The sequence below is a fragment of the Anser cygnoides genome, chromosome Z (assembly GCF_040182565.1).
Source record: "Anser cygnoides isolate HZ-2024a breed goose chromosome Z, Taihu_goose_T2T_genome, whole genome shotgun sequence".
NCBI lineage: Eukaryota > Metazoa > Chordata > Aves > Anseriformes > Anatidae > Anser > Anser cygnoides.
The window spans coordinates 47,513,215-47,614,391 of NC_089912.1; the positions used below are offsets into that span (position 1 = coordinate 47,513,215).

General features: G+C 34.9%; 1 protein-coding gene across 1 annotated transcript; it reads right to left on the bottom strand.

Annotated features, from left to right (window-relative positions):
• Positions 1-11,271: 11,271 nt before the first annotated feature.
• On the bottom strand, positions 11,272-48,360 carry ALDH1A1 (aldehyde dehydrogenase 1 family member A1). Its single transcript, XM_013194523.3, has 13 exons — positions 48,114-48,360; positions 38,867-38,971; positions 33,823-33,963; positions 30,757-30,886; positions 29,699-29,760; positions 27,611-27,739; positions 24,757-24,870; positions 22,898-23,000; positions 22,092-22,276; positions 17,524-17,688; positions 15,771-15,928; positions 13,999-14,073; positions 11,272-11,887 (listed from the first exon to the last, which is right to left on the bottom strand). Exons 1-13 carry the CDS (start codon positions 48,201-48,203, stop codon positions 11,815-11,817), a joined length of 1,530 nt encoding a protein of 509 aa, XP_013049977.1. The 5' UTR covers positions 48,204-48,360; the 3' UTR covers positions 11,272-11,814.
• Between the last annotated feature and the right edge of the window lie 52,817 nt (positions 48,361-101,177).

Genomic DNA, 101,177 nt, shown 5'->3' on the forward strand with positions numbered 1-101,177 from the left:
AGAGAGAATTTCAGAATAAAAATATTCTCTTTCTTGCTGCCTTTCCTGAAGTTATTTGAAGTTCCTGTGAAAGATCTTTCCATCAGCAAGTTTCCCTGACGTCTGAGTCTACTAGGGCATGTGCAGACCTGATTAAGACATGATTGATACAAGTGTCAAATGCCATTTCACTCAGTTGTTCCAATACCTAAATTATCTTGTAAGTAAAAAAGTAAGATTCAGTCTTAAAACCCACTAGCTATAAGCGTGCATGTATTGTAGAGCGTGACTAACACTGTGAATGGTCAGGGCAGTACTCCCCTTTTTCTGTCCTAGAGTTCTGATAGTGAATGGGTTTTGTTGTATACGACTCCAGCTCCAAATCTCTGGTACCAGATTTTTCCCATTGTCTTTTTCTCTTCAAGAAATTCTTGTATAGTAGCCTTCTCTGAAGATGGCTCTTTCTCCATTTCTCCTGTTCCACTAGAAACAAAGCAGTCCTCATACCAGTGTGTAAGCCAGAATGACTTCAGAGCCCACTGATTATTGGGCCTATGTGAGAAGCTGATCTCTAGTCTGTGTCACGTTTAGTTGCAGTGTTACTCCTGACTATTTTATAATTGATTATTAGTTCACAATTAATTTTTTTATTTTTCAGTTGCAGATTTAAGTTCAATGTACTTATTGTGCTGGCTTGGATTCTGAGATCTCAGGGTACCTCTTGGAAATGTTCACAGGCAGCAGAGCACCTTGCAGTTAGAGATCTCAAGCCTGAGCAAGTTAATTTCCATGTTATTTTGCCAGTCTCTTGGAAGTTCACAAGTGTGTTTGCGGAAGGATTTCACTGAAGAGTAAATAAATTAAAAAAAATAATATTTACTGTTTTAATTTAATTTAACTGTAGCTCTGCACACAATGCCTGTGGCATTGTGGCATAAAAAGCATGATTATTTATTTTTTTCTCAGACAAATAATTAAAGAATATTTCAATCCTGGGATAAAAAAAATAAATATCTTCATGGTTCTGGAATAACTATATAATTGTACATCTATGTGTTTCTATTTCACTGACTGACAAGGCAAGTTAATGTTCTGCCATCACTTCCTTCAGTCTAGAACATTCTCTTTGTACAAATCCTTCTGCAGGTATTCTTTTTGCAGAAGGTTTTTCTTCATATATATAGATATGTTGAGGGAGAAAGTATTTGTATTTGCACTATGGCAAAGGAAAAATATGTTTACTGTGAAGATAAAACAAGACCAATCTGTCACAAATGTAGTAGCAACAGTCAGATTTCACAGATAAACCATTGTTCAATGCCTTCTTGAAATCCTGACTAATATCTACACCAAAGATTAAGCTGAATGACATCCTACTCATTAGTAGGTTATTGGCAGACAATTCTGCTCTTGTATACAGCTGTTTCTTAACTATCAACAATAAAGGAGAAAATACAAGAAGATGAGATATAACTTAAATGTCAATAAATTCATTTCCCTAACCTGGATACATAGGTTCTCAAACGGCTTCTTCTCCTTTCTTTAGTACAGAACATCACTGTAAAATTACAGAAGTTTGGGGGTCACACTATATCTCTTCTGTCATGTGTACTTGCATTTCCTTTTTTTTTTTTTTTTTTTTTAATTCTAGCTAAGAATTCTCTTAATCTCCATTATACTGAGTTTTTTCTATACATTTTTTTTCCTGAATTTAAAATTTTTAATGTCCATGTGGATCTCTAGCCTCCTGGGATATATATTCCTTAAGGAAAGACATAAGGAAGAGTTAAAACCTTAGGAGCTGGACATATTAGATGACCAACAAATGCAAAACAAAACAAAACAAAACAAAAAAAAGAAATGGGGTGAAATGTTTAGTTAAATGACAATTTTAAATGATGAAAACTTTAGTCTTTCAAATGCTAAAATATTATAGATGATTTTATTTCCTGTTACATCATATGAGACATTTCTTTCTGCCTCTGTAAAAGATTCAGTGTATTTATCTATATCAACTCATTATTAACTTTCATAACTTTTCTGCTACCACTAAGTTTCTCTCTTCTCAAGAGGGATTCTTAAGTTACTTTATATCTTTACTCCTGCTTATTTTTACCATGTTTACTTCTTAAGCCCATAAAGTTTTGGGAATTTAAAATCTTCTTTACCTTGCTCATCCAAGAAAACACCATGCCTTTGATTACTATGAACAAAATTTGACCTTGACATTATGGATTTTGCTAGGTGGTTGTAGTCCATGTGCAAACTTATACTGGCATATACATGCACAGATTTGTGCATCAGTACTTTAAAGCAGCAAGTTTTCACACAGAGAGAACATTGACTGAAAAGTAAACAGATATTTTCTGTTTAATCGTGTAATGTCTTATTTATACAATGAGAATTTTAGTTTTAAATATTTAACTTGTTTCTGGATTCTCTCAACTGGTGTGCTTTTCTTTCTGTCCTCACATTTGTTATACATTTCCCTGGTTGAATGCCATTATTAAAAGTCTCACCTTCAAAATAATTTATTGTATGCAGCATTCAAGAGAAAGATTAGTTTTAAAGATGTCCGTTTGTTTTGTTTAAAAATTAAAGAGCTAAAATGCATCTTTCAGATAAAATATGTTTTTGGAAGTCAAAACAGTAATGTCACACAAGCAATCCTGAGGCAGTAAAGCACCAGACCACAATGAATAACTGGTTCTTCTGTTCAGAGCATAGCAATGCTAACAGAAGATGTTTACCTGAATTATGTGGATATCCGGGGCTCTCTAAATTAGTGCTAGCAACAGATGACACCACAGAAATGTTCAATTTAAAGACTGCCTATGTGGATGACACTGAAATTTTTATAAAGGCTATAGAATGTTTAGGGTGGTCTCTGTTGTATACAAGTCAGTACCAGCATGGACAGTACAGAATGCTCAATTTAAGCTTTGAAAATCATATAAGTCTATTAGATTTGGTGGTTATAGAAAGTTTCAGTCTGTTAGGGGGAATTCATCACTTTAATATACAGCTAGCTTCTCCCATACAGCTCTCAGTGTGTCATGAAAGAACTGCTAATGAACTGTGAATCTTTTCTCTCCAGCTGTGGTGGTGACATAAAAACACTCAAAAATCTAAGTTAAACTGACTCACCCCACTTTCCTACCAGGTAGATGATTGTGTGCTAGGGAAATAGACACAGAAGGTAACAGTGAAGCTGTTATGAACTTTATTTGGACAGGTATGTTTGGTGTCCTCACACCAAGAAGACATTCATAAGACACTTGTAATTTTTTTCTTATCTGTCGAGTAGGTCAAGGTTTTTAATTTTTAAAATATTCTATTATGAAATAAAATTCTGCTGTGTTCTATTCTTGTGAATACACTCCATAATACAATGACTTCAATGTAAGCTCATCTTTGTATGTCAGTGGCACAGGATTAGTACTTAAATGTACTAAATACTTAATTTTTTTTTTTTGGTGTAAGCAAAATATTTATATGAAAAACAAGAAAGAAAAAAAGTAAAATAGGTACTAAGTATGTACAATAAAAATGTCTCATAAAATTTTAATCATTTGATTAAATAAGGTTAGAAAACTGACATACATAAACCCACATACATAAGTAGTTCAGTTCCTTGCAGTGAATAAACCAGTGGAAGTTAACAATTTGGTCTCTATGTTCATGGAGGCAGAGAAAAGTGACAGATAATATGCTGAAGGTTTTGCAAGATCTCCCCAGTGATGGCTAGTACATCACATACAGAAAAAAACAATAGTATGTGATTCCCCAAAAAAGCGACATATTGTCTGACATGATCAGTCTTGTATCAGGGAATGGAGTAATCCATAGGCATTTTTCCTTTTGTTAAAGATAATTAAGACCTCTCTGAACAGGAGTACAGTGACATAGTGCAAGATGTGGAAAAGTATTGTGAATGAAACACACACCCTAGAGACACCTTACTTTGTAGATCTTAAAATTTAGGTTTCCAAGATGTTTCCTCATGGAGATTAACCTGTCCTTAGTGTTAATGGCATCAGTTGTTTGCTTATAATTGTTTGCTGAGAGATGAACATAAAGAAACCCAACCTCCCCATCAACATCAGTGAAATACAAGATAAAAACAAGATGTTTATTAGAGTGTGAATTTTCTGTAGGTCTATAGAGAGGACTGGTTGTTTTGTCCATTTGTATAATACCATGACTAATTGCCCATGTAAATAACTCTGCAATTGTATTCCTCAATCATATTAAAGTTATTAGATATGGCATTCAATGTGAAAGTTAACTTTGTAGTAAATGACTCCTTTATAAAGGTGTTAATAGAGAAAATAGACATGCAGCACAGGGAAATATGTACATCAAGAAAAGCAGGTTGAAGCAGGAGAAACCTAACTGCTTTTCCCATTGCACACTGGATGCCCTATGGGGAGACTAACAAAGAAACTATATGAGTTTCAATGAGATGGAATTTAGGTATGTGAACTGGAAGTGCTTTTCTTCTCTGCCTTCTTACTGTTGTTAGGACTGTATTGCTCCTCTGATTTGTGATCGTTGGAGAACAGGCAGTCAGCAGTTGACATGTAGAGGAGGTTTTGTACCCAAAAACTTCTTTGTTGTTCTGCTGTTTAACCTGTTCTTGTAGAAAACTTCATCTCTCTCTCTCTCTCCTTTTTTTTTTTTTTTTTTGCCTTAGATCCCTAAAACCACAACATTAATGATGACTGTTTGTGTCTTCCTCTTTTAAAATGAATCTCAACAGAAAACTTTTATTTCCCAAGACATTAAAAAAAGTTCTTTTAGAGAATTTTGGCTCAGTACATAGAAAGAAGACCTATTTTCCCCTGAAATTGCCTGCTAGGAGAAGGCAATAGGTTAATAATATTGAGTAATAATTCATGTATTAAAATTAATTTGCAATGAGTGTTTACTGTATGTATTCATCATCCTCCTCTGCTGGAGAAATCTCTGTAGACAAATTACGATTTTCTTATGTTTCTTCGTCATCCAAATGTAGGCACTGGCATTTTTTTCCCACTAGTTTGACCATGACCATTGTGCTATATGAAAGTCCTCGGACTGTGCTGAAAATAAATACTCTCTTATTTAGTGATGGAAGTTTATATGAGACATCTTGCATTTCTGGAGACAGTGAAGGCTGTAAGATCTTATGTTTTTCAAAGAGAGCCATGAACACATCAGATAAGCAGGATCAGTGATCCTTTATGTAACAGACAGTTCTCTAATAAGCACAGTTTTTAGCAATATACGCTGTTTGTCCATAGTCAGTGTTCTGTAGCATGTATCTATGTGTCTTTGTGCTGGAGATATTTAGAGTCCAAACACAACGTTCACATAACACTTTTCTTTCTTCACACTCATATGAAGTCTTTCTTAGTTCTTGATTAGAGGTACTCACAGATAGCTTTGTTTATTCCTGTTTGGTTCACTTCTTTTCCTGTCAGACATTCCTCTCTTCCAATGACAATAAACCACTAATCTTGCTCAAATTTTGCCAGTCTTGTTCTTACTGTCACTACATGGTGTGCTACTTGGTCCTTAGCATGGTCGCTATGTCTAATAAGGATCTTTATTCAGAAAGAAAATAGAATCTATATTACAAGAGTCACCAACATCCTTCTAGGAACTAATAGGTAAAGCTTTGACAGCCTATACTTATTTGGCAGGGTACGATGGTACAAAGACATTATCCTGTTTGCTGTAGCTGGATATAAGCTGTGTAGATCATGTTATATTATCAAAATTTCTTAATATTCCATGAAAGAAGTACTAATGGCTAAGAATTTTTTCTGCATTAACGGTGAGAGGGTGGTGCTCTGTTGCAGTGCTTTATGTAAAAACTTGAAATGCTTGCCAGAAGCTGTCAAATTACTCTTTATGTCTTCAGCCATCTTGGCAAGGGGTATATTGAACATTTGTAACTGTCAAGTAATAGTGCTATTATTTAGACATCACCCTACGCTCCACATAGAACTATAAGCAATATGACATGTATAAGCTAAACTACTAAACAACAGCAACAACTAAAACTCCTCTCCTTGTTGCTGTCTCTTCTAGTTTTCTTGATTCTGAATGCCTCTTATATTACTATTATTATTATTATTATTATTATTATTATTATTATTATTATTATTATTATTATTATTATTATTTTTCCCTTGGAAGAGTTTGCTACTTACATTCTGCTGCCATCCAGGGCAACATTCTTATATTTTGGATAATCTTGTATTTTGGTTAACACATCTTCCAGATCTTTCTGCAATGCCAGCTAGCAATGTATAAAAGCGGCTGTGGTCTCTTCCTCTTGCATGTCGAGTTTATTATTCTGTGTATGAATCATCTTTGTCATTGCCCTTTGAGGACTATTTCACAAGTTTGAATTTCAACAGTCAAAACACCCAATACTCAGTTCTGTTTATTGGATCTCTATGCCTGTCCAATTTTTCATGCAATAAGTGATTTATGTCCTTCCTAAAAGACTATGCAGCATTTTATTTGACTGAGTCAGTTTATGTTGTAATTCCAGATCTTTAACTTTTTTTTCCAGAGAAGTATATTCATCAAGGCACTGTTTTTCCCTCAGTGTAGCAAAGGTTATAATTCAGCCTTGAGAAGAGTCCTTAAGGCCTCCCACCAAGTTTACAAGGCACTATTATTCCCAATTTTTCAGAGGTTCTTCTTTGACTCTTTATTTTTAAGTGGACCTTCCTAATAAGGAGTTACTTAAATCTCAGTTTTCAGTAGAAAGATAAATGGAAGACAACTTTAACACTAAGAGAAATGGAAAATGACTTGAATGATAAGAAGGAGAGCAGGAGGATCAGGCAGTACAAATATAATCTGAGAGCAAACATGATGACAGGGACATGTGGATGGGGGTTTAGGAGGCACTTCATCCTTTAAAGCTCTTCATATGAACTCTTACAGAATTGCAGGGAGATCTTACAAAATCTCAAGGTGACCTGCAGCTTTACTTTCAATCCTTCTTGCACTCGTATTTCTATCATTCCTCCCTTCCTTTCCCACTCTTTTTCTTGCACTTGTCTTTTCTGCAGTTATCTTTTGTGTCCCAGACCCTACTCTCCTCCCCTCAAAACTCATTACTTGCCAAGATCTCACATCTTTCAAATTCCTCCCTAAAACCTACTTCATCAGGGAATTTTCACTCCTTACCCAAGCCAGATGCCTTTCTTGCTCTGAATACTTTTTCCATATCATCTCCTGTCTGTCTTAAGACCTGGATATCTGGCAGTTGAGGATTATCAGTTATTTTCTTTCTTGAGACAGAATGAGAATTCCTTACAGCTTCACTGTTTTGACTGAAATAGCCTAAGGGTCTCTCTATCCTGCAGTTGCTGTTCAATAGCCTTCCTCCTTTTTAAAAATTAGAACACTGGGGGCAGGAGAAGCAGGGAGGGATGGCTTCCATCATGGCAAGACAAAGACTTTATAGACCTCATGTTTCTAAGACTTGTTGTAAAGACATGGTGTAAAGTAGCCTGAATCTGATAACTTTCCAAGAAATCTGCAAAACCATGTCCCTGGTCATACTTTCAATTTTCCTGAATTCCTCGCAGAATTAACTGTGTATTCAATAGTGTTAATGGGACAGAAAGTTTTGATCTGTGAATGAAATCATCCTATCCAATTCTTCTGGGATTTTATTGTAGATTTTTTACTCAGGCACCCACTGCTTTGGAGAACTATACTAAACATATCACCGTTTCAATCCAAACATAAAACGTATATTTAGTAGTTTCTGCTGACTGCAAGAGTCAGTTTTGAGAAGCTGTAGAAGAAAGTGCAGCAAGTTCACCCCTCTTGTTAATTTTTATTCTCTGTGAAATGCTGAACACAATTTCACTAATATTATGAGCAATGTCTGTAGAGAGATCAACTACTGTTCTTCTCATGTTTCATCCTAGTAAATTTGAATGGTGCTGCTTTGGCATATTAGAAGTGTAACATGGTAGTGATTCAAGCCCAGAAAGAAAGGGCCTCATTAATTACCTGTGTAATATTTGCAGAGTTTAAATCCTTATTTATCCCTGACCTGACTGGGTAATCACAACCCATCATACCATATGCAGGTATGATGCAAAGAAGAAATGATATTTCACCTTGAGATGAATGAAATATTTAGTGCTATAGCCCCTGCTATGAACAGTCTTAATTGTGAAAAGACTCATTGGTAAAATACATTTAAATTTTTTTATTGTATTTTTTTTTTTGTGTGTGTGTGAGTGTGCTTACAGACAGATTGTATTAGTATTAACATTGTGTGCATTGTGGAGAGAAATCCACTCCTATCCTATGTGTTAATAACTAGGTGGTTGAGGAAAAAATGGGACCATAGTTCTGAAATTATTTGGGTTGTACATTTTTGTCATGCACTGTGAACTGATTTTCTCTTGTTATGCAAATTGGACTATGCAACTTATTGAGGCCTTGGTGTACCTCCCCTAATCATATTTCAAATACTTTAGATAAACACATATATTGAATTCCTGAAACTTATATGCCAAAAGGCATATCTCTTTACGTTGGCATCTCTTGGGAACAATTTCAGTGTGTCATCAGATTAACCCAAAGATATACTTTGCTCTAATGAAAAAGTTGGGTATTTCACCTTGGTTGAATGGCAGTCTTTGCCTTCATTTTCATGCACAATATACACATGGACACACTTTGACTCAATACTTTTGCAAAAATGAGAACTTGAAGGCATTACTAGATGTTACATTTTGATCACATTAAACCATTTAGATTGACAAAATGGGAACATCACCATCTTTCTTTTACCTGTAAATAAATGCGAGACTGTCAAATAAGAAGTAAAACAGATTTTCACAGATTTTTTGTGGAGAACTATATATATATTGTTTGGGCATTGTAAGAAATAAATATACATGCATTCAAGGGCAGAGTTGGTACTTTTTGTATATCCCAGTATTTATGTGTTTTGTTGTTGTTTTTTGTTTGTTTGTTTGTTTTCCTTTCCTTGGGTTACATTTCATAAAATCATAGAATCAAAGAATCACAAAATCATAGAATCATAGAATCATAGAATATCCTGAGTTGGAAGGGACCCATAAGGATCATCGAGTCCAACTCCTGGCACCACACAGGTCTACCCAAAATTTTAGACCATGTGACTAAGTGCACAGTCCAAACGCTCCTTAAACTCCAAAAGGCTTGGTGCAGTGACTACTTCCCTGGGGAGCCTGTTCCAGTGTGCGACCACCCTCTCGGTGAAGAACCTCTTCCTGATGTCTAGCCTAAACCTCCCCTGCCTCAGCTTGACACCATTCCCGTGGGTCCTACCACTGGTGATTAAAGAGAATAGGTCAGCGCCTGCCCCTCCACTCCCCCTCGTGATGAAGCTGTAGACCATGATGAGGTCTCCCCTCAGACTCCTCTCTTCCAGGCTGAACAGGCCAAGTGACTTCAGCCACTCCTCATACGTCTTCCTCTCGCCTCCCCCTAGAATCATTAGGGTTGGAAAAGACCTCCAAGATCCAAGATGGCCCAACCATCACCATACTATGACTCTCACCCACTAAACCATACCCCTAAGTATCAAGTCCAGCCTTTCCTTAAACACCCCCAGGGATGGTGACTCCACAACTTCAAAGTCATTCTTTGCCTGTGCTTGCAATAGAAGACAGCATAGCCGAGTAGGACTGAATTTGCTGTCCTATGCTGCCAAAGGACCCTGTTAGAGGGTAAGGACAAATGGCCCACACTATACAAATTCAGATGTGAGTTGCTTCAGACTAGTGCCAGTCTGTTTCTAATAGCTGAATGGATGTTAGTGCTTGAATGACAGTGCTATGTCAGACATAACACAAGTGAGCATTTTCTGGCTTAGTGGCATTCAAAAGACATCCAGTTGTGCTACCCTGTATCACTCCTTCATGTGAACCAAAGAAGATAAGTGAGGATAATCAGGAAAATCACTTAAGAAATTCACTGCTGATCCAAAACAAAATACATATGTAGGCTTACTGTCATTTGACTTATTTATCCGCCATTTGGACTTCCACAACTGACTTCAGCAAAAGCAGAATTTGGACAGTAAGAGATTTATAAAGCCCTGTACATCTTCTACATTATGTTTTTCATTTCTTTCAAATATTTAATTTTTCACTGAATCCATATTTTCTGTAGTACTGTGGTTCTTGCTGCCTTTAAAGCATTTCTGACTTTTTTTACTTTTTTTTTTTCCTTCCTTCTCTGCACCTTATCTATTTAGGAATTTCTTTTTTTTTTAATTATTTTTTTTCCCTAATTTTGCATTTATTTTGTTTTCTGTCCTTCTCGATGCTTTTCTCTGCTGAAAAATCTCTGTTGATCAGTACACAGCACATATTGACACAGTATATTTTTCACTTTTGATTCAGTATTTCCTCTTCTTTTTCTGTTATTTTGTTCCATGTTTCATGATATGGAATCAGGAAAGTGTTTATTTGCCATAGCTAATGAGATTTTTTCTTGCTGATATGTGGCACTTTGTGGTGTGCTATATTCTTACTAGTGGTCATAGCTTGTACATAAGTCTGTAAGGTTGTATGCACGTCTGACTCTAACAAGAGACAAACTGGACTTCAGTGAGGCTTAGGCAAAAACTTAATGAGCAGCAGGCTATGCAACTTCTGTAGGTGGTGTCTGCAGACAGATTTTTCCTGGTTGCTGCTGATGGTTAGCAGCCGCCAGAGGGTGTTGATGGCTGAGCTGGTAGAGAATTACTGGACACTGAAGCTGCACAGACTGAAGGACCTTATGAAGTTTTGATCAGCTTGAGATCCACACGTCTGCAGAGGGACTAATGAGAATAAGTAATATATATATATATATATATATATATATAAAACACTATTTAAAAAAAAAAAGACAAAAGGCTGAGGAAAAAAGATGAGGGGAAACAAATGAACTAAAGGAAGAAAAAGGAGGGAGGAAAAGATCCTTTCTCTTATGTATTTCTTGTTTGTCATCTATTAGGACTTTTTGATATACATAAACCAAAGTTTTATACCAAAAAGCCAAGCTCAATCTCTTTGCAAATAGGCCAGTGTTCTGTATATTCATATTTTTCCATCGATAATACTTGCAAAGAATTAGGGAGTTTAGTCTCCATATAGCCAATGTAATATACTTCCAATAACCTAAATGTACAATTGAGATAGTAGTTCTTCTTTAAGGATATAAAATATGTGCTATGTAGTGCCCAGTGGTAAATGAATGTGATATAAAAGACTAATGAAAAATCAGTAATGTTTTGAAGATGTATTTTAATACTGTTTAATATTATCCAGATTACATTTGTGTAGTAATCAAGATGAACAAATTCAGCAGTCTAAGAAATACATATAGAAGTCTACTATTTTTGAAAGACAAAGTTAATTATCTATCTTCTAGTTACTTATAAGTGCTTTTGTTAAGGCCATGAAGAAAGGACAGCTTGGCATCTAACATTTAGAAGACCACATAAATTTAAATGGTACCTGCAAGATATATTGGAAAAGAAATATTTCCAAAGCACTACAGAAAGCTCCCACTGAACATAAAAAATATTTTTTTCTTAATACAAATTTAAAAAGACATTAGTCATGTTCCAAAAATTAAAGTTTCTCTTTCTCAGTTAATCATGTTAAATTTTTCTACATTATTCTTTGTATTGTTAATGTAAGCAAGGTTCTCTTTTACAATCAGAAAGCAAAAAGGTTAATGAATAATCTGGTATATAAAACTTTTCAGAATTCAAATACATTTTTCAGATTCATGAAGAAGATACACTCTGCACCTCAAGCAGCATTATGAGTTCTTCTGTGGGATTTTGATAGTGACAGTCTTAACTTCTGTGTATTCATGAAGGCCGTATTCTCCCCTAGATAAAACAGAACAAAGAGCCATACTTAGGTTAATGCTTTTTATATGAGTTATGTCCTTGATGGTATTTTCTGTTGGTGCTGTGCAACTGGCCAGATGTTTAACAAGGATACTGGACATACTTGGAAGACATCTGTGCAGCTAGACTACTGCTGGATGCCTTTTGAAAAGCTGCAGCAATTGTCTCCTGGGAAAAGTGTGAGAGAGAGCAGTTTCGTTTCTGTGCAAAAGAATGCTGTTTAATCAATTTAGTGCATTTCTAAACTGAGTTTCGTGGTCTTTACAAGCATGTTCATCAAGTCTTTTGAAAAAGCCTTCCTCTGCTGTCAAGATTTTTTTTTGAGTCAAAAAATAGGGACTTCATCTCAAGTAAGTGGGAGACATAATTAATGTAACTTCTTCCAGACAGTAAAAAATACTTAAATCTTACTGACATGTCATTAGCATAATTTCACCTTCAAGTTCTACACGATGAGATGAATCTTACTTGTATGCCTAGCTGTTTGATAGTTGTCACAGACAAACCATTTAGACATAATTGACTGTTTTATGGAACACAAAGTTTTTACAGTACGATGCCATCCAGTTCCCACAGCCACCTTACTCAGTACATATGTATGCAAAAGAGAAATCAGGATTCTGTGTTGTAGGAAAATTATTACTGATTCTCTTTTTCATATTATTTTGAGGAAGCATTCTGTTAATATGTAGTTTTCTTCATAATGGCATTATTATTCCAGGTATTTTTATTCTGTGTTTCAAGGAAATCAATGGTTTGACACAATGACTTCCTGATTATTTCAATGAAATTGCTTCACACGTACTTCTGCTGCTCCTACAACTGATTCCCACATATTTACAAAATTTCATTTTTCCATGGCAAAATTTCATGTCTATCCCATCCTTGCCTTTTAGCAGAAATATCTTTATTTTTTCACTAATTGCGATTTTGAACAGCATGAGGAAAACTTCATTTACACAAAATCTGAGTACCTTCACTTTTATAGAGATTATTAATTTTTATGACAACGTATTATTGTTTTCCTGTTATTTTCAGCAAATAAATCATCAAAATACTTCTGAAAAAATCAGCAGTCCAGAATCAATTTTCCGATTTTTGGCAATCAGCAAATGCAAAACAGTCTGTGTTAGTAATGGCAAAAATGTGGTGGTTATTTATTTATTTATTTATTTATTTTCCGTTTTGACATTTTCTAAAGCTCTCAGCATTGGCATAACTGCTTCCTTTGAAGTCAGTGGGAACTTTGCCATCAGGAGCAGATTTGATCCAGGGATGAGCAAGCATAAAAACCCAAGACTTTATCTCTCTTAAGAAAAAAAAAAAAAGAGAGAGAGAGAGAGAGAGAGAAAGCACTGATATATTTCAGTTGCACATATAATTTTTAATTGCTTCAATTACTCAGTAAAAGTGCTTTGCAGTTGGCATAATGTCAGGAAAAACATATATATTCTGATTTATATTCTTTGCTTTAAAAATAATTTAACTAAACAGTGTAACACATTATCCATTGTTAATATGAAAATCACAATGAATGCAGGTAAACAGTACATGATTCAAATTGAACCTGGATTAAACCTTAAAAGTTTGAACCAATTTGATTAACTTTTAATTTCTGTAAACTTCATTTCCTTTCCTACTTCTTTGGGGAAAAAAAAAAAAATGTCTGAAGACTACAGAGGGTTATTTCTGTCATTACATTTATCCGAGCTGTATAGACCTTTCAGGGAGCATTTAAAGGGGATTCCACAAACTATGTAAGAACTGTATGTATAGTTAAATATATTCATGGAAATTACACTTTCTATATTTATGCAAAAACTGTACACCATAAACATGAGGATCAGTTTTGCATATCAGTAGACTGAAATATATTAAATGTGATCATTTTGGAAAGATCTGTATCTAAGCAATTTTCGTATTGGTTTCATAGAGGAATTCTTTGCTTGACATTGTGTCTGACAATGTGTGGCCTCTGAGTCTACAAAGTAGTCTGATAAATGAAATAGGGCATCCTAGTTGTGCATGTTGTTTTTAGAACTTCATTTTGTAGTTCCTGTGAACCTACAGTTTAAAAAACATTTACTTACATTTCTCGTCCATTTCCTGACATCTTAAATCCTCCAAAAGGACACTGAGCAGACATTGCACTATAACAATTAACCCTGGAAGAATAGGAAAATGACTTTAGTGTTCCACATTGTGGAACAAGTTTATTCACTTCTGAAAAATCAATGTTGCTCCATGAAGTATAATAAACTTGTGGTGATATTCACAAACCATATATGAGCAACACATTTGCAAAAATACAAGTATTTCAGGACTGAAAAAACCAAAGCGTTACTGGAAAATACATTACTATTACCAGGGCTCTAACATTGATCAAGGGCCTGCAAGCACTGACACGTCTTTCTGTTAATAATTATATAAATCTCCTTCCTAATTAATGAACCTAATTAATTAGGTAAATTCAGGATCACTTCAATATCTATTTAGGGAGTTTTGTTTGGTTCTTCTCAATGTTAAGCAATATTCTGTACTATGGTGGAGAACAAAAATACAATAATAAGTGAGAATGGAATTTCATAGAAGAATTTGTAGCATGAAGATTTTTACCAGAATGTACATTCTCCTCCATAGCTGAGAAGTTCTTTCTGTCTTGCAACCTTGTCAAATCATATATTCTTTATTTTCATATCTTATAATTTCTCCAACTGCCAGCCTACTGGTTTCAGATTAGATATTAGGGAAAGATTCTTCACTGAGAGGGTGTTTGGACACTGGAACAGGCTCCACAAGGAAGTGGTCATGACACTCAGCCTACCAGAGTTCAAAAAGTATTTGGACAATGCTGACATATAGTTCAATTTTTGGATGGTCTTGTGTGGAGCCAGAATTTGAAATTGATGATTCTTGTAGGTTCCTTCCAAGTCCCAATTCAGTAAAAAAGGTTCTCCTCATTATTAAGGATTCCTTGACAGAGCAATAATCACTTAAGAGTAAAAATCAAGGATTTTACTTTTATTTTGAACTTTCTTCCTTTTGAAAGATTATTGACTCTTAGGTCAAAATTGTTTATTCTAAGAAAGGATATGTTTTTTAAGTCACAGGACCTGGGCAGGAATTTTTACTGGCTGCAGGTGCTTTCAGATAAAACTTGAAAAGGACACAAGTTCTTTTGAGTTCAAGTAAAATTGGTTCTCTCTCTGATGCATTGTGATAACTGTAGGGAAATGCAGGTCTCTGTCAGTGATAGTCGTCAGATGGTCTTCTATTCCTCCAAGATTTCACTATTGTTTCTCTCAGACTTTGCCTTTCTGGATCCATGTAGGTGGCCTCTTTCTCTTCTATATCTGCATGGCAGATTCATTGGCTGCTTTTTCAGCCTTATAGTTTCCCTTGGTATCTTCTTACTTGAAACAGTTCTTTCCCCCTCTTGTGATTTTTTCCCTTTTCTCAACCACATTTTATTAATCGTTTCCACTACAGGAGGATTCTCTTCACAGGTTAATGACCAAGCAATTACAGAAAATGATCCCTGTAATTTGAGGATGTGTTGGGGTATCCCCAGATCCTGAATGGAAAGTAAAGCAGTACTCTTACTGTTTTTTTTTTGTTTGTTTGTTTGTTCTTTCAGACTAAGTTTACAGGACAACTGCATGAAGACTTAGAAGAAATATTTGTCTAGCAGCACATTAAGTATGGAAAGGTGAGGGGAAGAGAGTCAGAGGAGGATGGCACTAACCTACCTCTCTAAAGGTGACAAAGAATGGAAATAAAAATGTACGCCCCCAAATGTCCTACGATTACTGCCATTGTCACCTGTAGTTCTGAGGGAAGAATTAAATAAGTCATGACTTACCATACTGTCCCAGCCTGAAGAGCAGCTGCAAATGTCAGTGCTTTATCAATGTCTTTGGTAAAAACTGCTGCTGCTAAGCCATAACTAGTATTATTTGCCCTCTTGATAACTTCATCTACAGTTTTAAACTTCATAATTTGTTGAACAGGTCCAAATATCTGTTTCAAACACACATAAACATATGAAGTGGACTAGTATTGTTAAAATAATATTAAAATAAAAGTATTGTTAAAAATAATAAATATTTAATACAACTTTTTTTTTTGTTGTTGTTGTCAGACAGTCTTATTCCTAAATTAATTTGGTCAAGAGGATACATTTAAAACAGAGTTCTAAAAAGGATTATAAATTAACATAAAGGTTAAGACTTTTTAGCCTACAGCAAATGAAGTTAACCTCTTGTGGGGAAAAATAAATAAATAAAATTACCCAGTGGTAATGGTGTGTAGGCAGGGGGGCACTACCACATCTAATTACTCTTTTTCCCACAGATTGAGTTTTCCACTTGATTTTCCTTGAAAGTGTTTAATGATACTTTCTCACTGGACTTGTATGGTATGATTTATATAGATCAGAAGAACGTTCTCCCACAACCCAAATATTCCTTAAATTGCCTTGGCTTTGTGGAGGTTTATTATTCAATAGGTTCAAAATAATGTGAGAGGATCTGTTCTTGTTGTACTATTGACCTGAAGGAAACATCTCTGTGTTGTCTCCTACCTAACATCCAGACCAAAAGGGATAACTGAAATTACTTCTTGGGCAGCTCTCTCCTATTTTTCTTCCCTTTGCAATCAGATCTTGATGCTCTGCTGTTTGTCCATTTTAACATGAAGGTATGTTCAGCAGAATGCAGCAGCAGTATTGCTGGCTGCAAAAAGTAGCACGTAGATTTCTGACAGTTTTGAAGGAGTTTCTCGTGTGAATTATAATGGACACCAGTTGCACCCATTATTAATCAGGATGAATGTAAAAAAAAAAAAGACAACAACAATAACAAAAAACCAAAGCAACCAACCAACAACAGCAACAACAACAACAACAAACAGAAAAAGAAGAGGTCATAACTGCACTCTGGGGATGTTTTTGGAGGACTGGTTTCTCAAGAGAAAAGCAGATCTGCAGTCCTAACACGCTTCTTCCTTCCAGCTGGTCATTGCTGACCTGGCAATGCCCCCTTAATTGGTTTAGTACAAGCCGTTCAATACTGTGTGGGCACTTCTGCAAACAGATCTAGGTTAAATAACCCTGCAGAGGCAAAACTTTGCTTTGTTGAAATTGTTACCAGGCAAAATGTGTGTGGAAGCACAACCTGTCTTTTCTCTCATTGAAAAATAATTGTTTGGCACATTTGTGTCAAACCACAACCTGAGTGGCTCCTTAAGGAGTGAAGAGTTCATAAGCTGTGATTTCAAGGTTTGTTTCTCAGTTACAGGTTACCATGACTGATATCTGAGACACGGGTAGTGTGGGGTGATGTTATTAACAGTCCCAGCCTTAACATTTCTTGACTCCTATCAGCTTAAGCTGGAGCCTTTGTTGGCAGGCCAGCCTCACACTCCTCTCCCTCACCTCCACTGAGTTGGTGAAATGGGCATAAGAAACCAAGAAAAGGATTTTAAACAACACCAGGCTGGAACGACAGATTTACTGGGAACATTTTTATGCCACCACTTGACCTTCTAAATGGATATTTTGTACAGAAATTTAAACAATCTCCAGTGAAAGTATGGACTGCCAAGAATTTATTTACCTCTTCTTTGGCGATGCGCATATCATCTGTAACATTAGAAAAAACTGTGGGCTGGATGAAGTAACCTTTGTCTCCCCATGGACCTCCTCCACATTCCAGTTTGGCTCCATCTTTTTTCCCACTCTCAATTAGCTCCAGGATTTTTTGAAACTGCTCCTTATCAATCTACATGAAAAGATATTGCAGGGATGAAAGCAGCATACACTGATAACAATACTTCTAGCTCATTAACTGCAACTTAACAATGTTCCAGCTTTGTTCAATTTGTTCAACAACAATTGCATGTGTTGAAGTGGAACATCTGGACAGCCCTGCAAACATTCTTGTCATTAACTTCTCAAAAGTTTTTTTTTTTTTTTTCTCAGATAAATCATTAAAAAGAAATTTTGACATACTAGCATCAGCTGTGCAGGGACTGATATGCTGCGTTTCTTCAATGCAAAAGAAAAAAAAATGTATCTTATACTTCTCCTAGTATTGTTGTCAACCACAAATGTTTAATCCAAATGAGAACTGCTGAACTTTTTTCTACAATCATAACAGAGGACTTGATCTAGCCTGCAAGATTATTCTGTGCTTTGTTGTGGCTGGTAGCTTGTCCCTCCTTTTCCCCTAAACTATTAAGGAAAGGTAAAAAGAAATAGTACATTAAAACTGAAATTCAGTGCTGTTTTCTGTTCCGAGTTGTTAGTGGAATAAAGACTCTTACCTTTGTGGTTTGAGAAAAACAGATGACAGATGTTTTGCTGGATGAAGCCAATCTCTCTCCCTCTCCCCCAAGTTCACCAGGAAATACAACATATGCCAAGCATATTTCAGTTTTGCGCTATGGTATAGTAGGTTTTAGTGCCTTTGGCTGGAAAGGGAGTTTACACTTCCACTCACAAAAGCTCACAAAGGGAGTACAAGAGAGATTTCCACTTCTCTAACTATTTTTTTAATGACAAAATGGGTTGAAGGAAATATTGTACACCTGAGTAGAAAGAGCTCACATTTATTACAGTCCCAGAATCATAGAATGGTTTGGATTGGAAGGGACCTCAAGGATCATCAAATTCCAATCCCCCTACCATGGGCAGGGAAACCTTCCACTAGACCGGCTGGATGAAAGCCCCATCCAACCTGACCTTAAATACTTCCAAGGATGGGGCATCCACAACTTCTCTGGGTAACATGTTACAATGCCTTACCACCCTCTGAGTTAAGAAATTCTTCCTTATAGCTAAACTAAATTTTATTTTTATTTTTTTTTTAGTTTAAACCTGCTGCTCCTAGTCCTATCACTCCACTCCCTGACAAAGAGTCCCTCCCCAGCTTTCCTTTATGCCCCCTGTATGTATTTGGAAGGCCAGTAATAGGGTCTCCCTGGAGCCTTCTCCAAACTGAACTACTCCAACTCCCTCAGCCTGTCTTCATTGGACAGGTGCTCCAGTCCTTTGATCAAATTCATGGCCCTCTGGACTCGCTCCAACAGGTCCATGTCCTTCTTGTGCTGGGGACCCCAGAACTGCATGCAGTGGTCCAGGTGGGGTCGCACACGAGCAGAGTAGAGAGGGAGAATCACCTCCCTTGATCAGCTGGTCATGCTGCTTTTGATGCCGGCCAGGATTTGGCTGGCTTTCTGGGACTGCAAGTGCACACTGCCAGCTCATGTTGAGCTTCTCACTAACCAGCACCCCCAGATCCTTCTCATCAAGGCTGCTCTCAATCCATTCTCTACCCAGCCTGTATTTGTGGGATTTGTGGGATTGCCCCGTGCAGGACCTTGCATTTGGCCTTGTTGAACCTCATGAGGTTTGCACAGAACCACCCCTCAAGCCTGTCCAGGTCCCTCTAGATGGCATCCCTTCCCTCCAGTATGTCAACCACACCACACAGCTTGGTGTAACTGACAAACTGGTCCCAGCACTGACCCCTGAGGAACACCACTCGTTACTGATCTCCATGTGGGTATTGATACATTAAGTGCAACTCTTTGAGTACAACCATCCAAACAATTTCTTACCCAGCAAGTGGTTCATCCATCAAATCCATGTCTCTCCAATTTAGAGACAAGGATATCATGCAGGACAGGAAAAAAGAAAACTTCTCATTTCCTTTCCTCTTCTCTGTAAGACCTCTAAGATCATCAAGTCAACAGTTAACCTATCACTGCCAAGTCTACCACTAAACCATGTCCCTCAGCACCACATCTACGCCTTTTAAATATGTTCAAGGATGGTGACTCATTCACTTAATGGGACAGCCTGTTCTAATACTCCACAACCATTTCAATGAAGAATTTTTTCCTAACTTCATGCCTGCAGGGAAATTGCGTACAAGGTAACATTTATTTCAAGAAAAACTCAATGCTTCTTTGATAAAGGCCTACAATACAACACCCTCTCTTTTATTAATTAATTAATTTATTTATTCACAGTTTCATGACTCTTTTCTTCACTCTTTCGGAGTTCAACCCTTCAAGAACTGGCTCACGAAGACACTGAGATTACTTCTGGGGGGACTTTTGCGCAAACACTACTTCTCTATGATAATACTTATCAGCCAGTGAAGTAGGTGTGCATCTTATTTTCTTATTCATACAGTTAAAAAGGTGGCATTTCACCTTAAGCTACAAGTCTTACCATTGTAGAAAAAATATAGTATTTTAAAATGTTTTGGGGAATCTTGGATGTGTATTAGACTAAACAGTTACTCAACTAAAGCTATGATAAAAGCTATGATATTTATGGGGATATTTATTTATAAGGATATTCATAAGGAGGTGGTTTTTAGTTCCATGTGCTCCCCTTGTCATTATGCTTTCAAACAATTACCTTAGTACATGCTGAAGACAAAGTTTCTGCTACCTTGGTGGCCAAATATCTCTTGTGCATAAACATCATGAAGAGAAGAAAACGTTTAGATGATACAGCTCATGTTGTTTTCAGTCATCCCTTTGTTATTATTATCATCATAATTTTTCTTAATAATGTGTGAATTAGCATATATATGATCTTTTGCATTCCAGTAGGGACTTTGTCTCTTCTTTCATGCTCACTGTGCAGAGCACTACACAAACTTTCTGCCTGAGGCAGGTGCTGTCCCAGAGAGCCTGTGAACTGGAGGACAAATTTGGCTTTCAAGGAGGCTCTATGACACAACATAGTCAATAGGTTTCCTTTTCAAAAGAGAATTAGGCAAAGAACCGCATATGATTTAAGGGCAATGAGAGACTAAAAGCAATTACTGCAAAATAAATTTATCTAAAGTGCATGATTACATTTTCCATTAAAATTGGACTATAAGAACAGCACAGACAGAAACAGAACATACCAATTCTAGCAGGGCAAATTTCGTTAACCTTTGAAAAACTCATGATTTCTTCTAAATCTTGCTAACAAGTAAAAGAGGTCAAAGAAAGCAAATGCTGAGAGGATTCCTCCCCTTCCATCTAATGTTTTAGTATTTTTTTTTCAAATGTTTAACTGTCTCTTTTAAGTAAAATTTACTTTTGTTTCTTATTTAAAATGCTAATATGAATTTCAAACTCAGTAAAGCCACAATAATATAAGACTAGATTTCTGTTAGCTCTGTGTTAGCTGTACACCAGCCTGACAAAAATATACCTGAATTCCTGGAGTTTCCTTGTTAGAAAATTCTCGTCCTCTGGCATTTAGATTTATTTAGCTGAACATATTAGCTCATTAGCTAGACACATCGCAGGATATCAAAATAGGATCCTTATGATTTTTACATTAGCTTGTGTAGCTTGGAATAAAATTTTCCAATTTACTTTGTTTCTTTGATTACAAAAAATGACTGTGATAACCAATGAAGAATATATTACATTATCGAATGTGTGGTAGTTCCTTTGTCTCCAGCTTTTGCTTTGTCTCTGGTACAATTCCTTTGTTCTGTGATGATCAAATGTGTTTATAGTAGCTCTTCCAAGAAAATGTATATCCTATAGTATAAACTGATATGGGAATAAGACCCAGGAAAAAAATAATTTAACAATTCTCTGATGTGATTGACAGAATCCACTGAATCCACTGTACTATGATATTAATGCTTATTAATGTTGCATTTCAGCCTTCATTTAATAGGGAAGCTCTTGGCATACACTTTTAACACAACCAGTAAAAAATATAAAGTGCTGTTTTTTAATTGTGGAATATTCTAAAATTGAGAACATCATAATGAAACACTAGCACCTTGGAAAAGGGTAAAAACCACTACCAGCTTTAGTTTCATCAAGCTACTCATTTACATTGGCAGTGTTTGAATATAATGCTAGCACTCCAACACGGGTGATCGAATTTACAGTTTTACAGCTGTTGCTCCGTAATTTTCTCAATGCATTTAAGTTCTATATAATTGTCCCCTTTCCATAATACTGGAAAATAGAATGAAATTCTACCCTTAGGCATATCGTGGTAATACAAACAACCCTCACTCCATTTTTTTATCCAGTCTGACTACTGGACAATAATAAGTAGACTTAACACTACCACTGGAGTAGATTTTGAAGTACTTTAAAGTGTGATGTTCTGTCAAAATTATATAAGACATATAATATTACTTACTTGAGGGCCCTGCTGTACACCAGGCAACAGAGGATCCCCAAGGGTGTACTTCTTTGCTCGTTCAATGCTCCGGCGAACAAACTCATCATAAATAGGCTCTTCCACAAAAATTCTAGATCCTGCTATACAACACTGTCCTTGGTGGTAGAATAGACCAATATGCGCAAATTCCACAGCCGTGTCCACTGTAAAGAAATGCAGAGTTCATCAGATCTTAAGTTTGAGTGGTCACCTCTTAAATTATTTGCAAACCTTTGTAATGACATCTTGTTTCCCTTTTTAACAGTTTTTATTTATATGGTCCTTTAAAACACCGGTATTCATCTATTTACTGAAGTCCAAAGCTACTCTCATGTAGAGCAGCACAGTATGGCAAGACAAACACACATTCAACTGTTGTATGTGAAATGTTGGTTCAACATTATTTGCTTTATCGACAGTACCAAGAGAAAAATTCAGCTAGGAAGTTAATAAGGTCCATCTAGTTGTTTTTGGTTCTGAATTCTTGTTCCATTAGAATCATAATTACAATAAGGCTTGGCAAGCTGCCAGATGTTCCTGTTCATTCAAGAGCCATCAATTTCTGATGACAATTTGCTTTGAAACTATGGCAGGACCAGAAAACAAAATGGAATAAAACAAAACAAACAAGCAAACCAAACCAAACCAAACCAAAAAAACCAAAACAAAACAAAACTTTTCTTTAGGCAGATGCTTTTTTTTTTTTTTTTTTTTTTAACAGAGAGGTGAAAAACTATATGGGACTTGAAAAAGTAGTCAGTTTATGTAATGAAAATGCTACTAACAATCTGCATCTGCAAATATAATGTTAGGACTTTTTCCTCCAAGTTCCAATGTAACTCTTTTCAGGTTGCTCTTTCCTGCAGCTTCTTTGATCAGTTTTCCAACCTAAAAGGCAGAAAAAAAGACACCTTTACCTAAAAAATAACACCCCAGTAACACTTCTCTGATTTCCTTGAAAGTGGAAGTCATAGCTCAGAATTGTGTAACCAGTAGCTATAGAAATAAGTAATTGTAGAAATAAAAATAATAAGAAAAAAAAAAGGAGAGAGCAGAATTGGAAGGAAAGACTCAGTGTGTAGATGAATTGCAATCTACAAAGCAGTAGAACTCTTTCCTAGAACTGTTTTCCCCTGGAAATATTAATTTTATCTAACAAAGAGATCTGATGCCCGTTTGGTTCCATCATTCTACTTGCTTGCATGTGTAATCTAAACTAGACATTGATTTGTGCTCTGCTACTTGCTCTCAATAAATTGAAATGTATATATGGGAAAACCCTTTGATACATGAATTGAATGAGAGAAAATGTAGGTATCTACAGTGCCTGCATGACTAACTGCCTTATTATAGTTTCTCCCTTACCAGTAATAAGGAGACCTGAAAGAAGAGGAAACGGGCACAGCAAGGCAGAGCCCCTGTCCTGTTTCTTTCCACTGGTGGCGTAATTAAATGAACTTTTTTTTAATGAGAATTATCCTGGGAAAATTGTGAGGAAAAAACAAATCTTGCGGCACTTGCAGCTTTGGCCTGTAACTGCTAGTGTGTAGTAACCATCAGATATCTTCCCTTGTATGTCAGCCTTCCTGTCTTTGGGAATAGCTCTTCATGATACTGTCAGAAGAAAGGGACAGTCACCAAAATCAGGAAATATGATCCTGAAATATGATCCTGAAATATGATCCTGTCCACCTGCCTTTGGAGGACATTGGGCACGGGGAATTTTAGTTACTGTCTGCTGGGAATATATATGGACTATTTCTCATATGTCCTGGTTTTGGATCCTTTTCTTTTCCCACTATTTTAATGCTGATGGTTTCTGAGAATAAACACAGATCTTGCTCTCAGTGTACACTGACTGTTGACATGAGGCAATGATATTTATCTTTGGAGTGCACATCCAAGAAGTTAAAAGACCAGTTGGCAGCTCTTCCATGTAGCATGCACACAGCAGAAAGTACTATGCATACAGACGGATAGTACTGTACTGTAGTAAGGATAAAGTTAGAGAGTGCCTGCATTGAGAAATCTTCAGTCATATCAATCTTTGTTCTCGAGAGCAAAGGTTAGGAAAAATTAACAGTGACCTTCCTTTCAATTGTTAAACTGATACATATCCTTCTGAGGTATAACTGATATATACACTTCTAAGACCACCCAAATAATTATCTGTATCATTCAAATACCCTAAACCCATCACCTCACCTACATGTGTGCAGGACTAGGAATGAGAATTCTGAAGTAACTTCCTACCATCATGTTATTAAAGAGAACAGAGCACAGCTTTTTTCACTTTTTGCATTTTTTTTTTTAAAGTTATACTTAAAAAGAAGCAAACAACAAAAGTTATTAAAATGTTTTCTTTTTAAAGGACAAGCCTTAAAATAGCATTGGTATATAGAAACCATTGTATCTCATGGAGTGCCTTTGTTTGAAGGGCTTTCCTGCAATACAAACATTGTTTAAATATGTTTAAAGTTAATAATAACCAACAAATCATTAAACAGACTTTGTTTAACAAACCAGCAGCCAAAAGAAAGAAAAAAGTTAAAACAGTTACATAGAACAAGTTAGACATTAAATCATTACTGGGAATCAGAGGGGCACAGTTCCTGCTTATATTTTCTTGCATTCATTATAATACCTCAGTAGAGCCTGTGAAGGCCACTTTATCTATATCCATGTGGTGAGAAATAGCAGCTCCAGCAGTAGGTCCAAAGCCCGGCACAATGTTCACAACTCCAGGTGGAAATCCTGCCTGAATTGGAAGAGAAAACGCCATAAAATTGGAGAAGTAATGATGACTAGAAAAACATGTCTCATATAGTCTTATTTCCCTTTTCAGTTCTCCAGTCACTTTTTCAGAGTAATACAGTTATTCTCAGCCTTACAGCCCCAGACATGTCCATTTCTCACATGATTTACGAACCCCAACAGATGTTATTTTATGCCATTGAGCTCTTTCTTAAAAGCAAACCATAAAAAAAAACACAAACACAGGAAAAGAACACATTATTTTAGTTTTTAGTGCCATTGGCAAAAAGTACATTTTTTTTTCTCTCTCACTTGGATATGTAAAGAAAAAGATGGCTTAATTTTTTGGCAACATCATTAAAGTTGTTTGAATCATTCTGTGGGCTTGATGATTTTTGCTCATTACCTCTCATATTAAATGTCATTTAACTAATGATCTGCTGACTTACAATAAAATTATTTTAATAAAAATGATGGAAATGATACTTTCAACTCAATATTTTTACTCCTTTCTCTGGACAGCAGTAGAGAATGGATAAAATGACAGCTAACAGCACAGAAAGAGAAGACCATTTACCAAGCATGAAAAAGTTGGCTACTGAAGACATGTAAAGTTCCATTATCTGGCAAACTTTATAGTTAAAGAAAGTGCAAACTTTTGTGTCAAATCAAACCTCTATTTTCCTACAAATTCTATACTAGATACGTTTCTTCCGTTGACAAAATAAAATATTTTTTTCTAACTTCAGGCAAACTCCCTTGAATATAAAGTGCTGCTGGATTTCATGTCAGTTTATGAAGTAGCTATGGAATCTCAATGGCACTTATCAAGCAGAGAAAGCATAAAATTAAAAGACAAAAAAATGCATCTCTTGTCACTTAAATATGTCTCTTTTTAGCATTAATTGTGACTTTTGAATTGCATGCATAGATTCCATTTTGTTTGTAAAATGGTGTATTTCAGCTGGTGACTTATAGCTCCTAAGCCTCATGTCCTTCATTATGAACAGCAGACAATTACTTTTGTTTGAGTAACTTCATTTTCTTACAGGTTCAAGTGCTCTAATATGTTCCATCAGTTTTTTAATGCTCATTTAACTTTTCTGGTTAATAAGTCATAGAATACCCAGGAGCTGATGAGATGATGAGGTTCTTTCAATTTTCTTAGTATTGTGTTTCACGCATAATTTGTAGAGAAAATCTTTCTATGAGACTAATTCACACCAATTTTCATGTCTACTTCATGTAGAAGTTATTCTATGTGTGTTAGCAAAGAAATTTTGTGAGGACTATTAAGAGAGATAGGAAGGATTATCAAGAATGACAGTATTTCTTTTTTAGATGTGTATACTTGAGAATAATTTAGATTTTAAATGATTAGATAGTTTCACAAGAATTCTAAAGTAAGTGCTGAACTGATCACTAAGGTTTTTATCACCAACAGGGAGTCAGGTTCCAACTTTACGTGGGTAATCCAGATGTAAACTAAAACTCAGCAATGTTTGGCTGAATAATTCTTGAGGGACATGATGATATAAATTTGTCTTTTATTAAAACCGTACTATATCTACCAGATAATACACTAAAGACATTTAACAATGGCATACCTAAACTTCTCATCCAGATGAACACTAAATGGGTAAAATGTATATCCTTTACTAAAAATGTTTTAGTGTTCTACCAGTCATTATCAGTAACAATTCTCAAATGGCATGCAAAAGTGATCTATGATCACATTGCCACTTTAGAGCTCTCCTTTTAAGTAATCAGAAATAATAGAAAAGGTACCTGCTTTTTTATCTCCTTGACCCAATATTATCTAATAGCATTTCCCACATAATAAAATAACAGTAGGATTTAGTTTCTTCTTAATACTCATTTAATTTGTTTGAAATAGCACTGGAGACTGTGTGCTATGCTGAATCATTGTTTTGAACCAGAATAATAAAAAGTGCCAAGTCATTGCCATTAGCACTGTACAAGGTTACTGAGCTGGCAGTTATTGACGTCTGTGCCAACTCTCCAAACATGTTAGATTACATTTGTTGATCTTATTGGGAAGCGAGATAGCTAAACTGTTTAACTGTTCTTTGGGTGTTTGCTGGGCTGGGCACAATAGTCAATGTAAATTTGGAACCGCTGGATAAACTATGACACTCCTTACATTCAAGAGCACAAAGTGCTCCCAGTTTCTGTGTGAAGAAAGTTCTTAAGTTTGGCAGCAGTCAAGCAATGCAGACTTACATCTCTCTGTTAATTACAAACCCAGCTGGGTGAAAAGTATATTCAGTTAAAAAATAATAATAATTATCTGATAATAATTAGCTGTACAAACAGGTTATTTTCTGTGATAACTATGCTAATAAAGCCATGGCCACCCACTTCAAAATACCCTGCTCCTGACTTCTTGTTTACTTTTAACTTTGAAAGGTACTGTGCAAATACGTTTACCAAGGAATGGAGTTTACTAAGTTGCTATTGTGAGTTTTTTTTTGTTTGTTTATTTTGTATTGTTTTGTTTTGTTTACTCTGTGTGTGTGGATAAAGCTGAAAGATATGTATGCTTTTGCCCTGGATTTGCTTCACTGGTTTACAGTAGGGTAAGTTCCATAGAACAAGGCTAGACATGCAATGAGAAGTACTTGCAGAGGACAGCCTAGCTTATATTACTTCTGTGGCATTTCAGCTGCAGTATTCTCTTACATTTCAAAGAAGGGCAAAAAACTGTGCTGTTACTGACTTACCTCTTTAATTAAGGATCCCATGTAAAGGGCAGTCAGTGGTGTTTGTTCTGCTGGTTTGACAACCACTGTGTTTCCACAACAAAGGGCAGGGGCGATCTTCCAGATAAACATAACCAATGGGAAGTTCCACTGAAAAACAGATGAGAAGGTGTATCCTATTACTAATACATAACCAAAATGCCTTTGCTTTTTTCTATGATAATAGCACCCAACTGTGTGGATGAACTCTTTGTTGAACTCTTTTCAAAGGGACGGTATTTCGAAAAAGCATCTGGCAAGCCACACTATACAAAGACCACTGATTTTGGTATATGTGATTCCAGGGGATCCAAGGTGTTAGTTAAAAACTGAAGAGACCAGAAGGGTACTCCTATCAGAAAGACTGTTGTAGAATTAGTGGTAAAGTTGGGAGTTTTGCTGTCTTGTTTCTTAAATGATCGTGTTCACCATCAATTCAGTTTTCTAAGGGAGACAAAGCAATAAGGTGTAACACTGCTGCTGTTCTCTTCCATTGTGGTTTCACTGTCTGCTTTCTATTGTGTTTAGTCCAACCAAACTGCAGAGCAGCTGATTCCTTTGGACTCCATGTTCAGCAGTGTAAGGGACTATGTCGTTGGCGAAAAATGGGCTGCCTCTTTGAGAATAATTCTAATAGCTTAGGAAGTATTAAGCCTTTGGGTCTCAGCACAAAAGATGCACAAGAAAGAGGAAAAGGAAGTTAACAGTTACCTAGTATGTCAGAAAATATGCAACTGCTCTTTATCTCATTTAAACATCACCCCAGCCTCAGAAATAACTGAAGAACAAATAACCCAAAATAAAAGATTACAGGGCTTTCTGGTCTTTCTTATTGAAGAAGAACTGGAAGTGGAAGGGAAACGCTGAGCTAGCAAAAGTGTTCTACAGCATTCACATAATCCTTAAATTATGTTTTATGTATAGACCTTGAACTAGGTGGCTTTAAATTTCAGTGGGGAGAAAACAGAGATATACTTAGAAATTCTTGAACATTTTGTATGGAAAGCCAGCATTTGTACAAATTGTCCATAATTCCAGGCTGTAATTTTACACAGAAGAGTGTCTAGTTCTTTACCATATCTTAACTCTGTGCTTCATTTGAAATATCTTGTGCTGGACTTACAAAAGAAACTAGATCAATAGATTCCCAAACTGTACTAGAAGCTGGATCCATATGCTGTGTTCTAGAGATGTTCTCTAAACCAAAGTAGTGGTCTAAAGATACAGAAAATCTGCAAGATCAGCTGAAGGATGTCAGGAACAAGAGTAGGTCCCACATATCGGAACAAACCTGATAGACAAGCTGACTCTTTTAGAATCTGGCAAGCTGTTGAGCAGGTCAAGTCAGGCTGCCAAACCTACTATGTGCAAAAAGGCATGTGGATTAGGCGTGACTAGCTCATATAACCATTTTCACAGCTACTTGTTGAAAGCATGTAGATCTCACAAAAAAAGTGTTTGAAAGTTCATTTCCTCAGTGTTTTGGATGCTCAGACTCAGGCAGGCCTTTTGAAACTTCATTTAGAATAAGCAAGTTCAGAACTGGGAATTTTGACGCTGATCAGGAACTTGGGAACGTGTCTTAGTATCATTGTGCCAATTAAATATATTCTTTATATTGCTTGTACCATCAACAAGGTAAATGATTCTCAGCCATAACTAGAGATTTTTGTTGTCCAGTTATTATATATAACAGAACAGATATTCCAGGTACCAAACACTTTATTGGTTATAGGCTTATATTACTCTCTCCAACTAGTTTATTTCCAAATCTTGTGGTTCCAGCAGAATGCAGTTCTATCTTTCAAACTAATTCATCAGCCAATCTTTTGTGTTTTATTTGCCCTCCACATACAGGGAGAAGAGAGACAAGGCTGGACTAGATTAACTGTTCAAAATGTCATGATTTGATGAAAGATTTTGATGAATACTTAAGATAGTCTCTAATTTTAGAAACAGAAAGTTTCTGACTGGTAATGTTTCACTAATCTGTTTGCAGAGAAAACATTTCAAAAGCATGCCCATTTACAACAGGAACATTTACGTGTTATATAAATGGCTTCAACTTACAGGAATAATTTGGCCACACACACCAATGGGCTCATGTCTTGTAAATGTGAAAAAGTTTCCATCTAGAGGAAGAAGAAATAAATTAGACATTCAGGAAAAACAGTTGTGAGAAACAGTTAAATCAGAAAGAAGATAAAGTTGGATACCAAACTTAGCTACATACAATTTTACTTAAGATATTTTCAAAATCTTAACTGTGCAAGAACAACTATGAAGTACATCTGGATTCAATCTCTACTTTCTTCATAGCTTCAAGGTTTGACTCTGTCGGTATGACTGAGTTTTCGCAGTGAAAACCCTGCTTCTCAAAGTGGTATGCACAGCATACCAATGAGCATTCTTCATTTCTTTTTTTTCTTATCACTTTTTTTTTTTTTGAAAGTTCTTCTCTAAAAGCTACTTGTAATCCTGGGTACATATCAGACATTTTTTTTAATATTAGACCTTAGCTTAAATCAAATCCATTAAGTATAAAATTCTCTTTGTTTCAAATAAACATGTGTTCCATTAAGCCTAGCATAGGGATCCATGTCATGCAAAAAGTTTGAAGTATTTATCACTCCAGTATTCCTTAATTCCTTCTTTATTACCATTCTTTTCTTTGTCCTTCTGAGAGAAGGTGGCTAGCAACAATGTTTTCTTAGAGCTGCTTAATGGAAGAGGGAACAGAATAAAATTTCAGGAAAACAAAGAAAAGTTTCCTCTCTTTTAGTACTCTTCCTAATAAGCTATCCAATAACTGAAAGAAATACTATTGTTTCTGCTAATCTTTGCTTTAGTGAGCTGCTACCTGGCTTTCAGTATTGTACCCTTGCATAAATGATACCTGGCTATGCAAAAGTAACCTATGAGACTTACTAGATGTATATATAAGCTAAAAGTTTTCTTGTCAGTAAAATGTATTAGTGGTGCATAAAACAAGATAAGCTATATTAGGAACTGTCTAAAATATTTTCCATTTAAAATGTTTTTGGTGCTGTGAAGCTTCTAGAAAAAGGTAGTTTTACACAGGTCACATTGTTTCAATTATGTACATTTGTTATCTCAAAGCTACTCACCCATTGGAACAGTCCGACCATGGATTTTATCAGCCCAGCCTGCACAGTAGCGTAATGTTTTAATACAGGCACCTAAATCCATTAGGTAGGCAGTAGAAAAGAGTTTCCCACCATCGATGGCTTCCATTGTCTGCAAACAACAGCAATTACAAAGTTAATATGAACTATTGATAAGCCTTCTCATTTCTGTACTTCATCACTTAGTATCTGGTTGTTCAGTTCAGAGTACTAGCACTTAATACTAGCTTCTAGGGGATTAATTCCCCTCTAAAGGCTACTTAGCACTTGAAAAACCCAAGGTGGGAATTTGCAAATGAGAAAATGTCATGATGGTTTATTCTCAGTGACCTATCCAGATATCATGACCACCATACATTTGAAATGGTTAAGATGTTCCAGTTTAAACTGAATATTATACAAGCTGTAGATGTACAGCTAGGGGTCTGTGGGTTAATTGTTACAAATAAATTGAGTGGCCTCCCTTGACTTATGTACATTGACATAAAAGGAAGGCAGTAGTTTCCTACTGATAACTGTCACACTAACTTGGGATCCTCTACTTTTTAATTATCAAGAGAGATCTTTCTATGTGCTTAATGAATGATTGGCATCTTATATGAACAAGAAGAGACAAAGTATGGAATATAATTCTAAAATAAACCCCAAATCTCCTAATGTGCAAAGGAAAGATCTGAGACATCGGGAACTATTAAGAGAGAGAAATTAATTGTATCATTCCAGCCAAATCTAGGGAGTGTGGTTTGAATTAATGCCATTTTAATACCCCTAACTATTGGGACATTTAGCTAAAGACTATGTGAAGTCCTTAGATAATGTCAACATCTTCTTAATAGTGCTAGATTTTTTTCTCAAGTTTTTCATCACAGAGACAGTGTGGACCTTCAGCTTTATGAACAATCTTGTAAGGATGCTTAGTAGTAAAAACCTGAAGTATAGTTTCAAGATCTAGTCAGATCTTAGAGATATTATTTTATTTTCTAAATGTTATTTTGCATGTCCAAAATTCCTTAATGTTCATAATGAGTATACTGACTAATTGTGAATGTACAATGTTTCACCAACAACCTGCCTCTAAAGTCCAAAATTTTAGTTAAATCGATGTACTGCAGATATCAAATTTGAGAGGACAGCAGAACAAATGGAGAAGTTATCAATGCTTTTTCAGCATACTGCTTACTATTCCAGAGTATACCTATATACCTATAGGACTGTTCAGCCTCTGGACTTCATGAGACTTCATGGACTTCATGAGAAACATAAGTATATAAAACAGTGAAATGGAATAATTTACATCCTGAATAGATGCAAAAACACATTAAAACACACATGAGCTAAGGGGTCTATTTTGACCTATAATATCTATAATGCTATTTGTAGCTGTAGCACTGGCTCTGCTGTTCTTAGGATAAGCTACGAGTGGACAAAGTCTGTGTTCATTGGAAACACTTTGTTCAAACACACCTTATCTAAAAGGGAAAAGTTGGCAATAATGTGAGGAATATGGGAAATAAAAACAAAGTCAGCAAAATAGAAACTTGGGAGGGGTCTCAGAGAAAAGGAGTATTTTAATATTATGAAAATGGCTAGTGGGAACGAAATCTAAATGTTTCATTTTTCTTATAGAAAAAAAAAAAAGAAAAGAAAAAGATTATTTCTCTATCCCCTTTGCATGTGTAATACCTTAGGTGGTACAACAAAGAAGCAAATGCTAATTTGTCCAGTATTTAACTGAGAAGTGGGCATACATTTCCTATTAAAAAATGTAGCTCTCTTAAAATTTACCCTTTCTCAACTCCAATAAATCTAGCACTGTCAAGGACACATTAGCCACTGAAGATTTCTCCTGAAAAACTAGGTGATTGTTATTCCATATCAAGGTGACAGGATTAGTTCAGTTGTTCAGAGAATCAACTTTCTTGAAGAAAAGTGTAAATCTGAGAGTTGTAATCTTCGGAGCTTGAGGACACAACCTCGGTTCCTTTGAATTTTTCATTTGTCTTTAAAAAGCTGTTTGGACATGCACAAGTGCCTTTGTATACTAAAGCCATAAAGAAAATAGAACAGGAAATAGACATTTCATTGCAGCTTTTGCATATTTTGGAGGTTTAAATTTTATTGACTTATTATTGGTGTGTTTTGTAGCTAATGGCTAAATACTTCTAATTGTGATTAAATCAGTCTGAGTGATGATCCTGAATGCTGGATGCTCTTGATTCTCTCTCACGTATTGGCATATACCTGGCACAAAACCAGTGTTCATCTTCAGGAGAACACAAACAATTAACTTGCCTAAATATTCATTCCAGAAGGCATGTGAAATAGAAAAGAGATCATCTTAATTGTAGCATCAAACATGGAATAGGTAGAGTATTGCACTTTACCAAATAACTGGAACGTTTATTCTTTAAATGTTCTTCCTTGAATTACTGCAGTTAGATGGTGGTGCTACATCATCTGGTGATGCACACATCATCTGTGTGTCCACAGTTGAGCAGTAACATGGCCAACAAACAATAGTTGATAAAGACAGGAAATGATTGCCTACCACCCATGTTGCTGGGTTAAGGTGTTTTTTGTTTGTTTGTTTGCTTTTTTTAACTCATAGCCATTTGCAAGCAAGAGTTAGTGAAAACAATGTATAACACTGAAATTCAGAATTTCTTCCCACGCTCACTGGTATTATCTGTAAGCTCTGAGCTAGTCTTTGAGGTAAGGCCTTGACTCAGGTCTTGGTTTAGACAAGCGTTAAGCATAGGGTCTATATTAACGTGTCCTTGTGATTCAACAACTGAAATTGCATGGATTGTAGGCAGCTTTAATATCATCTTAAACTTAATGAAATACTCAAGTACTTTGTGGACTTAGGGTGTCTGTCGACCAGAGTGTAAAACAGTTTAATATGGTGCATTTGGAATAGAGAGGGAAAAATGAATACTGAAACAGCCTCATTTTCCATGGTTGTAGTGCATTACTCTTGCTTATATCAATCTTTAAAAATCAGAACACAGATTTTTTTCCCCCTTTTTGTTCACATATTATACTCACAGCTAAAATCAATCTATCTCTTTCAACTAAATCAGCTAGTTTATTCAAGAGCCTTCCTCGCTCTGAAGCATCCATTGTACGCCAGGGTGATCCAAGCTCAAAAGCTCTTCTAGCTGCTTTAACAGCTTTGTCTACATCTGCCTGTGGGAGAAAAAAATAAAATTAATCAGTAATTGATTCTGTCATCCAGGCTTGTTAGTTGCTAAACATGCAAAGTGTTTTGCAATCCCAGTCTAATCAGAATTTGTACAGTAATTTTAGATATATAGGTTATTTTCTTTCAAACACTTTTCCTATCATTTCAGCAATGTGAAGTTGTATGAGAAGCAGATGGGTTTTCAAAGCTCATGAAATAAAAAATAAAATAAATAAAATAAAAATAAAATAATATAAAATAAAAACATATTAAGGAACTCCAGTTCTAAAAAGTCTCTCTTTTAGTGTCTGTAACTGGGGATGAATACACAAATTACAAATTTGCATTTGCATTTAAAATAATATTAACCGTTGAATAATTGACTATATTCAAAATGCTAAGCCTAAGTACTTTAAAGTTTAGGCATTGGCTCAAGATAATTTGTCAGCCCATTAATGTTTTTTATAACATAATGTGTTATTTACCATATGGCTTTTGGTGTAGTGAGAAAATATACAATCAATTACATGAAACTCTTTTGTGTGGAAAGTCGTTCCAGATAAAATGATAAAAAAATCCCTTGAGAAATGGTTTTTGAAACCTGGAAGTTTTTTTATATTTCATGTTAAAGATTCTGAAAGAAATATAACAACAAAAAGGAGGTTTATTGCAGTCTTTTGTTAAAAATTAAAAACAATGATTTTTGAAAAAGAGAAATACATATATGGAACATATTTTCTTAAGCAATTTGCATACTTTTTTTTTTTTCCTTCTGATTGCAAGAATCTCATCCATGTAAATCACTATGAGGTTAACTAAGTGAGCAAAGTTGACTGCAGGTCAATGTGCAGGTTAAGTGGGTTCTAAATGTGGACCAGATCTAGAATCTTTAACTGATGTCTAACTAACTAATTCTCCTTCAATAGGGAAAAAAGAAAACCAAAGCCACAAACTAAAGTCTGGTATAGATCTGCTGGACAGGAGACTCACAAAACTTCCTAGGATGAAGTTTGAAAAATGGTAGTTGGGAAGGATCTTTACAACCTGCACAATCATTACTGTACTGACCCATTGTCTACAGCAGGTAGCTGAAATCTATCAGATTAAAAAGGGCTGTTTTTCTTCAAAAACTGCCAAAATGTTGTCAGATAACTCATCACTTATCTGTGACACAGAAATATGCATTCAGTGAATATTTAATTCTTCTTTTTTTTTTTTTTCTTATCTCTTGTTATCATAAAAATTCTACAGCTTTGAAATACAACTTAGGATGTATGCCTTGGCCTACACCAGTAAAGAATGGGAGAAACCATGAGCTGCACTTGTGTGAATGATGTAAATTAAAATTAAAAACATTGCCATGTGTTCTTCAGTGTAGAAATAATTAAAACCAAGAAAAGGATATTTAATGATAATTATGGGCTGTGAATAACAAGTAAGGAAAAAAAAATATTCTTTAAATATATGAAATTTAATTTGGGAACATAAATCTATACCAAGAGAATAAAGCCGGTTAGATCTACACAGAGCTAGATTTTTTTTTGTTTAGTTTTTAAATAGACTTTTCATTAATATACATTTACCTTTGTTCTTACTGACCACGTGTTGAGCTGCTTTATTATTTACTATTTTACTAGGGGCCTTTAAGATTAGTGAATCTGGAAAATTTTTTTTTTTTTTAAATACTACTGCAAGGCAGTGTACATCCCTATTGCACAAACAATTTCCTAAAATCTCTTGGCTTATTATGTAAAGAGTAGGCTCTAGAATATCAGGTTCGCAGTGCCCATGTAATTTATTAGATTTATACAGTTCACTTGGCAGTTTAGTTAATAGTTATTTTCTTTACACATTAGTTGGAAAAATTATTGGAGAGAAAGCAAACCTATGCATCAAATAGCATCATCTTTCTATTTAATGCATTGCTATATTGCCTGTAAAAAATTAAAACTAGAAAAATTCTGAATGTTAAATGAACAGTTGCAGGTCATGAGCAATTTAATTGGAGAATGAACAAATATTAGGCCAACCTGATTTTCAATATAATCTTATTTTCAAACACTGAATAGAGAAGTGATAGAAGTAGGGTTTTGCATCAAAAGCACTTACGGTGCTTTTCTGATAAAATTCAACAGTAAATAACATGCTTATGAAATGTTTTGGCTGAGGGAAAAACAAGCCTGAAATAATCTCAGTGATACTGAGATAGGTAACTGGGAATGAAAAAAGGCATGAGTAAGACGTTTTAAGAACTTACGATCAGACATATGAAGTTATCAAAAACTAGATTCATGCAGATTTTTTCAATTACCTTAGTCAAAGAAAAAATTTAAAATCTATCTTCGCTATAGCCTTCCTGTATGGTCACTATTGCTCATATACTTGACAGAGAGCTCTTGAGCCAAAGTTCATCAAGACATTCAGGATGAAATTACCAAACAGAATAACTAAGTTTTGGTGAGCACAGGAAGCTGAATGAACTCTGTTCCTACACATTTCTCAAAAAACCATTTAATTTCAGAGTGAATCTCTGTAAAGTCAAATATTCTTAAAGAGAGTGTGCTAACTATTTTGACAATAAATTGGTGGTGAACTTCCAGCACTAATAGACTGTTTATGAGTTTATTAATATCTTTCATGGATAAAATGGTGTTCAGCAGACATTTTACTGCTAAATTTAAAACAGGCCTCATACACAAATAATTCTAGTGATGAATATTTCTTGTTTGAAATGAACATCAGATATCATTTTGTGAGAAATATAAGAAAATCTATTCTATTCTATTCTTTTTTTTTTTTTTCTTGCATTTGGACATCTAAATTTGACTTCAAAAGGGAAAACTAGAAAAGGAAATAAATATTTGCAGGAACCAAAACATTAATTGCAAAAACAATGTTATTTTCGAACAGTATTTTTAAAAAATATTTATTTATTTTGTGTTTGTGTGTGTGCAACTGTCAACTGGAAACAGAACATTCACTTCTCATACTTATTTTCTCATACTTTATCCAAAAATTTATTTACTCATCAGTTTTAAAAGTGTTTAAGCAACATTGTCTGTTCTATTTAAACAAGCAACTCCCCTACTTGATAACATATATTTAAACTCTATGGTCAAACTAAGTAAATCCTTTTTCATCTAAAAATACTTACTGTGATGAAAACACAAAGCTGCTTATTTGAGGACATAGCTTTTCATTATACATCTGATTAAATGCCATTTTCCAGTATTTTTTCTAGTAAAAAAAAATCTCACACACGTAAAAAAAAAGTTTGTTTTTAAGTGTTAACAATGTTTTTACTTCTTTGCTTAAAATCATCAGTTTAACATCCAGTACAGAAATACACTTTGCTGGGATTAATGTCTATTTGGTAGATGACCTTCAGCTTCATAGCCCACTTTTGTACTATGTTTCAATATATTCTTCACAAAACTACATTTTCAAGATGACATTACTGAGAAGAAAAATTCACAGCTAAAAATGCTGATGGTAATGAACAGCTTCTCAGAGTCTCCATCAGAAAATGTTAGTATTTTTCCAATTTATGGCATTTGTAATGTAAAACCTTACATAAATGTGTTATGAACAGATTAGATAAGGAAGAGCCAGGAAAACAAACAAACAAAACAAAATAAAATGATGATTAAAAATAATGACAAAATAATAATAAAACTAGATGCCACTGATCAAACACAGCAAAAATAATTACTATTATTAACAGGAAAATTAACAAAAATGTTTCTACAAAACTTTCCTCATTATATTATTAGTATAATACCCTAAGAGTGAAGCACAAGAAAGGAGGGTGGAAGTATAGAATCATAGGATATCCTGAGTTGGAAGGGACCCACAAGGGTCATTGAGTCCAACTCCACGGTCTGCACAGGACTACCCAAAAATCAGACCAGGTGTCTGAGAGCGTTGTCCAAACGTTTCTTGAACTCCAACAGGCTCGGCACTGTGACCACTGCCCTGGGGAGCCTGTCCCAGTGTCCAACCCCACCCTCTGGGTGCAGAACCTTTTCCCAACACCCAGCCTGATGCTCCCTTGTTGCAGCTCCATGCTGTTCCCTCAGGTCCTGTAGGTGTCCACTGAGAGCAGACATTAGCTACCTCCTGCCCGTCTGCTCCCCTCATGAAGGAGCTACAGGCTGCCATGAGGCCTCCCCATAAGTCACTCCCACACAGTGACTTCAGCCACTCCTTGTATGTTTCCACCTCTTTGTTACCCTTCCTTGGACATACCGTTTTATATCTTTTTTTTTTTTTTTTTTTAAATGTGGTGCCCAAAACTGCACAGAGCTCTCAAGGTGGGGCTGCACCAGCGCAGAGCAGAGCAGGACAATCCCTTCCCTCAACCAGCTAGCAGTGCTGTCTCTTGTGCACCTGAAGGTACGTTTGGTTCTTTTGGCTGCCGGGGCACACTGCTGGCTCATGTTCAACTTGCTGACAACCAGAACCCCCAGATCCCTTTCTGTGGGTCTACTCTCCAGTCTCTGAGCTCCCAGTCTGTACGTACAGCTAGAGTCACCTAGTCCCAAGTGCACAATTCAGCACTTGCTCTTGTTAAACTTTATATTTGTTAAACTTCATATCTTGTTAAACTTCATATTAACTGGTGATTGTCCAGTTCTTTAATTAGTCAAGATCTCTCTACAAGGTTTCTCTACAATCAAGAGAGTCAGCAGCTCCTCCCAATTTAGTATCATCTGCAGACTTACTCAAAACAACTTCTAGTCCTGTATCCAAGTCATTTATGAAAACATTAAAGAGTTTATTAAAAAAACCCAAACATTTAAAGTTTATATCAGCAGAGATGGATGCTCATCTTCCTGCTTTAATGCAGAATTGAATTTAAAGCTAAGTTTAAAAGAAGGAAAAACAAAACAAAACAAAACCCTCTACCTTGTCGCCTTCTTCAATCTCACAGATTTTCTCTTCATTTGCAGGGTTAAAGACTTCAAATTTTTTACCACTGACTGAATTGTGCCATTCATTGTTTATAAATATCTGTAAAGGAAAAAACAGTGCATTACTATTAGTAACATATATAGCTGTTGCCTATCTTCTATGTTAAAGAATAACACCAAGAGCTGTATGATAAGTACCTGAATTCAAAAAGGAATAGTTATTGCTAAATTACTATGAAGAGAAGAGTGATCATATATGCAGTTAACCAACTTTTAAAAATTTTCTTCTTTTGGAGAAAAGCCACTTTCTTTCTCCACAGCATATTTACACTTTGTTTCATACTATGAAAAGATATTTTTACACTGGGATCCTTCCTCTTTCAAACCAAAGTCTGTGATGTACAGTAGAGGTACAGTCCTAAATAACCTACCTAAAACTACCTGACTTTCCTGTGCTCATAGGACTGATAAATATGGGGGGCCTTTCTGTTACATGTCTCTTCAGAAATTAACACAGTATTTAGGTTTTGTGTAAATAGTACATGCAATTTATTGTGGAACATCATATCCTTTGGTTTTGCTTTGATTTCTCTTCACCTTCTCCCACCAAAGAAGGCAATCCCACCAAAAAATATCTGATAACACTATTTTTCTGAAATGAAAGTAAAGACTAAAAAACGTTTTACAGTCAACTGAATGAAGAAAATTAAAAAAGGAGATAACCAATTAGAGTAAAAAGCAAGCATGTGTACTTTATTTCCATGTTACAGAAGAAAAATAATCAGAGATTAGAGGGCTCTTATTTTTCACCAAAATCCTTTGACTTTGTGGATTGGTCCCTCACTGAATGTATTTTTAATTAGGATTTAAAAGCAGAAATTTAATGCTCTTAATCTTTTACATGAAATGTAGGATTTTTTTTTCCATTAAACAAAGGTAGAAATCACAAATGAAGAGGAAATAATGAATGTATTCACCAGAAGTATATTGTTAGAAACCACAGAGAAAGACTAGACTATATTTTCTGTTGATAGTTAGTACTCTTCACAGAAACACTCTCAAACAAAACAAAACAAAACAAAAAAACACACAGTAGTACATACTGGAAGAAAAGTTCTCTCTTGTATATAACAGTTGCCTTGAAAAAAGTTGAATTAATTTACCAATGAAGTAGAAACACCCACTTCTTTATTTACTCTTTTTCTGACTGTCCTAGTCTTATAAGTCTAGCATTCCAGATCAAACCACTACACATCAAAATGTTTACACTGGCCACACTAAAAAAGTTCAAGAGTTAAGAAGCAGGACAATTTGAACAGTGACTCGTGGGCAGCATATGACCATGGTCATATTCTAACATAGCTACACATATAATCTAATATACGCCTATAGATCTTAGACAATAATATGTGAAAAACTATGGCACTTCTGATCAGTGCTTTCAAAGTGAGTTCCCGCTTCTCTTTATGAAAGTGTTTGCAGTACCTTGGTCTGAACATTTTTGCATTGCAGTGCTCTATTTATTTCACAGAGGTTACACTATGGGTGGCAGGAGGGAGGTTCTGGTCACATGACCATAATGTTTAATTCAGCACATGAATATGATCATATAAACACATAACAAATGTTGCTGCTGGCAGTGTATATAACTTCAACACTTGGCAGTATTATAGTTCATGGTAGTGTATATGGGGGGGTTCTTCTCCCTGCCTTCCCTACCTGAATATCTCTCTGCAAAACACCAGAAATTCAAGCCTCTCTGGTTTTGTTTTTCAACATGTTCTGTAATTCCTGTTTTTGAAGGGTAAAGCTACTTTGCATGACTTCAGGTTTCAGTAAGATGATCCTTGGGTAACAGTTTTAGTTGTCATTGCTTTATGATCTGCACAATTATCTTATGTTTAAAATGATACTAATCATTTGATGCCATTCATTACTTATTCAACAATTTCTATCAAGGTCCTGATTATCTCCAGTTTAATGACTGCAGCCTCCTAATCGTTTGTCCCCCTCAAATTGGTGTCACTTCCCTGCCTCCTTTTTAGTAGATAGACATAAAATGCAACCACTCCTGTTAGTCTATTACCAATAGTCTTTTATTTATTTATTTACTTTATTTTTTTATTTTTTTTATTTAAACTGCAAGGGGTACTACAGAAAATCAATATTACTTGTGTCCAGTCTGTTAGTCATCCATCCTTCGTTCTAATTCTGAGGTTCCCTGTTATGTCTCTACACTGATGTTGCTCAACAGACACCAACGCTTGATTTTCCACCAGGAAAAGCAGGCCAGCATACTTTGCTCATGTAGAAGTTTTTCTCACAACTGTTAAGTGACATTGATTGGAAATGTCTAATAACATTAAAATAAGATACATTTGTGACTACAATTTAAATTAAATACTGTCCTGTTATATATTTCTATTTCAGTCTCTTCACAAACTACCAAACATATAGCTAGCAATTAAGAAGCATGTAAGAGGAACAATTGCGCAATAGCTGGCCTGAATCAAATATAATCACAACAGCTTACCTAACAGTGGTGAAATTGAGACCCAAAGTTCATTTAATAAATGGTAGGAACTATGTCCCTACTCAAAGTTTAAGCTTTTATACAGGCTGAAAAGCACAGTATGTACTGAATTTGCTTTGTGTGGCTGGAACAAACATCATCACATCTTGATGGCACAAGTAGAATAACAGCTAAACAAGGCAAGATGGGCATTGTTGTTTCCATAATTAAACTTTTATGATCCAAAGCCTTTTGCAATACAATACTGGCAATTCAAACCTAGAGACTTTTATATGGGAATAACTAATTAGCAAATGCATCATCACAACCAAAAGAAAAATTAAATGTTTGAAATGCTTATAACGTCTAAATGACATTAGTGTCATACAAAAATACTTTCTTCAGAGGCAGCACAAAATCCCCACCATGTATACTTTGCTTTTACTATTAATTTTGTTATCTGTTTGGCATAGTTTTTCCTTCTCTTCCAAGATCTGGTGTCCTAATTTCAATCATCTTATGTATCTTTTAAAAAAATGCCTAAAGAATGTACCAGAAGTGAGTAGTTCTGCATTGCTTTGTTTTTGGTTGCTGTTAATAAGACTGTTGATGCTATCTGTAGAAATTGGTCTGCTTTTCCATGAAAAAATAGGAAATAAACCACTACAATTATTCCTGAAAAACCAAACAAACAATATTTTTTAATTATGTCAGGAAAAATATGGCAACATGTACAGTATTCTTAAAAAGTAAATGTTGCCTTTTAAAAGATATACTTTATACCATTATAGAAATGTTATAGTATTTCTGAAATTTCTTTTCTGTTCTGTTAAAGAAGATACCAAAAAAATTACAGAATTACACAACTGTTGAGGCTGGAAGGGACCTCTGAAAGTCATCTGGTCCAACCCCTGCTCAAGCAGGTACACCTATAATGTCAAGCTGGGATGCTCAGAACCATGTCCAGATGGCTTTTGAAGATCCCCAAAGAGACAGACTCTACAACCGCTCTGAACAACCTGTGCCAGTGCACAGTCACACACACAGTAAAGTGTTTCCTGATGTTTAGGAGGAACATCTTGCATGCCAGTTTTTTCCCATTGCTTCTTGTCCTGAACCGATTCAGTAACTGCTGAACAGAGAATAAAATGAGCTACTAAAAACGTGCCCTATTTTAGCTGTAATTACCAACAAGTTTTATAACATTACGCAGCTGTGAAAATTTAAAGGACAAGCAGAGTGAAGGCTAGGGATCCCTGGGTGAAATTCGAGGTACTTATCTCCATTTGTAAATGAGAAATAGATTCTGGGTCTGATCTCCAGGTGTGTTAGATCCATGCTACCCCAGAGCCTGACAACTTTGAATCTCTGTGGATGAAATTGTCAATGTGAGTTAACTTTTTCATTCTGATTCTGTAGGTCAGTCTTCAAAGAGAAAGGCAAACCTCATTGGAAAGATCTGAAATATGTCACAGAGGATGAAAAGAGAAGAACGTGTTGCTACCAAGTGTGATGTATGTTGTTCTTTAAGGTGAACATGGCAATGTATGCAGTCCAATGTTATAAGCAGCTGTCATCCTCTGTCTAACCCTCAAACCCTCCACCAAAGGAAGGTGCACTCCCTTCTCACTGTCCACCAGTGTCATTTTGTGGCCAATATGCATGGGAGATCTTACTCATGCTCCTCACTGATCTCATGGCAGACACTGACTGTACTGGGTGTTTTGTGCTTGAACTGTGGGTACCTTGAGGATCATGGATGAGAGCAGCTTCCCCACATCTAATCAATCACTGGTTACAACCATGCAGGCAGAAGACTGCATGCTCAGAGAAGCAGGAATTTCTACATTTAAATAGAAAAACAAGAAATATTTGGAGGCAGGAAAATTAAAGCAAATGACAATTGATAAAGGGCAGGACAGAGACAGGATGACATAACTGCAAGAATTTTTGTATTTTTTTTTTGTCACATAGAACTGTGATTTAAACCCTACCACCACAACTATGTGTTATGAATATATGACAGCTTTCTGGGAGTTTTAGTTTTTTTTTTGCATACTACTGAAATTGTTTACTCTGACTGTCTGTGTAGTTACTAATAATTGGTTAATGGTTTGATAATATTGGCAAGACTGATAAAAAGATTATCTCTAAATTTATGTGGTAACAATTTCCTATTAATATATTCCTGTATGTTTCAGCTTGATTATATGTGGGCATCATATGTAGACTGTCATTGTTAGCTCCGGTCATCAGGGCAGATCAGCAAACACCTGAAATAACAAAAGCTCTAAGGGAAATTAAAATATTAGTTCCTTGAAATGTCAGATATACAATGAAACTGATCATAGGAGTATCCATGCAAAATTCTGACTGTTATGAAAGGGCAAAGACAGCAGTTAAGTAGTTAATATGAAAAAAGCCATCTTTAGTAACTAGTTACATTGCCAAGAAAAGAGACAAAGTAAAAGGTAAATATTAACATAACACTGCTATGATGTTACAATATGCCAAAATCATATCTGTCTGTAAAAGGAATAATAGTAAAACATACCATTTTTGGAAGTTTTGAAAGTATTTGTTTAAAAATTGCATTTATTGCCCCAACCAATATCAACCATAATATTACTTTAGAATATCTTTCTTATTAATGTTTCCAATACCATTCCCATTTAAACCATAACTTCATTACTTTAACTATATACACAACATTGTATCAGGACAGTATAAATCGAACTATCCAGATGTCTCTTTTTGAGCAAGACAGCAGTCTTATGCAGGTATGACAGACAGAATAGAGAAGGGAAAAAAAGTCAAAACCCTCCATGTAAGAGACACATATATGCGTGCATACATTGCAAGCAGCTGCATTCAAATGTGCATGCAGACATGCAGACATACTCATTTAAGTCTGTGGAGTTATGCTGAAAATGAACAAACAAACAAACAGGATAAGGCTCTCTAAATCCAGGGAACACTGATGTACCATCCAACAGCAGTCTCTGGCAAGTCCCTCATCTTACTGAAAAAAAAACACATTTGGGATCATTTTGAAATATGTTACGCAGTTTTGTCTGTCAGGCAGAACTCCTTTGGAAGCTTAGATTCTTTTTTTCTCATTTGTCGGGTGTGAATGCAAAAGACCTACTTTTCTATTGTACGTGCTGTGCATTGAGGATTCTCTCTGATGACTGAACATGGTCAATGAAGTTTAGGGCTGCAAATTTACTTTGCAAGGATTGATGTCTTAGAAGTGTTGTTGCAGTCATTTTTTAATTGTTGTTTCACTGTAGTTTTTTTTATTTTTTTGCTCTCATAGAATATAAGGATCGTTCAGATATTCTTGAATTTGATGCTATCAGTAAGTGTACAGTCATATCCAAGACTGAAAGAGATCTGTGACCCAAAAGCATATTCATTTCAAGTGCTATATTCTCTGATTTACTTGTCCCAAAGTATCTCATGGAGTCTCACTGTATTCTTTAAGCTGTACTGTTAAAATACATGAAATTATTTAAGGAACTACTGGAGACACAAACTGTAAACTTGAAGCAAGTACATCAATATGCAATATCTATGAAATCTTCTTAAGTTGACCTCTCCCCCGGTGTTTTTCTACACAAGAAACTGATAATGGGCTTATATATTTCATATAAGATTTTTTTTTCCCATTCATAATTTTTTGTATGAAGAAAATTTACGTAATGAACTAATAATCAGAGAACATATCCATTCTGTTCATTATCTATTTGAACTTTGGGATGCATCAGTTTGTGGCTTTTTATTTACAAAGTCAGCTGAGCTTAAAAAGAGTAGGTTTCTATAGTAGCTTTATAGCCAATGACCTTTCCCCAGGTATCTTAATTATATATATTTTTATATTTTTATCCCTCATCTTTGTTTGTGAAAGTAGTGATTACAAGGTACATGATACTTAGCTAAAGTTTTTCTTCACTCAGGGTGGTTTACCCTTGTACGTTTTCTGGTATTCCACACAGAGCCTAGTGAGATAATGCGTTGTCATTTTCTCCCCCTCATGTGATTTAACAACCTAATAATTAACTAATCTGAGTTTCTCTGTTTAAAGGAACATCATAAGGCTTAGTATATTTGAAAGTATCATGACAAATCATTTGTTACACAATCATTGTCTAATTCCTCAGTGCTGACTAAGTAAAATATTTACTAGTACATTTGTAGCCAGGTACCAGCACTAGTTCTGTTTGTTGGAGTGTCTTTAAAGGAGATTCAGATATGAAAGCAATTCAAGATCACATTTTGTTCACACTTGAGGTTCAACAACCAAACCAATGTAATCATTGAAAATTAATCTGATTAAACTCTTGGAATTCAAATTTCCAAAGGAGTGCTTTGTTTTATGGTACATGAGAAAGGCACAATTGGTAATGTATCTATACCAACTTACAGATCAGTAGACTAGACTAGACTAGACTAGACTAGACTAGATTAGGATAGGATAGGATAGGATAGGATAGGATAGGATAGGATAGGATAGGATAGGATAGGATAGGATAGGATAGTTCAGTTGGAAGGAACCTACAAACGTCGTCTAATCCAACTGCCTGACTACTTCAGGCCTAACCAAAAGTTACTTCAGGCCTAACCAAAATGTATTACTGGGGGCATTGCCTGTGTGCCTCTTGAACACTGACAGGCATGGGACACTTCTTGCCTGTTCCAGTGTTTGACCACTGTCATGCAGTTAAACGATTTTTGTATGAGACCCAAACAATTCTATCTAATTTCTATCCCTCACATAGAAAACAAACAAACAGGAAAGTGCATTTAGTTTAAAGGAAAATCCTTGGGATATCTCCTCTAGACTTTCCTCCAGACAGATAGTGGTGGTAACTGTACCATTGTATACAAAGAGAAGGGAGAGTTTTCAGGTAAGAGGAACCTGTCGATGTCCAAGGTGCTTCAGGCAGAAGGATTTATACATCCATAGTAATTAATACTTTCCTGGTTCCTCCAGTGTAAATAGTCACAGCAATCCCACATTCCATGCGCTGACTTGCATGGCACAGGAGAAAAACAGGACAGGTAAGAAGACAAAAGTGGAAAGGTTATATTAAATTGTGGGAGGGAGGACTGATGGATTTGGGATAACATTTCTATTATCCCAGTTCTCTGTCCCTCAGTTCACTGTTGTGGCTTTCAGATAATCCTGTGTGTTATTTGAAGAGAGGAGGAATCACTGCAAAATGTTTGATCTAATCAAATGTAGGTACATAGTTTTGCAAAGAAATGCATTGTATTTCTCCAGAGATACATATTATATGTTGTTTTTCAGGAAATGGTATCTCTTGTGCAGAAAAAAAACACATTAATTTACTATGTGCCACTCTCCTTAACTGGGTATTACAGAAACTTCAAGCATGCTGACTGTTTTGTGATTCCTTTTTGTGTTACTAGAATGGGTTTTGCCGATGAATAGAAAGATAAAAATTTTTATAGGAATTTCTGTCATTATTCACTTACACAGGATTTCTGAGTAGGCAATTTTCTCATATTAGTTTTTTTTTGTTTTCCATTGGGGAAAAAAGAGGGAAAAAAACAAAAACAAACAACACAAAACAAAAAAAATCACTGTAGTTTGTTGTTTCTAGAACACCAAAGTCCCCTGTGTACAAATGTATCATCCCTGAATTAAGCTTTTTTTTTTTTTTTTTTCTGAGAGAGGAAGAGATATCACATAGTAGAGCTACATAGCTTTCCTAGCCTGTTAAATATTTACAAAGTAAGGTCCTGCATGATTTATTCAAGAAAGATATGCATTGAAATTTGGGTAGGTTTTTCCCATGAAAAAACAGGACAGAATAGAGTTTAAAAGAACTAATCTAGATAATTGATGAACTCTTCTGTTAGAAAATAAATTCTGGGAATGTAAAAATTATTTCTATTGCAATGGCAATGAGAATAAGAAAGATCCATAAATGTCTCCAAAGAGAACAGGTCCTTTCTGATCAAATGTTCTATCTGAAAGTTTCAGGGGCAGAGTTTCAGTATTCTTCTGCCAATGATGTGTTCAAAATACTTGAAGATTTCTGTGTGCTATGATATTACAGAAGAAAAGGGCCTTTCAAGCTGAGAACATAACACTGGACTCGGACCCTCTTTATCTGTTTGTTTCTAACTGCATATGGAAATAATTTATTATTAAAAAAAATGCTTCTAATAGAATTAAGAAAGTAACAATGGTAGACTTTATTTTATTACCTGATTAGGCTGAAAAATCTCAAAGATAAAAAAGAGAGTAGAATGAACTTTAGTTTCATTTTCACACATCCTTTTCCACATAAGTATATTTGTCATAATTATTTAAATCTGCTTATAATACAATGTGAAACCCTAGCATTTCAATTTGTTCTCACTGTTCTGAAAAATATTGTAGTAACAGAAACCTTTCCTTCCTTGTTCCATTTATACTTTCTAAGAAACTTTCTGCAGAAACTTTTGTTTCAGGAGACAAAACAACACTAGTTCCTAATGAAATGTGAAATGATTCTCTCACACTTGCACACTTCCTGAAATACTTATGGTAAAAGGATCACTAAACATTAATTACTAACATATATAATATCATAAAAAGATCAGAATAAACATTTAATTACTGACGTAATGTTGCTTTCATATAAGATGAAATGTGCACATCTTACAGTCTGAGGTGAATGCATAAGAGAAGTTAACAAACACAAACACTACTAACCTTGGTGTACTTAATTTTCAGATCTTTGAGTGGTTCTGGCAGCACTGGCAAAACTGGAACAGGATTGCTGTCTGAGCCTTGCTTCTTCATATTGTCAAATGAGGAGTTTGAGGACGTTCTTGAAACACAGGTGAAATGAGGTATCAGGGAAGCACAGTGATTTTTGTCCTGACTGAGCCCTTAGCTTTATTTGTGCTTTTTTATCTGTACCAGCTATGGTATATTTGCATACAGGAATATGATTGGATGAAAGAATTCCCTGCAAAGAGAAAATGACACGACTTATTTTTAAGACCAGAAGTAACAGCCTTTTCACTGAGCTGAGATCTCGAAGTAGCAAACTCTGCTGACAAAATGCATTTAGTCAGACTCTGTGTTTTTCATACTGGAGAACATACTTTAAGGCCTCCTCTTCTTACCTGTAAGATTACTTTCTCTCAGAAGGCAGGCTCTTAGATTTTAAGTGAAGTTCTTCAATTACTTGATGGCAGCTCTGAAGGTAAAGACACACTTGTTAGTTCTGGAAATGAACTAAGCACTTCTCACTAGAGAGCTAGCAAGAATAACACCCAGAGCTGGAAAGTATTCAGTAGAAAACAAGCCAACCTAATTTGTGCTTTACTATGTTCAGAGTAAATTATAATTCTTATAATTAATACTTGTTTTGTAGATCACAGAGATAACAGATGACTATGCTAATACACAATCCTTCATATGCTTTTCAAGATATGTGAAGGTAAGACAAAATAGTTTAATCCAGGAAAACAAACAAACAAACAAGCAAACAAACAAACAAACAAAACCCAGCCTCTCTGGGTAAAATCAAGCAAAAAAAAAAAAAGCAAAAAAAAACCAAGAAAAAAAAAAAGGCAGTAGTGTCCTTTGGAAAATGAGTTTGTGCCTTTCAGAAGGAATTGTTTAAAAGGCAGAGTTTTCCTATCAAGAATAGAAACCACCAGCATGTATATATACAGTTCTGATTATTCAAAAAGAAGCATATCTCTCATACTGGTATATGTCACAAGAAACTCCTTTCTTCATGAAGTCCTACTTTTTCTGAAGAATGACATCACAGAACAAGATGGGATTGCATTAACACTTGTTTTTATATAGTAAGTTTCTGATATATGCACAATAAATCTGAGCCATAGAAATAAAGAGAAATGATCTTATTGCTTTCACTGAGACTGCACAGATGCTTGAAAAACTCACTGAGCTCAGTTAATTCATGTATCAGGCATCATCTAAACCATCTGGTAATGGCGGCTTTGTTGCTTTTAACTGATGGATGATACAGGACATCATGAAATTAATCTTACGATGCATTAGTTATATGTAACATACTTTCTGAATTAAAGAGCATACTATAATTCTCATTGATTATTATTGTGTTTGGACATATGATTGGAGCAAGGGTTTCTAACCCTTAGAAAATTCCAAGTAACTTGTGGATAAAAGATAATTTTCAGAAGAGTCTTCTTGCAGTGACATGCAAAGAGCTGTAGGGACCTGAACAAGTTTCAATCACCCACTCTGTTATGTGAACAAAGGAGTCCAGTTCTCATTGCTATAATGCCATAATATCTAAGGTTAACAGCTGTTATTTTCTTTTGGATGCATCCTTCAGCATTTTTTCCTCAGTTGGCTGTCTCAAGATGACAAGCTGGCTGGCTCAAGACATCAAGAATGATATATTTAAAAATGCTGTGAACAACACTTTCTGACCCTAACACTTTGGATTACAATGTTTGCTTGCCTTAGAGAATGTCTTTCTTATGAGATTTATGAGACTTAGAGAATCTCACCAAAAAAAAAAAAAGATAATGCCTAAATAGGGTTTGTTCATTAATGATTCTAAGTATTTCCATAGTTTGATTCTACCTGTATTTGGAATATGAGTTTTCTTTCTTTCCTTCTCTCCTTCTCTCTCTTTCTTTCTTTCTTTCCTTCCCTTTCTTTCTTTCTTTCTTTCTTTCTTTCTTTCTTTCTTTCTTTCTTTCTTTCTTTCTTTCTTTCTTTCTTTCTTTCTTTCTCTTCCTTCCTTCCTTCCTTCCTTCCTTCCTTCCTTCCTTCCTTCCTTCCTTCCTTCCTTCCTTCCTTCCTTCCTTCCTTCCTTCTTTCCTTCCTTTCTTTCTTTCTTTCTTTCTTTCTTTCTTTCTTTCTTTCTTTCTTTCTTTCTTTCTTTCTTTCTTTCTTTCTTTCTTTCTTTCTTTCTTTCTTTCTTTCTTTCTTTCTTTCTTTCTTTCTTTCTTTCTTTCTTTCTTTCTTTCTTTCTTTCTTTCTTTCTTTCTTTCTTTCTTTCTTTCTTTCTTTCTTTCTTTCCTTCTCTTTCCTTCTCTTTCCTTCTCTCTCTCTTTCTCTCTTTCCTTCTCTTTCTTTCTTTCTCTTTCCTTCCTTCTTTCCTTCTTTCCTTCTTTCATTCTTTCCTTCCTTCTTTCCTTCTTTCCTTCCTTCTTTCCTTCTTCCTTCCTTCCTTCCTTTCCCTCCTTCTTTCTTTTTCTTTCTTTCTTTCTTTCTTTCTTTCTTTCTTTCTTTCTTTCTTTCTTTCTTTCTTTCTTTCTTTCTTTCTTTCTTTCTTTCTTTCTTTCTTTCTCTTTCTTTCTTTCTTTTCTTTCTTTCTTTCTTTCTTTCTTTCTTTCTTTCTTTCTTTCTTTCTTTCTTTCTTTCTTTCTTTCTTTCTTTCTTTCTTTCTTTCTTTCTTTCTTTCTCTTTCTTTCTTTCTTTCTTTCTTTCTTTCTTTCTTTCTTTCTTTTTCTTTCTTTCTTCCTTCCTTCCTTTCTTTCTTTCTTTCTTTCTTTCTTTCTTTCTTTCTTTCTTTCTTTCTTTCTTTCTTTCTTTCTTTCTTTCTTTCTTTCTTTCTTTCTTTCTCTCTCTCTCTCTCTCTTTCTTTCTTTCTTTCCCTCCTTCTTTCTTTCCCCCCTTCTTTCCCTCCTTCCTTCCTTCCTTCCTTCCTTCTTTCTTTCTTTCTTTCTTTCTTTCTTTCTTTCTTTCTTTCTTTCTTTCTTTCTTTCTTTCTTTCTTTCTTTCTTTCTCTCTCTCTCTCTCTTTCTCTCTTTCTTTCTCTCTCTCTCTCTTTCTCTCTTTCCTCTTTCTTTCTCTCTCTCTCTTTCTTTTTTCTTCTCTCTTTCTCTCTTTCTCTCTTTCTTTTCCTTCCTTCCTTCCTTCCTTCCTTCCTTCCTTCCTTCCTTCCTTCCTTCCTTCCTTCCTTCCTTCCTCCTCCCTCCCTTCCTTCCTTCCTCCCATCCTTTCTTCCCTCCCTCCCTTCCTCCCTCCCTCCCTTCCTTTTCCTCTCTCTTTCTCTCTCATTTAAATTTAAAGTCTGCTCTAATAATCTTCCTGTCACTTATTGCTCCACTAACAACTTAATTCATCTGCTAATTGCTTTGATTTTCATACCTTAAACAGAATTTAACTGGAGTGGTAACAGAAAGACCGGTGGAATTGCCTGGTTTTGATCAAAAAATAAGCTTTCTCCCAAGTGAGAGTGTTCTAAATAAATGTTGATATTTTGATACCATTATATTCCTGATTTATTTATTTATTTATAAATGTTCAAGTTACAAGTCAATTATAATAACTTCTTTGAAACACAGCGAGGTTTTTCTCTTTAAATGTCTATAACTACAGCCTGAAATCTTCTTAAATAAGCTTCAGAGATACTTCCCTGGCTGCAGAGTTTTGACATCTCCTAACATGTTGTTAATAATTGTTATATTTTTCTAAACCATTCATTCATCTACTTTATCCTCTTTTTTTTTCTTTTTTCTTTTTCTTTTCCTTTCTGTTTCCCTCTTTTACTCTTGGATTGCGTGAATCACCTTCACTACCACTCTTCCTGAGAGCCCTTTCTTTTCTCTGAAAACCTTACGCATTGTTAAAAAGATCTCATCTCCTAAAAAGATTACTTGCTATCTTGAGCTCTTTGCTTGCCCTGTCATCTGGTCTTATCTGTTGAGTGAGACTTGCTCCAAGCTTTAACATTAATGTCAATAATTCCTTTATCTACTTTGTGTTCTTGTATCTCTGAATGCCTGACTCCCTCCCCTTTTCCAGGAAATTCCAACTATTGCTTAGAGAAGCTGTTCATGATCACCTCAATGGTTTCCTTCTCATAAATTTCATATTCACTTTCAGCCTAAGATTCTCCTAAGCTAGTAGAGAAATGATTTCCTTTTCCTCACATCCTGTGTTCCTGGTTTTTACAGTTTCTCATTCTTTTCATTCCGTTTTTTTTTTTTTTCCCATACTGCATCATTTTTTTACTCATTTCACCTAAATAATGATGTGCACTTCAAGCACTATATATTTAGTGGACTTCACTATTCTTTCAGATAATGGATAAAGCAACACTTAAATATTGTACCCGGAAATTTATATAATATTTTCCATCTAACATGGTAAACATCAGATTCTGTCTAGCTTTTTGTTTTTCTTTTTTTTTCTTTTGTTCTTCTTTTTGTTTCTTTTGCTCATTGTCTTTACTGTTTACTTATTTCACTTCTGAGGAAAGAACAGTCTTTGACACTCTAGATCCTGAAGAAATACATGATGTACTATGTGACTATGTGATAGTGAGTTCTACGTTTTAATACAAAACTTTTCCCTAGGTTTAAACCTACTGAGTTCCCCTATTCAATACAAGATCAAAGAGGAGCAAAGAAAAGTCACTGGTTCATCATGTAAATTGTAATTAACCTATGCGACGCCTTGCTGCATGATAGCAGCAATAATGGTTAGTAATAAAACACAAGATTGAGGGCTGCATGGATTTAGGACTGTCTTAATTTATTACATCAGTAAGTTAAATGAAACTTGTACACCAGTTAGCTGGGAGAAGCTGTAAATCATTTGTTCTTGTATTTCTTCATAATGTTTAAAAAAATTAATAACTAACCAAACATAGCATTCCACAGAACAAGTTAGCTCTCTCCTCAGAAGTCATACAGTAAGATATCACCAACACTGTTAGCAGTTACTGTTAGCAGTTCGTTTTGATTGGGTTTGTTGCAACCTAGGTGGGCAAACTATTTGTCCTATAGTCTTGAGATTCATTGAACCAGCATTTTCATTACATTAGATACTACTTAAGAGACAGCAGCATACAGACTAAACCAGAGTTTTTAGCTGGGCTAGTTGACAATCTAACTAGTGAAATCCGTGTGCCAAAAGAAACAGCTGGAGGTAACCTGTGACTATTTTTACTTTCCTAAACATGATACAAGCATCTTCTAAAATGCTCTGTCATATCCAAACAACACCGAGAAGTCAGTCCAGAAGTGTCTTTGCCAATTCATATCAGTGTCCCCAGAACTGTCATACAGCTCTAATGTCACTAGATGACTATTTCTAAGGAAATGGCTTCACAAGAAGCAGAGACAAGGTTTATGATTCTATTTGGTATATTTATGTTGATTTATGCATTTAATAATGAAATATTTTCCTTTTAATTATACTGTAGAAGATTATTCTGAGAATAGACTCATCTCTTATCCAGAAATTGCTTTGACTTTTTTAAAGGCCAGAAACTGTTTTATTGATTTATTTGTTTGTTTGTTCATTTGTTTTGTCTCTCCCCTTATCCTCCACCCTCCCAGAGGTCAGCTCTTCAGATCATTTAGAAACTGTTACAGGACTAGACAGAAACTTGTCTCTTTTCAAAACAGTCTTTATTATTATTACTATTATTACTCTGAATCACTGCCAAACTATCTTCCCAATTCCCACAGTCTGCGTGTCTCCATTCTTTAGCAATAGGGGACAGGTGACTTACATTTTGTGTACTACTGAGATTACAATCACAGCAGTAAGAAATTCTTGTCCATAAGTTTCTACAGAGAAGAGAGTTTGCCCTTCAAAACACATGTATTTGATCATTAAAGAAATCTAACTACTGCCTTTTACCAGACAAGCTCAAAGCTAAGTAGATCAGATAACACTGAATGTGTTTAGCTTGTGCTACCTCTAATGAAGGACAGTGCAAGTATTTTAATGAAGGTAAACAAAGTTTTCTACTTTCAGTCTTTGTCATTTATAGTTCTGGCAATGTTCCAAATTGCCTATATTTGGCATCTGATAATCTATCAAAATTACTTCTTGAACTGCGTAACAATTATGCCTTTTAAAAAGTGAGATAATGGTTTAAGTAACCTCAAAAAAAAATAGTTACTGTAGCTCAAAACACTTAAAATGAATAATCTTTCATAGTGATTTAGGGCACTGTTGTCAAAAATGCTCTGGAATAGGAAGTGAACACAATCATCTGCTGTACCTCACAGTTTGGTAGTGGTATTGTATTATTTGTGTTGAATGTAGTCTTTAATGTTTAAGCATGACCTTATCATAAAAAATCACTTGAAAAATCTCTGTTGAGACAATATGACTGTTATAGAAAATTCTGGATAGATGAACCACTTCTTCCAAACTCAAATAATACAGGGATTGAAGTGGTTCACATGGTTATACTTCTGATACTGACAGAGACAGCCGTTAACTTTGGACTGGAAAGTGAGTTTCAAGAGTACCAAAACAGGTTAAAGAAGGGGGAAATCCAGTTTCATAAAATAACTGGACCTTCACTCTGAGATTCACTTTATTAATCTGTCTTATGTCATCCTATTAATGGTGGCACAGAAGAAATAGAGGTTATTATTTAGAAAGACAGACACACTGGAGTGAACTGTTCTGAATTGTGTGCCATCTTTTATCTCTGAACTGGGAGTCTGAATGTCGGTGGCAGGTACTAGATCTGGAAGCTTTAACTATGAAATATAAACTTTCAAGCCAAAATAATTTCTGCCCTGCCCCCCCCCCCCCGCTCCCCCCCCGAGGCTACCGACAAAATTCATTTTGACTTTAACAGTATCTGAGTACCTGGCATTTCTGAAAATCCAATCATTCCTTTTATTTAAATAGAAATATCTCTGAATACAATTCGAAATTCTTTAGTCATTATAAAATTTCTGTGAGGTATAAAGTCATAGGGTGAGGCAGCTGAAAGATGCATAAGCATTTAGTTATTTGAAATTTAAACCCAGTGAAAAATCTTTTCCTTTTGCTACATGGACAGTAACACTGTAAGAAGAAATGTCCTGGAAGATATTTCTCCACAATGCCTCCACAAACAAGTCTGAACACACATTTTAATACAAGGTACCGTTTGGCTGATTCATGCAAAAACCTTTGCTCCAGTAATGGCCAAGTTTAACTTGCTTTGGTTCAGTACAAGGGCAGAGTCAGAGCAAGAAGTAGAAAAACTAGTGCTACCCACTTTGTTATCTTGATATCAAGAGATATTGAATAACTTCTTGACATCTGCACGTGGTCTGCTCAAAGGGATGCCATCATGAGGTTTATTTTCTGCCAAATCCATAATGACATTTTTGGTCCAAGACACTTTCTGAAAGGAGGGACAAAGTTAAGTGTGTCCTCTTCTCTCCCACAAAAATTTGCAGCCACAACAATTTTTTTTTCTTTGTCCTTATTTTTGTCTCTCTTTTTTTTTTTTTTTTTTTCATTCAAATAGAGCGCCACCTATTAGTGGAGCAATATCATTTCTTCTAATTTCATGCACAAATCAGGTACCGTCTGCTCAATTGTATGCAGAAAGGCCTGTGCAACAAATTTCATGAAAATTCCACCTTTTCAGCTTAAGTACTTTCACAGCAGACAACAAAGTATGTCAAGGGTACAAGAAAGAGCAGAGTACCTAGAAAGGAAAGTTGGGGCTTGGAGTTAAAAAAACCACAACCTATTCAAAACATGAGCATCAGTATAATACTCTGTAAACCTCAAACACAGTTGTTCCACAGTTATCTGTGGAATAGTGGCATTGCAAATCAAATTTGCTGGTGAAAACCAGTAAAAAGCCACTTTTAGAAAAACAGTCATAATCCCACTCCCTCAGATTTTACTGGGCGGAGATGACATGTTTTATCTTGATTAGCCAATGACATGGTGCATTCTTCAATAAATTTATGTCACTCCCATACAGTTATATACTCAGCTAATTGTATAGCAACTCTTCATAATCAGTGGTGAGAAATAGGAACACTTAGAGCAAAAATCCTCACACTCCAGAAGAGGTATCTAAAGTAGGTCAACTGAATAACATCCCAGAGGTAAATAGTTATTGTTGTTGACAGTAAAGGAAGTCTAGTCATCTACCTCTGATATAAAGACTTTATTGGAGTTACTTGGAGTGTCCTAGAGCCAGGTGAAGTAGGTTATATATATAAAATATATATATTTTATTTTCACTATAGGGAGATGTCTTCATGTCTATCATTTATGAACAATTATATTACTTGTGGACTGCAAACAAAGCTTAACAATATCCTTCTGTGAATAGCAGGCCCTCAGGAGAAGATAAACACATCCTCTCTGCCGAAGAGTCTTTGCCCTTTAAAAGATTGACTGGGAGCCCAGGAATATTTATTTAAAATCTAGCTGGGTTTAACTAGAGCAAAATGTTTTATTAGAAGCATGTACATCAGTCTAAACACATTTTCAGAATGCTCATCTCTCTTCTCTGGACATCTCTGCATGGTCTCTACTTTCTGTAACGTTTCTTACTGAGTATTGATTCTGGGGGCAGATGGTCTATCTTATATGAAAGGCAATTCGGAGATTAAAAACAATGACTTCAATACAATCATAAAAAACAACATCAAAGAAAAAATAAAGTAAAATATTAAAGCAAATAGATATTTTGTGGCAAGATGGAAAAGAGCAGTGTTTCATAAATTATAAACACTATTTCTGGAAAGGTTAGTTACAGAACCTATTTCAGGCACAGGAAGCAATTTTCTCTGTAAAGCAGATGAGGCTAAGTACCAGCTATTTTAGTATTACTGTACTTCCTAAAAGTTGCAAGAATATTTATTAGCATCTAACATAGTTAGCTTCTTTAAGTTGAAAAGACTTGAAATTGTTTTTTCTCCCTTCTTTATGCTATCATCAGAAAAATAAGAAAAAAAGTAAAAGAGATGATAGTTTCCATGAAGAAGGCAACAAATAAAACCAACCTGTTATAATTTGGTACATCAAAAATATACATGCAGTTCTGGAGAAATCATTTGTTCACAAATCTGATGTAAACCACATTAATCCAAAATATAATAGTGAATCTTAAAGGTCTGTGACTGCACATGTTTTCCCTAAAATATAGAACATAATCAATTATATATGCATAAAAATAGCTTTTTTTTCCCCAACTATTCTAATTATTTCTTATTATTCATTTATATCAGTAAATATGTGCAAAAAGAAGGTCATAGAAACTGTCCATTCATAAATTAGCAACTCCCAAAAGTATGTGTTTTTCACTCAGGCTAATCTATTTTTCATGTCAACAGGATATTATTTAAATAAAACATTATTAATGGTCTTTTTTTTTTTTTTTTTTTAACTAGTCTGAAACTTTATGAAGATTTATAACTCTTTTGTCTCACTTCAAGAAAACTATGGAAAGAACATAGTATCTGGCTGTAACAAATGAGAACTATCATATGAACAGTATTTCCACATCAACATCTTATCAGTGAATAAATGTGAATAGAGTTTTAGTAAATAACTTCAAATATTTCATGGCAGTCTTGGAAAGCAATGAATGATTTTTAATATTTAGAATATTTTTCTTTGATACTGATATATTTGTTCCTAGTTATTCTGGAAAACAAACAAACAAACAAAACATTAAATAGAGGTCATTTTGCATATATAAGAATGACAAACTCCTATGTCTTTCCTGTTAAAAATTAAACTTTTTTTTTCTTTTTTTTTTCAATATACAGGTCAAATGAGAGTAAGTAATAAGTAATGAAATAGTTTAAAATTTCCTCAAATAATTGTTTACGAATGAGGAAGCAGATTTTATGCCACAGGTCACAGATAAAATCACTTATCAGTGAACATCACAAATAATTTAATGCAAATCAATAAAGTTCATGCAAGTGCAAAACTAGTCAGTTAGATCAGAATCAGGCCCAATGCTAGTTATTAACCTGCATTGTTAGCAACAAATGTTGCCAAGTAGTTTTCAGCGTTTCCTCCATGAACTTTTGTTTCAAAGCCAAGATTTAGACAGCCTCAATTGGTTTTACATAATTGCTATGTGCTTTATAACCTGTATGTAGTGATTGTGTTCTTCATCTATGAAAGCATTCCATATGGAAATAACTTTCCTTCTTTTAAAGTTTTGAAGAGCATCTAGAAAAATGCTGTTGTACAGCTAAAAATAAGAAAATGGCATGGGCATATTTAATATGTATCACTTTTTATTATTTCTGATGTTACTGTTTGATATTAATAACCAGCAAGACTATAACTTAGTGTTTCTCAAAGGTTTATTTTTTGTATCTGGTTTTGTGAGATGTACTGGGCTCTGGGATCTGCATAGTGGAAATGAGAAAATCCTTCTCATTCAAGAACCAGTGCACATTTTCCATACATAATTTAGTAAACAACTAGGATGTGACTTGAAAATTGTTGTTAGTAGAGCAAATCAGAGTGATGTCTACTGAAGTTGCAACAAAACTAATTTTAAACTAATACAAAATCAATAACAGTCCATTTGTGTTAGACTCCTCCTGCCTCAAAATGCTTTTACCATGATTATTACCAGAGAAGTCCTTCAGGTTTAGCTTGAAATCACCCATGTCAGTAAGAAATCTCGGGTCTGAACTCACCTTTATAAGATTTGAATTGGAATGAAGAATGCCAGCAAATTACCATACTTGCAGTAGGAATATGAGTTATTAGAAATAAAAGTTAACTTGGCACAGTAATTCATCATACAACGTTTCCAAATTAATTGTGACATTGAAGAACATCAATGGAGGATTTTGATGAATTTCCAACTTCTCTATTTCGCAACTGTTTAGTTTAACTTAAACAAACAAACATCTAGCATGAAGCAAGACCTCCCTTTGTTTACAGAGTTCAGGGAGGTTTCTGTGGATGCTGTCAGAGGGTGGTGTTTCTAATGAAAAGTGGACTTTAACCAGATTGTAAATCTGTGCATACATGTGCTCGGGGGGACTAAACCTCAGAATCCCATTATAAAATAAAGTATATCTGTTTTCCTGTTGGTACTGTCTACTCGCCCTTTAAGGTAATTAGTAAGATTGACATTGTCCCCTGTACTGTAGTTTATATCTTAATTTCAAGTTTAGATGCAGTGAGTTGACCACATTAGGTTGTCATTTGTAATTCCCATTTTCCTATACTTTGTCATGGTTATAACCCAATTCTCATGTGTTTGCTGTTAGAAGTACTGCACCAGTGTACATATGCTACTCATTAGCATCACTGCTAAGTGAGAATTAACAGCTAAAACACTTGACTATGATTTTTAGAAATATGATGTGATTAATCTAGCTCCCTCTGAGTACTGTTGAGAGCTTTCACATTGCCGTTCCAAGGAATGGTGTTAGATCTTGAAAAATGTTGTGCAGTATTTAATTAAATATTAAGTATTTAATTAAACAGTATGTTAAGGTATTGAAAACATTCAGGGGAGGGCAACAAAGATGGGTAAAGGGCTGGAAGGCACCACCTGTTAGGAGAGGTTGAGGACACTTGGGGTTGTTCAGTCTGGAGAAAAGAAGGCTGAGAGGCATCTTCATTCCTCTGTGCAGCTTCCTGAGGAGGGGAAGTGGAAAGGGAGGTGCTGGTCTCTGCTCCCTGGTAATTGATGACAATATACACGGTAAGGAACAAAGCTGCACCTGGGGAGGTTCAGACTGGATGTTAGGAAACAATTATTTGCTGTGAGGGTGGTTAGATATTGGAACACGCAGCTGATGCCCCATGCTTGTTCATGCTCAAGAGGCATTTGGATAATGCCCTCAATTAATTTGCTTTAACTTTTGGTTAGCTCTGAAGTGGTCAGAGAGGTCTAGTCAGGCAGGACTATATGTTCTTTGAAGGTCCCTTCCAACTGAACTATTCTATTCTAACTAATCGCATGTTATGTGTGAGACAAATTTAAAGTATATTAGTCATTTCTGTAAGATCCCTTCAACTTAGAAATGAAGATGATGATAGCATCCCAGTACAAGAAGTCATATAAATAGCATAGACTCTAGGAACTAATTTCCTGTTAACAAAGTAGCATGTTAACCAGATGATTTGCAAAAGTAAGCCCAGTTAGAGTAAATTTTGTAAGGAGTTGAGCTTACAGTGAAGATCACATCCCTGTATTTTATATGTAGAGGCATTATTCACTTTTAACCTAAAAATAGAAGTATGCTTTGTGGATGTGTACATGTGAATTTGTACATATATGAAGAGTATTGCAGAAACAAAGCACGCTTTTTCAGATTGATTCAATAAACATGTTTCGTGTCCCTTTTAAGAAGATAACCTGAGGAAAATAAACAAACAAACAAAAAACCCACAACTTTATGTACAAAGTGACAACATTTGACCCAAGAACTGCGCAGTCCAATGAAATGTTTCAGTATGTAGCTATTTTACTGCAATTGTGAGATTATGAGTTTAAAATAGTAATAGTAATAATAATACAGCTGTAAATATATTTAAATTGCTAAATAATTTCTAAGAAAACTGGGGTAAAAAACATTTCTCTCTTCATGGTTCTTTTTTGTTTGTTTGCTTGATTCAACTTCTCCTTTTCTCTCGATAAACAAATTAAACGGTGAAAAGTACCTTTTAATCTCACAATGTGCATTTCATCCTGTTTAATATCATGGAATTTTAGGCTAATGCCCCAAAGCTTGCTTGGATCATCAGCAGATCCAGGACACTGATAATCTGCACAATTAAGAATGTAAATAAACCTCTTTTTATCACCATTTTTGTGTAACGTTATGCATACTGCTGCCAAAATGTCCCAAGAAAAAATACAAATTCAAGCAAATCTCTGAGGAGTTTAATAACTTTTTAAAGTATTAAAATGAAATTAGGTCTATTGTGGTTTGACTGCTCCTTTTATTAGTTAACAGAGTATTTGAAAAACTTCGTTCTGTTACTTCGGGTAAGGAAGCAGATGAAAGCTGAGCACATCAAGGTTTCTTACAACTAAGAAAAAACAGTACATGTTTATAACATTTCAGTGCATTTTTCAACATCCTGCTGAGGCTTGTCAAATACATGTACTCTGACTTATTGCTTTGGAAGACAGTGTGAATGTTAAGCTTTATGCACAATAATTGTGCTTATACAAAGCACTAGAAAAGTTCTAAGAATTATGCATTACATGGATGATAACCCAAAGTTGTGTCCTGGGGTTGTGATAATGATAGTAGTAAACCAAAATTTACCTGGACAGTCAGATGATTCTGGAGAAAGCAGAGAGGTAAAAATGAGTCAAAAGCAGGAGACTGTGATCAAAATTAGAGTTACTATGTATGTATGTATGTATTTATTTATTTATGTTCCCTGAGAAACAAGCTGCATATAGCTTAATTTAAAAATTGGGTTTTAAAAAATTAAAGTACTGCTATCTTTTCTTGTTTAGTTATCTTGCCAAACTCCACTGACACAGAAGTTCTGCAGGCCGTGGGAGACAGAATCTAGTCTTTCACAACCAACATAAATTCAGAGTTGTTTTTGCTCAGGATAAGATTTGCATGAAGCCACTCCTTTCCCATCATTACCAGGAAAGATTTACAATTTCTATGCAAAATTAAGCAAAATGTTGTTTCCTAGAAATTTCACCTTGACTTTTGTATTAGTTCAGCACATGCCAGCATTAGAACTTTTACCAAACCAGAAGTTAAAAAAAAGGAGATAAACAAGGGCAGTAGCAGAGAAGAATGGAGAGAATATCCAACTACATACAAGGTAAAACTTCGAACACTGAAAAAGATAAAGTCTGATTAGATGAAGGCTGAGCTACTGTGGACTCGCATTAGAATAAAAGAGAATTGCATATATAAAAGTATTAAAATAAAATAAGAGAACATAAACAAAAGTGTTAGAAAAGACTGTAATAGGAATTTCTGGTTTCTTTGTTTACACTCTGAATATTTTCCCTTTATAGATTAAGGACAGCCAAATTCTCTTTTCAATGACGACGGTGAGAGCAGAAGCAGATGATTCACCTTCTCTTTCAGCACATAAGAGTCTGTAACATTGTGACATGTCTCTTGAAGAGAAATATTCCAAAACCACTGTAAAACTTTTCAGTTGCTGAGAGCTGGGCCAAAAACTGCATTTTAACAAATGCATTTTTAAAGTAAATTTTCTTCCATTTTCCTCTAAACTGTACATCGCCATAGCGGGGGCTGTACGGGGTTTCTCGATTTTCTTTCTAACAAGGAAATTTTTCACGTTCTCTTTCATGAACCTTTAATAAATCTACTTTTACCTCTGGTTTGTTTTTCAACACTTCTTTGAACATAATAAAAAAGTGGTAAAGCTGGCAGCTAGGATGCTGCATACAGGAGTTCCATTTTGTTCTCTTACGATTCATTCTACACACTGATGTAACTAGACTTAGCTCTCCATGCATCTTTACGCTTCATGGTCCATTTTTCACAAGGCTCACTTACCTTTTTCAGTCTTTCATCACTACCATCTCTTTTGGACTTGTCAACAAAATATATGTAACTTATTTATTGTCAGAAATCAAACAAAAATGTGGAAAAAAAGGATACTGTTAATCCTTGTGTAATACCTGTGCTATAAGATCTTCCTGACATTACAAGTTCTAAGAAACCTATTTTTTCATTCGTTTGTGAAGTGTCCTGCCTTGCCAAGGACACTTTACAAACAGTGGAACAGAATGCTGCCATATTTCTGCATAAAAAACAGAGCAGGATCTGTTTCTACTCAGATCATTCCTAGAAAAAATACAGAAAATCTGTTCTCTGAGGGGAAATTACATGAGGTTCAAGTGCTGTAATTTGCAGTGAAGAGGAAGAATAATTGTAGGATGAGAGCAGGGTCATCTATCTAGAAAAGTCATGCAAGTTCATATTAAGCCAAGCGGGACTATTAAGACGTCACTTAGTATCTAAGTAAATTTATCGATATGCTTAGTACTCACAGTTCAGAAAGGTTTAGTGTTTGGAGAATTGCATTTTCATTTCATCTAATGCAATTAAAAATATTTAATCACAGCAGTTTTTGGATAATCAATGAAAGAAGCTCTGAAAGACAAAGTGCATGAGTTGTTCTGACAGTATTAGCCTTATGATTTGTTTTCCCATTTCTTCTCTTTGTGACGGCATGTAAAACAAAATAATACAAACATTTTATTAGATTGCATTATAGTGTCTTGTCTGTTTTTAATGTAGCTACAGCTATACAAGTAATGCATTTAAAGCAAGTCAACAACAAATCTACTAATTTTTGTGTTTGTTTATGAGGATAAAGGAATAGTTGCTTGACCATGCTACCACTGTGGAAATTGCAACACTGGACTTAAAAGTAATGAAGTTTTAATAAAACATTGCAAATCCATTCCATTTGTGTGATATACAGTCCCTAATTTTGTCATGCACTGAAGTGTAGGGTTAGTTAAATACAAGACACTGACAACACATTCTTAGGACTATGTGATTTTTGTACAACATTTCATTTTTCTGTTTATACAAAGACCAAAAAGAATGTTTCTTAGAATAAGTCATGGAAATATGTTTTGGAAAAAAGTTGTAAAGTTCCAAACATAAAAGAATGTTATAACGTCACAAAAATCTCCAAATAAAAGATCACAGAGTTCTTTTTAATTTTCTCCCATATCTGACCACAAAATAAGAAAAGCTGCTTGCTTCAATCTAAAAAGATAATACTAAGGTCTCTAAACTTTCTTTACTAGTTTTATAATAACGAATAATGTTAATATAATTTAGGAAACAAGACAAATATAATTTATTTACTCAAATTCAGGTTTAAGTAATACGTTAACAATCAAGAGAAGGTACTACCTTAAGTATTGCATACAGGCATTTTGTCAAATAGGTTTATGCGTGGAGCTGGACAGCCAATACAGAAAATTCAGCATGAATATTCATGGCAGAAAGTATTTTCTCTTATGGTGAGCATTTGCAGAAGCAGAGACTCTATGTAATGACATGCAGTGGATTAAAAAGGGACTATTTGTGAAAAGGGATGATGAGTGTTAAAAAAGGAAAGGATATTTATCCAAAACTGAATGAGAATTTACACCTAGAAATGTCTATAGCTTTGTTGTTGTTCGGTCAAAAGATAAGAAGAAAAAACATACAAACAAAACCAAATTTACTTTAACAGTAATAATAGTGACGTTATATTGCATTAGATATAAAACAGGAGAGAATTTATAAAAAAAAAAGCAGCCACATTACTTCTTGAAAGAAGTGTTTGCTTTATGGAAGCAAAGCAGCATTTGGAGCATTTGGAAGCAAAAGAGCACTCCTTGTGTGAGTGAGTAAGGTATTTAAGTTGCAACCTAAGTCTTTGTAGCTGAGTACATCTTCCCTACCTAAGGGTGTGGGTAGTTCCCACGTCTGCTGGGATCTTGTAGTTCTTTCTAGATGTTTTCAGCTTCAGTTTTCTGAGGAGGATATTCATATTCCCTGTTATTCTCACCCAGATACTGAAAATAATCTATTCAAATTTAAATCTTGAAAAGTCCTTTCCTTATATAAAAGTGTGGATCTAATTTTTGTTTTATGAGAAAATGTTATACTTCTGACATTTATATGGGGCTACATTGTCTAATATATCATTATTTTTGCATCAGTTCAACAAATCAAATGCATTTAAAGGTACAGATCTAATTAATCTCTGAATTTCTTGCCAATGGCAATACTAAGCAGAACGGAATACCCACTACTGAAGGATCATTCCCCCCAAACTGTTGCATATTTCTGCATACAGCAAACAGTCCTGAATGTCGAAATCCTTTGCAGTGTTCCTATTAATACATTAAATCTTATTAACATCGTCAAAGTTTTATGCTGTATCTGTGGCTTCTGAGGAAACTAACAATCAGATTGATATTATTCATAGTCTTCAGCACATAAGAGACCCCTGATCATAGCTAATATTCTTCCATAGCTAATACGAACAATTGCATTGATATCATGAATGCTGTAGCCTGAACGTTATGAACTTTATGACTTTATGCTTGCAGAAATTCATTTCTGTTTTCCAGTATTTCTTTATCAAGATATCAATGTTAGTTTTTAAGTACTTTTTAGCAAACTGCCTAAGCATATGCAATGCATTTTTATATATTTCTTAGACTGAATTTTAGTTCTGAGGTGAATTTGAGCACAAAATCAAGCGAAAAAATACCATTGTTTCAAGTATTTCATCTTATTTGTGTAGTTTGCTTTCTGTATCTATAAGTCTTGATAAGGTGAATCAACTACTTTACAAGCATAAACATTGATAACACATGATGCACTGTCTGAATACCAAAAAGATTTGCAGCTGTTTTTATTACCAAAGTTATTAAGCTGCTTGAAGCAGTATTTCTTAAATGATAAACTGTAAAACTGTTGGCTTTAAGCAATTGTAATATTTCTGGTTAGATAACCACATATTTGAGTCTCTGTGTGCCACTAACTCCCAGAGAACACAACAACCCCCAAAAGCAAAAACAATTATTTTTGAATTTTAAAAGTTACATTGTTTCAATTTTGTAGCTATTTTATTTACTATCAGATCCTGCAATCTCTAGCTTTGAGAAAGTTTCATATTCAGTACAGCTGGAGCCAAGCCTGCTGTGAAAACTCTGCCCAAACTAAATTTCATAGACAGAAGTGAAACATTCAGCATTGTGGATTCATCTTGAAATTACATAATTTTCTATCATAATTTGACTCAGTTCATTATAAATTCTTTCCCTAGTCTGATACGTACTGAAGTGTTTTTTCTTTTTTTTTTCCCTGACCACAGCACTATCTTTCTCCTACTCTTGCCATACCTGTACAGGTTGGTGGAAACTAGGGGTTTTGTGTGCATCACACTGAAAAGTGTGCTGTTATAAGCATGGTGCATTTACAGGGGCTTGCACAGTTTTATATTGGGAAAGTAATGAGGAATGACAGAAACTATGGTTCTAATCTGCTGCATGCAAGAGGATAAATATGTTTACTCCTGTAAACTACCAGTATATTTATTATATGCTAGAATGGTAGAATGTTATATGTATGGTAATTGTTTTCTACATTTCTAAATACATGCATTAGCTAGATACATGTTAGAGAGATGATAGATTAATTTAGTTTTAATATCTTTTCGTACTATTTTCCTACTATTTTTATTTCTTCTGGACAATGATTTTATGTGTGCGATTATATGTGTCATGACTTCTTAAAGATGCTTCAGCATACCTGTATAACTGCTACTGATATAACCTCAGGTGTCACTGAATGAAATTAATAGTATCACTTACTGCATATATTTATAATGTCCTGGATTTTGATTAAATCATGAATTTATACCTTAGTTTTATGCAACTCTCGCATCGTGATCACATAATTGTAGTTTTATAACATAAACAGTTTTAATTATTGATATTGAAGCAGAAGCATTACTGTAAGTTCTTTTAGGTCCATTCAGATAGTAAAATATTTTTCACTGTGGTGTAAAATAGACCAGCACCTTTCCCTGCATGTTTGCATTACTATATAAAACAAAAATCAATCAAGAGGATCATTATAAGGTCTCAGTTTTTCCTCTCCTCACTGGACCTAATATAGTTTGCACATAATTGCTCCAATCTGGGGGGAAATATATAACCAAAACATAATGATATAATAATTAATAATGAACAGTTAAAAAAAGTAAATTTAATGCAACATCTGCTTATTTGGTCTCATGGGGGTTCTGCACAGCTAGAAACTCCCTCATGCACCCTGATAAGAAACTGACAAGGATATCATTTGGAAGGGACTCTCTCTTCAACAATGCTCAGGCATTCTTGTATGTTCAGATAATCAAGACTATATTTCATCTTTCATTACATATTACTTTTGTGTGCTATTAGTCTAATGTTTTCTCTGATATAAAGAGATGTTTTGGCAGAAAGTCAATATTTCTTAATATGTATAAACATATTTTGTTTGCAATACGTTCAAAATGTACCTTTGCTTTTTTTTTTTCAAATAGATTTTTCATTCTGTTTCATGGATACCAGATTTCATCTGGAATTCTTTAAATTCAAAGCATATTTGCATTAACATTGCTAATTTATGGATAATTTTTAACACTAATTACTACAACACCTCTTCATCTGTGTGAAGGCACATGCATACATAATGAGAATTTTAAAGTTACCGTCATCCTGCATTTGGCTGTTGCTAAACGACAAATGTCATACAATTGTCTTTGAAGACAAACTTTATGTATTTATGTATTTACATATACACTTATGAACATACAAGAACACACAGACAGATTTAAGTTCTATACATGCATAAATATTTGTATTAGCTGCACAGCTCTAACTCTCTTTCTTGAGCATGCATTTCAACCAAAGAGTATAATATGTAGTCAATTAAAAATGCAAGGTCTTACCTTTACAATCAGAGCTTGATTTCCTAGATCTGTTGTATTTCACTTCAACAGCACACTCTGCGCTAAGGTCTGTGATCAGCACTACAGTCAAAATACCAGTCATGACCTCTATATATACACAATTCAGTAACAGCAACAAGTGAATACTTAGATTCTTACTTCAGTTCCACATTTATCAAGTGATATTACTCATAGAAAGAGATCCTTCAAGCAAACACTTAATCTGCATTGAATTGGGAGTGATCTCGATGATACACTTGAAAAAAAAAAAAAAAAAGAGCTCATTGTACAACACAGCAGATGAAAATACCCGCAGCCATTGCACGTACCATTCATTCTATTAACCATGTAATATACATTGTCATTTTGACGTGTAGATTATTTCTCTTCCTCTATCACCTCCATGTCAATCCAATTCACTCATTCTTGCCAATGATGAAAAAAAAAATAGAAAAGGAAACAGGACAGAAAGATTGTTATCCTAGATCTGCATTTGCGGAACATTTTAAAGCCAGTTAGATTAACCAGTGGGAAGATGTTAGTCTTGATAAGAGAATCCCCACTGGTTTTCTGTCTCCCTTAGACAATGAAATCACATAGTTGTGTCTGTGCCTCTCTGTTTTGGATTGTTCTATTTTAACACATAACAGATTGAGGGCTGCCTACAATTCCTAATTAACTCAAGTTAAACTAATGAGAGAGAGAGGGTGGAGGGAGTGCCAAAAAGAGAAAAGAGATCATGAGTTGGAAGAGATTGAATTACAACTTAAAGAGGATGGAGAAAGGAAAAGGGAAATGGGGGAGGGGGAGGAGGTGCAGATACAGTTAGACTGCAAAGTGGTTGAGAAGAGGAGCCTGTGAACACATTTACCCTGCAATTCCAAGAAAAGGCAAAGATGTCCTGCAGAAAACACCAGAGAAATATACACAATCCAAAATTTTACTGAACTCAGACTCCAGTTTCTTGTTAGGAAATACTTCAGCACCCGCTGGAGAACAGCTCAGATTCCAAACTATTGCAATGCTATCAACAGCTTTCTCAAGCATGTGTCCACAATTTATTGATGTAGTTCTTTCTGCCAGCAAAATACCATGTAAACTACTCATGGAAGAAAGTGGTTTGTTCTGTCTGTTCTTCCCAAGCTGCACAAAAACGTCAGGGAAATGTCAGATTTTTTTAGATTGTATTAAACAAATTTAAATGTAGTTTCCCTTACGGTACGAGTTAGAAATATGCATACATACACAAAGAAGGTAGAACTGAATGATCCCAGAGCAGAGCAAAACCAATTTATTACTTTCTGAGATTTGAATATTTCTAGATTGCATGCTTATTCAAAAGAGGTCTAAATCCTGAAATTTCTTGTTAAAATTTATTTTGTGGGTAGTCACATTTATATTGACTATATTACAACACTTTTTTGATAGAGTTTATTTGGAAGACTCCCTATGTAATAACACAAACCTGAATCTTAAATATGTCTTAAATACATCAGTGATCTTAAATACATTCAGTGCTGTGCTGATTCTGACCTCACACCACAGGCACCTTTAGGTTACTTGTAGGGTTAGATAACACAGCATTTAATAAAATGGCAGCAACCTAATTTAATACAGAGCAAGTATGAAGTAAGAGATGGGTTTCAGGTGCGTGCACAATGTAAGTAATGTACTGTTTAGACACCAGACCCAGGAGAAGACTTGGTCAATAATCCTGTATTTCTGAGTCTGGGGTCTGCTCTCTCCATATCCAGAGATGGGAGGCAGAGGAGAACAGGCATGAATTTACTGCAGTTGTAGATGAGGTTTTGAGTCTTACCGCAAGTGAGACCTCACCTCTTTCACGCTTCCCACTCCAGACTAAGTCTGGGCAGGAGAAAGTGGTAGTAAGAGCTGAGGAAACAATAGAAGAAGTGACAGCAGCACTCTCTTTGGTGTGGTAGAAAGGAGGGCAGACTGGGGGGTCTTGGGAGTTGTGCCAAAGGAAAGGAGTGTGGTGAAGATAATGTGGTGTCAGACCAAAGGAGGTCAGGGGGAGGAAGGTACCAGATCCTTGTGTTGGGGAAATGAGAGATGCAACATGCAGAAAGGTGTGAGAGCTGAAAAAAGAGTGGGGCTGGGTGAGGATGAGTCTCAGAAGGCCACCAACAGGCAAGGGAGGAAAGGAAGGCCAAGAAGAAGGTGCAGCCTGGCCCCTGCCACTCTCACTCACCAGCAGAGCTCTTGTGGTGCTCCCTGCATGTGGGTATGCCAATGCCTGCACATGCAGGCTTGTGCATGCCTCCTCTTCTACAACAGCCTGGCTTGGGGTTAATAAAGGCAGTGGTTGGTTTAACGAAAGCCGAGGGGATGTGACAGGTAAGCGGGAAGGGAATAGCCTTTTTGGCTGGCTGTGGTTGTTTGCGTCTAACGAGGCCAGCTTGTCGCCAGGCTCTGTGCAGATGAAATGAAGCGATGGGATGAAGCAGGGCAAAGGAGGCGCCACGTCCTGACAGGCTGAGGTGTGACCTGATGAATCCTAACCACCATGGACATCTTTGGGAGCGCAAAAGGAGGAATAGCAGTAGTGCGGGGTGCTGGGGCAGAGCCCGGCCTGGGGAGGGAGGGCGGGAAAGTGAGGCTCTGCAACACCTCGCTTCAGGCTGAGGGCACAAAAGGGAGCTTTAATTACAAACCCAGCCACTGGGACACAGACCTTCCTAAAATGAAGGTTTTATTTGGTTTATGTTTTCCAAGGAAATTTTTGACACAATCACTTCATATAGTGCCAAATAACTTAAAGCTCTCATATCTTCATATCATTTTATCAACAGAGAGCTTTTTTTGCAGGTAGGGGGTTACATACTGTATGAGGAGATGTAGACATTTTCTTTCTAAATACATTCAGAGACATGGCCAAGTGCTAAAGATCCTGACTTCTAGGCCCTGAGCGTATGAGCACTTGTATCTTCGTATTCACTCTGTGACTTTGGGCAGCTAAATCATTAACATACATCAGTGTTGGACAGGTATGACTGCAATAGATCATCAGCTGAAAGTGCTGCTGACCATGTCTTTCTACAATTACAGGAATACTCTCTCTGATAATGTCTGTGCATACCTGGGTCCACATGAACCAGTGATTTTACTGACATATAAATGTACCTTGTTAGAAAACTTTTACAGGAGTCTGCTGTAGGCAATTAGGGATGTTCTATTTTAACCAGTCAGTACATAGGTCTATGATACTGACAAAACTAATAAAAAAGCAGAATGTGAATCACAAATTGAAAATCAAAATTAGTGGAATTCTGATTGCCATTAAACTGTTCTCCCCTTGAGAAATACAAGACAGCCACTATTAGAATTAAGAAGTTAGGAAAGATAGATTAGGAAGAATAGGTATGTAGCTATATGATAGTTGCATTTAGCATCCCTGGATACTGGAATACAAAAAGCTGTAGAAATTTTTTTCTATCTTCAAATATGAAAGAAAAAGATGACTGAAAAGAAAGGAAAAAAGAGATATACTACACTTTATTGCCCCTGGTAATGCAAAATCCATAGAAGATACTTTTGCTCAGAATAGTTTGTATTTAACTTTCACCTTATGGTGATGTTTCAAAAATGTAAAAGTAGTAACACTGGCTAAGTTTGGGCTGCTGCATTTTACTATGCAAAATTCACAGTAGCAATTAGTGTGTTATAGAAACCATATTATGCTTAACATACAGTGCTGCTTGGAGTGAAAGGCAGTCAGCTGGGTGTGGGATGCCAGAAAGACAACTTTTACCATTTTTATACTGGGTTATCTGGAACATAACATGTTCATGCCAACATTCTTTCTCTCTGCACTGGAAAAAAACACAAATTAGAAAACCTTGTTTCCCAATAAATATTATGAATAGTCTTTTCAAAACAAAACAAAACAAACAAACAAACAAAAAATCAATTAGCTTCTATTTTTGCCAGTTTCATATGAAGGACCCTTCTACACTGCAGATATGTGCAAATATAACTAAATGATAAGAACCAAATTTACAAAGTTGCAGATTAACTTTTCTCTCTGAACTCTGCAATATATAATCCCTTTTTTCCCCATATCATAAAAGTGACATTTACATATCATGTCACCTGAAAAAATTGTATTCATGAGTAAACAGAAGGAAAAGGGAAAAATGAGGACTATTTGGCTGCAGTCCCAGCAGAAAAATGCAAAACGCTAAGGAACTAACATATACCTGAAACATACACACATTGTCATATATATTTACAGATTTGCAAAGCCAATGCAGACAATCCTGTCTCACGTAAGGGTAGGCTGTGGAGGATGCAACAGAGCTCTCAGACCATGAATACTATGTCACAAAAGGCTTCCAGAAATGTAAGGTTATGAGTCCCCTGAGACTTTGGTACATGGAGTGCCACAGGATTAGGCACTGAGTGTTTGGTCTCCCCAGCTCTCAGGCAGGCCATAAGTCTGTTAGCCTCTGAGTCAAGAGCTGGGACGACAGAGGGTTATAAGGGACATGCCAGTATGCTTGTTAGAATACCTTGCTGAAATGAAGGCTAGATCAGCCTGTTCCTTCTGAAACTGGCAAAATAATAGGAATGGTTGTAGAAATAGTATGATAATGATAATGATGATAATGATAATGATAATGACAATGATAATCATAATCATAATGATAATGATAATAATAAACTTGAAAGCAAATTGTTTTCTAAAATACATAGACAATAATCAAATATCAATTTACACAAATTACTTTAATATCAAAAAAGGGAAAAAAATACAGAAAAATGTGTACTTCTGGCATGACAAACTAATCCTGATATAGAAAAAAAAAAAAGGTTTCTTATATCACTCAATGTAAATAACAATAAGATATTTTATGTGTGGCAATCAGTTAAGATATTCTAGCTAAAAGCTTTCTATCGCAGTTAGTATCATCTCCGTTTCTAGCAGTCTTTCACTACAGCTTGAATTAGTCATAGAATCATAGAATAATTTGGGTTTGAAGAGACCTTAAAATTCATCGAGTTCCAATCCACCTGCAGGGCTGGACTGGGACACCTCCCACTAGACCCACAGTCCCATCCAGCTTGGCCTTGAATACTTCCAGGGAGGGACATCCACAACATCTCTGGGCAATCTGTTCCAGCATCTCAATACCTCATAATAATCTCATAATAAATAATTTCTTCCTATTTAATCTAAATCTACCTTCTCTTAGTTTATTCTACATTGAATAATGTAGAATTTTCTCTTCCCTCCGTTTCATATCAGGGGGATTTTTTTTTATTTATTTAAATTGTGTAATTATTTTCAAATTATTCAAGCAAAATCTGTGTTTCAAGAAGGGTACAGAAGTAAATAATTAGTATTATTTTCTGTGTAATACTTTTCACAGAATTCTTATGCAAATCACTTAAGAGTTATGGTTTGCTTTCAAAAAGCAATACATATTCCTACTTTATTATGTTTCTTTAGAAAGGTATTATAAAAAAAAAATCACCAACACATCATCACAAAAACCCACTTTCAATATGTACACTACTGCTGCATAAGCGAAGTCTCACATTGTGATTGGTCAATAAAGAAGTCCATATTTTATTTTACTTTTTATAATTTGTTAAAAAAAAAAAAAATGGTTTCTGGTAAACCCTGAATAGGGGAAACCAGTAAGACTCTGAATAAGCATCTGTCTGCAACTTCAGAGAACATGAAAAAATCACTGTAACAAATGTGCATTATCAAATTTTGTGTTTTATAACTGTTGAGGCTATGCAGAATGTAACTTTTTTTTTTTTTTTAAATAAGATGTCATGAAATTCAATGTCTTTGATTTTTGATTAATTATTGGATCACAAAGAATTTTGCTGCAACAGATCACATTTTGTTCTCTAATGCTGTGTGCCACCAAGCAAAGCCGTTACTTTAAGAAGTTTAGAGGGCTTCCCAAAGATTTCCGTACGAGAGGGAACGAATTGCCATACTCACTGGAAAGAGGCTTTTGAGTCATTCATCCATTCATCTGGACAGCTCTATAGCAGCCAACACATTGAGAGCAGACCCAAGTGAACAGGCATAAGTAGTTGCCCGAACTCAAAAACACTTCTTTCTGAGAATCTTCATGAATTTTCTTTGCTGGGGTTGTGAAGGACAGGTTTTAGTGCCCAAGCAGGTGTCAACATATGAGAGCAATCAGCCATCTTAGCAGGACACTTCTAGCTGTCCTATAAGTCCTAATCTACCCTTCTATTTCTCCTATAATTTATGCCTGCACTTGCCTGTACTGCTGTTACCCATCCATATATGCCTTGATTACCTGCATGATGCTACATTACAGAACATTTGGCACCCCACCCCCAGGCTTTAGATCTGTTCGTTGCACATAAGCCCTTTCTACATTTTTCTTTTTCTACCCTTGGATCATGGAAAGTTCTAAAATAGTTATCAGTACTCAATGTAGACTTATGCCTGAAGCTAATGTCATACCAGCTTTACATAACTCAGTGCATTTAGTCATGTTACTGTTACACTACTCCAGCAGTGGAACAAAGTCAGGCCTTCATAACAAGAGAAGATTTACATTTTAGGCATGTTTTTTGGTATTTGGTTTGCATATGCTTTCACACTTTGCAAATATTTTAACACCTTTTGTGTTTCCATTTGTTCTGCTGTGAATTCCTGGGAAACATAAATGTGGTGTAATATTATTCTCACAAAAGCTAAATATCTCCCTGTGGATGGTAATGCATTCCACAGAAGGGAAGCAATAAGTTACGTATGGAGAAATTGTCATATTACTCATCACCTTTTGACTCAATCATTTGCAGATCAGTGGAGGATGAAGGACTATTTGGCACTTCTCCATCCATTATGATCTTCATTCTGCTGTGAAATGTATTATTAATCACCAAATCAAGTTAACAGGAACTTAGGGACTTCAGACAAGTCCATCCTCTAAGTGATGTCTGATGTGGGGAAGCTACCTCTGTGCCATTTATCATGTGTTTCTTTTAGGCATATCTGTGCCCATGGCAATGAAACAATGTATTCCATTTTAGAGGGGATGAAACAATGGTGTAGTAAAAAATTGGAATATATTTTTGTTGCATATTTTAGTTGCAAATGCATGATAAAATACACATTTTAGCACACACGTACAACATAAAAATTAAAATTTACTTTTTCTTGATATATATTGGAAATTAGGAAAGCAGCAAACATTGCTCAGTTTTTTTTTTTTTTTTTTTCTGCTACTGTGAAGGATGTATTTAGCATGCTCACTAAACTGAGAAATGATACAAATATTTAGCACATGCTCCACATTAACAATAAGTCAGATTTTCGTTAAGTTAGAGAAAATGTTTAAATGTTCTATTTTCTATAAAACACTTGTATATCCAAATCTGGAAACATGTTGTCTAGGAAAAATCTAGGCATAACATTGCTAAATTTGTTGTCAAATAACAAATTTCTGTTTCCAAAACTCATAATCTTGTTACTGTAAAAAAAAAATAAATCTAGAAAAGTGTCCTCCGAAAGAAAAATAATGGATGAGACTCTGCCAGAAAAATAACACAGCAGACTATTTAACAGGAAATGCTTTAGTTGTTGCGCTACTTTTTACAAGGTATGCCCTTGCAGCTGAAATTAACAGCCCCACAGCAGTCAGAAAAATGACCGAGTTTTATGGAGTGTCAGATATTATGGAGTGAAGCCCCTGGAATGCAGCATTGTTCACAGTGCAGGTGTATGTGAGCAGACGGGTTGGCTCTGGAGTGGGTGATTCACTGAGATGCCCTGGATTGCTCAGGTTAGTTGGGATCTATCTTTCCTTCTACCTGGAAGTCTTTGTGTTAACTGCTCTCTTAAAGTTGCTATGAGGTTTGTTGTTATTATTTTTTTTTTCCCATTTATTTCTTATTAGGAAAACATGAGTTAACTGTGAGAGCACCTTTTCACTGTGTGCTTGCTCGAACTGTAACTGACTGAACTGTGTAAAGACACTGTCACATGAAGATTTGTTTTCTATTTCATCACATGAATGAACTCTGACTTTTCCAAGGGTTACCATTTTAATACCTGATATCTTTGAAGTTACCAGTGTATCTATTTAAAACAAAACAAAACAAAACAACAACAGCAACAAAAATAAATGACAACTAAAAAACCTCTTTCTTCTATGCTATTTTTTTTTTTTCTGTAGATGACTACCTGAAATAAAGCTAATAAAGCTGAAGAAGACCTTTTACCGGACAAGGAGATTTCCTTTGGCTGAATCCTTAGTTATTCTTCCAGGTAGATTTTTATTGCCTTTATGAACTCTCAAGTTTCACTGGGTTTGAGACTTTCTGAATACAGCAGCTTTAACAGAAAAGTGTTGTATGAGTATGATTAATCAAAGCAGTTATTTTCTGTATTAAAAGAACAAGAAATTCTGTATTGGATGAAGTGATTTTATTTTATTTATTTTATTTTATTTTATTTTATTTTATTTTATTTTATTTTATTTTATTTTATTTTATTTTATTTTATTTATTTTATTTTATTTTATTTTATTTTATTTTATTTTATTTTATTTTATTTTATTATTTTTTTCTATACCAAAGGGACATGTGGGCTGAATTAATATTGACTAATTCCCTAAGATTTAATAAGACTGTGTACTCAGCTAACATACGTTGCTGTCTGATTTGCATTTTAACATGTTATTCCTTGTAATTAAATGTAATTGTTAAAAGTGCTGTGAGATTCCATGATATTACTTGATTGGTAATTGAGATACCAACAACAGTAATGTTCCTGTAGGATTTTCAGTATATGCATGTTTTATTTTCTGTACTACTGCAATCATCTTTTCTTTTAAAAATAATATATTCATAAACTCTTTCATAACTAATTATATTAGTTTTATGAACTGTTAAAGAGGGTTATCTTGCAGTCTATCTTTAACATCAATGCATACATTCCCCCAAACTTTATACATGGATACAGCATCTATGATAAAGATTACATAACACACTATTATGAAATGTTTAGTAAAACGTAAAGTTTTTTGCATATACATTCATTATTTCTATTGATAAAAAATTGTTAAATTTAAATCTAAATTTCCTGGTTGAGATCATTCAGATCTGCTCAGGTTACTTGAAAAATTAAATAGTCTTATATTGTCAGTTTATTACCATTCATAATGTTCTTTGACTGTCTGAAACATTATGCAGGTGGTAAGGATTTGCCAGGGCAGAATTCATAAACAATCTCTCTTGGAATAAAAGAAATCAAAGTAATTTAGTACTCAGTTCTCATTTAATTTATATCCATACTTAGCAAATCCAGACTAACAGTGGGATCATTTCAATTTATAGCATGTGTAATCAGGATTAAGCCCTTAGGCTTTCTGTTAGTGAAAGCAGATGTGTTTGTATTTTTATGCTACATTATCAGAAATGAATTGGTACAATTCCCAAGCTTTAATAATCATTGTGTGTGTGTGTGTGTGTGTGTGTTTGTGTGTGTGTGCGTGTGTTTTTCCTGTTATCCGAGAATTTTCTTGCACTTTAATGTTCTGTTAGTAGTTATTGGTATGACTTTTCAGATAATATCTGAAAAGATATCTCAATCCCATGGATATAATCACTATGTATTTTATAAAGATCTATGCTCAGTTGTTGAATTGTTCTTCTGAGGTTACACCTGTCTTTCCTAAAATCTTTCCATTTTCCTACTTCAGGTATCATTGCTGTCGTTAACACTCTAGACAGTTTAATGGTAACTCAGGCAAAGAAAACACAACAGTTATTCCTCTTATTTTGCTTTCTCCAACAGGACAAAAAACACTGGCAACTGTACAAGAAAAAGCAGTGTCTTTACTACCTTACTGTCAATTGTTTCATTTTAGTGTTGTAAATGGGGTCCTAAACAGCTGTAAATAACCCACAAGAAAGGGGTCTGTATCAAAGAGTGAGAGACTTAACAGTTGTTAAGTCCTGAGCTAACATATATTTACTAAATTATAAACCAGACTTCAATTCCAGTTTTGCTCTTGGTGCCCTTAGAGCAAAGACCAGTTAGCCTGTGTGTGCACCTCTAATTTTGGTGGATCAAAAAATTCCAACCTGTCATTAAGCTTTAAAAACGAAAATCAAAATCACCAAGGAATAAAATCCTGTAGTTGTTTTAGAATTATAAATATGAAATAAGTATAAAAACACATTATCAAATATGAATTAACTATGTTTTAGCAAATTAGATAACATTTAAACATGACCAGAGGCAAGTCCTTTTTTATTTCCAACAACAAGACTGAGAGATCAGTTTACAATTTTGTAAAATATAGCTTAGGATGAAGTTGTATTGCAGAAGCATTGAGTACTTCACTTGCTATGGGGATTAATAATATACTTAAAAATTGGAGCTTTTTTTTTTTTTTAGTAAAGATTGCTTAAACAAGGTTTGCACATACATTCTTTAACAAGTGAGAGGTTGACCAGTGTTTAGTAATGAAAATTATTACTATTACTATTTTGTCATAGTCAAGGCCTTAATAAAAATATTAATGTTAAATGACTTTGCTTACTTGTTTTTCTGTGCACACAGTTCAACAGAAGTTGGGATTTGTTCCTAGAAAGCATGTTTTTCTCAAAGTTTATAGATATATTAAAATTATTTGTCATTTTAATGCGGAGTTTGCACCACCAGAGTCCTGTTCTTTTTTCTTTCCACTGTAACACTCACATTTAATAAGCAATTCCAGAATGTGACTATTTCATTAGAAAGACTTCCTTTATGCTAAGTGTCTCATGCCTTTTTTCATCATTTTTTTTTTTTTATTACATACATTCAGGGTTATATTTGTATATATAATAAAGATATTTATTACAATTTTTCTTTCATTTTATCAAATTCATACATGTAAATAAGGTTTTAAGCTACCCGATTTTCTGTTTCATTGTGGGTGTTGAAATTTATGAGTTTTCTGTTTGTTTTTTTTTTTTTGTGTGTGTGTGTATTGATTTTCTTTTCTTTTAAGCTTCCTTGAGACCTGCTCTCTTAATAGTGAATTCATTTAAAAATCTCCTTCCTCTTTCCTACAGAGATTTTCTACTTTCTTGCTGGAAAAAAAAAATAGGTGGGAGATTTAAAATAGAAATATATTCTCTGGATTCTTTAATCTTGAAAAAGCTATGAAACAAAGAATTTGTTAAAATGCGCTTCCCTCTCCTTTCCAAACTATTCCTTGTACATTTCCTTCTCCTTTGCATACTACATATATATATATATTATATATGTATACATATATATTTTTTCAAGAGTGAATGAAAGTAATTTTCTTGTTCTTTTCAAGGTAATTCTGAGTACTATTTAATTGATGATAAATTGTGGAATACCGCAGACAGAATAGGCTTTATTATGTAGTGATTAGCTTACTTCAACTCAATTGCGTATTAAAATAATGATTTATTAGCTGCAGATTTTAATTTGTAGGTTATAAGTCCTTATCTTATTAGATTTCATTTTCAGTATTTCCCTTCCGTTCTTTTACAAAAGTTTCTAAAGTTTATTTTTTTGGCTGTTGGTAAACTTAATGCTTACTAATTCACATTTGAACTTTTCTAACATGAATAATCTGATGTCTGCAAATGTATTTCTTCAGTCATATGATTCCTGAAATGATTGCTAACTGAGCATTGGTTCAATAAAATATTTTAAATTAATTTGAAAAAAACCTGTAGCCAGAGATCAAGGGCTCACCATTCTCAATAAAATAAAATGAAACAAAATAATAGCAAATAACTGAACTGCTAAACTGAACTGGCTGCTAAAACTGAACTTTTGGACAGATTTTCAAGTACACATAAAAAAAATTGCATCTCAGATAAACAAGTAACCTATCTTAATGCATCACGGCAATTAAATATGTATAAATGTTTGCTGTACTTAAGTTGATATTTTCCAAATGTATAGAAACCATTTAATTGAATAAGATGTCTAAAGAATAAAAACAAAGTACTATTTGTATCAAAGGCAACATCTTAAAAAACAAAAATCTGCAGGATGTCTTGATTTATACTAAATAGTATTAACTAAACTGTTTTGTAAGGCATGTGATGTGTTATAATCCATGGACTTTCAATCTCAATCAGAAGTAAGGTAAAATTCTTTTGACCTTAAAGTCCAGGTTTTCTGAATGTATTCAAATAAGAAGGTGACTGGGGCTTAGCTAAACAAGAGATAGGGAAATAAAGAGATATAGAAAATAATAACCTTCTTCCTATTTCCCACTTCCAACCACCCAACCACTGCTATAATGTGGAGAATAAAACATTCTCAGTTCTTTTAATTCCATAATCATGGGATCCCAAAGGGAAACAGTTGAATGAGTCTCCAATTTTTCTCCTAGTCTCAGTTTATTGCTTTTGAAACCCATCGTTCTTTGGTACTAAAACCTCCCTGTCATGTGTAAGTACCTCTCCTCACAGTATCCTTTCCCTGCCTCAAGTAACTCTCCAAACACAAGAACATGTTATTTAAGGAAGATAGGCTCTCCAGGGAAGAGGCCACAGCACCAAGCCTGTTGGAATTCAAGATGCATTTAAGCAATGCTCTCAGACATACAATTTGATTTGTGGGCGGTCCTGTGTGGAACCAGGAGCTGGACTTAATGATCCTTGTGGATCTCTTCCAACTCAGGATATTCTATGATTCTGTGATTCTAAGGAATATTCTCATAATATTCTAAGGAGTATTCTCATAAAATCCTAAATGTTTTTTGAATTCAGGCTAGCCAGTACTACATTACCTACTAATGAGAAAACTTTGCAAAGAGTAAGATGATGGTTAATCTATTGTATTTTTTCTTATGGTTCTGAGAATCAAACTTTCAGGCAGTGTAATTTCTTATAATCTTAATTCACTTCAATATGACATGGAACAGTGTTGAACTGCAGTCAAATCTCTAGAAAAGATTGTAGAAAACAAGAAAGAAGTCAGTGAAATGCAAATAATTTGCTTATTACATGAAATTTACACCACACAGTATCAAAGATTTTGAAATGTTTTAATCTTTTGCTGTTTATACAACTCTTCCTTAAGAGAAAAAAAAATAATTGAAAATACTTCTAGATGAAAATTTTCAACCAACTGCAAAAGCCATACTTTTCATTCCTCTCACTTTAGAAGGTTATCCTTTAAATTTAGGAACAGTCATTCTCCATTCCACATATGATTCAAGTTAAATGAGAAAACTATTATCTGTCATTAACCATGATGAAAAACAAATGACAAATTGGAGGTAAAAAGTTATGTTTGCTAGAGCTATTACAGTTTTTCTAATATAAAGTGCTCCTACTCTACTGCTTGCAGAAATTCCTCCAAATATTGCTGTCTTCTGGAATTCAATAACATACAGAGAGAGGAAAGGGGATGTCCAATGATTAAGAAAAACTTCAACATAACTTGCTGATCAGATCAGCGCACTTCATATTTGTGCACTGATTTCATCTCACAGTGTGGTATACTTCCACACTTAAAATAAATACAGAAGTTTTCTGTGTATTTTTGCTTTATGTGTGTCAAATGACTTGGTTATGATATTCAACACTCTTAAAATTAAAAAATCATGAAAAATTGGTAACTCTGCTGTGTTACTATGATTTTCTAGGCATAGTTGTGCACTTAGAATAAGAGTAGTGTAACACTGTAGTGAATCAGAAACCGTAGAGGAGATCAGTGGCAGAGCAAAGTAAATAAGAAACTAAGATAATGAGATACATACAAGTCAATAGAAACTAGGACTTCTGCAACAAGTTTTTTTTTTTTTTTTTTCTTTTTTTTGTAGAAATTGCCAGAGATTTAAAGTAATCTGTGTTTAATTGCTGAAGTTAAAAATCCACTATGGCTTAATGTATGGCCATGCAACCTTGGGCTCTGGTCTATGAAGATTATAAAACTGGAGAACCTCGAGGATGAGACTTTGAATGGATGATTTAATAAACTGACTGCTGAAGTGTTTTTTCACTGAAAACTTTGCGTGTATGGGGTTTCTGCAGAAATTATGCAAAATATGGTTTAAGGAATTTTTTATTCTTTCTTTCTCACATACTGTATATGTCTAAACAGAATGTAAGGGCAAGAAGTAGTTCATTTCAGCAATCTATGTTGCACTGAGACAAAGAATAATTACAGCATGACTAGGCATATTTGAACTGGCTAAAAGGTAAAACATCCTGGACTGCATCCAGTGAGGTTGTAGTAGAGCAGATTTCAATGAAGGCCAAGTGACACAATATACAGTGACCCCTTTAACAACATGACTGCAGAACTAGATAGAAATTACCTGGAGGCTTACATTTCCAGCATGTAGTTCCCATACAGTATCTCCATATTTTAAGATACAACACAAAAAGCCAATCAAAGTTCATAAGGGGCTGTTTTAATACACAACACGAAGTATGCCCTGCATGTGGAAACATTAGAGTTGCATTTTTTGTTTGTGGGGAGAAGTTAGCCTGAGGCAAAATTCCTATTAAGTTCTCCCCACAGCACTACACCCACAATGAAAACCCTAATAAGAAGTATAAATGGTTTTTTTAACTTCATTTTTTTTATTTTTTATTTTTGTCAAATGAAAAAAACGTCAGTCAAAGTGCCATTTTGGCAAGGCAAAAGAAAGAAAAAGTCCCACCTGGACTCCTTACTGCTAGCGTGCTGGCGTGCTAAGGCTTTCATAGTTTGTAGCTCCAAAATCTCTGTAAAAACAGTGGCTGTGTATGAGCCTGCTTACAAATCTGAAAGCCTAGGTCACTGAAACTTCAGTCCAAGACTTCAGACAGGAGGGTCAGTATTTCCATTTAACTAACCTACTGTGTAAAGTATATGGATTTCCACTCCTTTTTCTCTCTCTCTTTTTTTTTTTTTTTCCCATCAGCTAACCTTCATATTCCACAGCTTATTCTAACTGAACACAAAATGTAGTCATTTTCATTATATTTTTGAATGACACCATTTGCCAAAACCCCAACTTCCTTTTCCTAATTACCACATTTCATCATGACACCATAAGTCATCTATTCCAGAGAAACAATGGCTCTGAATCTTGAATGATAGAGTATTTTTTGACCACACTACTTAAAATTAAGCTTAGAAATGCAGAGTGGCTCCAGTGACACTGTAGATGCATCCCCCATGTACTTACAGGCAGATTTCTATGCATACAGTTTCAATCCAAACTTTTTGAAATATTGTGAGGCTGTTTTCCTCTTCTCTGAGTATCTATGACACAAGTAAATGCTAAGAAGAAATGAAGCCTGCCAGGATTGCTCTGAAGTTGTAGTTTCTTCAGAATTTTTTACAAGGAATTTTTCCTGGAAAGATGTAGACCCCACCTTTGTGACAGAGGAAGCTCTGTATTTTGTTTCAAATGAGAGACAGAAAGCAAACAAGTGCAGGGGCTGGTGATCAATCAATAAATCAGAAATCTCTTTGGCAATGTAGTCATACCCAAAGACATTGTTTCTGATATTCCCAAGCTGAATTTAATTTAATATGCGATTAATATATCTTAGTTAAGTAAGTTCTTGTACTGTTTTTACAAGACAAATGAATGGGGGGGGGGGGGGGGGGGGCGGCGGGGGGGGAGCATTGAGGGAGTACGTCCAGGTTTATTTTCTCCTTGAAAATGTGAATAAGAACTCACATTTCTTCTAAGCACACGTTTGGGTTTTGAACACAAGAAAAGAAAAAATGAAATTAACTTTTCTTAAATGTAGTGTGTGTGTTAGTTTTTTGTTTGTTTTGTCTATTTTGGAGAATTTATTATGGATTGTTATGAAAAAAAAAGTTTTCATTGAGCTTTTGGAGAAAGAAAGATGGAAAAACAGATGAGTAAAATGAAATAAAAGGGATGACCAGCTTTTTATGAAGCTGATTTTATTACGTTTTTTTTCCTGAAAACCTTCAAAGAACGAAAAAAAAAAATAAGTACTCAACAACTTTTCTAGCAAAGTTTTGAAATCAACAAGATACATTTGAAATCAGCAGAATGATATAAATTAGTTTCTGTCAGGAAAGAGTGAGTAAATAGAGTCTATTAACTTCAGGAAGTTTAGAAATAAGCAAATTATGACAGGTACAAGGAACAAAAGGGAATATAACTTTATTGTAGAGAAAAGCTGAGTGAAAAGTCACAGGGCAATGTAATCATGCATTTTCACACAAAGTAAATAGAAGAAACAATAAAGCTCAGTTTTGAGAGCAGATAGCTGAAACAATAAAAATCAGCACACCAAATATGTGGAGAGGTGTGAGAGGAAACTGAGTAACGTGGTCTAAACACTGATATAAAAATGTGATAGCTAAGGCACTATTTAAGGGAGCTTTTGGTAATCATCTCATCTCAGTTGGATTAGTTTTCTCAGTGCATCTTTCAAAGGAATTGCTAAGAGAGAGATTCAGAATAAAGTGCTGACCAAAAGAAGCATTGGATTGAGAGCAAAAATACAAATATTCAAATTCTAAGGAAAATGGTGCATACATGCAGATCTTGCAGATATGCTCAATGGTTTTGCTGAAGTCCTTGTTTCTGTTCTCAGGTTTTCCATCTGCTAGAAAAGGTGAAAAAGATTTAAATATATATATCTACATATATATATATCGAATACTGAGAACTGGTTAACTGTTTAGTTCTAAAGTAGAAACAGTATTAAAGGAGAAAAGATAGAGGAAATGAACTCAACAGTGGCGATTCTTGGAAGCCAGCGGAAGGAACATGAAGAAATAGCAACTATGTATTGTCATTAAAAATTATCTGTCTGTAATGGCACTGTGTTCTGACACGATCTCAAAGTCTGTGAAATGTTTTGTGAACTTGTGTTCATCAGATCTACTGGTGTTGCTGTCAACAGCAGACATTTCAGGACGTTATGCTTTCTCTTTTTTTTTTTTTCTGTAGAATCATGAATATTAGACAAATTTTAGTAAAGGAAGGAAATTTATTTTATTCCTACAAGAAAAGATGTCTTGTAGCAATACAGTTATACAGAAATACAAATATTACTGAATTTCCCTGGAGGTTGTATGAATATTTTTACATTCCAAATATTAATTAAACTTGCTAAATTTGCAACTAGGAGTTGATTACATTTGCATAAAGCATATGTTAACCATGACTAAGGCAGAATAGCAAGTAAAATACCAAAATGCAACACATTGCATTTTGTATTATGCACAAGACCAAAGAGCAAGATGAATGGAAAAAAAAGAAGAAAAAAAAAAGTAATTCAGATTTTTATTAATGACTTCAACATATTGACAGCTAGAAATGTTCTTTACGCTGAACTAATATTTTCATTACAGTGTAGAACTGTCTCATGACCTTTGTCCTTTACTTTAACTATTCCAATTTAATGGTACTTCAACAAGCAAAAAACCTCAGCATCAGGACATTGGTTTGGGGGCATTCTCAATGATCCATTTTTCTTCCTGCATGAACACCAGCAGCACATGGGATGTGAGGTTAGCATGAAAACTGAAACAATAATGAGAAACAAAAAATGTAGATGTGCTTTACAAATAATATGCCACAACTACTCATCTAAAACTAAAAGAAAAGGAATGCTTACTATCTTCTGTTTTCATCTAAGGCCAAAAAGGGAGTTTCAAAGAAAAGCATCAAAGTTTGTGGAATATTAATTAGCATTAATAGTGTGGGAGGCCAACCTCTTCCCCTACTCCTCCTACTACCCCCCCCTTCCTCCCCCTCCCCCCCGCCCTCCCCCCAAAAAAGACATTTATTTGTTAGAAAAGATCAATTGCACCTCCTTGTGGTGTAAAAAAGAATAAAACTGATCAGTCTGACACGGTTGTTAATTTCTAAATTGAGACAATGAAGGTAATTCTTATTGGATACACCATAGAGATTTGACAAGAAAAAAGCCCCAAATACATCTCTTTAGAGATGTATTTGCTATTCTTTATCTGGATACCAAATCCTGAAACAGATTATTGCAAAAATTACATTAAATAGGGGTCTGTAATTTCTCAGTTGTTTGCACAGGAATCTTGCTATAGAAGGACTTTTCTGATCAGTGTCAAAGCATCAAAATCAACAATCAAATATTGTCACTATTGCATAAAATTATGACCCACAAGTTGGTCATACCCCTAGTCCTACCTTATATTGACACATTTCAAAGGCACAATATTAACAGTGTTTTTCTGTTTAGTTTTGTTTTCTTATATTTTGTGGGTTTGTTGTTGTTGTTTTGTTTGTTTGTTTGTTTGTTTTCCCTGCTATCAAATGTTTTTCTGTGGTAGACTTTTTGCTAAAGGGCATTTCCATTATGCTGCCAACCACAGGGGATCTTGTAGCACTTCAGGTTATATCTTGGAATGCATACACATTCTTAGAATGTTCAAGGATCAATTCCTAACTGTATCTTGCTCTGCCTTAAAGAGTATTCCCTGCAGTCAAAGTTTTGCTACCCTCTCCATCCAAGCTGTGGATAAAACAAAGACGCAATAAGATGTCTCAAAGCAACTTGTTCTCTTCCCATGGAGTGCAAATCCTGAGCAATATTTAGCAAACCAAGTATGTTTTGCTAAACATACTCCTTTGGAGTTGTATCTTTTAAATGGAGGTCACTTTGGGAAGCTAAACATAAAAAGTCAGCAAATATATATATATATATATGTATATATATATAAGAAGAAAGAAGGGGCCAACAACATCAACAGAAAACACAAAACAAAACAACAAAAATAACAGAAACCAAGACACTCTAGTTGCTTTAAAGAGAGATTTAACAACAACAACAAAAGAGGAAGTTAAGGAGCTTTGAAGCTCATCTCTTATGTATCTGTGGTCTTAGACTCTTCTTTGAGAAGATTATCTTCATTAAAGGTCATGTCTACACATAAATATATGAAGATTTAAGATATGTAATATATAGTTGGTTTGAGTAATCTTCTTATTGCTTACTTTTTTTTTTTTTTTTTTTTTTTCTGTATGGGAATAAGCCAAGTGAAATCTATACCTCCAACAGAATTCACATTTTCTGAAATTTATTTCAGACATTTATAAATTTTTTACTGTGTGAAAGGGAGTTAATTATTTTCATTCTTTTATTATATAATGTATGATTGATTAATGCAGAAAGCTTTGTAAGACTCACTTAAGACACTCCTCTGAGGATTTTGTGGCTGCATGTGTAAAAGTACCTCCTCACATTTTTTTTCCTTTACTTGCTTCTACTGAGTATTTAGAAGGTAAAGAATACTTGAATATCAGACAAGTGCTTCAAAATCTAACTTGAAAGTAGATTTCAGTGTGGACTAGGCTTTTTATCACAGCTGCTAAACATGTTGATGGTTTTGAAAGATAAGTATTTTATTCAGTAGATCATAGAATAATCTTTCTGCAAGTGAATTAATGCCCTTTTTGTTATAACAGAAAATTAATTAATGCTGGCCTTCTGTTGAAGATTCTGTGTTGTCTTGGATGCAGATTGTAGAGTCTTTGTCACTGGAGATATTCAAAACTCAACTGCATACAGGCCTGTGCAACCCGCTTAAGCTAGCCCTACCTGGAAGAGATTATTGGATTAGATGATCTTCAGAAGTCACAATGATACACAATATAGATAACAAAGATTTCTATTAGTTTTTCTGAACCTTCACCTTTTTTTTTTTTATATAAAATACTTTAAAATATATTGAAAATGATTTTTTCCCCATTAGAATTGAATAATACAAATCAATTATTTAGAAAAATCTTGCATAGTCTTTCATTTTCTGTTTAGTTTGGAAAGTTTACATTGCAAGTGACTTTTTCTCTCAGTTCTTGCTCCCTGGTCAGAAATTTGGAAGATTAATTTCATAGAACCATAGAATGGTTTGAGTTGGAAGGGATGTTAAAGATAATCTAATTCCAACCCCTGGCCATGGGCAAGGATATGGGCCGCTATATCCCCTGGCCATGGGCCACTAGACCAGGTTGCTCAAAGCCTCATCTAATCCAGCCTTAAACAATTTCAGGTTTGAGGCATTCACAGCTTCTCCGGCATATTTGTTCCAGTACCTCACCACCCCCTGAGTGAAGAATTTCCTCCTAACCTCTAATCTAAATCTACACTCTTTCATTTTAAAATCATAACCTCTAGTCCTAGCACTACACTCTTTGAGGAAGAATATTAAGGTATTTTAAGTAAATTTTAAGTAAAGGTATTTTAAGTAAATACCTTAGAATTACCTTAGAGAACATTAAGGTATTTTAAGTAAAAATGTAACTATGTCCACAAAGCAGAGAAAGTTTACAAAAGTCAAATTTCCACAAGTTAATGAGCATAAAAGACCAAAGTTTCCAGAAAAAAAAAAAATTGCAGTAAATGTTTACCTTTTCTATGGCTTTTAGAATTTTTGGGAGGTCATTTTTTTTTTTTTTTTTAATAGTTGTATCTGACAATGGAATTTCATTTTCAATTTCAATCATATAATCACAATTCACAATATAACTTCAAATTGAAGGCAGCTCTGGAGGCCCAGTCCAACCCTTCCCCCAGAGTGGATTTCTTAGATCCTGTCTGTTTGGGTGGAGAATATCTCCAAAGATGAAGGTGCACCATCTGTAGAAGCCTGTTCACTGACTACCTCATTGTGAAATGCTGTCCTTAAGTCCATTTGGATTTTCCTGTGTTTCTGCTACCTCTCATTATCATCCTGCACATGTCAGAGAAGGGTCTGTCTCAGTTTTTTTTCTGTGCTGTCTCATCAGACAGCTGAAGGTAACAAGAGAAACTTCCCCAAAGCTTCTACTAGTCTCTACTCATGGGGCAGATACTTCAGACTTTAACTACCTATGTGGTCATACTCAGGTGAATTGTAACCTGTATCATGAAAGTCATGGATTAATGAGTAGACAAGAGGCCAGAGGTTCCAACCAGCCATGTGTACCCCAGCAACAGGGATCTGCTACTGGCATGGAAGGATGCATCAGCTGAACTCATCAGTCAAGAATTTCATTGCTACGTTGCAGTTTAATTATTTATTAGTGTTTGCAAATAGCCAGGACTTGGCTGAATGAGATTGCTGGCTTTTTGCCAGCCTTCTTTTTATCTGAATGACATCTAGTGCAATATGAATTGGGGAAGGGATGCAACTGGGTTATGACAATTAAATTTAATTTGAAACTATCTCTCTTTCCAAAAATGGACTTGCTTGATGTGCAAACCCTGTTGGTGGTAAGAGACAGAATAAATGGTGTGTGCAAATTAATCTCTCAGCAAATGACTAAGATTTAATTTGCTTTGAAAAGTGATTCTATGCTTTTGTCCCAGGTGCAATGTGCCTGAGGACATTGCCTACCCATTGCTATCTCAGTGAACACTGACCCAGTGCACAGTTCCAGGTGTCTTTCGGAGGCAACCACTCAGTGAACATAACTTTTTGATCACTGTTTGTACATAGAATAAAGGAGTTAGAGTTTATAAACAATGATTTACCCATCTTTCTCCAGCATGCTTGAAGTTTGCTCTTACTGACTCAGCAGTGATTTTTTTTTTTATTTATTTTTTTTTTCTGGAATACATTATTTTTAAGCAACTGCACAAATGAAAACTGATGAAGGTTTCAAACCAGAACGTTCCAGAGTCCTCCTGTGGAGTTATGCAATTGCTATACAGTCAGAGTGGCTACTTTGAGGGTACTGTCAGAAGAAGTCTAGAATATGCTTTGGAGCACTTTTCAGAAAGCACACTGATAATAAGTAGCTATAAGAATTACTGTCTCTGTCCTCTGTAGCTGAATTCTGGTTTGTTTGGCCTCAGGAGTTCCTCCTCTCTCTTACCCCTGAAAGTTGTGAGTGTCTGATATAAAGTGATTCAGTGATGATGTGGACACTTCAGGCCTAAGAGAATGTTCAAATTCACAATACATTTCCTGAATTTGAACAGCTTGAACAAGACCTTTTGCCCTTGCTCTAAGGAATGCAGTCCCTGGAAGATTTTTGCTTAAGGTGAAGAGTCAGAATGCGTCCCTCTCCACCTCCATCTCCCTCTCCCTCTCCCTCATTCCCTCCTCCCCCCCTCTTCCCCCCCCCCCCCCCCCCCCCCCAGTTTTGTTGCTTAGTGGAATACATGCTCACAGACACTGTGTGAGTGCAGTTTATTGCAGACTCAAGTGGTTAAACTACAAACATACAAATTACTCATTCAGTCTCAACGAAATTCAAACAATCAAACAAACAACCAACAGCAACAACAAAAAGAACATGTGAGGGAGCCATAGCCTTTCTGAATATGGATGTTACTGTGGCTAAATGGACATGCGGTGATCCTGGCAGGAGCAGGCAGTGGTTTAATTGGATGTCAGTTACAATTGAGATCTACTTTATGGTTTGCAAGTTTTTGTTTGTGTGTTTGTTTTTGGTTTTGTCTTAGACTCTAATTTCTGCGACAATCACAACAACAATCACAAAATTAATCTATGCATAATTTTAAAATCACCACTACTTCATTGTCAGGAGGATAAAACACCTATCTGTTCAGCCACAGAAGTATTCAGACCCAGAAACTGCTTAGAAGCTTAAAGTTAGGCAACTTTCCTGCTTCCAGTGGCAACATATGCCATGCATAGGTCTGTTGCTGTAAAGAATCCACACATATTTGCAGTATTTATGTAATGCCTTGATTTTGCGTATGCCCTATATTTTTTAAACTGTTTTATTAAGCATTTAGACTAGAGATTCTTGAAAGTTGGTATTCTCTTAAATATAGAGAGGAAAAAATAAATACCCTAATAAAGGGAGCAAGTTTTTTTTCTTTCTATCCTTGCTGTGAGGGAAGGTAAGCATAATATGAATCTCTCCTCTAGAACAATTTTTGTAAAATGTGTTGGTTAGACATGAATCATAGAATCATAGAATCATTAAGGTTGGAAAAGACCTCTGAGATCATCTGTTCCAACCGTCAACCTATCACCAGTATCACTCACTAAACCATGTCCCTAAGCACCATGTCCAACCTTTTCTTAAACACCCTCAGGGATGATGACATTCCAATGCCTGACTACTCTTTCTGGGAAGAAATGTCTCATAACTTCCAACCTGAACCTCCCCTTGTGCAACTTGAGATCAATCCCTCCAGTCCTATCACTAGTTATCTGTAAGAAGACACCAACCCCCAGCTCCCCACACCTTCCTTTCAGTTAGTTGTAGAGAGCAATTAGGTCTCCCCTGAACCTCCCCTTCTCCAGACTAAACAACCCCAGTTCTCTCAGTTGCTCTTCATAAGATTTGTGTTCCAGACCCTTCAGCAGCTTTGTAGCCCTTCTCTGGACACGCTCGATGTCTTTCTTCTAGTGAAGAGCCCAAGCACTTGTGCATCAAATGGAGCTGAAGGCTGAATGTAGCTGTCAAAATTGAGGGGATACTTACACTGAATACATTTAGTAAAGGGAGACAGAATTTCCCAAAGGTGTTTTTATGCCCCCAAATTTCCTACCTCATTTGCTGTGTTTTTTCAGAAGGATAGTAATGACATCTTCTAGAAAAACAGCACCATCTTTTGTGATGCAATGTTTCTGGTATATCCAGTAGAATTCTGTTTTCGTGCCATATATATAATTTGCCTTTATTCTGATCTTTAACTCTTTAACTTTAACTTTTAAAGGATGCTGCACTGGTCATGCTGCACTTCCAAGATGTCTAAATGTTCTCATCTAGCTGTCATGACAATGATAATGAATCAGTTATGGAGGAAAGGGGAGAGATAAAAAACAACTGTGATGTAAGCAAAACTTCCTCATTGCTTCTCAAAAAATAAAATAAAAATAAAATAAAAATAAAATAAAATAAAATAAAATAAAATAAAATACATAAAATAAAATGAAATAAATAAAATGAAAAAATATAATAAAATAAAAATACCACACAGGACAGATGAAAATGACTGTTAATCTATTGCAGGATGAAATGACACTGCAGTGCAGTGGTGAATGCAGGGAAAGAGGCTGCCTAAAACAGCACTGAGACACATATGTAATGAAATAATGAAATGCAGTCACTCTGTAAGAAACAACATTTATCCAGCCAATGTGAGACCTGTGAAGAGAACCTTTTTTTGTTTTGGTAGAAGTTTATTATGTTCTTTGGAACTCTTTTTGAAAAACAACAACAAAAACAACAACAACAATTATTTTGCAAATAGATGTCTGAATTACAGTCTACACGCTCTATAATTTACTGCTGTCTTTATAGCTTCTCTCGCATCACCAGCTCCTCCCCTTTTCTCCTCCCCTAAAATTTAAGAAGCAGAATAAATTTTTGAAAGTTGTTCATTCTAGCCTCAAGCAGCTGCAGAAGCTCTAAAGGAACTGCCTGAAAATATCAAGGTACAACCTCTTTCCATCATTGCAATGCGACTTTCTCAGTCGAATTCTTAAAAGGCATTATTTCCTAACAGAGTCTACATCTAAAATAGAAACAGAGCAGAATCAGGAATTACGTATTTTCTCTCTTTAAAAAATAATAATAATAAAAAAACTAAAGCTTGTAAAAGGAATATAGTCTGTACTTGTATGTTGAACTTCTTCAGGAGTTAAACTCAAAAGAAGTCCAAAGAATTTTCTTGATTTTTCAGTGTATTTCTCATTATTAATTCATGAAACTACAATGATTACAGAATGCAAAGCAGGAATTAGAGGCTCTTTCAATGCTATATAGGAAGATAACAAATTGCTATAAGTTACTAAGCTGTTATACCCTTGCTATCATATTTCTTAAGATATATGTCTGGTTATTATATGCCAGTATCAATTTAAAACAAAAGAAACATGCATGTAATCTCAATACTCTAAGATCAATTATGATTTTAAATCACAAGGAATATTAAAAACTAGATTCTTCATTCATTTAGATTGTTATAAATCAAACATAAGTACTCTCAATTAGACTTTCTGTACTATTAAATTCCTTTAAAAAAAAGACACTTTGATGGCATAAATCTTATTTTTTTCTATGCATTTCAGTCCATTACTATAGTCATTGACGTCTTTTTTTTTTTTTTAAGCTAAATAAATATTAAAACTATTGTTTAACGACAAATTCCATAACTTGTTTTCAAGTTTCTGAATTTTCTGTTTCATTGAAAGTCGATGTTTTAATGCCTATTTAATTGATCGATATAATCATAAATCTAATTATTTCTGGTGTGGCATACAAAATGTGGATCCTTGCATCTTTCTGTGTCATCATTAACTTATCCAAATTATTTGCAAGGAAAAAATGAAAACATTTTTTTTTTTCTTGCAAGCTATTTCTTCAAAGAGTTTTTACTTTTTTTTTTTTGCAATTCCACTGCTTGCTCAAAAATATCATTAATCATTAAAAGTACAGGTGCTGTAACACAAAATAAGAATCCATATCAAAGCCCCACTTCAGATACTTGTCAGATATGTAGAACACCATATTCCTGATACAGACCTTTCTTTCTTTTAATCTAAAAGAACACTTGCAGGTTAATGAAAAAAATATGTATTTTAGTTAGATCACCACATTCAAATTTGGAGTAGCAAAGTTAACAAATGAAATTATTTAAAAGAAGAGGTTTGTCTTCTTCATTTTTCTCTATGCTGGGCAACGTTTTCATTGCAAGGTTAACATACATAAATATTCAAGTAATTGTATTTTTCTGAACATGTTGTATTGGGACTTGTTCACACTCATTGAATTGATTCCTGCTTCATTAGGCTAGGAGCAGGTATGATGTCACATCATACCTGCTTCACAGAAGCTTCAGGTTTTGCACAGAAGCAATAACTTCATTGACACATCCACAGGAAAATATAATGCTTAATTTTGTAGACTTATATGTAACTACAAGTGGATTGCTCTGGTCTTATTTGCTTTCCCAATGTGCAGGAAACTGTATAGCATATAGCAGAAAAATAGTAAGTGCTTTAAAAACATGATTAGTCAAAACAGTTTAACACATAGAAGATATGATCTGTTTAACTTGAGAATTTCTCTTAGGTCTGAGATTTAGATACACAGGAAACCCATCCTTCTGAGGAATGTGCCTATTTCTTTTACAGTCGATGGAGAAATATTGGTTGTATTTAAAGATTCTGGAGGGACATATAGTTCACACACACGAGCTTTTGTGTCTATGATTCTCAAAAATGATTCTCCCCCCAATTCCTCCTTTTTTGTTGTTGTTTTGTTTTGTTTTGTTTTTGTATTTATTCTGTAGGTAGATGTGAAAAGGTGTTGCCTAGAGAATTTTACTAATCAACAAGTTTATGAGTTAACCTATGGTCCATTATTCCCACTCCCATCTGCAATTTCCTTCTCTTCTGGTCACAGATAAATTTTAATTGTAAAGTGTAAGATATATTTAGTTTCATTTACATGTAATTTAAATGACACTATGTGTTAAAAATTGGACAGAGTGCCAAAAGTAGAAATTTTGTTTTCTAGTACAGACCATGTATGCAGTGAAATATTTAGAATTTTGTGGTATTTTAACATTTTTCAAATACTCTGACTTTCAGACAGAAGAAAGATTTTGTTTCCTAAGTAGGCATCTGTGCTAAATTCTGCACTGTTCATACAGGTGTTTTCTAGTTGTAGTGCAAGTATTGCATAAGTACACTTGCATCTCTTTTGGTAGAATTAATCTTCACTTCTGCACATCCAGATGAGAGAATTGGGCAGGGACAGCTGTCCAGTTTTGAATACAGGTCTTCAATATTTTACAGAGAAATTTTAATTTGTGAAGTGCTTGAACACTCCCTCTATGTGCCTTTCACAATTCTGCATTCATAAGTGAAAAGCCAAGGCTTTTCTTGCTTTAATATAAAGCTAATGGGTATTCCTGAAGATATTATTACATACTCCAACTTAATAAGAGCTTGTTTTGAGAAGCTGAAGGATTATGTTGTCCTATAATCCTGGTTATGAGTCTAATTTCAGAAATGCAAAAATCTATCTTATTACTCATTTTTTTCTTCTACCTGTATCATATATTTAACTCTAGTTGCAACTGTGCTTTATAAAGTATTTTTTTTGTCATTTAAGAAAGTACAATGATAACAGTCTGTACTCTAAAGGAGCTCAAGGAAAAGAAAATCATTCTTGAGCTTTCATTTTTATTTTTTTTGTTACAAAACTAGCAGTTTGACATACTCATTACTTTAGTATTCTTAAAATGCTCAAATGTATATTGGAAAACAAGTAATAAAAATAAGTTTGAATTAAAATTGTTATTTATTTTTAAATTATTCTTTAAAATCTGAGTACTGGAAAGGAATTCAACCTTATTTCCACAGGAAATTTCATTATCCAGAAATGACCATTCGCCTACCCCAGACACAAATGAAAGTTAGATCAAGATGAACATGAATGCCTCATCGTGTTGTTTCTGTTTCCTCAGTACTACTGAAGACACTATATTAGGCAGATAGTTTATTGCTAAAGATATGTGTGTTTTCGTCAGTCACACAACCATGGATGTCAACTGGATGTTGCTTGATATTACAGTTAGTCATTGCAGGCTTTTGCTACTGCCAGTTTTGAATATTCAGAATCTCTGTTGTTTTTCTTTTGTAGTTGTACTGTTTATTTTTTTAATCAAAAGTGAACAGATTATTTTATTTACATATATATACTTATTACCATAGGAATATATTCTATCATTATAATTTGATAAATATAAGAAACCCTTAAAAATGATCAAACTGGCAGATCATGTCCAGTTGGAACCCTGGAACCCCTCCTGAAAATCTCAGTATCAGATATGCCATGGTTATTTTTGTCTACCTGCCTGTGCTGCTGTATTTGGAAGCTATGTTAAAAGACTGAAACTAGCAAAATTTCAATTTCTCCTTCTTAAAGAAAATAATAATAACAATAAATTTTCAAAGATTTTTTAGTGTCATTACATAGATTCACCTATCATTCACAACTCCTATTTCAATTGTTAGGTCTAGATTTTCTTAGTAGCCATATTGAATAGAAAAACATATTGAAAGGTTAATTTTAGATTTCATTGTGGTATAAGTAAGTTCTGAAATTGTAAGTACTTCCTAGATAGCAAAATATTTTTTTTCCTGAACTAACAGACTGGTATAAGCTGCTATCACAGGATTAGAAATTTAGAGAGGTAAACACCTCTCTAGGTTTATTTTTAGAACATTATGTAAGAACCCAGGACTTTTCAACTCAGAGATTTCTCAGTGACAACTGTCAAATAAACAATCATCTGGCTGAAAAAGTAATGAACTTTGCAATTAGCAAAAGAAGATGATTGGAAGACAGATTTGTTCATATTGAAGTGTTCATCTTCACCGTGTTGCTGCATCAACTGAATATCAACAGTTCGGAAATCCAGAATTTAGTTCTTTCCTAGAGTTTTGGACTAGAAATGAAACATAAACATTTTAAAATCTCAGCTTCAATGAGAACATGAATCCAAGAATATTTGTAAGGTTCTTTTTCCCCTTCCGTTGGGAATAGTTCCAAATGATCATACCTTTCACAAAGCAGCGGTATTTGGAGAAACACAACAATTGTCGAACATTAATTAAAAGGAGGTGTATTCAGATCCCTAGCCTCCCAAAAATGATGGGTGTGATCATTGAACCAAATATACAACAATCGCTCTAGTAAAAGGACTTGTCACAGCAGGAGGCCCCTAACTTCTCTATCATTGCAAGCACACTATAGAGCTGATATTTTGCTGTCTCTTGGATCATCCACAAGCACAAAGACTACTCTGTCATGTGGGGGACTTGTTTGTTTTACAGAGCATGCCATTAATATCCTTACATGTTTGTAAGACCAGAGACGGTGTTTAAATGCCTACTGCCTCTGGCTGATTTTAAATTATCTGGTAAACTTTTGTGTGTTTCATTGAACTAAAGATGATTTATTGTGTTAAACCTGAAGATGTGTCTAATTTTGCAGCAGATGGCTTTATATGGTGTGCTTGAAACTGCAACCAGAGGTGTTGTAGAAATAGATGGAGTCTGCATCACCAGGACCATCACTATTTGAGGCCACAAGATGAATAAAAAAATCCCGCTCACTTCAAGTTTTTATTTGTGATAAGAAAAATAATGTATGTAGTATTTGTCTGATATTCATTTTCAGTTATGTTTCTCAATATGCTGCTACCATTATGAATCTAGATGCAGAAATATCGGTGCACGATGCCTATGTACATGGCATTACCAAGAATAGTTTGTGAAATGATGTTCTTTGCTATGACCTGGATTTAATGGGAGGCAATAGATTTGACTTTGCTGAATGGAACAAGGTGGTTAGGGTTTCTCATTTATCAGCATTTCAAGGTTTCAGAATTTATTTCATATCATAACTGAGTAGCAATTTAATAATTTATCTTGTTTTCTACAGTTAAAAATTTGATTTTCTAGTGTATTCAGCCTACAATATCCTGTAAGCATCAGAAAAGGTATATGTATAAACAGATTTCATTTGAGCGGAACTAAATAATACTAGGACTAGGCTATGTAGAGGCTGTATTATCAAGGGCAACTGACACATTATCTTTTTATATAATGAGGAATTTGTGTCTTGTAAGTAAATGAATGGAAATACATTTGAATAATTTTGAAGTATTTGTCTTAATATGGCTAGTTAATTAGTTAAAAAATGGATGCCAATGGAAAATTTTTTTGTAAAATTAAAAAAGGAAATGCTGAAACCTCAATTACCAGAAGAGTACTGTTCATATAAGGATATAAATGTATAAAATATTTTAAGGATTAATTATATTTCAGGAAATTAGCTGATCAATTAAAAATCACCATTAATAGAAACAGATGAAAAAAATGAATTTATGACACTAAAATATATAAGTATATATCATAATATGGAGAAATGAAAAAAAGGAGAGGAAAATAAGATGGAGAAAAGTGAATTAAAAAGAAAAGTTGGTACTGCAGAGTGAAGAAATATTTTCTGTGAGACTCTGAATGCAAAGTTCCCCCAGGAATATAAGTTTCAGTAGCAGCTGGAGCTGTTTTTCTTTATATTTGCTTAAATTCAGGAAGGATGAGTGCTTTAGGGTTTCTCCCTATAGATAGGTGTTCTGGTTTCAGCTAGGATAGAGTTAATTTTCCTCCTACTAGCTGGTAGGGTGCTATGTTTTGGATTAGGATGAGAAGAGTTCTGAGAACACACTGATATTTTAACTGTTATAGAGCAGTGCTTACACTAAGCCAAGGACTTTTCAGCTTCTCACTCTGTCCTGCCAGTGGGCAGGCTAGGGGTGCAGCAAGAGCTGGGAGGGGACAGACCCAGGACAGCTGACCCAAACTGGCCAAAGAGGTATTCCAGACTATCTGATGTCATGCTAAACAATGTATAGGGGAGGCTAGCCGGGGTGGGAGGGGCCGGCTGCTCGAGGATAGGCTGGGCATCGGTCAGCGGGTGGTGAGCAATTGCATTGTGCATCACTTGTTTCGTACACATTATTAGTAGTAATACTATTAATATTAATATTAATAGTAACATTAACATTAATATTAATATTAACATTAATATTAATATTAATATCAATATTAATATTAATATTAATATTATATATATTAAATATATAACAAATATTAATATTTATTAATATTATTTTCCTGTCTTAATAAACTGTCTTTATCTCAACTCACAGGCTTCACTTTCCTGTTTCTCTCCCCCATCCCAGAGAGGGAAGGGGGAGGGTGAGCGTACGGCTGTGTGGTGTTTAGTTGCCGACCCGGTTAAACCACAACAAAAGGGAGAAGCAGACAGCAGTGACATTTGCTTTCCTCTGGGCTCTAGAGACTTCTCCCAGTTGCCATGATTGAGCAAAGATTATAGAGTGTGATTCTACTATCACATCTGTCATCTCCCTCAGTGCATGTGGGTGAATCCCATCAGGGCCCATGGACTTATGAATGTTCAGTTTTCTTAAGTATTCCATGATCTGATCCTTTTCCGCTAAGGGTACATCTTTCTTGCTCTAGCTTTTAAGCCCTGTCTCTTGGACCTGGGATTCCTGAAGTTTGGTCTTGCTAGTAAAGGCTGAGGCAAAGAAGGCATTTAGTACCTTGGCCTTTTCATTGTTCAGGGTAAGTAGGTTTCGTGTTTCATTCGGAAGAGGGCCCTTTCCCCAGTCTTCCATTTGTCACAGATGTACTTGTAGAAACCTTTTATGTTGCCATTAATGTCCCTGGCCAGATTCATTTGAATTTGGGCTTTAGCTTGCTTAACTTGATCCCTGGAAGCTCAGACAATATCCTTGTATCCATTGAAGGTCACCTGTCATTGCTTCCACCATCTCTACGTTTCCTTTCTGTCTGGGTTTGGCTAGAAGCTCCTTGATTATCTATGCAGGCATCCTGACATTTTTTTCCCAGCTTTCTCTTTGTTGAGGTAACACAAGTCCATATCTATTATTTTTCACAGTTTGTGTGCCTTTGTTTCCTTTTATGCAATCTCCTTAGCTGTAGCAGCAGAAATGTATAGGAGGTGGAAAAGACAGCTTGTAAAAGACAGATGTCGTATATACATATTTGTAAGTGTTTAAATTTCTGCAGCTGAACTTATGAAGAAAATTTGACTGGAGTGTATTTTAAAAGCCTTAAGTAACTTGAAATCCATGTATTTGCAACTCTTTGTCTCTGGAGTTGAATTATGCTAAACTGCAATCTCAGGCATTATATGAACTAGAGCAAAATATGACTTCACTGTTTCTTGAGTGCCTCTTATGAAGTAGCTGTTCTCCAAAGGATAAGTTCACTGTTGCTCTACAGACTCAAAACCAAAAATGAACCTGATTTTTTTTTAAAAATGCTACTTATTTTTCTTAGCCAATTGCCATCATCTTTAATAGAGGAATTTTTCACTGTGCATTTGGTGGATGTTTATAATCACTGACCCCATCCTCCTCCCTTTCAGTGATTTATCCTTCATCATTCTTACTAAATAAAATAAAATAAAATAATTAAATGTGCATTAGACATACTACTTTCTTATGTCAAAAAAATAAATTTGTTTTAAAACCTTTCTAAGAGTGAGAAGGGTAAATGTGAGAGCAGATACCTGAAGAAAAAATCATGAAGGAATTGAGACCTGCACGTAGGAACTCTGCTTTTACTTTACCTATAATCTTCCATACTCTGAAGAGAGTCACATCTCTAAAGCATCTTTGCATTGTAATAGTACAGCGCATATCAAATTTCTGCTGCTATAGGAGTGATATCCAAAGACATTAAGTAATACAATAGTTGTATGAATGCGTAAGCTAATGAAAAAGCCACTACCAAGGCTGACAAGCTAACCATTGAAGGAATTTGTGTGATCCAGTGTAGCTACCCTGAATGGCTAAGGGACAGACACTGAACACACTTCTGATCAGAAATGCTCTGCCTCTCAGCTTAGAATGAGGCAAAAATATGCTGATAGGATCTAAACTTAACCTTTCATTTCATTCAGCCCTTCTACCTTGTAAGAGAAGTACAAGACAAATGTTATGTGACAGCAATGAAGCTCATGGTTTCTTTGTACAGCATTAGTTAATAAATCATTTGACCAAAATAAGATTTTGACTAGTGTATAAGTTAATTAAAGACTTCAGATTTCCTGACTAAACTGATGTGTATTTCAAATGCATTTATGAGTTGATGCTTTTCTGATTCTGAGTATTTTTATCCATATAAATACAGCCATTATCCAAACTATAAATAATCAAAAAGTTTTGAAAATCCTTGTTGTTAATCTTTTGTTCAGAAAAGGCACAGGTGTTTTGTGTGTGTGTGTGTTTGGGTCTGCAACTCTGAGAAATATTTCTTATGCCTTTCACCCTGGTCCAGCTTTCTGAAGGTCGGTAAAAATAGTGCGTGCAAAAGTGGAAGTTGACTCATGGTATTTGTCTCAGAAAGACTTATCCACCATTTTTGGAGCAAATATGTTGAATATTTACTCTTTTGGGTCCTTTATCTGTGGAAATGCTGTTCCAGAGTAGTATGACACTATTTTGATATTCTCATATTCTGCTTATTCCTCACAGAGTCAGTAATAATGGACATTAAATACACGTCTGTTCCCAGCTCCCTTTGTACACCCTGTCTTTTAGTTATACCATTTCCTGTTTCCGCACTGGTAAGCACAAGAGGCAGACATAGCAAATGCACAGGTTTTGCTTTCATGTTTTTTATTCAAAGTCATGTTGAACCAACTGAAGTCCTTTTCATTCTATGAAGATTCAAAAGCTAATAAACTGCTAACTTCCATGTGTGTTTCTGCAAATCTACCTGGAATTAGAAAAGTCAGGCTACTTACTGAACAAGGAAAGTTTTTTTTTTTTTTTTTTTTTTTTTAATGGAGTCTCAGGAAATCTGCCAAAGTGAATCTAGAAAAAAATGTGTGTGATTGCTTCTCACTTTAACAAGTAGTTTATGGTCTGGTACCACAAAATCTACATGAAGCAAGCTATTAAACAAGTATTCAAGCAGATTAAATTGCTTATGACTCTCCATTTCAGCTGTGACCTAATGGCAGAACTATTCTCTTTCTGTTAGTAAACAGCATTGCAGAAAATGACTGA

What these genes read in the sequence shown, in the direction of transcription:
- ALDH1A1 (XM_013194523.3), bottom strand. Translation starts at nt 48,203, where the DNA reads ATGAAGAAGCAAGGCTCAGACAGCAATCCTGTTCCAGTTTTGCCAGTG. An exon ending in TGTGTGGCCAAATTATTCCT is followed by an intron (nt 27,740 to 29,698) that starts GTAAGTTGAAGC and finishes TCTGTTTTTCAG; the next exon opens with TGGAACTTCCCATTGGTTAT. An exon ending in CCTTCACAGGCTCTACTGAG is followed by an intron (nt 23,001 to 24,756) that starts GTATTATAATGA and finishes TCTGCCTTTTAG; the next exon opens with GTTGGAAAACTGATCAAAGA.